Source organism: Rhamphochromis longiceps, linkage group LG3, assembly GCF_057381845.1.
Source record: "Rhamphochromis longiceps isolate RC_006_pf linkage group LG3, R_longiceps_female_GT1.1, whole genome shotgun sequence".
Taxonomy (NCBI): domain Eukaryota; kingdom Metazoa; phylum Chordata; class Actinopteri; order Cichliformes; family Cichlidae; genus Rhamphochromis; species Rhamphochromis longiceps.
The window spans coordinates 28922899-29045373 of record NC_140559.1 but is presented as its reverse complement, the minus strand read 5'-3'; the positions used below and the strand labels follow the sequence as shown (position 1 = coordinate 29045373).

The following is a 122475-nucleotide window of genomic DNA, read 5'->3' as shown; positions in this document are numbered from 1 at the left end:
CAGGTTTCTTAAGACCTCGTTTATATTTTTTTAGTATTATTGAGAATAAAAATTATTATTATAAATAATATAATTATCTCACTACATTAGTCAAACCATTAAAAAATGTGGTGTTCATTAATCTTCTGAGCATTAATAATTATAGAATAGAATAGAATTCAACTTTATTGTCATTGCGTATGTCACAGGTACAGGGCAACAAAAGTTTGCATCCATCCAGAAGTGCTTTAGCCATGATATAGATATATTACAATATAAATATTAGCAATAATATAGATATGTGAGTATATTACAGAAATGGGTCTATTATGGTATGTAATATGTACACGGTATGAAGTATGCTATGAATATTCTATAAGTATGTACAGGCTGTAGTGAGTACAAGCTATGAACAGGATATAAATATGAAAAAGAAAAACTATACAGAAATATGAGATATACAGCTATACAGAAATGGGAACTATGCAAGTTATAAACAGTTGTAGAATTAAAAATTATCGTATTCTACAGAATGATTATTTACACAGAGCTATACAGTAGTGCAGTTAAGATAAGTGAGATATGTGGATAATTTCTACAGAGGCTATATAAAGTGCTAGTGGTTGTGAGTGGTGGTTCAGTCCATGTTATTATTGTGTGTCTGAGGGTACAGTTGTCCATTGTGTGTGTGTGTGTGTGTGTGTGTGTGTGTGTGTGTGTGTGTGTGTGTGTGTGTGTGTGTGTGTGTGTTAACGTGGGTCAACGTGGGTCAGATGTCAGGAGGCAGCGTTCAGGAGTCTGACAGCTGTGGGGAAGAAGCTGTTCCGGTACCTGGTTGTCTTAGCTCCTGTAGCGCCTCCCAGTGGGCAGGAGGGTGAAGAGTCACATGGACTCTTCACCCTCCTGCCCTGCCCAGTCACCCTGATGGGTGATTGGGGTCTTTGATGATTTTCCCAGCCCTTTTCAGACACCGCTTCCTGTAGATGTCCTTTATGGCAGGAAGTGGTGCTCCGGCGATGCGCTGGGCAGTTTTCACGACCCTCTGCCACGCCTTCTGGTCCGAGGCAGAGCAGTTCCCGTACCAGACTGTTATACAGTTGGTCAGGATGCTCTCGATGGTGCAGTGATAGAAGTTCACCAGGATGTCTGAGGACAGTAGTGATGGGATTCTCTTTTTCGGGTGGCTGTAGCTCAGGTGGCAGAGCAGGTCAGCCACTAATCAGAAAGTCGGTGGTTCGATCCCAGGCTGCCTCCTGGCTGCATGCCAAATATCCTTGGGCAAGATACTAACCCCGTGTTTGCCTACTGGTGGTGGTCAGAGGGCCCGGTGGCGCCAGTGTCCGGCAGCCTCGCCTCTGTCAGTGCGCCCCAGGGCAGCTGTGGCTACAATGTAGCTTGCCATCACCAGTGTGTGAATGTGTGTGTGAATGGGTGAAGGACTGAATGTAGTGTGAAGCGCTTTGGGGTCCTTAGGGACTAGAAAAGCACTATACAAATGCAGGCCATTTACCATTTACCATTTTTAGAGAGCCGGCTCTTTCGGATCCGAACCAGCTCTTCAGGTTGTTTTGTTGATTTAATTAATTTACTATTAAGAATAATATAAAATGATGCACAAAAGGAATTACTAATGTAAAAAAAAGTGGTTTTATTTATATATGTTTATATATAAACATATATGGCCCCTAGAGACAAAGCACGTACAAATTCCAAAACACCTTTCTAGCGTTAACTGAACCTCTAAAACAGAGCTACCTAGATCAGTTAAATTACACAATTGAAAGCATATGTGTTTTGTTTGTGTATTTATACACAAGCACTCATATATATTCAAATTATTTTTAAAAAAAAAAAATTCATTTACCTGTTACTACCACACACCAAATCCGGTCGTTGGTACTTGCTGGCTTGTGTAGCCACTAGGTAACAAAAGCTCAACACTGGAGCACTTCTGTTGTGTTTTGTACGTGTTTTGAGTTTTTATGTGCTTAAGAGTTCGTACGTGTTTGTACGTCCTTTGTCTGTAGGGGCCACCGTAAATATACTTTTATTTATGCACTCCACATAAAATGCAATAAATAAATCATAATACAAAAACCAACCATATACATTTAAACTTTTAACCATTTAAATTTTCAGCTTTTTCCTTTTAAACAAATTTAAAGTGAAACAACACAAAACACTGCAAAGCACAACACAATTAAATATAAATTAAAATATGAAAACAAAAAGATGCATATATTCTGTCATATGGACCTGCATGAATAAACTTTCTGAATCCTTTATCATATGCAACTGAAAATAGTTGTGGATGATTACTATACTATACCTTTATAATGTGACGTTGTTGTCCCTGGCTCTCTTTCTCTGTCTCTCCCTCCCGCTCTGTTCCTGTGCTACTGCGAGTGTAACTACCCCCCCCCTCTTCCCAGCGCAAAACACAAGGCTCGCGTGCGGAGTGAAGTGAAAAAAAAAGTACGAGAGAGAGGGAGAGAGAAAGAAAAAAAAACCCACAGCTTGCGATAAGGAGTCGGCTCGCGTCGTTCACGTCCGGCTCTAAGAGCCATTTCGTTCGTGACCGAAACATCACTAGAGGACAGGTGGTTCTTCCTCAGAGTCCTCAAGAAGAAGAGGCGCTGGTGAGCCTTCTTGACCAGCTTGGAGCAGTTGGTCGTCCAGGTGAGATCCTCAGAGATGTGGACTCCCAGGAACTTGAAGCTGCTCACACGCTCCATAGCCGTCCCCTTAATGTGGATGGGTGGATGTGGGCCAGCATTCCTCCTGTAGTCCACGATGAGCTCCTTGGTCTTCTCGGTGTTAAGCAGCAGGTTGTTTGTGTCGCACCACTCAGCCAAACGATCCACCTCCTCCCTGTAGGAGGATTTGAAGTATGCTAGGACCAGCTGCTCTAAGCACTTAGTGATGATGGGGGTGAGTGCTACTGGGCGGTAGTCATTGAGGCAAGATGGGTTGGAGTTTTTGGGTATCGGGACGATGGAGGTGGATTTGAAGCAGGCCGGTACCACAGCGTGGGCCAAGGACAGATTGAATATGTCTGTGAGCACTCCTGCAAGCTCCCCAGAACATCCTGCTCAGCACCGCTCCTACATTGGTGGGGGAGAGAGTCAGAGTTTGGTGGTCTGGCGTCATGTCTGCTTTGGTTGTTATTGTGGGGTTCAAAACGAGCAAACGAGCGTTGTTGAGCTTGTTGAGGACGGAGACATCAGAGAATGCGGGGGAGGCTTTGGTGGTCCTGTAGTCTGTAATGGTCTGGAGTCCTTGCCACATGCGTCGGGGGTTGGAGTTGGAGAAGTGTTCTTCTACCTTCTTTTTGTAATGGTGTTTGGCTTTTTTGATGCCCTTCTTTAGATTAGCCCTGGCTGTGCTGTAGGCGTGTGCATCTCCTGACCTAAAGGCGGTGTTGCGGGCCTTCAGGAGGAGACGAACATCCAGGTCTGTGTGAGTGAACATATTCCAGTCTGTGTTTTTAGATCTGTCCTGGAGAACTGCGTCTGTCCCCTCTGGCCACACTTTAATTGTCCTCACAGCAGGTTTCACACATTGGATGAGTGGAGAATACCGAGGTGTGAGGAACAGGGAGAGATGGTCCGATTGTCCAATGTGGGGGAGGGGTGTGGCTTTGTAAGCTCCAGCCAAGTTGGGATAAACATGGTCTAAAGTCTTGTCTCCTCTGGTGTGGCAGGAGACATTATTGGAAAGTCAGTGAATATGAAGAGAAAATCAGAGGTTAGAAGCTGGCGACTGGACTGATTTATGATGCCATTATAGCACCATGGCTTTTTCCTTTCTTCTTGTTTTCAGATGGAGCTGTGAAGACATGAAGGTTAATAAAACTCAACTGCTGTTTTACTTCTTTCTCTCCTATGTGTTTTCTAATACCTTTAACAATAATACAAATTGGTCACTGCTTTCAGAGTAACAGTGCTTTTGATGGCAGGTTTAGATACACGTAGGGTTTGTGTACTTTTTCAAATCTCAGAAAACTTCAGAACATAAAGCTAAACTTTTATAACCCTTGTAGACCCTGGTGTCAAAGTTGGAGCTGGTTTCTTTGGCAGGCTGGTTTTTGGATAAGCAGCGACAAGGGCCAAAACACTTTACAGTGATAAACACATAGTGCAGTCTGCAATTATAAAGTTTCAGATTTACCCTTGAAATACTAAAACCTTAACACAAAAAATACTAAAACCAATTATGCCTTTTTGAACATCATTACAAAGATGTAACAAACATGCAGACTTCTGATCACATTTCTAGTAAATTACTTTCCATGTGTCCACATAAATTTGTATATAAATACAGTTTTGTACAACTAGAAATGGTGTGGAGAATATAAGTCATCTAAAGGTGTTTGTTATCGTAAGATAAAGATCCATTTGATTGGGACAATCTGTGGTGTGTCCTGTGTTCATGTCCAACCTGTCACCACAGAATGGAAGTGAAGCTGGACCTTGAGACTTTTCTTCTTTCTTCATTCAACTAAAGTGTTTACATGCTAGCTAAGCAAGCCACAGTACCAATTGTTTCCTCTGTTGTCTTTCTATGTATTTATTCATGGCCTGCTGCAACATATCTACTTGATAGATTATGGTGACCTTAGCAGCCTCCTTATTTTCCACTGACTCTTGATTGCCAGACAGCTGGCAGCCAACAGTAACTATCTTTACATAGAACAAGCTGACCCTGAGCAAGTTTGTGGTCATTGTTAGAGACAGGTCTCTGTGACCATAATGTGATGAATAAACAATTAAAGTCTTTAGTGTTTAACTTCCAAACAGTTGTGTCATGACATTTCTAAAATGTTTGAATATTTCCTAGAGTTCAGGAACACCAGAATATATTTACAAAAGCTATTATTTAAATGCAGCTCTTTATTTTACTGCTTTTATGTCTTCAGTGCCAATAAGCTTGCTCTTTATTGGAAAAATAAAAATACAGTTAATTTTACTAACAGACCAGTTTGGTCAATAAAACTGTGTTTTATGCGTTTCATACTTGGCACTCATTATGTTAATGTATTTGGTTAATGTATTTGGCTGCACTGGTTACTGGTTTACCAAGCTGGCTAGTGTTAGCTCCAAAAACACTCAGAAAACATGCAAATTATGCACTGACAACCAAATTGTTGACATGGCATTCAAGAAACACTCTTGGGTTGTTAATGTCTTATGAATTGCAGTTGAAGTCTTCCGTTATCATTGAGATGTGATTGTCTTTAGTTCGTTGTGTGCATGAAAAGAAAATGTTAGTTTTACCTGTGTATGATTAAACAGTCTCAACTCAAATTCCCTTACAGTTTAGAAGTATTGAAGAGCACTGTCGCTTCATTACCCCCTGCTGGTGAAATATATGTTAATCACTTGTGAAGTGGATTTTTTAGTGTGTGCTCCCCACCCCCACTTAAAATTCTGCATTATTGGGATTTTTAGTGTTGGTCCCTTTAAAAAAATGCTCAAACTGATCCCACTGGTGCATTTTGCAATGAGTACTACATCTTCTCAGTAAAGAGGACATCAGTGCTTCTGTAATGTTGACTTTGGAGCTACTTATTGATGGAGTACTCCTGATTATCTCATCTATTGACTTATTGTTCAAAGTGTTGTAGTTTTAGCCTTGAAAGCCCCTTTAAAATGCTGACGTAAAAGAAATATTTAATATTTTGAAAAGTAAAATCCATCTAAAATGATTTTGCATTGTGCATTACATATGCTACCGGGTACATTTACACTATATATGTATGTATGATTGATTGATTGATAATTTATTTCAACATGTAAACAATATACAAGTACATTTAGAAAAGAAAATAAGAGAGAAAAAAATACTATACAAATTACATACAAAAAAAACATTCGGATTAATTTACACGTTGAAAGGGAGTGGGAAGAAGTATACACTTATTTAATCCCACCCCTTTGCCATAAATTATCAGTTAATATTTAGTCAGCTTCCTTACTGATATAATTTGTAATAAAAAGTAGTGAACAGATTTCTGATATACTATATAATCACATCATGAATTTTTTGTTTGTTTTTTAAATAGAGACATTCACTTAATTTAAATATTTTCCTTTTCTTTATAGTTCAAGAAGATCATATTTTTATAACTCTTTTTGAACAGTTTTATGTTTGGACATTGCTTTAATTCCATATTCAGACTGTTCTAAAGTTCCACTCCATGAACAGAAACACAAAAGCCTTTTCTTGTAGTACGTACCTTCATTGTTTTGGAGATGGACTGGGTGTGACCTCAGGTTTTGATTCTCTGGGGAGGCAGCTGAATATTGAGAAGTGCCAGAACAGCAATGTTACCATATCCACTATTACATGTTTAAACCAGGTTAAGTTGTCTGGGAAAGTGAAATGTTTTCCTTTGGGGATTTGCTGCGAGGCAAATACCAGACATAAGAAATAAAGTAGAGTAAAAATTACTGTGCAGTTTGACTTTCCTACAAGGCAGGCGCATCAGCATAAGGGTCTCTCACACACTCACACACACACACAATATTTGTTGCCACTGCCCATCAGCAAGCAGTTGACTTGATGGCATCATGCTTTCATCACTCCCTTTAAGACTCATTTTCACGTTGAGCTGTGAATTCTGCCGTGTCAGTGGGATTGCACCGGTGTGCTTTTCAGTACTTTTAACAGTAATCCAGAGGTCATTAGTCCGTCCTGCTATTGGGTGGTGGCACATGTAGAATCCTTGATCAGTCTTGGTCACAGCTTTCAGTGTCACGCTGCCCTCTGACTCAGAGCTTCCACTGGGATACACAAAAGGTGTTAATTTGCAGAAACCTCAGCACATTAAATAGCTTTGTAGAGCCCTTGTAGAAGCTGGTGTCAAAGTTGGAGGTATCTCTTTTTGGTTTCTATTGGTGTTGCTTTAGAGAAAGACAAGGCAGTCTGAAATCACATTTAGCATCAACATTTGGTCATTTTATTTAATCAGGTCTCATTCAGTGATGAAATATGTTAAGACTGCATCTTGTTCAGGCCAAAGTTTAAAAATTTAAAGTGAATTAGCTGGAATTTGAATGTTTCCAGAGGTTAGGGTTCACGAGTGGAGCATGAGTCCGATTACTGCAGCATCTCTAGTGACAAGTATGCTGTACTGGTCTGTCTGTGTGAAGAGAACAGAGTTAAAGTAAAGCTGACAGTTTTTCCACTGAACAACGTTCAAAAATGAAATGACACCATCCCCATTTCTTATATTGTAATTACACTGCAGAGGTGCACTGTTACATTGTAACGGCATATTATTTTGTAGGCTCATATGGTTAAGTGATTATTATGCTTGCAGGTGAAAGTGGAGCCTCAGCATGTCATGTCTTTCACATTAACTGCAAGGGAAGCAAATATTTGTTTCATAATGAATTGTAGCCCATTTGATTGTTCATTGTTCTTTAATGACAAATATCCTTAAGGTAATCATTACATTTCACATACTACATAATTTTTAAAGCTGTGGATTGCAAATAAATTGAGTATTATTATGAACTGCCGTTTTAAGTTATGAATTACTTTGTGAATGTTGTCAAATAAATCACAAGCTTTATTACGAAGGGCTACAATAGTAAATAAAATCATTGCTAACCAGTAACCCAGATGAAATGGTTCACAGCTGCAACATCAGCATTAGGCACGCTGCCACCTTCCATACAGCTATACTGCCATGTACTCATGAGTAATGGGACCCAGTACATATGAAATGCCAGGACCTCTAAGAGGAAAGGCATGAGAACTGTGTGTCCTGAAGAAAATTTGTCTAATTGATGAGATGGATTTTATTTAGATTAATGCCAACAAACTCTTGACACTAGCTTCTTTTCCGCACTAGATAGAGCCATTTAGCCTTTAGTCATGCTGAAGCATACTTTAACTTTATCTTTGTCTCTTCCTTCCCTCACTGGCCCCAACATCTGCTTGAGTAAGAAACAAGTGTACCAAACAGTGGACATGCAAACATAAAATAACTTAATATATTAGTTTTAGATAATAGATTTGAGTGTTGCAGTTTAAAAATGATTATAAGATTCCTTCTTTATAATTATTTATAATAAATTATGTATTAAAAAGGGACAAACTGTGCCTGGGGTCTCAAACTCCAGTCCTTGAGGGCTGCCACTTCAGCATACAGTCAAGTTCCATAGAGAATCTTTGTTTCTGTAATGTGAAGAGCAAATGACATAAATTATGCAGACTTTTCTATTCAAAATACATTCATGGCAAAGAATTACAACTATTGTGTCATACTGAAATAGAAAAAGATTAAAAACAAAAAACAACTCTACTACTATAGCCTCAGAGAGACTAAGATTTAACATCTCAGGTTTTTATAGTTGAAACTGTAAAACCAATTTTGATGGATCACTATGTGATTGTGATCCATCGATGCTTACTGCGTTTCCAGGGTAAAAGTGGACAGACAGCACTATATAAAATAGAGTCTAAAAGAGACATTTAAGTTTCCACAGTCATCCGAACTCTTTTGAAAGAAGCAGAAAAACGCAACTTGCAGAGCAACACACAGATGATGTGCCTCATGTTGTCATCCTGAGGTGTAAATTTAAGCTCATCTCCACCAGCTTTATTTCCAAGGGACCCCCCAAAACAAAACAAAACAAAAACAGTCAAGAGCTCAGTAGCACTGGAGACTCCCGACTGGCTGGCTAGTTGAAACTGGTTGAGTTCAAGCTTTAGGGTTAAAATTGCATACTAACAGTTAAACAAATAGAGTCCAGAAACAACTGCCACAAAACATGACCACTTGTCAAATATTATGTTGATCCCCTTGCTGCCAGAACCGCCCTCACCTGTCAATTCACCTACTCCACTAGACCCCTGAAGGTGTGCTGTGGCATCTGGTATCAAGGTGGTAGCAACTGATCCTGCAAGTTGCGAATTGGAGCCTCCATGGATCAGACTCACTTGTCTAGTACATCCTACAGATAGATTCAGATCTGGGGAATTTGGAAACCTAGTCAAAACCTCAAACTTCTTGTTGTGCTCTAACCTGAGCCATTTCCGTTATGTGGCAGAGTGCATTATCCTGCTGTATGAGAGCCATCAGGGAATACCATTTCCATTAAGGGATGTACATGGTCTGCAACAATGCTTATTTTGCAGGCATACATGGATGGTAGGCCTCAAGGATTTGCAGACCAAAGTGCATCCTGGTGCCAGGTGTTCCCAGATCAGTATTATTCAGTTCACCTGCCATAGCATTATGCCTGATCAATGTACATTACCATATCTAGTCAATTTCACCATACCCTCTTCAACTGTCTTTAAGATGTTGATTACCAAACAGCAGCTGGAGTTGTCATTTTGCTCTCTGGGGCCCTGTATGGGCTTTTGTGGGAAACTTGCAGTGGTCTTTCCCACAAAAAGGCCATATAGGGCCATGAAAGCCATCCCATGTGGGCACTTTAAAAACTGATAAAGCAAAAAGCATATAACAATAAATATATCGTTGAAATGGCAAAGTTCAGCTTTTTGGTTGTTTCCTAATGCAGTTGGCGATATTAATTTTTCACTATTTCTCCTTTAAAGCCACAAAATGCTATCAAGAGTTCCTACTGACGCAAAGTGCAAAAGGTCAGAATGGTCCAAGACAAATGAGAGCATCAGTTTCAGGGCAACAAGAAAACCCTTCTTGACCCACACTCACAACCCAGTCAAACCCATTACTCACCTGGTTTGCAACTGTGCAACAAAAAGAGAAGTCTTTAAAAGTTCTGTTGGTGAGCAGGTTTGCAGGAGGTAAGCATGAACCCAGGGAGAACAGCCACATCAGCGAAAACCCATTAACAGGCCTGACTGACACACCAACAGGTAAGCTGAAGCAGGAGGGAAAAAAAAAAGATATTAGGGTAAGTAGTAAGACAAAGTACTACAGTGCTAAAGTAGCACTTACATGCTTTATCACTAGGAAAATGAAATGTCAATTGGGTGAACAGACTGTCTTCTTATCATAGATGAATGACAAGTGAATGAGAAGCAGGTGTGTGAGTAAGGAGCCAGCAGGAGCTTAACCCTCTGGAGGACGTCCCACAGTTGGTGACAATCTGCCACATTCACACCAGAGTAGGATAAAAGGCAGAGCAAAAGAGGAAATAAAGGAGGAAAAGCTGACGTATGTGTGGCTCCAAGTGATTGTGTTTGTAGTTTTATTATATTATTTCTTACATCCATCCAAAAAATGTCTTTATTTAGCAACAAATTACAACAGCATATACTGTAAATGCAAAAAAGTTACAAATGCACCATTTTAAGCTGTTAATTGATAGATGCTAGGCAACATGATGATGTCACAATATCTAATATAGATGAGAACCTTCATAGCAACCCATCATGTACACATCTGCAGAGTTTGGTTCTTCTTCTTCTTGTTACTCATATTGTTGTTGTTGTTGTTAGTGTTATTAATTTTACACCTGCTTTATTTTTTGTGTTCTCTAAATCATTTTGAATTGCTCTAACTTTTAGGACTGGAGCTGTAGTTGTTGTTGTTGTTGTTGTTGTTTTTTAACTATTTGTAAAAACAAGCATACAAAGACCTGCCTAACACACAGTGTTTCAACTGGCTTGGCGCCCAAAATAGTCACAACCTCCACATGTGATTCAACTGTGACGTCAGGACATCTCACGTTTTCATTGGATGGGTGCGGCTCAGTTTAAATACCCTCCAGCCGAGCCCCTGAGCTTTGACAGCAACAGCGCAAGAGCGGCTGAAGGCTCCAGGCAGCTGCTGGGACTCTGGACACCTGCTGCTACAGAGGCGGCACAAGGTGGGAAGATCAATAACAGAAGTACAAGAAACAGGAAGAAGGTGGTTTTGTGCAGCTGCAGTTCAGTTTTTGCTTTACTTTTAAAGTTGCTAGTCCTGCATAGTTATGTCATATTCATTTAAACATGCTATACTCTTTTAGGTTATGTTCTGTGATATGTCAAGACGTGTGATGTATTTGCAAAAATATTTTTAGCATATAGAATAACTTAAAATTATATTTCTGTAATTTTTGTCTATTAAATTTTCCTCATTAAATTTTTTTATATGCTATTTTTTCATCTCATAAATAAAATGCTAGGTTTTGAATAAATTCAGGTCGAAATTCTAATAACTGACCTACAACTGTTACTTTTATGTGTGTCAGTGCATGTGACCTCTGAATTTACTCATCTGTGAAGCAGGCATCGCCGTGTTTTGTCAACAATATGTGTTTATTTGTGCCCACACTGTTTTGAAGTGCAGAGTTAAGGCAGCTTTACTTAAGCACGCCCCAGAGCTGCAGAGTGAAATTTAATCCAAAGATATTGACAGGTTCATACTGACTACTGGCAAGATGTAAATTATGTCAAAGGTAAATAGGGGAAAGGTTGCAACTTCAGTAGTCTACCTGTCTCTCCGATTATTTAAATTATAGCTAATATAGGCTACTTATCTTTAAAAAAGTGTCTCTTTGGAAGGAAACTCCTTTCCAAAGAAGTAACACTCTGTACTTTCAGAGCTCATGCCCATGCCATACTTGTAATAGATAGGGGATCATGTGCTAAGAAAACACAGCAGGAGGCGTGAGGCTATTTGTGGACATACTCATATATAGAGAGATGATGAGGGATGGAAAAGTAGAGAGAGAGAATGAGAAACATAATCCTTGTTAATGTCATTTACGTACAATTGAAAGATTAAACTCCAACTGGAGCCAACATCTGACCACTTCTCAGTCTAATAAGGTCTCATCCTAGAAACTACCCCAACAAACTCAAAACTGATTCTCAGAAAGTATAATGTGCATTTATCTGATATGATTATACCTGATTTATGTTCTTCTTGTCACATTGTTGTGAATCACATCCTGCAAACTTATAGGAATATAGGTTTTATTAACATCTGGACAACTGGATGGAAAAACCAGTAATGTTATATATATATTTTTAAAAAGTATGCTATACTTTTTTCTGCACAACTTTTCTAATTACAAAAAGTTGTTACCATAAGAAAAATTAAGAAATCAAATCACAAAAAAAAAAATTACAAGAATCCAAATCGTAACTCAACAAAACCACAAGCATGATCGTAACACTGGGTTTGAAGGTTAACATTAACAATTCCACAAGTTTCTAAGAAAGAAAATTGTGCATATACTGTTCACTTAGAAACATGAGGATGGAAGAATGTGAATTTATTTACTGCACCAAGTCTCAGCCTTGTTAACATGATTTTTCTTCTTTCTTTTTAGAAGTCCATCACCTGGCGAGGTCGTTCCTCCTTTGTAAAATCTCCACAGCTGTTAAAGGCAATCAGTCATGTCATCTGCAGTGCTGTTCAATATGCTGCGTTGTGGTCGCTCCACAATCTCCAGACAAACCTTCCTCTCCATACGATCCTCACCAGAAACCTCCACGGCCTCTGGACAGGTGAATCTGAGACTTACATGTGATGTTCTGTTTCAAAATTATAAAATCATGTAATCCTACTTTCAGAAAATTGGAACAGAATTTAATTATTTGTTCAGATTGGGTTTGTTTGTTTTTTGCATGATTACAAATCCAGAGTTTTCTATTTACTATTAACACTTCAATCTCATTTGAAGCACCAGGAATGTGATTTATTTATTTTAGACATAGTGTGACGTGAAAAGACAGATTGCTTAAATATTTTGTCAATAGTGTTAACAAAAAGATCATTTTTTTGTCATTAGACATAAATTTTATGACTATTTTGGAAAATGGATTAGTTGCTGGTGAGTAAAGTAACCATGTAACGTCTTCTTTGAAACAACACAATTCTCACGATCTTATGATAAGAAAAATAAATCCCTGATCAGATTTTACACAAACAAGCTACAACAGTAGTCTAACCTTGTCCTGGATGATCGTCCTGTAGGTGGGCGGGGCATTGTTTGGGATGGTGGGCGTGCGGCAGGGAAGTGGATCAGTCGGATTGGACGGTGACATCAGCGTCCGTCCAGTGACCTGGGACTCATTTGGTATTTGGGACAACAGGATAGAAGAACCAATACTACTGCCCTCCAGTATCAGATATGGAAGACCCATCCCACAGGTAGGAAAGAGCAGTGGATGGATAAAAGAATAATAAATACACTCACCTGCCACTTTATCAGGTACAGCTGCAAATGCAAGTATCTATCAGTCAGTCACATGGCAGGCTAAAGGCTTTAGGCTAAAGTTCAAACTGATGCTAACATGTCAGTATGAACCAAAATCTCTGAGAAATATTTCCAGCACCTTGTTTAATCTAAGCCATGAAGACCTGAAGTACTTCTGCAGGCGAACTTGAGTTTAGTTGGGTACTGGCACCGTGTACCTATTAAAGTAAAGTATAGATATATTCAGAAATGCACAAATAGTTAAGTATTGAAGTATACAATGACTGTTTTCAGTGGCTATTTTAAGGGCATGGTCACAGGTTCAAAAAGATTTTAACCTAACATGTTACATATCCCCCCATGGTTGGGACACATGAATGAAATGGCTAATCAGTCAGTTCAGTTTATCAACCAAAGGTTGTCTTCCTCCACCTCTCAGGTCAGTCTGTCTCGGGTCGGCAGTACGTCTGTTCTCGGTCTTAGGAATCAGAACGAGGACCGTCTCCGCATCGGCCGTATTCATGACAACCTACTGTACTTCGCTGTGTTCGACGGCCATGGTGGCCCGCATGCTGCAGACTACTGCTACACCTTCATGGAGAAATTTATCAGGTTGAGCATACTGCCTTTAAATATGAGAACATAAACAACTGACTACTGGACAAGCTGTGTAGTCATTAATGACTGCACTTCACAAAAACAGACAAACAAAAAACCTAAACTCATTTTTTTGGTGCAGAGATGCTTTGGAACAGGATGATGATCTGGAGAAAGTTTTAAAGAAAGCCTTTTTAGATGCTGACAAGGCTCTACACACACATCTCAGCTACTTCAACAATGGTGAGACACAAGTCATTTCTCTGAAGCCGTAAAGATTAAAGTGCTGGAAGCCAACATGGTAAAAAGTGATTCACGTTTCGAGTTTGTCAGGTCTTATCAGCAGGCACAATGTGACTTGTTGTATTTGTGAAATCTTTAAGATACCTAAAGGAAGTTACACAATATGTTAACACCAACTATGTCTTGTAGTTTCTAAGACATAAAACAAAAAACTAAATAGAGAACTGTGACTTTGCTGATAAAGAGTGAATCAAAGTGATTTAAAAAAGGGTTAGTATTGGACAACTGAATTTTAATTGTGATGCTCTGAAAGTAAATAGTAATAAAGAGTTCATTATGGTTATTCAGTGAGAGTAATGGACTTTTCAATGAAAAGTTGAAGTTAGCATAGTGGATAAATCTGGAGGTGACATGGTGCAGCTGTAAAGTGACTTAGCCAACAAATAAACCTAAACCCATAACTGGTTTAAATTTGGATCCCACCTTCAAGGTCATCTTCTTCTCTGACCAGGAACATGTCCCTCATTTTTATATTTCCTGGCTTCTGTACTGTGAACTTGTGCACCTCCAAGGGTGAAGCCCAAACCACATATAAACAGATTTAGCGACTGATGGTTGGTCACTAGTGGACTTTCCAGGCTCCAGTTGCATAGGTAACCATATCTTTGCCATCTTCTCATATGCAGTGTTGGGAAGGTTACTTTTAAAATGTATTCCATTACAGATTACAGAATACATGCCCCAAAATGTATTCTGTAACGTATTCCGTTACGTTACTCAATGACAGTAACGTATTCTGAATACTTTGGATTACTTAATATATTATCATGCTTTTTACAACAACGTGAATGTACTGTTGCTGTGTGATTTATTACTATTACTGAAGGTCCGCGACTCCGAACTGTAGTAAAGGGACCTCTGACTAATACGGCGGGGTCCCTGTCGGCTCGTAGCCGAAAAATAGCTTTACTTTGTTGTGTGGGTCAACTTTTCTTGCGAGAGACAGAGAGAGGCGTTGAAAGACTGCTCCAACGGAACTTATTGTTTCGGAGGAAAACACGAACACGGTGTACAGTCGAGTCTTAATAGCTTACTTACAACTGGGCTCGTCAGGCACTCTTCTTGGCTGAAGTGGTTATTATATTTACATGCTTCCAGCTCCCGTTTTTGCTCGATGACAACTCGTACCTTTCCACTCCCCTTTTTCTCCCTCCTCTTGCTCACAGACACATAACGTGTATGGCAGTCCATTCTCCCTGCAACACGGACTACACTGCCCATGATGCTACATTCTTTAGAGCTATGCTTGTAGCATTCTGCCTGTTAGCTTAGCACAACAACAACAATAACGAAAAGGCACTCTCTCACCCAGGAAACACACAGTCGCAGAGAGAGAGAGAGAGAGCGTCGCCCTGTAACCATGGCAACCGTAACGCTGCCGCCTGGAACAACAGAACGTAGCTGTCAAACAAAACCCAAACAGTCCTGACCCGCGACAATATGAAACAGGAAAGTACCGCAGTGTAATCCATTTATTTCAACAAAGTAACTGTATTCTGAATACCACCTTTTTAAACGGTAACTGTAACGGAATACAGTTACTCATATTTTGTATTTTAAATACGTAACGGCGGTACATGTATTCCGTTACTCCCCAACACTGTCTGTATTATGCTGGGCTTACACTGTGCGATTTTTTTCAGTCGCGCGATTCAGCTCCTGCTCAAACTGTACGATTGACTCGCAGGGGTTAGAAGTTCATAGGTCACGATGCAGGGTCTCACACTATACTGCTGATGCTCTGATGCGACCTGAGTGCTCACACTGTGCGTCCATAAAAATGAAGGTTATAACAGAAATTCTGTTGCTCGCTCTCCCTCTCCGTCTTTCACTCACACAGACACACCACCACCATCAACTTTGCTAAATTGCTAATGAAAAACATTGGTCAGGCAGCTGTGATTGAGCAGCAGTGTCGATCCAACTATTTTCACGGTTGTTGTGGTCGTGATAATTTTGTGAGGCCACATCGAAAGGGCTCGGATGGTTCTACAGGTTGTGCCTCCATCGCTTGTGTCCAGATCACACGCTGCACTGCCGTGCTACGCCGTCTTTTTCGCTGACATTTGTGTTTGCGCGTGCGCAGTGTGGCAAACTGCGGTGACACCCTCACGACCAAGCGATTGATGATCGGGAGCTGGTCGTGAGGTGTCAATCGCTTCTCGTTACCCCACGTATACTACACGATGCACGACGCACGATGAAGGCCAAAATCGGGCCGATCGCCAAAACGATCGCACGACTCAAAAATCGGCTCAAAATGGGCCAAAAATCGCACAGTGTGAGCCCAGCATTAGTCAGAGGTCCCTTTACTACAGTTCGGAGTCGCGGACCTTCAGTAATAGTAATAAATCACACAGCAATAGTACATTCACGTTGTTGTAAAAAGCATGATAATATTGTAGCGGGTCAGGGCTGTTCGGGGTTCTGCTTGTACAGTTATGTTTTGTGTATGTTGCCATGGTGACGGGTGACGCCCTCTCGCTGCGACGGTGTGTCCTTCCGGGGCCAGAGGGCGCCCTATGTGTGTTGTGGTTGCCGCGCTGAGCAGTTAGCTAGTGGCAGTGTGTTCTTCTGCAAATGTAATAAACGGCTGTGCTCCCTGGCTAGCTCACGGGAAGCAAGACCAAACGATACCTCCGTCTCCTCCTTGTCTGAACTCGCCACAATATATTAAGTAATCCAAAGTATTCAGAATACGTTACTGTCATTGAGTAACATAACGGAATAGGTTACAGAATACATTTTGGGGCATGTATTCTGTATTCTGTAATGGAATACATTTTAAAAGTAACCTTCCCAACACTGCCTGCAGAGAGCTGGGACCAAAGTAACAAAGGTCACCATCAGTAACACACTACAACAGCAGGGAATCAAATCCTGCAGTGCCAGACGTGTTCCGCTGCTGAAGCCAGTGCATGTCCAGGCCCGTCTGAAGTTTGCCAGAGAGCACATGGATGATACAGCAGAGGATTGGGAGAATGTCATGTGGTCAGATGAAACCAAAGTAGAACTTTTTGGTATAAACTCAACTCGTCGTGTTTGGAGGACGAAGAATACTGAGTTGCATCCCAAGAACACCATACCTACTGTGAAGCATGGGGGTGGAAACATCATGCTATGGGGCTGTTTTTCTGCCAAGGGGGCAGGACGACTGATCCGTGTTAAGGACAGAATGAATGGGGCCATGTATCGTGAGATTTTGAGCCAAAACCTCCTTCCATCAGTGAGAACTTTGAAGATGAAACGAGGCTGGGTCTTCCAACATGACAATGATCCAAAACACACCGCCCGGGCAACACAGGAGTGGCTCCGTAAGAAGCATTTGAAAGTCCTGGAGTGGCCTAGCCAGTCTCCAGACCTCAACCCCATAGAAAATCTGTGGCGGGAGTTGAAAGTCCGTGTTGCTCGGCGACAGCCCCAATACCAGCTACTGTGTGTGCAAACCTGGTAAAGACCTATAGTAAACGTTTGACCTCTGTTATTGCCAACAAAGGTTATGTTACAAAGTATTGAGTTGTATTTTTGTTATTGACCAAATAATTATTTTCCACCATGATTTACGAATAAATTCTTTACAAATCCTACCATGTGAATTCATGGATTTTTTTTTTTTCACTTTCTGTCTCTCACAGTTGAAGTGTACCTCTGGTGCAAATTACTGACCTCTGTCATCATTTTAGGTGGGGGAACTTGCACAATCGGTGGCTGACTAAATACTTTTTTGCCCCACTGTACAGGGAATAAAGTTTGGAGTTATTGAAGGGCTATTGTAATGTCTATATATGTCTAAATAACCAATACAAAAAGTGCTTAAAGAAAAACTCAAGCTTAGAACTTTCTGTAAAGCATTTTGGACTTTATAATATAACAATCAAAAATTTCTGCATCTCGTCCTCTCCAGCCTCTTTCCTGACAGCTGGCACCACTGCAACGGTTGCTTTACTACGTGACGGCGTAGAGCTGGTGGTCGGTAGTGTTGGTGACAGTCGGGCAATGTTGTGCAGGAATGGAAAAGCCAACAAGCTCACCACAGACCACACACCTGACTGCGAGGACGAGAGACACCGGTACATGGTCCCCACTACCACAATAAATGTTAGCCCCTCTGGTTAATGAAACTTTCTCTACATCCACCAGTACAGTACTGCTATTACAATTACTATGGGCACTATTAGCGGCAATCAAATGACTGTGTTCTTGCTACCTTAAAATTATAGTATGAATCAACACAAAAAAGAAATTAATAATTAAAGTAATATTGACCTGTTGAATATTATAATTAGATTTTAATAAGATGCAGGAATATTTGAAGGGGATTCAGTCAAAACCACTTATAGTCCAAAGAGATTTGTACAGATAAAAGAGTTCAGAAGGGTTCAGGTTTCCCAAAAGCAGCTGGTCAAATCATTGTGTATAAATACACCCTGCAGCATGTTGGAGAGCCTACAGCTGGCACAGAGTTGGGGCTCCAGGACATCCCTGCAGAAATTAGATCTGGTTCATCCAGTACTCGAAATGAGATGTGCAGGGACGGACGTTTGGATTTACCTTTAGCTATAAGCTGCTAGAATTATGTAACAGCAGACCAAGTCTTGTTTCACTTGAACTTAATCCAAAGCTAGTTAACGCTTTGGTGTCTGGTTTCTCATTCTGCAGAATGCAAAAACATAAACTTATTAAAGACCTTAATTGTTCCAACTGTTACTACTTTGGAGCCACTTGGGTCAGTTCTTCATGGTTCCCAATTGACATATAACTTAAATAAAGCAGGCTGAACCACAAAAATAGCTATCACTGTAAATGTTTACTATACACCTTGTGGCTAGTAGCTGTAAATAATATGTAAAAATAAAAATCTTGTGCAACTCAGTGTTTAACTAACTGTGAAACTAGTAATTACTAAAAACGTAGGAAAGAGCAACAGCCTTACAAAGTTGCACACAGCTGATCCTGGTCTTTGAGCGCCCAGACTTTCAGAATAGAGACGGTAATCCTGGGTGTGCATTTTTGTTCAGGATCCAGAGGTTTGGAGGTTACGTGACATGGAACAGCGTGGGTCAGGCTAATGTTAACGGGAGGCTGGCCATGACACGAAGCATTGGAGACTTCCACCTGAAAGCTAGCGGTGTCATCGCAGAGCCAGATACCCAACGACACACCGTAAGTTTTCCTACTGTTTCCTCAGTCCTCTGACTTTCAAGTGAGTTTAATATTTATTTAAAATTATATACTTTTACTTGCACTGGAGGAGTTATACCACACAATTAAAAAAGAAAAACATGGATGTGGCTTCAAGGTCTAAAAAGTGAGGTTAACACGGAAGTGTCTTTTTACCCAAATCCTTCCCAATGACTATGGCTGGGCCACATCGTATAGTTCACGGTAATATCGGTATAATGTTAGCCAATGATAAGAAAATAAAATATCGCGATAAAATATAGGTAAAACATGCATGCGCAGTGCCTTCATTTTCATATGCACATGACGGAAAAGCATGGCGGCAACGGAGAATGAGAAGGGCGAAAGCGGATTGTTGAATGAAACGGACGAACCAGAATTGCTGCAGCTTCAGTGGTGTGGAACTGGTTTGGCTTTCGTCCATCAGATACACACCAAATATAACCTCCTTTTAAGTTTGTGGATATTATTAGTGTGAATGCTTGAAAAGCATTCACAGTATTGTTCTTCTAATCTTTATTATTAGTGTGAATGCTTGAAAAGCATTCACAGTATTGTTGTTGTAATCTTTATTATTATTTTTTCCTATTCCGTACGTTTTTCGCCGACTATCTCCTTCAAAACCGTTCAACTTAGAAAAACCATTCAAACACCATTAGATTCCTCTTCTTTTGGAATGGTGTGCTTCTATTTTTCTCATTTTTAACATTTATATTTTTAATTTTATTTAACTTTTTTCAACAAAAATTTCCCATGTATTTCAATGGGGAGACCCTTCAAATTCTCATTCAACTTACTCATTTTTAAACTCTTACTACTTCAACATACGTTCACATAGAGCCACCATTCAAACTTTAAAACGAAGACAAGACATTCAACTATTCAACTTGTATTTATCTTTTCAATATCTATTATACTTTTTCTTCAGTTCCAGTTTAAGTTTCATGATGTTTTTTCACCCGTTTCAGAGTTTATAATGGGTGTGTATGGGACGGAATGTTGGGGCTAGAGTGAGGCAGCTCAACTGCTAGAGTGAGAGGAGCAAAAAAATTTATCTTAAAATCTTTTTTAAAACTGCTGCTGTGTCTGCAGCGTTTGCTCTACAGGTATGATTTTACCCTCAAAACGTAGCCATCGCTGTCCTCTTTCATCCAATGTGTTTACTATTGTACTAGGTGTTATGGTTCTTTCGTAAATGTCACCAATGCACAGCCTCCTCCCTCCAACTCTTCCATAGACTCTAATGTTAAAACGGCTCAGAAGGTTGGTTTGAAAATCAGAAGAGCATGGTGTTTTTACACTGTCAACACGTCCATATAATAAACTCCACAGGCATGAAAACTGAGAATTAGGTAGACTGGACATTGCTGCCGCTCACGGTGAAAGAATTTCGTCAATACGACCTATACTTTTCATTTGGGAGCGATTTGTTTCGGCCTGACTTTTCTGTTCATTTTAAGCAGCAAAAGTGAGGCGCATGTCTGTGTACGTGTGTATGGAGCCATTGGGTGCAGTCACTATAGCAACCAGGCTCACACCTGCCTGCTTAACGAGCTCTGCCTGCCACTGTACCAAGATTCATCTTAAGCACTTCTCTTTCAACTGCTGCTGTGTCCACAGTGTTACAGCCATCATTTTACCCTCAAATTGTCGCCATTATTGTTCTCTTTCCAACACCGTGTCTTTCAAAGCTCAGGCATTTAAACTTTTTAAACTGTGTGGATCAAAGTGGAGGGATCACATTTTAGTCATTCAGTGATTCAAAGAATATGACCTTTTAATATTCATTCAGATGTTTTCTGACTCTAAATGTTCTTTTCTCATTTCTTAGGGTTTTCTAATTTACAATTAAAACATTTTCAGTTTTTTTCCAACTTCTTCTTCTGTGTAACGTTCAGCTTTTAGCAGTTCAGCACCTTTGTTTTCAGGTTAAATTCGTTTTGTTTTTTTGTTTTGTTTTTTTTATCTCATTCAATATTTTTAACTCAAAATTCAGCAATTAATTCATTTCAGTGCATACATTCAGATTCAAGCATTCACACTGCAGTTTCTTCAGAAAATGCACTTTCTAGTTATATATTCCGTACGTTTTTTGGCATCTAACTCCTTCAAAACCGTTCAACTTAGAAAAACCATTCAAACACCGTTAGATTCCTCTTCTTTTGGACATGACTGCTTCTACTTTTCTCATTTTTAACATTTATATTTTTAAAATTATTCAACTTTTTTCAACAAAAATTTCCCATGTATTTCAATGGGGAGACCCTTCAAATTCTCATTCAACTTCCTCCTCTTTAAACTGTATCTACTTCCACATACATTGTCATAGAGCCACCATTCAAACTTTAAAACGAAGACAAGACATTCAACTATTCAACTTGTATTTATCTTTTCAATATCTATTATACTTTTTCTTCAGTTCCAGTTTAAGTTTCATGATGTTTTTTCACCCGTTTCAGAGTTTATAATGGGTGTGTATGGGACGGAATGTTGGGGCTAGAGTGAGACAGCTCAACTGCTAGAGTGAGAGGAGCAAAAAAATTAATCTTAAAATCTTTTTTAAAACTGCTGCTGTGTCCGCAGCGTTTGCTCTACAGGTATGATTTTACCCTCAAAACGTAGCCATCGCTGTCCTCTTTCATCCAATGTGTTTACTATTGTACTAGGTGTTATGGTTCTTTCATAAATGTCACCAATGCACAGCCTCCTCCCTCCAACTCTTCCATAGACTCTAATGTTAAAATCGCTCAGAAGGTTGGTTTGAAAATCAGAAGAGCATGGTGTCTTTCCACTGTCACCACGTCCATATAATAAACTCCACAGGCATGAAAACTGAGAATTCAGTAGACTAGAAGCTGCTGTCGCTCACGGTGAAAGAATTTTGTCAATACGACTTTTACTTTTCATTTGGGAACGATTTGTTTCGGCCTGACTTTTCTGTTCATTTTAAGGAGCAAAAGTGAGGTGCATGTCTGTGTCGTGTGTATGGAGCCACTGGGTGCAGTCACTATAGCAACCAGGCTCACACCTGCCTGCTTAACGAGCTCTCTCTCTCTCTCTGCCAAGATTCATCTTAAACACTTCTCTTTCAACTGCTGCTGTGACCACAGTGTTAAAGCCATCATTTTACCCTCAAAACGTCGCCATCGTTGTTCTCTTTCCAACACCGTGTCTTTCAAAGCTCAGACTTTTAAATTTTTTAAACTGTGTGGATCCAAGCGGAGGGATCACATTTTAGTCATTCAGTGATTCAAAGAATATTAACTTTTAATATTTTTTCAGATGTTTTCTTACTAAATTTTATTTGCTCATTTCTTAGGTTTTTCTAATTTACATTTAAAACATTTTCAGCTATTTTCAAACTTCCTCTCTGTGAATGTCAGCTTTTAGCACTTCAGCACTTTGTTTTCAGGTGAAAATTTCTGTATTTTTCATCTCGTTCAACATTTTTAACTTAAATTCAGCAATTAATTCATTTCAGTGCATACATTCAGATTCAAGCATTCACACTGCAGTTTCTTCAGAAAATGCACTTTCTAGTTAAGTTTTGTGGTTATATTGAGGATATGTCAGCCCAAAATGCCTTTTGGTTAACCTGTCAGCAAGGAATTTGCATTTGCACTGTTAAATTTTTATATAACTTTAATGCACATAAAAAAAACAGCTGCTTGTTTAAGTGAAAATACATTGATGGGGTTTTTTTTTTTTTTTGCACTAATATAGTTGTGGAGTTGTAAAGTATTTTGTCTCGCGTCAACCATATCGTCAGTTATAGCGCTATCCCAAATTTTCAATAATATATCATGATAAATATTGTTGGCCATATTGCCCTGCCCTACCAATGGCTACACAACTTCAGGTCATAAAGTCTGTGGGAAAACAGCCCTGAGTCTATGGTGACCTTGGCTTTAGAGTCACAGCCATGTCCATGTCAAGTTTACACTTCATAACGGGACTGGTGATGTCACATCCATATTTTACACGGTATTTCACATGGTTTATACACAAGTGTAACGGTACTTTCTACGGCTGAAATGTCAGAAAGCTCACCTGTCTTTTCCTGCAGGTCCAACATGCCAACGACTCGTTCCTGGCTTTGACCACAGACGGTATCAACTTCCTCCTTAGTGATCAGGAGATCTGTGACAGCATCAACCAATGCCAAGACCCCACTGAGGCTGCTGATGTCATCGCTCAGCAGGTTTTTCATTATTATTTCATCCACTTTTTATAAATTAGACAAAGAAAATGAGTAAAAATGTGTTTCATTGAACTGATATGGCTTTTCAGATTCAAATAGTCACCAAGTCTGCCGACATAAATAATGTGATTCATATTTTTCTAGGCGTTGCAGTACGGCTCAGAGGACAATGCTACAATCATCATCATCCCATTCGGAGCCTGGGGGAGACATCAGAGCTCCACCACAGTGTACAGCATGAGCAGGAACTTCATTTCAAGTGGGAGATGGGCATAGACGGCACAAAGACACAATAACTTCACAAAGCTCTGGAATTAAGTTGAAGATGACTTTAAGGATACAAAAATCTTTTTTTATACTAAAAATGATCCATAACCCCTATCAAATTTATTTGAAAACATTATGTTAGCATCAACTTTCCTTTGTTAGCGCTAACAAAAGAAAGTCCGTATTTATACAGTGTATAATGATAGATATATATATATCTTGTACATACAGAGATTTGCTGTAGTGTTTGTATGTACATCATGTTTGTAAAAAGTTTGATTTGTGTTTGGAAAAGACGTTTTAAAATATAAGTGAGAAATCCAATACAAAATATCTCTAGCTGGGTCACATATCTCACTTCAGTGTTGATGAGACAAATCCTCACCCAGCTCCACATTCTCACCTCTGACCTTTGACCCACTGACACAGGGAAGAAGAAAGTTTGATATTTTAAACTGAAACATCATTTTGTTTCTGTTTTATTATCAGTGTCACTTTCTTACACAGACTTGTGTCAGTTTCGTTCACAGGTTAGTGCTCATAATTGAATTTGACTGTTGGCTAAATTGTTTATTACAATGAATTGGAAAATAAAGATATTTGAAAACAACTTCATGTTTTGTATTTATTTTACTTTGTTGTTTTTATACTTTCCCCCCTGAATTTTTATTTGCATTTTCTTTCCTTTTTAAATACATTTTTGTTTTATTATGAAAATGGGGGTTATTCAAAGTGTGTTATGAGGGCATCTATTAATGACTGAGGTCTGACTCGGGGGGGTTGAGTTTACAAGCTAAAGCAGTAAATCTCCTTGGTCTATGGGTCCTGCTTTGCCTTCCACACAGCTGGACTTCACAAAAAAACTGTCAAATGTCATATTTCATGGTTGCCTGCTGTTGTATGTATATTATTACAAAAAACAACGGAAGAAAAATTCCAAATTCAACTGAATGCATGCAAACAAACAGAAACCATAATATACACAATGAATTGAAATGCTTTTTTTTGTTGTACATTTTGTTTTCAGTGTCATGTAAGTAAGTAAGTAAAGTTTATTTGTTAAGCGCTACCATAGACAGGTAGTCACAAAGCGCTGCACACAGAGATTAAAATAAACAGTACAATAAATAGCAAAATGCACAGTATACACAATATAGAGTTCAAATGTAAATTAAAAATATAAAATGTAAAAAGCATTGGTCAACAGAAAGCTTGTTTAAACAGTAACGTTTTTAACTGTTTTTTAAAGGATTCCACAGAGTCAACCAAAGTAGTTGTAGAGGCAGACTGTTCCACAGCCTTGGTGCCACAGACTGAAAGGCTCTGTCCCCTTTCGTCTTCAGACGTGCTCTGGGAGCAACTAACAAACTCTGAGTCTGTGAGCGGAGACGGCGAGCATTCTCTAAATCTAAAATCTATTGGGAGCCAATGTAAAGAACATAAAATAGGAGTGATGTGAGCTCGCTTGCTAGAGCGAGTTATTAGTCTGGCTGCTGCGTTTTTTATAGCTTGGAGGCGAGAAAGAGATGATTTATCCAAGCTGGTAAACAGGGAATTACAATAATCTAAACGCGATGACACAAATGCATGTAGGATCAGTGCAGCTAATAACTGAAACTTAGCTGCTCTCTTGCCACAGTTTTTTAGGATAGTTTTTTTTCCAAAACATTTTTACAACTTTCCTGATTCTGCACATATTTTATTTTCTCAAGCAAACATAATCTATAACTACATATGTATAAGTAAACAATTCTGCGATTTTAAATTCTACTTTACAAGTAATTGAGATTTACAAGAAATACTTTAAAAAATAAGGAAAATAGTAGCTAAAAATAATTAAATAATTAAGAGGGCAAAGGTTTGGTCTGTTAGTGACATATATGATCTGATGGTGTGCTGGTTAATCTTGTTTGCATTTGTTTCTGTTAACACAAGCCTGAATACACACAGCTGGCCTTTCTGACTATATTCATGTAGCATTGTGATTTCCCAACACACAATGCTGTCATGGAAAGTTTCTCCGGGGTGGATTTTCCTCTCAGAATAGCAGCAGGAATCTCCTGCCACCTTGTGGGTAATGAGGTGTTCCGGTGCCATTGAGATTCCTTAAATTTCTTCACATGGCCTCAACTTGACACTGACATTGCAACAGCACACTCACACACAGAGAGAGTATCTTAATGTATAATGTGTGTCAGTGACACTAAATACCCACAAAAAACAGTGACACACACACACACAAGAACTTGACCCAGAAAGCCTTGTGATGGACGGCGTGTTTGCTGACCTTCAGAAAATGTTGTAATGTTAGCACCTCTGTGAGGGAGTGCATGTGTGTGTTTATACTCATGTGAGAGGGCCAGTTAGAGATTTAGAAACCTGGCAGACCTTTAAAGTTTAAAGGTTGGTTTGAACTTTGATTTGACACTCGTGTTAGAATCAGAGACTTACAAATGTGGAGTTCAGAACCAACAGATAACAAATTGTAATGCACAATTATGTATATTTATGGCAGGAAATATCTATATATTCGCAACAAGAGCCACCTGGCACTTTGCTGTCTTCTGTCATGTGATTGGAAAAGGACGACTGAAAAGGAAGTAGGTGCATGTTTCCTTTGTGGGAAATTCTGGAGACCATTAGCACACTCTGGTCTGAGTGGGTATGATTTGGGGTAAGACATTTGTTTGGTTTTTAGCATTGTAGGTGGTCATTATTAGTGTGTGTTTTGGATTTTTTTTTTTTTGCTGTGGCCACAAGTTTTTATGGTCAAGTCCATCAAGACCTAGATGTACTCTGTAAACCAGTGTGACACAGCACTAATTCTAAACAGTGCTGAGACCCGACTTGTTTGCAGCACTTGGTAAATGGCCTGCAAATGGCCTGCATTTGTATAGCGCTTTTCTAGTCCCTAAGGACCCCAAAGCGCTTTACACTACATTCAGTCATTCACACACACATTCACACACTGGCGATAGCAGGCTACATTGTAGCCACAGCTGCCCTGGGGCGCACTGACAGAGGCGAGACTGCCGGACACTGGCGCCACCGGGCCCTCTGACCACCACCAGTAGGCAAACATGGGGTTAACAGGTGAATTGATTGCAGTGTTTCTAAAATAGGCTGTGGCAATTTGCAATGCAGTAACATTTGTTTTCACTTTTTGGTTTGATAGGTTGCAAGTTACAGCTTAGATATTTGTAGATTTTATGACTGAAGCTGTCTGGGAATTAATGGGGAATTTTACGTGATTTATGAAATAAATAAATATTACTTATTGATTTATTTTGGGTATTTCATCTTGGTGGTCTCTACTACATATTATTTACAATTTGTGGGACTCTCAATCCTAAAGCTCACCTAACCCTCCACCCTGTTACTTCCCCTACAATGTTAAAATTGAGGTGTGTAGTAACGTGTTGCGTCCAGTAGGGGAAGCTGCTGTAGTGCAACTCAGAGGAAAAACACACACAGAAGAACTAAGCAGCTTAGAAAGAAAAGTGTCTGGACTTTAAGTTTCTTGAAGATGTTTCACCTCTCATCTGAGAAGCTTCTTCAGCTCTAAGACCAACTGGTCTTCAAGAAACTGAGAAGTCCACTCAGTTTTCTTTCCAAGCTCCTTGGATTACCATGACCTAGGTGACTGAGAACCTACACAGACAGGCACACAAGAGTTCAAATTTCCTTTAAAAGTTAGACTTTTAAAGAGAATTTACTCCAACATAATGCAGTTGTTACTATTAGTGTCACAGGAAATCAGAATATGTGATCAGAAATAAGTCCAGTGTGGAAAACACTGGGTATCAGTATTAGGCTCAAGTGCAGCCCTGCTCTCTTATACAGATGCTGTAATGATTATTTAGGTAAAACAGGTAAAACAAGTCTCTGTACTTTTTAGACTATTTAGAGTCAAATTCTATCCATTATCATAATACACGTATTCATGTATACATTAATGTTGCAACTAGTTTGTTTAGTAATAGAGATGGCACGATACCACTTTTTTATGTCCGATACCGATACCGATATCGTAAATTTGGATATCTGCCGATACCAATATGAATCCGATATAGTGTTTTTTAATCAACAAAACTGTTTTTTAAATATCTTGCTGCATTTTGTATAAGTTCATACTCAAGTTTAAAACAACAACTACACTAAAGCTATTCTGTTATACCTGTATGCAAAAAAAAATATTTCATAGTTCAGCAATACTGATCAATCTAATAAACTTAAACCTACACCATCCTCCCTATTCTGGTATTTTAAAGAGTACTTAGCATAAATATTAAGCAACCTAACTAATAGGGTTCCAACTCCCAGCAACAACAAAAATAAATAAATAAAAAATAGGGAACCACCCCTCACGCTCCACCTCATGATGCTTAATCGACGTAATCAACCTTAATTTGATGCAGTGTGGGAAAAAAATGCACAGAAATCAATTATTTTTCAAGAAATATTAAATAGATTCAACATCTTTCTTCAACAGAATTGCAGACTGCACAGATGGTACCTTCCCAAAGGAAAAAGTACTATAGCTTACAAGGGTATATTAGACTTAATAGTTACTATATACAGTAATTGACTTCTATTCATTTTACATCAAATTAAAACTTTGGGTGTCAGATAATTATTTATTAAAAGCTAGACATTTTAAATGAGAATAAGAAAGAAAAGTATGTCTTTGTGCCCCCTTTTCCCTGTTAATGCCCTATCGGCCCCCCTGGCTAAACTTTGCTAGATCCGCCCCTGCACAGTTACCAGCGTCAGCTACGTAGAAAAAGATCCTGGTGTAGAAAGTAATTACATTTTTTTATTTTTCTCCGATATCCGATTCAGTAATTTAGGTCAGTATCGGACCGATACCGATACGTAATATCGGATCGGTCCATCTCTATTTAGTAATAGCCATAGTACCACTCAACAGTAAAATAAGTAAGAATTTAAAAGTTGCTGTAAAACAGTGTTGTTTTACAGCAACTTTGATGTTAAAAAAAAAAAAGCTTCAGAGTTTTCGCCTTTTCTCCCTCCATGTAATGTTGCTGTGTGGGCATATGTACACCTAAGCTCTATTTGTCAGTAACTTTCTGTTTAATTGTAGGTGTCTTTCATCCAATCTCACTTCTGCTCTGTAATTATCCTTATTGGTTTCACCTGGATCTTACTACACTCCTATTATACCAGTTCCTAAAAGACCGGACACCTCTGCCCTGAATGACTTCAGACCAGTGGCACTGAAACCAGTCGCTATGAAGTGTCCAGAAAAAATGGTTTTCACACACATCAATCACATGGTCCTGGACACCACAAACCCCCTCCAGTTTGCATACCGTCCCAATCGATCAGTGGATGATGCAACAGCAATAGCCCTGCACCACACTCTGCAACACCAGGAAAGCAGCAGAACATATGTCAGGACGCTTTTCCTGGACTACAGCTCTGCTTTCAACACCATCCGCCCGGGTAAGCTGATCGAGAAGCTGACAGACCTTAGCATCCTGACTCCCACTTGAAACTGGATACTGGACTTTTTGACAGACAGACCACAGGTGGTGAGAATGGGAGGATGTGTGTCTGCTGAGCTCACCGTCAGCACTCGATCTCCACAGGGCTGCTGCCTCTCACAGGACTCTAGTAGACAATGTTCTTGTCTATAGTGTGGAAAATATGTCTGTGAAGGTTCTTAGTCATCCAGGTCTTTGTAGTCAAAGGAGCTTGCAAAGAAAAGCGTCTGGACTTCTTTAAGTTGCTAGAAGACGTTTCACCTCTCATCCGAGAAGCTTCTTCAGTTCCTGAAGTTCCAGACGCTTTTCTTTGCAAGCTCCTTTGACTATAGTGAGGAAAACGACCTCATCCTCAACACAGACAAAACCAAGGAATTAATACTGGACTTCAGGAAGAAACCCCTCTCCCTGCAGCCTCTCATCGTCAAAGTGACAGAGGTGGAGAGGGCCAACAGGCACACATTCCTGGGACTGCAGGTTAAATCACACCTGAGCTGGACTCTCAACACCACAGCAACAGTGAAAAAAGCCCAGCAAAGGCTTTATATCATTCGGCTGCTCAAGAAGGCGGCATGAACCACTGCCCTCTCACCCAGGCCTGATAGGATTGATAGAGAGCATCCTCACTGCAGGCATCACTATCTGATATGGGAACACCACACAGACAGAGAGAAAAACTCTGCAAAGAGTCATAAAGTCTGCAGAGAGGATCACAGGAACAAAACTTCCTTCCATGGACTTTTTGTACACACAACGCTGCCCAAAAAGAGCAGAGAGAATTATTAGGGACTCACACCATCCAGCTCACTCTCTGCTCAGACACAAAAACTGTACATACAGTCTGAGACACACCAGAGCGGACAGCATCATCACACACACAACAAGGTTTTTCAACAGCTTCTTCCCTACAACTGTCAGACTGATGGCAAAACAAAAAACACTGAACACTTTAAATAACAGCACTACCTCACCTTACTTTAATACTAGGAAGTGTATTACAACCCTCTCTGTACAGTGTTTTTATATATAGTAAATACTATGATTGGGGCAGCACGGCAGTTAGCACTGTTGCTTCACAGCAAACACGTCCAGAGTTCAATTCCACCATCAGGTCGGGGTCTTTCTCTGTGGAGTGTGTATGTTCTCCCTGGGTGCTCTGGCTTCCTCCCACAGTGCAATGACATGCAGTTGGTGGGGATAGGTTAATTGATTGATCTAAATTGCCCATAGGTGTGAATTCAGGAGTGAATGTGAGCACGAATGGTTGTCTGTCTCGGTGTGTTAGCCCTGCAACAGACTGGCAACCTGTCCAGGGTGTACCCCGCCTCTCGCCCTATCACAGCTGGGATAGGCTCCAGCGCCCCCTGCTGGATGGATAAATACTATGATTGCTCCATTCTTTACTTTATTTCCATTTTACTTTTTTATTTGTTTTGTCTTTATCTTGTAAAAAGTGTGACTTGACCTAGAGAGCTCTGCACAAGACTTCCAGTGTGCATGGACTGTTGGTCCTGTGCGCAAATAGCAAATGAAAATCTTGAATCTTGAATGTCGAATTCACCTGATTCACCTGTGCTATTGTGTCCTGTCTTTCACTCAGTATCTGTGCTTTTGCTTTTCTGTAGTTTTCAAGTAACATCAGAGCTGGGACACACCGACCTGGAGGCCAAAACTATATGTTCTCCCTTGCCCTCTGCCCATCCTTTGAATATCTTGGATTGTAACGTCGCCAAAATGTCAGATAGCTACTGTGCTTTATCAGATACACTAATCCACAGGTGTCCAACTCTAGGCCTTGAGGGACGGTGGTCCTGCAGGTTTTACATGTGTCCTTGATCCAACACGGCTGATTTAAATGGCCAAATTACCTCCTCAACATGTCTTGAAGTTCTCCAGAGGCCTGGTAATGAACCAGTCATTTTATTCAGGTGTGTTGACCCAGGGTGAGATCTAAAACCTGCAGCACACCAGCCCTCGAGGCCTGGAGTTCGACAGCCCTGCTTAATCAATGTTTGGTAGCACCGGGAGTGACCTTGAACTAAAAACGTGCCTTTTATTTATAGGCATATCAAACACTAACAAAAGCACAGGAAGATGGTGACTAAACTGACACAACCTAAACGCAGAGTGAAACCTGGTGAAAGAAGAAGAAGGGCTTAAAAGCTGGCTCCCAGCTGTGATTACTCCCACATCTGGGAGTGTTCACATCTGGGAGTAATCACACACACAACGAGACCGGGAGACCGAGATGTGAAATACGGGGAGACATAGAAACAAAACCTAAATCCTTGAAACTACAAAAAATAACTAAGAAACAAGAAATACAAATACTATAACATGAATAACACTAAATAAAAGAATATAAATTAATCAACAAACACAAAACACTGTGTTTCAGACCCACTACTGTGACATGTGCATTTCTGGCTGCCAGAACGGCAGCGTATTTTAGCACACCTTTCTCAACCCTGCCTTACATGCCAACTCGAACAAATCCCTGCTTCTCTCAAGCTGTTAGTGGTGGGTAATTTAAAATGTAGGAAAGATTTACCTGACATCAGAAAAATAGGCAATCAACTTCATCATACCACATAAATATAACTAATACTACTGGAACTTTTCTTATGTTATGTTGTATAAGTCCGAGTCAGCAAAACGTAAGATTTACATGTGATCATTTATTTAACCTGTGTAGCATTTACCTTTGTTTAATGATAAACGATTTCTTGATCTTCACCTCTCACACAGTGGTTTTAATGGCCGGGATCAAATGGATCATAAATGCATTAAATTCTGGTTTCTGTTTATATCCTTGTTGGGAAAGTGTTTAGATACCAAGACATTGATGTTTTCCTTTGGACTTCTATACAGGTTTTGCGGACAAGTGATCACTAGCCGCGTGCCAGACATTTCAGACACGTGACAATCATGGCACAAGTGCAGGATCAAGTGAAAAAATCCTTAGTTGCACAGACCCAGAGACCAGTCCATGACAATCAGCCATTTGGTGAACATCGGTCATGAGGGAAAAATGTGTAATCCCCAACAGATTACAGATAGTAGACTTTGTCTACTATGTCAAGCAAAATATGGAAGCCTGTATAATTTAACTTTCATCTACTTGTATAGAGTCGGCATGATCCCTGACAGTTTTACCAGGTACTAAAAGAAAGTACCGGAATGGAAAGTGGCTTATGTTTGTGGTATTCTCCAACTGTCTTTTTTTTTAAATTAACATTTCTGAAAAGGGTGAAACTTATCTTTCATAAATGGAGGGCCATTTATATGGATACACCGTAATAACATGGGAATGGTTGGTGATATTAAAGTCCTGTTTGTGGCACATTAGTATATGTGAGGGGGCAAACTCCCCAAGATGGGTGGTGACCATGGTGGCCATTTAGAAGTCGGCCATCTTGGATACAACTTTTGTTTTTTCAATAGGAAGAGGGCCATGTGACACATCAAACTTATTGGTAACGTCACAAGAAAAACAATGGTGTGCTTGGTTTCAACGTAACTTTATTCTTTGTTATGTTATTACGGTGTATCCATATAAATGGCCCACCCTGTACATCTTATTCCCCCTGAGGTTTTGGTAGGTTTTCTCCCGCTTCCTGTTTTTTCTGTCACCCTAAAGTGCTTACAGCTGTGGTGACATAACGGTGATTTCCAAATTCTAAACTCGTCGATGCTGAATCACTTTAAATGACATTAAAGTGACTCAGCAATAGACATTCAATAGGCATTTTATTTATTTCTATGTATATATATATATTTTTACATAGCATGGCATTTGGAATTTTGCTTGGTTTGCTGCTTTTTAAGGTGTATTTTTTATTTCTTTACTTTATATAATTTTCACCCTATTGACCTACTTTGTTATGTCATTCTCTAGATCATTGAGACACTTTAGGCTATGATTTAATTTTTTTATAGCTTCTGTTTGATATTTCGGCTGCTGTAACACAAATGTATTACATTTGGGTTAAATAAAGTTATTTTATATTATTTAAATTGTCTTTTTTTCAGAAAATCTCTTCAAGTCACAAGTTTTATAATGAAAGTGCAGGTAAATGACCTTTGAAACAAACACACACCCGCCCCTCAGGGTCACCAATAAAGTTCAAAGCCCTGCCCTTGTCAAGTGAAAAATGATGTAAACAAAAATCTCAAGTGCAAATTTTAACAGCAGTGCTGCTTACCCAGGAACTCATATGTCACAATAAAGCAATAACAGGACCTCACCATTGTAGGACAGAGAGAGAGAGAGACAGTAGTGCCCTCCTCCCTACTTCTCTTATCACGCCTTTCAGACATAAAACCGGGCTGAGCACATGTACTAAACAAACCTCTCTAGCTCTGCTAAGCACGCGTTTAGCTCTGCAGTCTGAGTCACTGCAGTTTCCTGGTAAGCCTGCTGTCTGATATCTGTCCGTAGCTGTTTTCATTGGCGCTTTCCGACTAAAGCAGGTGAGAGATAGTGTCTTTGTTTTGAGTTTTGGTTGCCACGTGTATCTTTTTCTCTATTTTTAAAATCTAAAATCAGCTCTCGCTGAGATGGAAGAGTCTAGAACATGTTTTTATTAACGTGGTATGAAGCAGACATTAAGATTAAACGGTGTTGCTTCTGAGTATATCAGATTAGACTAGAGATGCCCGATAATCAGCACTGCAGGAAGCGTCTACTGCAGAGGCCGGATGCCACAAGCAATTTACATATGAACTTTTGACCTTTACGGTATTTTCAACAAACCAAGCTTCAGTTTACACATCTTGTGAACTTGTAAGCTTGGGTAATGATTCTTAAAAAACCGAATCCAGTAACAATAATGTAAAAATGTAAATGGTTTTAGAAAAGTTGACATTCCAGATTCCAGAAATATTCCAAACATTAATTGGGAAAATGACAGGAAACCACCCGCTTCATTCATTTACAGTTCTAGATAATTGTAGATAGTTGTTCTCGGGACTTATTGATGTTGGCTTAAAAGTCAAACAGTGTTTAGGAAAGAGATTTGGGCAAACACAATTAAAAGCCGTATACAGTGTTTTTTCTTTTTCAGTGGGTCTGACTCACTTAAAGAAATATCCGAACTTGGTGCTGGGTTTAAGAGTAAGTGAACTGTGTTGCTGCATGTGTTTTAAATTTCTTCAGTTATCTAAACATCTGGTCTTTGTTTTCGCTCTAACATATAGTAATAGTTGAAATACATACTTGATTTTAACTACATAGACATTAAAGCATAGACATTGTTCATATGGCTTTGCTTTGTTGTAGATTCCCAAAATTTAACAGAATACATTCTGAGACAGCAGCACTGAGGAGACGAGAGTAAATGACCTGTCTGCAGCTTTCATTTCAAGTTCAACTTTAGCAGCAATGAACGTAATATCATAAAGTCACACAAAAGTGCAGCAACAGGATTGTAATATGATTTTTTAAAATCTACTATTGTTAATGTTGATGTATAATAGGCATTTTATATGGAAATCCAAAAAATAAGGATTTGTAACAAACCAAATTGCTTCAAATTTGGTTTTAAAAAATGACAAGATATGGTGATATTTGTTATGTAAAAACAAAACCGTTGCCTCAAGAGATGTAAAAGATTAGATTTTTATTAAGAAATGGTATTTACAGCAAAAATGTTCTTCAGTGTTGGGCATACAGGTGGAGACAACTGAAGGATGTCAGACAACGAAGATACGATCGAAATGGGGATAAACGGAGCCCCTAAAGGGTCCCGTTCAAGACAACAGTTGCACGGAGCAACAGTCAGTTTCCACAATATTCACTACAAGGTGAAACAGGGAGGTGGATGTTTTTGCCGAAAGAAGGCCACAACCAAAGACATCCTCATCGACCTCAAGTGAGTAGACTGGTGCATTTAAACTTCGAGGACAACAGACGTTTTATTTTTAAGCTAACAAACAACAGGCTACTTGTCATTTTAAACACACTTCTAAAAAATGAGGGCAAAGCTTAGCTGCAATATCTCATCTTCATGCAGCCTAAAAGTACAACATTAGATTAAGCGGTCAAAAGTTTGGCTGTACTTCACAGCAAAATATGCAAACTCAGCAGCCTGCAACAAGTGCTTTAAGCTGATACTGTGCAAAGAAGGTAACTCCTCGAATCTGATGAAACACCCGGCGACACATAGCGGGGTATTTTTAAAGCCGAGAAATGCACCGTACCTACTGCGGGTGTGGTGCCTGTTATCGGACCCGGAGTTAGCAACATCCCCCAAGAACCCGAAGAGCAGAGTCCTGGCCCCTAGCCCTGCCAGTGTAGCAGAAATGATGAGGATGATGATGGCAGCAGCAGCCATTCTTCTCTGCGTGAGTAGCTTAATGTTGTTCGTGTGTAATTTACGTTGAGTAGGCTAACCACGTTATTACATTAATGCATGTAAGGTGAACTAGCAAACACCATCGTGGATACATTACATGCGGCTGTCTTCTTGTTTGATGGCAGATACTCCCTTCACCCTGGCCAAGAAGGCTAAAATGACCAAAGAAAAATTGGAAAACAGCTAAACATGAGAGGTTTTTGGACAAAGTTTGTGTTATCCATTGTTTAAGCACCGGTTCGAGCACCGGCACGGTTGCAAAAGTACCGGTTTGGCACTGGTATCAGATAAAACCTAAACGATACCCATCCCTAAATGTAACAAAGGCAAATGAAGTCTGGGATTTTGATTTTTCCATGTATATCCCACAAATGGCTAATTATCTATTGGTTTTCAGAACTTTAAGCTTAATTTTGAAAGTTGTGTGGCTGAGGAATGTTTTAATAAAAGGGACGTTGTTCACACATTCATCTTAAAAAAATATTCATCTTTTTTACTGAGGACCTTTGAACACTCACAGGTGTGTTTTTCCCAAATTCTGGTTAATGGTATAACTTGGTTATGAATTGTCCTTGTGTGATGCTCAGTGGGCTATGATGTTACAACATCAGTGAAAGGCTATTGTTTCATCACGGTAAAGGCAAACAAACAAAAATTCCTAGAATACAGACTTCTTTTTTTAGAAAGATTCAGAGGGACGTCCAGTGGATGTTCATAAAAGACACTGAGCAGGTGATGAGGACACATCATTAATGTTCGCAGAATTTTAGTTTCGGTGCAGGCAATGTTTTTTTTTTTTAAAAGCTGAACAAAGAAGCCCAAGTGAAAGATGCCGCTTACCTTCCTTTTTTCAAAATTGTGAGACAACAAATTTCGTAACTTTCCAATCCTGTGTAGTTATTCAGCCATCATAAAAAAAATTAACAATGTACTTTAATTAATTTCTAAGTTCACTGCAGTTTTCACACTTTGCAAACCAATCCATTGGGTTCAGTTAGACGATTTTGCAGGCCCATGTTGGACCACGTCTCTACTAAAAGAAACATGCAGTCAGGTATTTTAAAGATAAGATAAGATCAGCTTGGGTAATGCATTATTGTTAGAGCACATGTAACCTTGTCTTACATCACACGCTCTAACAATCAGCAGAGTAACATACAGCATGAATAAAAATCGGCAAAATGAGCACGCCCTTTACCCAAGGATATACCACGCAGTCACGTGGTATATATGTGTAGAGGGTGGAAATGCTCAGGTTTTGTCAGGACTTGTGATAATGAAACAGCTTCAAGGAAAAACTGTGGATTTACAACTTGACTAACAGCCTTTTAAGTCATATCTTGTCACCTCACTGTTTCTGTAGTGATGCACTTTGCCTCTTAAAGTTTACCAACCAAACTGCAATAAGCTGGCTTGGATTTACTTTGTCTTACAAGAAATTCCTGTGATGCTACAATGCAAGGCATGCTTTAGCCCTCAGGTGACTGTAAGCATGAGCCCATACTGTGGTAAACTGGTAATGCACAGTCTGCATGTGCAGCTACTGTGTGTTTATTTGTCTACGTGCTGCCAGGAGCCCACCTGGGATGCAAACGTGACACGATCAAGGTTTGCTTGGTTCAAACACACCCACATGTTGGGAGGCAAAGGAAGGAAGTTTGCTTTGTCGGGAGACTCAGGTTCCTAAGTTTGCCTCTGTGAAACACATACACATACTGTACATACAAAAGCCTGTGAGAAGACAATGACTCTGGGCTTAAACCAACAAACAGGCACGGGTACAGGATGCTGTACTGCCTCAGTTTGTTTGAAACTTTACTTGGCAAGAACGTTGAGGGTGTAAAGGTTACTGAATCAAAGATGCTAAGTATTAACACTTTATAACAGCCAGGATTAATAAATTTAAACTGACAGTTACTTTAGCACTGAAGCAATGATTAGTAAGAAAGTTCTCCAGGTTGTTGACAGTTAAGCTTCTTCAGGTCCTTAAAACAATGCCAGATGAGCCGTGCAGATGATGTTGGAGTTAAAGCTAATAAATGCCAAATAATGTAATAATAATAATTATAATAGTCAAATAATAGTTTCATTAATCTTCTGAGGTCTGAGTCTTTGAGTTTTTGAGAACAACTGAACTTCAGCGGTGTAAGGCCCTATTCACAAAACCTAGAGACCAGTTGCCTATTCCCCTGGTAACCTTTGGTCACTAGAAAAAAAATGTTTATTCTCTGACCAATTGGTGAGTGGTTCCTGTCAGTCACTAGGTGAAATCTATCACAAATAGGTGCAGGGTTCTGACAGAAAACCACATCATGATTTGTATTCTAACAAACATTAATGTAGAAGAACTCCAAAAATAAATGAAAGTTGAATCAACGTTGCTGATATTTTCTCAGTGTCTGTTCAACTTTCATTTTGAAACCATTTTTTAGTCATAACTAGACACTATGAAAATCCTGGCCGCCAAAAGTTATTCAACATTGAAATGTTTGTTAGCTTCAGTCGCTAACCATGCCACAGTCTCATGTTGACGATCAACAAAGATGTCACCTTGTTTGCAAATTGCGATTTGCTTATAGTGAAACTGTGAAAAGTGCAACCTGGAAAGACCATAATTGCTATTCACATTTTTTTTTTTACAAATAGTTGGTTTTTTATCTTTGTAGGGTCAGGGTAAATGTAGGGTAATGGTAGAGTTAAATCTACTACACCAACACGTATCTGCAGACAAAGCCATGGATTATACTCTGTTATAAAAAAGATCAATGTGTTATTATATATGTAAGTTATGAAAGCTTTAATGGGTCAAAGTGTAGCAGGTGTGTTTGTGTGCGTGTGTGCAGATTTTAATGACTTGTACCTGTGGGATTTTATTGGACATGTGTAATCATTGACAAAGTTGAAGGTCTGTGCTTTCGTTTAACCTGTTTGCATGAGAATAAGGGCTGTATCCTGCTGTGACAGCTCATACTGGAGCGCATTAAAACTGACTTTACCATCATTTATGATTGTGCATTTATAATCAGGCCAGAAACTGACCTGTCTGGGTGTAATGGAAGCTAAATTATCAGCAACGCCATTGTCACGCGGAGAATACACGCAAGGGATTCTGAATTGTGATAAGATGTGGAAAGGAAAACCTAATAAACAAAGGACGAGAGGAAGATATAGAAAGAAGGTAAAGTTAACAAAGCAGGATTTCATCCACCTTTTGTAGTGGAGTCACTTGGATGAGAGATAATAATATTTATAACATTTATAAAGCGCTTTTCGAGACCCTCAAAGCGCTTTTACAATTCCACTATTCATCCGCTCTCACATTCACACACTGGTGAGGCAGCTACAGTTGTAGCCACAGCTGCCCTGGGGCAGACTGACAGAAGCAAGGCTGCCATATCACGCCATCGGCCCCTCTGGCCATCACCAGTAGGCGACGTGTCATTGGATTGATTAGCTAACAAGTCACCTTCTTCTTCAAGCTAATCCATCCATTCACTGTGTCCATTAGAGCAGCTCGGTAGAGCAGTGAACTTACTCTATCTGTGCATTTAATCTCAGACATACGTCAGTATGTGATAAAGAAGTGGAGTTTCAACAGTACGCCCTCAGTTTTCTTTTCATTACTAGAATGTTTTTTTTACCCTACACCTAGTGTGTAAAAAAATAAGTCATTTGCAAAGTAGATAGTGAAAGAAAAAAAAGCAAGAATTTTTTTTTGATCAATAAAAATTGATCAAATTACTCTGGTGTAGCATGAGATGCTGTGAGCGAGGTCCTTCACAATTTTGAAAAGACACCCATTGGGCCGTGAGTGAGGCAGAAAGTATGTTTGCATGGGACAGGATACTAATGCTAAAAAGCAGTGAGACTTTTTGTAAGTTAAACAAATAGACACAAGAATGCAGATTACATGTGAAGGACAAATATACTGTATTTAATTTTTCCCTTTACATTGCATTACATTTTTTGTTTTTGTTTTAATGTTCTTATGTGTTTTGAGTTACTAATGCTATGTTCACACTGCAGGCGAAAGCGCATTTATTTTTTTGATCCTATGCGACCCATATCCGATCATGGTATGACAGTGTGAACAGCACAAATCCAATATTTTCAAATCCGACCTGGGGCGCGGGCCACTTTGAGGGCTCACACTATAGCGTGTTTGCTGTCACATTTTATTTCTAGTGTGAACAAGCAGACAAAAAAATTGGATTTGATCAAAAAATTGGAATTAAGAGTGGCAAGTTTCTCATTTGCAGGAATCTAAACAACGCTGCAGAGTCATGTTTTCTGCTGAATGAATGACAGGACAGATTCTGAGCAGGAGGAAGTCACCTCCCTGTGTTTCTCAGACTCACTTAAATGACTGAGTGACTAAAAATGAATTTTACTTTTCCAAAACAGTAAATTGCTGACTAATGCCCTGGCAGACACTTTACAGTGTGCCCATGTGGTTTTGGGTTTCAGATGCATGTGGTAAATTTCAATCCCCTTCACTATACTATAGCGATACCAGCAAGAGCAAAAAAAATAAACCTGCATTAGCCTGAAAGGCATGAAGGAGAGAAAGGCGACTATAAGACAGATACATATAAAACTGCTGTGTCATAGTTACAGCTTGAGATTTGCTTAGTGGCAGTTTAAAAAAAAAGAGGAAGTCTTCGTCCTTGTACATGTCAGGGAAAATGCAGAATAAGAATCACAGTGTTACGAAACATCCTCAACCAAACGGCCACTAAAGTTGTAACTTTGCTGGAAAAAGCCATTTCAGTTCCTCAGAAATACAGCAGCATGACTTCTGTAGTATCATAAAAGTCACTCTAGAGAAAAGCAGAACTCAAACTGCTTCATCATTTCAGAAAAAAAAACCCTGTGAAAACTTCCACGGAAAAGTAACCCTGGAAGTTACTTTTTAGAGCCTAACCTGTCACTGGGGTCAGACAGGTGTTTTGCAAACCTTGCTTTCCGAAAACAGCGACTCTGAGCCTTAAAGTGATATTGGGGTCATTACTGTAATCCTAGGCTAAGCAGCACTGCGAAGATGAAGGTTGGTAGAGAGAAGAGAGGGTGAGTGAGTGGGCTGGAGGTCTACAGAAAGTAAATATTTTATTGGGCGATTGGGTTCTTTTTTTATTGTTTTGTTTTTGCTGTTTGCTGTGTTCTTTTTCCTCTTATTTCCCTGAGATTTAGCTGTGGCATACTGCCTGGGATGACTACAATGACCCTGATATCACTGAAGAGCACAGAGGTTTTGCTTTCAGGAGTTTTTGGTTGCCCCAATTCAGAAGAAGATTTTATTATTCCTACACAGTAAAAAATATGATCAACATTTAATCTTTATTAGTGATCCATTAAACTTTAGGAATGCAAATTTTCAAGAGCTGTATGCTTCATGCAAATGAAGCTTATTATTTTTATTGCTGATTAATTTCACAGTTACCACAGTGACTTCATTCAACCAAGAGTTGAAATTTAAAAAGTAGCGAAACATAAACAGAATAAAGAAAAAAACTGGAAATTTTAAAATTTACGAAGCTGAAACCCTTGAATGTGTCCAAACGTTTCCCGGCTGCTGTTTATGAAATGAATTATTAAAACATTTTTCATGTGAAACTCACATCTACAGATTCACCGCTGATAATATTTTTGTCGCTCTCTCCCTCAGTGGGATCATGAAGCCAGGTCTCAACGCCATTATGGGAGCGACAGGAAGCGGGAAGTCATCGTGAGTGCTGCAAATGTGTTTGTGCAGGGAGAAATCGGGATGTTTTCCATTCATGTTTAGCAAAAATCTGAAGAAAACGTCTTTGTTTGTTAAGAGATGAACAACTGGTGGTCGACGCATCAGTGTAGAGGAAGTATTGTACACATTAACTGCTGGAAACCTAAATGTTTGTGTCTTTGCCTGTACACAGAAAGATAAGGTCTTCTTCTATCCAGTACAGTTTGAATATATAAACAATTTTCCTGCCACATGGAAAAGACATTACAGGAAATAAAACAAGAACGTTTTGCTATTTTTCTGTTCAAACTTCCCGTCTATATTTGTGCCAGCTGATTAGCAAAGACTGCCTATTCTTGCCTTTGCTAATTCAGATGGTGTGTAACAGGAAAGCAACCATCCTTATAGATGGTGTGAGCTGATGTCTGCATAAAGCCTCCTGACTGGGACTCAATTTGTGATTGAATGTTGCCTTTTTGTTTTAGGTTTCTTGATGTTCTGGCAGCTAGAAAGGACCCTGCAGGTCTGTCAGGAGAGGTCCTGATTGACGGAGCCCCTCAGCCCCCAAACTTTAAGTGTCTGTCTGGCTATGTGGTTCAGGTGGGTGAAGCAGGCAGGAAGTTCGACAGGTTTTAGCAGAGTTTCCTGGACAGGGCAGGAAGAGATTTCCTGCAACAATAAAACCGGCTTCTTAGGCCAAGTCTGTTTGAGTTGCATAAAGTTAATTGTTTTAGAAATACTGAGGTCATAAGTCACATCTGTGGAAATTAAACTGAGTTAAAAAGATGTCCTTGAAGCAAAAATGCATCTGGCAGCAGTAAATGTTTGGTCATTTTTAATGTGTTAGATTTTTTTTTTAAACAGTAGCTTCCTGTCTGCAGGATGATGTGGTGATGGGGACTCTGACGGTCAGAGAAAACTTCACCTTCTCTGCAGCCCTGCGGCTCCCATCAAGCATCAGCCATAAAGAGAAGAAGCAGAAAGTTGACAGACTGATCAAGGAGCTTGGACTGGGCCGTGTGGCCGACTCCAAGGTGAGACGAAAGAAACTTCAATAAAAAAAATAAAACATTTAGTCAAGAAGTGGTACAAAAGAATAATAGAATGCATAAAAAATGACTCTAAAATATAGGAAGGATGAAAGTATCCAAAAGATTAAATAGCGCAAAGAAATGAGAAAAAAAACAAAACAAAGACACATGAGAAGAACTGGAAGACAGATTGAAAAAGTCTGATTGTAGTGTGCTTGTGCAGGTGGGCACTCAGCTGATTCGTGGGATTTCTGGTGGCGAGAGGAAGAGGACAAACATTGGGATGGAGCTGATTATTGACCCGCCTGTCCTCTTCCTGGATGAACCCACCACAGGCCTCGACGCCAGCACGGCCAACTCTGTGCTGCTGCTGCTCAAGAGGTGAAAACGCACATATTTTTAGTGCTGATGCCATGAAGATGCCCATCTATATCATGCGGCCACACCTTGAACGTTAACACTGAGTCTGAAGTTATGTCCTTAAATCTATGAAGTAACTGGGCAAGCTAGCTCACAAACATCACTACTGTAAATAGTGATGATTTTGCAGGATACTGATTTTTAAAAATGGCCATTTTTCCAGATCTGCATCAGGAGTTTGGATGAACTGGGCGATGTTATCTATAACTGTATTTTCCAATGTAAAATGTTTTATTAGGGATTAAGTAAGAAGCAAGAAGGACTGATGTAATCATTGCATAGCTGAATTCTGGTTCAATTAGACAACGTTCGCTTGGTGAAACATGGAGTCTGTGTTTTTCTGGAGACTGTTAGGTAGCGCTGATTACTGTTTATTCTAGGAGCAGAGCAGAAGCAACTAGAAAAAGCATTTCCTAGCAAAAATGAAAACTGAAAATTTGAAGATTTTGCCTGAAATGCTTAAAAATGTTAAAAATCTTCAAACCTTAACTTGTTGAATGAGCTTAATTGCATTAGGTTATCAATTAGGTTGCCAGGTTGCCATCCTAAGTGTAAAAAACAACAGTACCAAAACTGAAAATGCTCTAGATAAAACCAAAAGTACAGTGAAAGGTTAGGGTAACCCTAACCAAAAACATGAGTGAGAGGACCAAAGGCTGCCCTAACATGGAAAGAAAGGCAGGCCAAAGGTAACTTCAGTTAGCAAATTGTCAATGTAGGGTGAAAGCCACAAGCTGCAGCCCTCTGCATCATATGGTAGTAGTAATAGTAGTATCACTAAATGAATAACTATAATAAATGAAAAAAAATCCATTGAATAAGTTTAACCTAAATAACAGTTTTTTACTGTTATTCCAGGATGGCAAACAATGGTCGCACCATAATCCTCTCCATCCACCAGCCTCGATACACCATCTACCGCCTCTTCGACAGCCTCACCCTGCTAGTCAACGGTCATCAGGTCCCCTTTAAATACTGCTTATTGAAAGACTTAAACATTTTCACTGAGCTAACTTCAAGCTACCTGTGGAGGAAACTGTGACTGACATGTTAATTCTTCTTCTCTCTGTTGTAAAACATGTCAGGTTTATCACGGCCCAGCACGGAGTGCACTGGAGTACTTCTCTGACATTGGTAAGCACGCCTGATTAACTTTAACCCAACAAGATGCAACACGACAGAAAGGCAATGTTTGTGACTATGTTTTAAAACTGTTTCCTAGGATACATCTGTGAGCCCCACAACAACCCTGCTGACTTCTTCCTGGATGTCATCAACGGAGACTCGACCGCCGTCGTCCTCAACAGTGGGAAAACAGAAGGTGTGTAAGTTTGTTCTGGGGAAAAAAGATCCTCCAAGGTGTAAGCCATCGTGGTTATAACCTGACCTTGTTTGGAAAATCTCTTAATAATAATAATAATAATAATAATAATAATAATAACTAGAAACATTTGCATTTCCTGCAAAAATGCTGTGTGAATGCCTTGTAGTGGAATCGGAAAACAGCAGAAGAAGGAGAACAATCTTCTGAAAAGAGCTGAAGAAGCTAAAAATTGTGCTGAAAACAGCTAAAAAATCTGGAATTTGTGCTGAAAAAGTTAAACTATCACCTGAAAGGAAATGTTGCTACAAGCTGGGCTTGAACCCAGGCCGCCTTGTCTCAAGGCAGTTAATCATCTCGCTGAGCCAAACCAGTTCTCAGTATACTGAGACGATATGGAGAAACTGAATAATCTGCTTAAATGAGCAGAAGAGGCTGTAATTTGTGATGAAAAGAGGTGAAAAAGCTTTTTCTGCTGAAAAGCTGTGAATCAGCAGAATTTCTGCAGAAAACAGCTGAAGAAACCGGAAACGTGGCTGAAAAGGGCTGAAACAACTCAAAATTCTGCTGAAAAGTGGTGAAGAAGTTGAAATTTGTGTTGAAAAAAATAAAAAATGTTTAACCGTTAATCGAAAAAAATGTTGCCATAAGCGGGATTTGAACCCGGGCCTCCTGCTCTGAGAACGGCTGCTCATCTCACTGAGCTAAAACAGAGGTACTCCGGCAAGCAAAATCAGTGACCACACTAATAATGTGGTCCCATTCAGCAAAATGGGCCTAAAATGGCATAAAAACCTTAATATCTCAAAAAGTATAGACGTTATGAGCACCAAAGCCGGCATTAGCAGAAACAGCAGAATAGTTTAAAATTTGAACAATGAAAATTGCACAAAAACTGTGGAAGTAGTTTCATGGCGAAGAACCACGGAGCAACTAGAATAAATTATAAAGAATAAAAAGAAACAGGCATTCACACAATAATAACAACCATCATAGTCATGATGATTAGGTTACAGAAGAGAAACAACAACATCCAAACACATAGAAGACAAATATTCCTGAAACTTTTTGAGCACTGAGAAATTTACACTTCTTTCATGTGGAAACCAAAACATACGTTTTAACCAGCTGTCCAGCATACAGTGGTTAGGTGAAAGTGGTTGACTTTATTCCCTTTTTTGTTCTCCAAAAAGGTATTACTAATGACTCAAAATACTTACAGAAATGTTTACTATAACTAAAAGTACATTGATTTTAAAATGTTATGAACTCAAATTATGGACAAGCTGCTAGCAGGATGAAGGTGCCCTCTTCTGTCCTACATACATTTTTAGATTCACTGGTCAACCAGGTGTGAAAGTGCTGCAGAAAGATGTGCAAAATCAAAATTCCCTCAAGTGAACCTGTAACACATGCTGCATTCAGGCACTGTAGGACACATGACATTATTTAGACTTGATTTGACGTTAGTTTGAATTTGTTTGGGTTAAAATATTTGGCTTGTTTTGAACACTATGCAAGTGACAGCTTAAAAAAAAAGAAAAAATGCTTTTTAATTTCACATATTTGCAGCTTGCATGTTAGTAATACATCCACACTACTGTAGTTGTAATTGTAAAGTGATTTATCCTGATTCTGTGACATATGCCAGTGATTATATGATTAGAAGTAATAACATAAAACCCTATTTTTTGTAGACCTGACAAGATCTCTCTTTGTCCAGATCCAGATCAAGAGCTGGATTCAGAATCGATGTCGAAGTCCCGAAGAGGGATTGGGGAGAAACTGGTGGAGGAGTACAGAAACTGTCAACACTTCAAAGAGACCAAAGCAGAGCTGGGTGGGTACCAAAAGAAGGCTGCAGTATTTATTGATTTTTAATGTTTGTATCTGAAACTGTTACAAAAATATGTTGGGTGACGATAAACAAAGCTAGATGGCTACAAAAAAGGTATAGTGAGTACAAATTGGTCAAAAATTCTCCAAATAATTGAATCCCAATGTAAATGAACCACAAAGAGATAATGAATGACTACATTGTCTCAAACTGATGTTGTCTTTATTTTGGTTTTACTGTGAAACTTTGCTGTCCTGTCTTCACAGGACATGTTAATGACTTTAAATGTGAACAGAACACATTAGTTCATACAGACATGAGCATTTGTTTAAATGTAAATTAATTCAAACCGTTGCCACCTTCTGTCTGTCTCAGAGAGGATCGTCCAGGGAAAGAAGGTGGTCACTACTACTCCCTTCAGAACCATCACCTACACCACCGGCTTCTTCACGCAGTTCAGATGGGTTCTCAAGAGGACATTTCGCAACCTCATACTCAACCCGCAGACCTCCATTGCTCAGGTAAGTCTGTGTAATGTCCACTTTATTTATTCACTTATTTAAAAGAAGAACTGTCCAGTTTGGGGAATGTGTATCTTCACTGTCTAAGAGGGAAGTAATAAGATCAATATCAATACAGGATTAGTTCATTTATATTGATAAACATTTGTTACCATAGTGACATTGTGCTGACACAAAGCAGAGCTTTGCAAGCTACAATAACTATGTCGCTACTATAATATCACTATGATTCAGAAGCCACCTTAAAGTAATCCTTTTCTCTAGGTCTTCATCAGTCTCTCACATTGTTGTGGGGGTACTTTGTAGTATGTTGTAGTACAGGCATTCATTTACTTACAAGGTAACACAAAGTAACACAAGGGAGGACAACCAGTACTACATGAACAAATACAAACATTAACTGAGGGATGCCAGGGAACACAACTGAAAATAATCTGGGAAAACAAGACAGAGGAAGAAAAACTGAGCACAAGGCATGTGAGACGAACGACTATGACAAAAAAATTAAGTAAAACCAACAGACGGAAATATGACAAAACACGGGGAACACAGGGGAAGGCTGATAACTGAAACCTGAAATTAGATATAAAAAACTCAATCACAATCCCAGATAACCATGATATTAAGAACAAATGGTAAAATACATATTATCACTACAAGAGAAAGTCTTTATACTTGAGTATAAAATAAACAATTCAAAAAGTCCAAACATAAGACGCTTTCAGGGCGAGGCAAGATTTAGCTATAGGATAGATGGCCACACATTTGACACTACAGTACTTTGGTATGGCTGTCAGTCCTGTGGCTGTGAAGAGAAAAAGCAGCCCTCAGTTGTCTTTTTCAATTCACTTTTACTTTTAGTGTCAAATCACAACAACCGTCACTTTACATTGTACGGTAAAGGACCTAGAATAATGCAGAGACATCAATTCATCACCCCTCTACCACCATCACTGCACAGTCTGGGACTGACACTGTTGTGAATACTGTGGCATTGTGTTAATGCATATCTGACGTCTCCAGAACAGACAACATATATAACAAGACTTCTAATCAAGTGCATTTGATTAGCAGCTTGTGGGTGATGTTTGTCCTCTTAGTCCTACGGAAGCAGTAAGGGGGCACTTAGTCTTTTACATGACTACATATTTATCTGAAAGTTTTCTTTTTTTCTCTTCACTGTTATTTTGCCTGCTGTTGAATTTACTGTGGGCTTTTCTGTGGTCACTGCATCACCGCTCATCTCTTCCTGTGTGCACGTGTCATCAGTCAGTGGGAGTTTAGCAGGAGCAGCACCTGGTGTCAATAACTGAAACTGCATCATCAGATCATTTTAAGGGGTTTGGGAAACACACTACCTCCCTGCCTCAAACTCAAGGAATAATGAACTTGCATTGATAACTGTGATAAGTGGTTATAAGTCTCTTTTTTAAAAAAAATCTGTTTAGGTAGCAGTGACAATCTTCCTCGCTCTGGTTGTCGGAGCCCTTTTCTTCAATGTCCAGAATGATTCGAGTGGGATTCAGAACAGGTATTTACTGTAGTACTTTTGTCTTTGTCACATTTGAAAGACAAATGATAAAGATGAATCTGGGATGTGAGATTATTGATGGTGTGGTTGTGTGTCCAGGACTGGTGCGCTGTTCTTCGTCGTCGTGAATCAGTGTTTCAGCTCCCTGTCGGCTGCTGAACTCTTCATCGCAGAGAGGAAAATCTTCACGTGGGTCTCACACTCAAGGAACTTTTTTAATTCACTTTGGGGTGAAAGGTTTTCATTATATGAGGGTAAAATTCACTCATTCATTCATGTTGAGGAGTTTGCATCTTTGCTTTCTTTAAAGATGTGTTCATGAAGTGAAATTGTTGGGACTTGCTTATCATCCAGGGACCCGAGTCGGTATTCTTTGCAGGAAATGCACATCTTTACTTTCTTTTTTTAGTCAGATCAATATGTTCTCCTCTCATTGCCTTCTTCTTTCACAAAATGTAATATTTTAGGTTTAGCCAAAAAAAAGAGAAATCGTAATACACACATTCTTGCAGTGCCCTTTTATATCATAATGACAACTATCATCTACTTATTAAAAACACATTATATTTAATGGTTTTTTTTTCAATTAATAAGGATCAGTAGGATTATTAAGAAGCATTTTAAAAATGGAAAGTTTATGCATTTCCAATCATTTTGTTTTTTTGACATTTTACATTTTTATGCTGATTTTCTTTCTTGCTAATTCAGATTAAATGCTTCTGACAACTTTATTAGTTAAAGGTCTGCAGTAATGGCACTCACCTCTATTTATCATTATGTTTTCACAGATGCTGTTTTTAACACAACGTTTCCTGTATGTCCTCCTCTCTCTCTGCAGTCATGAGTATATCAGCGGTTACTACAGGGTATCGGTCTACTTCCTGTGTAAGATCCTGTCTGACATCATCACGCTGAGGACCATTCCCGCTATCGTCTTCACCTGTGTGGCATACTTCATGGTTGGTAGGTGGAAGACAAGCTGTGCTATCCTGGTGTTTATTCTTTAATTGTATGCAGAGTAGAGCAGATGTGATTGGTAAACCGATGTGTCAGTGTTTCTAATGGTCTGTGTTATGAATGTTGATCTTGATCTGTTTATCCTTTGCATATGTGAAGGAAAAACTGTTAGACTCTGAGATTTTTATATCACAGAAATCAAGGCAAAAAAAACATATAAAGACAAGGTTGTTTTACACATCAGAGGTTTGTTAGGATTTGTATCATGTGCTGTTTGTGCATCTTTGTTACTATTTATAACCCTGGCACTCTGATTTGTGATTTCGTCTGTGTATGTACAGGTCTGAAGCCGACAGCTGGGGCTTTCTTCTTCTACATGCTCACCGTCGCTCTGTGTGCCTACACCGCCACCTCCATGGCTTTCGCCATCTCAGCTGACCAGACAGTGGTGGCCATCGTTAACATCTTTATGACGATCTCCTGCGTCTTCATGATGGTGATGCACACACATCAGCATACACCTGTCCAAACATTAGTGCATACACACCCAGAGCCTCCATATATGAAGATGGCTGCAGCTTCTGGCTCTTAAAAGATAAGCCAATGTGAAGGTCTCCTAGACCTGCATTTTTTTCTAATGGACAGCAGGGGGCGACGACTCTGTCTGATTGTACAGAAGGTTATGGAAAAGTGACCCTACTTTTGACTTAATTCATGACCCGATAGGTTTGTTTATTGTTTCATGTGAGTCACAAGTGTCCTTCGGCTTCACAGGCTGACTAGCAACATACTTGTTTATTTTTTATTTAAGCTTTATTTGACCCGAAAGTCCCTTTAAATAAAAAAAAAAAAAAAAAAAAAAAAAAAAAAACTCTTTTTACAGCAGGCAAGGAAGAGCGGGCAAAGAAGGCACACTATTACAAAATTACAAATGTAACATAAAATCAAATACAAAATGAATACACACAACTCCATAAGACTCCAAAAGTAAAGAGGAAAGCATAAAAGTGGTCAGCTCAAGGCTTTACTAATCAGTTGAAGACATAATAAATGAATCACGTATTAAATAATAATGGCTTAGTCAATAAGTCCATCAAAAAGTGCAGAATGCAAACTGTGTTTATAACACAGGTAATGGTAATCTCCATCAAAATCCTGCAAACACTCACAAAACCATGATGGGACTGTGCTTGCAAGCATGCACCGGGGTATATTTTCCCTTTTCTGGTTCCACCTTAACATCAGGCTGAGATTCTGACACACGTTTACAGCAAACTGAATTAAAGCAAATCTCATAATGTTCAGTCATTTGATTATAAAAATATGAATTTACATCAATTTATGAGGAACTTGCTTAGAAAAAACTGACAGTGAGAAGTTAAATATCAGCTTGAGAGAAGTTATAACTAACACCTTTAATCTTCATGATGGTCAGACAGGTAATGCTAATGTTATTGAAGTTAGACAGAATTTCATAAAGGAATGTATTCCTGTGACATGTAAGACTGACTTAGTTTTATTTCTGGCAAAGGTAAAAGTCTGGGAGCAAGAAAAGAACAGCTATAAAAACACAAATCAATATTTCAACAAATTTTATAAAAGGTCAACAAGTTCAAGGCCTATGTGCTCTGTTTGATCTGTAAAAGGCTGAGAGATCAATACCATGGTTTTGAAATTGGTACTCATCAGGGAAGCGAAAAACCTCTGTAGATGTGGGATCTTCTATGCATACAGGCAGAAAGAAATGAAAACTCAAGGCTAAACCTGAAGTTACCACACAAAGCCTCGCCACTCGCCTCATCTGCTATGTTTCCTTTTCTCCAGATCTTTGCAGGACTGCTAGTGAACATCCCCTCCATCGCCAGCTGGCTCGCGTGGTTAAAGTACTTAAGTATACCCAGATATGGCTTCAGTGTAAGTACAAACACTGGCAATTACATCTATTTTTAACAGTTTTATTATATCTGCAGCAATTTTATAATCACTTAGAAATCTTCCCTTCCCTTAAGTTAGGCCTGTACCCGACTAAACTGTTAAACTTACTTTAGTTACTTACACCATATTTGAGCTCAGTTGGGCTACACCATGATGCACAACATTGCAACATTGTTTTATTGACTAATCATACTTTTTATTCTATTTTATAATGTTTCTCTCTTTTTAGGATCTTTTATCTGGCCGTCTTTATTTACATAAAGTTTTACTGCTTATTTATTTTTTTCCCTGTTGGTTCTTCTCCTGTGGTGCTTACAAGCTATTTTTTTTTCTCTTTGACATTTTGTTATTACTTTCAAAATGCATCATTGCTTTTAGTTTGTATTGCATTTGGCTCTACCTTTCCTAAAACAACCCCAAAGAGGATTTGTGTCTCCAGCTGAAAGGGCGCTATATAGATAAAGTTTAATTGATTGATGTGCTGATTATCAGTTATAAGGTAAGATCAGCTTTTAGAAAAAAACATGCTAGTATATGAAGGCATTTGCAAAGATTTAGAAAACCTTTTAACTTGCTGTAGATTTTCACTCCTGTGCAATAATGCTAGCATCACCTTACCTGGAAGAACATTTTGTTTTAAAAAAAGCAGTTCTTCAGTAGTTTTTACATTTTACACATGCATACTGTGAGCAGGGTTGGTACTCTGGGTTTAAAAGAACTTTTTCTTCAGATGAAACTCTTGTTGAGTGATGTTTGTTGATTTGTCTGTGAATCTCTCCAGGCTCTGCAGGCTAATGAGTTCACCGGGCTGACATTCTGTGAGAAAATGAATACCACTCTCAACCAACAATAGTAAGCAGCACTGAGACACATGCAAGTTAACATGAAGTGATGAGGTTCACTGTGGGTTCCTAAATGAGATAGAAACAGGCTCATCTGTGAGCACAAAGCCCATAACTACCAAAATAATGCAAAATGTTTAAAAAACAAATTTGTGCTGCAATCAAAATTCAAAATATAAATTTAGAGAATGGGATTAAAAAGGGATTAAAGTTATTAACACAACAGATTCATCTAAAATTAAGCCTTAACACAATTCAAGTCCCTTAGAGATGTTGTTTAAATAGATACTAGGCAAAAACAGCTTTTGTATCAGGCTGTAAACATGTTTATTTCTGCAATGAAGTTGGACATTTTTACATCAGTCTGTGGGGACTGACTCGTTTATAAAGCCAGTCTCAAGTGGTCATTAGAGGAACTGCAGTTCTGGTGTACCATGAGCAAATTTCTTCTGTAAAGTTGGGAGTCTCTGGGGAATGACTCACCTCTAGTGAATCAGAGCAACTGCAGCTTTTGGTATCTCAGCATATCTCAGCATTTATTTTGTTTTTGAGGAACTTTTGTGCTCTGTTTCCAGCTGTTACTCTGGGGAGAAGGTTCTGGAGGAGCAGGGCGTCGAATACTCCCTCTGGGGAATGTGGCAGAACCACTTGGCCTTGTTTATCATGACGATCTGCTTCCTCATCATAACTTACCTGAAACTGCGCTTCATCAAGAAGTTCACCTAAACTCCTGACTGTTGGTCGTGGATGTTTTTGTGTTATTTGTTCTTCTCAAGTTCAGGTCTAGTTTTCACGTCATTTATTCAGGTTATTCAGTTTATAAATACAGATCTATAATATTGATTTTTTTTCCTTTCTTTTTTTCTTTTTGTAAATTTTTTATAAAGATTGTTATAAAAACTGATTGTTTGATCACCCCTTACTAACAATGCCTCATCAGCTGTATCATAATTTTTGCACTTTAAAGTTCAGCATCACAAATACAAGAATTTCATATTTATAAACGTTGAATTTATATTACGTGTCTGTTTTGCTCATTTTTAAATTTTCATGATCGTTTTAGGACATACAGTGTCAGCAGCAACATTTAGCTGTAAATGTTTGCCTGTAAAAAAAAAAATCATACATGAGCTTTGAACCAATTCCTCCTACTGTACCTTCAAAGTTCTTATAATTCATTCTGATGGACTCATGAAAGGCTGAAACAAGTGATAAACCAGTCAGCTGTAGCAAAAACATTTCAGTCAAAACCCATTGATGGTGGTGCTGGGGGAACTAAGCAACAGGCAGGGACACGAGCCATTTTATTAGGTGCAGTCATACAGCTGCTCAGTTCAAGATTCTTCAAACTGAGCATCAGAATGGAAAGAAATAGGATTTAAGTGACATTGAAAGTGGTGTAGTTGTTTATGCCAGACGGACTGGTCTGATTATTTTAGGAACTGCTGATCTGGGATTTCCCCACGCAAGTATTTACAAGTCTTACTACGAATCCCCGCAAGGGACATGGGAGAAAAAAAATTACGATGAACTTTTGCGAGATCAAGAAAACCAACTCGGGATCTTGCAAAAGTTGAATCCCAACAATGGCGGCAGCTACTTAGTTGTAATATTACTCTTTCTGGGTCACAAAATAAACTTTTAAGATATTTTGAGGCGTGAATGTAGTTGTGTAAACGTCAAATATCTGCTCGGTTTGCAAGACATCACATATTTGCAAAAGTGCTCTGATGTTGTTGGAGATCTGACACCCACCATCTCGAAGCTAACGGGAGGTCGAGACCTACTACAGCCATGGAACACCGCTCTCCCGGCACATCGTGCCTCGACCTCCCGGTCGGCTTCGAGCTGGCGGCCTCCGATGAATGCGGCTAAAACTTTTGCGAGATCCCGAGTTTGTTTTGCGAGATCTCTCAAAAGTCCGTCTTAATTTTATTTTTCTCCCATGTCCCTTGCGGGGCTCCGTATCTTACAGAGAATTGTCCAAAAACAGAGAAAATATCCAGACATCTTCTGATGACTGCTTCCAGTCACGCCATGTCACAAAGTTTAAATCATCTTAAATTGGTTTCTTGAACATGACAGTGAGTTCACTGTTCTCTACAGTCAGCAGATCTCAATTCAATAGAGCTCTGGTGGCATGTGGTGGAATGAGAGATTCAAATCCTGGAGGTGCAGCCGACTAATCTGCGGCATCTGTGCAATGCTATCATTATAATGTGGACCAAACAGCCCTGAGGAATGTTTCCAACACTTTATTGGATCTCTGCCATGAAAAAAGCGTGACTCAAAAAGCAATCTGCCTTTTGTTTGCACGTGATGAGATAATGGGAGAGGATCATGAGGGTAGAGCACGTGTACACAAACCCAGAAACATCAAAGGGCTACAGTAGGTGTGTGCCGGTAAACAGACACTAGCTCCCATAGAAACCACTGCTATGTTTATGGTGTTGTGTGAAGTTGGGAAATCTCATTTAACATGAGTAACGGCAGTAATGACATATAGGTAGAGAACAGCTTTGTGTTGCTGTAGGAAAACCTCTGTGTGGTAAGTGGATGATTAACTGTTTCCATAAACCGTTTAATGAGCCCTTTAGCAAAACATCAAACCAACAGCTGAGATTATAAAGAGAAGCAAATTAGAGCAAATGATGGGGATTTTGTTCTCGAAGGAGTCTGATAGATTTGTGAATGTAAATAAGACAGGGGCATAGACAAACATTATCCTTCTTTATGGTGTGTGGAGATGTTTTATACGGAGCCCCGCAAGGGACATGGGAGAAAAATAAAATTAAGACGGATTTTTGCGAGATCTCGCAAAACAAACTCGGGATCTCGCAAAAGTTTTGCGAAAAGTTCATTGTAATGTTTTTTTTCTCCCCTGTCCCTTGCGGGGCTCCGTAGTTTTGTTTGAAGTCCCAAGGTGACAAAAAGTATTGTGAAGCTATCTGTGCTGATGTACAAGTAAAAGTAACAAAGTGTTCCCTGCTAACAGAGTTTTTCTTTAAAACCAAATGTATTTGTGGGTTTCTCGTGTTAGATCAGAAAAGTCAAGATTCATTTTTCTTTCTTACTCTATATCTCGCCCAAAGTATTTGCTCAACTGCCTTCACACATATGAACTCGAGTCACATCCCGTTCTGGATTCATAAGGTGTAATATGATGTCAGCCCACGCTTTACAGCTATAACAGCTTCAACTCTTTTATGAAGGCTTCCCACAAGGTTTAAAGGTGTTTATGGGAATTTTTGACCATTGTTCTAGAAGCACATTTGTGAGGTCAGACACTGATGTTGGATGAGAACGCCTGGCTCGCACCGCAGTCTCTACTCTAATTCTTCCCAAAGATGTTCTGTGCAGGCCTGTCAGGTTCTTCCACATCAAATTTGTTCATTCATGTCTTCATGGAACTTGTTTTGTGCACTGGTATTCAGCCATGTTGGAACAGGAAGGGGTTATCCCCAAAACTGAATTTTACAGTTGTAATTTGTGTGATACTTTTGTGGTACAATTGTAAAAACTAAGCAAAGTTTTTAAGGAAAATGTATCTCTTTTTGTGTGGAAGCAAGTTTAAATAGGTAATGACATTTCTTAAGATGTATGAATTACCTTATGAAATCATCACTGGGAACTTGTTCCTATTTTTGATGTGACTGTGTAAACAGAAAATTTGCATTTTTGTTATTTTATTGGTATTTCATTGTTTTTAATGTTGTAATTTTAATGTTTATCAGAAACAGGTGTGAATGAGGCATTGAGTTCCAGTCGGACTACTTGTATAACTAAAGGATAAATTGAAAAAAAAAACTTAAACCATTAGTTTTTTTATATAGCTCTTGACTGCCCCCTGGTGTGCCCACAACGGAACTACAGCAAACTTCTGCGCAGTAGGACTGAAAGGAAGTCATCTCTGGTTTGAGTGAAAGCTCCTTGCACTAGGAGCTTGGTAGTTTCCTAATTGTAGCTTAGGTCGCAGGTTTATTCTGTCTAAGAAACAAAACAAACAACAACAACAACAACAAAAAAAACAACAAAACCCAAAATGTGCAAAATGTTTATAAAAAAAAAAAAGCACCTAAATAAATATTTTTCTTGGTTTTGAAATATACTAAATCCTTCTTGCAGAATTAGTTTTGAATATTGAATGCTTGTTTCTTATCATCTGATGTAGCTCTAAAATATAAGGTGTAACGCATTCAAACAAATGCCAGCAGGTATCATCATGCTAATTTTAGCACAATATCTTTACAGTATTTCACCAAGCTTTGCCTTAATTTTGTAATCTCTGAATGATGAAGGTAGTCTGGGTGACTGTGCAGGTTCTTCAATCCCTAAATAACAGTCAGGCTAAAGTTATGGCAACATTTAACTTAAAAATCTTTTATATCCAGGCCTTACAGTTTGGATATAAAAGCGATTTGAGGAGGAGTTTTACTATATATAAATAATATGAAAACAGTTTTTATATGACCAGTTTAGAAAAGTCTAGAAAAGATGACAAAATCTGGGAAAAAGTTCCCAGTAATGGAGAACACATATTGACATTGCTCCATAAACCTTAAATGAATAAAGTTTAAAAAAGCAGCAAGGATTAGTGGCTTTTACTCTGTTGCAAAACAGAACCACAAATCTGTCAGTCCTGCTCTGACTAATATTTACAGTCTAGACATTGTACATGTCTTCCCTTTCTTTCTCCTCCCTCCTTTCAGCCTCTTTTATTCAACACCTTGCTCTCCTAAGTCACTCTGCTCTCTGTCTTCTTTCTGTCTACCTTCTTTTCTGTTCCTTGCATCGGTGGTCATGTCTTGGAGTTCACCCTTCATTTTCCTGCTCTTCCTCCTCAAAGTTCAGAGTGTGGACTTAATTAATGGTGAGTACAAGTAAACTAATTTTAATCTGAAGAACTTAAGCCATAGGATGCAAATGATTATGATTAAACAACATATACTATAAATACAAATTTGGTAAATGGATCTATTTTTAGTATGCTATCTTCATGGCGGCTTTGCAACAAACCAAAGACAAAAGAAAACACACCTCAGTCCTGTCATCATGAAATATGCAGCACACTGACAGATCAAATAGCAGCACACACACCTTGATACAAAACAGAGCTGTTGACCTTGGTGTAGATAAGATAGAGGTTCACCACTGACTACTGAATCTGGCCTTAAATTGTAAATATGTCTGCATTTGCAGGCTGAATGAGTTTGTGGAGCTGTAATTTAAAACTTAACCCTCTGAATTTCAACTCATAGTAATTATGTTACTCAAATCCTGAATCCTATGTTTTGGATAAAAGCAGACAAAGAATTTTTTCACAAAAGAAAGTGTAAATAGTGCTTTCCCAGGAAGAAGAAAAATGCATTTACCATGTATTCAGTATTTCTCCACCTGTGACGACTTAAGAGACTCTTGGAAACATGCAAAGTGCAATAAATGTACTTCCAGTTAAAATGTAATACTTTCAAAGTTGTGCTACATTATCATAGAAAAACAAATCAAAAAAGATGTTTCTGTTAACGTCAAAGTTAAGAAATTGACAAATAAGCCTCCCCTCTGTTAGATCGGTCCATCTCCTATCTGACGGGTTTTGCGGTTCCAGAGATCGACGGTTCAGCTGTGGATGCAACCTGCAGGATTTTCTTTGATTATACACCTGACACTCCCACTGAGATAACCACAACCTCCCCCATCACCAGGAAGGTGATGTATTAGATATATTAAGAAGTAGCACCTTGACAGATTAGCTGTAGCCTAGTTTAACCATTTTGTTACAGGCAAACTTAATCTCTTATCTTTGTATTACAGCAGCAGGTAGCCACTACAACTAAAAAGCCATCTGTCAAGCCGCCACTTAAGAAACCACAGACCAAAGATGCTGGAGTACCAGTCAGGATACAGCCAGCTGCTGTGATACCAATCCCTAACAGCCAATCCAACGCTGCCCTCAGAATCCTTTACTACTTACTGGCCAATAGACAAAGACAAATAGGACGTTCACAGATGGCATCACGCAGTGCCAAGTCATCAGCAACCTGGAAAGCAGGTTCATTCTCTTCTGAGGACTCAAGTGATGAATCTTAAAATCATACCATGACCATGTTTTGAACCTGATTTTCTGTTACAGATTTGTGAATGTTTTTCTTTTATTAGTGTATTTTAAACTCTACCGCATCGAGCAGCTAGAACAGTAGTTGTTGTACCTGGCTGTTGTAACAGGATTGTTTTGGGGATGTTTCAGTGACTGTATGATACTGTTCTTAGCTTAGGTTTAGTTAGCAAATCACAACCCATCCCTTATTTTATCCTTAAAGGCTCTTTTACTTTGATCTCATAAAAAATAAAACAACAACACTAATGTAATGAATTCGTTTAAGCGGTGATTGAAAATGTATTTACAAACTATTTATTTGCCACTTTAAAAGGTTTATCGTAATTAAACAGAAAAACAAGTCACAATGATTTACATTGTCTATCTCTTTGAAAAAATGTTCAAAGTTCACTGTTTTGATCCTGTGTTTTTAACAGTTTTTGGTTATTTGACAAATCACTCAATCTAAATCTGGTTACAGAAGCAAAATCCAGATAAATAAACCTTTATAATGGACAAAAGGATAAACATTTGTGTCCATAAATAAAAGTAAATTTCATGTTTGTTTTAGTGTGTTTCAGTGCTGTTGTGTCCACGCTGCTGTGGTTCTGATGGTAGATGGGATGGTTGTTTGACTTTTCGCTGGTTTGTGGCAGCTCCTTTTTGCTTTCCTGAGAACACAGGACATGACTCATTTGATTCTGACTCATTTGACAATAATGGCCAGAATAACATATACCACAATAAAATATATACCAACAAAATGGAATGTGCAGATGAGTGCGCAAGTGATTAGGTGAGAGTGCTGGGCATCCCTACATAGAGATCCCCAAAGTTGTTAGCTAAGTATCCAGTTGAGGTCGATAATCTCTGGAACTGGTTGAAAAATAAGTGATTATTGAAAATCTTGCTCTTTTTACCCCTACACATATTGTTTGGTGTCCACTGAAACTTTACAAAGGAGGTGGAGAGTGCAAGTTAGCATGTCCCATAGATGTACCACAGACTTACAAAGTGGTAAAACATCAGGTTGAAACAAAGCAAACTACTCTCTTTATGTGTTTTTCATGTCAAATCTCAAATGTAACTGGTCTTTTTAAACCCCAGTTAGTCCAAAAGGGGGCTATTGCTCACACTTATCATATAGCTTGGAAACTGGACTACTGGGTCAAATTGAGCTGCCATCATCACCATTAGCGCGCCAAAAACTGTTACCATGTGTGAATACCTTCTCTACATACCTAAATCTGGGAAATGTATGTGTGAATTATTTTTGGAAACATCGCTGCTATTCTGGAGACGGTCAGATACAAAGGAGTGTTCACAGATTAGACTCCTCTCTGGCTCCTGAAAGGACAAAGACGTTATTTTCAAATATTTTTTTAATCTTCTGATTATGCTGTAAAGAAAGCTGTTACCTGGAAGGTAAGTAATTCTTTAACATGACTTGATGGAAACTGTTGGGATTTTTGGGTATAAATGCCACCGTGATGTCTTAACTTATCTAAAGTCCTGTAAAAACAAAGATAAAAACCTTGTACCAAACCATGCAAGATAAGCAGGACTCAAAACACCTGACAGGCCTGACCAATTTAGGGGAAGCTCAGTCTAATAACGAAGACACTGACACATAACCATATCAGTATTTACAAAACACAGTAGTATTTGATTATGATACCTCAGGGTGGGGGTTCTTGGATGGGAACTTGCCCCTAGGATATAATGATCACTGATGGCTGGGCCATGGGTTTTGATGACTAAGGAGTTGACAAGAGTTGTGGAGGATGAAGGGATGAGGGCAGGAGTGGAGGATGGTGGATGAGGGGGTGGAGAAGAACAAGAGACACTCAGATCAAGCTCAGCAAAGTCTGCATTATCCTCGTTGTGAAGGACAGAGCTTCTGGTCAAAGCTTTGTGGTGTAGAGTTTCTGTAGATGTGACTGAAGTCACATCTGGGACACTGGATATACTGGCTTTGTCTTTTCTTTCTGGGTTGTCATTCATCTTTCTTGTGGATCTCATGTGGTCTCTGAAAGATCCAGACTTTGTTTTAGATTCTCCAACCAAATATTTGGAGTGAGGAACTTTCCAGCCTTTTATGTCAGATTCAAAGTCACTGCTGTTGTTCTGTTTGTCATTACCTGAAGACACATTTGAGGTTTGAGTTACTGATGAGTTGGCTGTTGCACTAATGGGCACAGTGAGAACTATATCTTCTTGGTTCTCTTTATTCAAGACATTCAGTGTTGTCCTAAGACCAGCCCCTATTATTGTGTTTTCATTTGAAATTGTTGTGACTTCTGTGGAGGTCTTAGGTTTGGTGCTCTGCTGATGTAGGCAGCAAGGTTCAGAAGATTCAGGATGTACCTTGTAGTCTCCATCAGAAGAATGAGATACGTGCATGCCCAGCTTGGTTTCTTTATCTTCTCTACAGTTAATGTGCTGTGGAAGCAGCTTTGAAGATGAGTTGTTCATTTTTGAGGTAGACACAGATGGCTTGAGGTTTAATGATAGTACTTCAGTACTTCTGGATGTCTTTCTTTCTTCTGAATCAGCTGTTTGGTCAGTATGACTATTGGTCTCACACTGTTTGGTGATACACAGTGTGGTATGGACCTCAATGTGATGATTGATTCCCAGTTTAGGGGATTTTATTGGCAAGTCTGTTTTGGACCAATGAGTGGCTGATTCCACAGAAGGTTTTGGAGACGAGCAGAAATTTAGATGGTCAGTAGTTGATTGTTTCAACAACTGGGAACCTTTTTTGATTGTTTTATGCATTTTTTGTTCAAAATCCTGGCTTGATTCAAACTGATACAGTCTTGAGCTCTCTGGGGTATTTTTTTCAGTCCTACCTGACACTGTATTGTCAGAGCTGTACATGTCTTTTATAATTCTCATAGGGTCTTCCCTTATATCTGAGGATAGCGCTCGCTCATGTTTTGGTTTTGCTACTGTGCTGTTTGCGACATCCAGGTTTGCTACAGTCTTGATGGTCTCTGATGAGTCAAAAGTAAGGGTTCTGGTTATCTTTGGAATCTCTGATTCTTTCTTCAAATCTACACCAGCAGCTTTGCCTGCTTTACTTTTCAAAGCCATAGGAGATTGAGCTGCATTGTGGATAACCTTGCTGCCTCCTTTGGATTGTTTAGTGGAGATTAAAGGTTCTGACTGACGAGGGGTTTTAGACAACTTCAAAGGCTGTTTCCCCTTTACTTTCTCCATCTTTTCCTTGTTGACTTTGTCATCCGTGTCCTCAGGTTGTTTCTTGTCCTTGCCATTACAGTTTTTCTCATCCCTTTCATCCTTTCTTGGGTTTTTGGTTATTTTGGGAAATGTAGAGTTTTCTCTGTGGTCTTTTTGGATCTTTGAATTTAGCTCGTCCAAAAATCTAAATGCACAGAGAAAGGCAGGATAGTAATTCTAATTTAGTGGCTACTCACCAGCCCAAATGTTAATTTTCAAATCACGCTATCGGTGCTGTTCTTGCTCACATGTATTTCAAGGTGTACCAGCATCAAGAGTATCTAAAACAAAGTGGTACCTGATGTGGAAGGAGTCTTGTGTAAAGAGTGGATGCTCTAACAGCTCTGAACACTGAGCCCGTCTTTCTGGATCTACGTGTAGACACTTCTGAGAAGAAGAGAAAAAAAAGAAACCAAACATATTACTGATATGTTCAACCCTGAAACTGACACAAAAATACATAAATACTTTCAGAACTCCAACAGTTATCAAGCAAGAAATAAAGATGCATGTGAAGGCCACAGATGCTGGCATTCACATGTCTCCAAGTTTTTCTAAATCTAAATATTTTTCTTTTCCTGTAAACCCACACACAGCCTTTTAGTTCCTTTGATTCCATTAACTGATACATCCACAATATGCTACAGCTACTGAAAAGACCACATGAACAAAATTTTAAAAAAGAAAGTATTTTTTATATACTGAGATTAAAATAAACTGTACCTGGGCCAGATCCAGGCTAATAGGTGTGATTGTAGGGAAACGCTGCTGGAGAGTGAGTCTGTCAGAACTTTCGGGCAGTGTAACTCCAGAAAATACAGGATTTCTGTAGAACAGCTCCTGGTGATGAGTTTTAAGGTTACCTATAGCAGAGAAAAGAGAGTGCAGTTAGCATGGGGAAGAGGAAAGACAATGTGCTAAAGCTGTGTGAAGAGCTTACCAAAGCACCGGATGATCTGATATATTTGATCAAGGTCCGAGTCTCCAGGAAACAGAGGCTGACCTGTTAACATCTCTAATAATACACACCCCAAAGCCCACACATCTACAGGTCTACACACACAAACACACAAATATGTTAAAATTTCTAATCAACAAACACCCTATAGCACAGGTAATTTCAGCAAGGTTAGTACACAGATACTTACTTGCCATACTTAATGTCTCCCACCAGCAGTTCGGGGGCTCTGTACCATCGAGTGGCCACATAGTCAGTGAGGACGCTGCCCTCACTGATCGATGCAACAGTGCGGGCAAAGCCAAAATCACACAGCTTAACCACACTGTCCTGAGAGATGAGGATGTTCTCTGGTTTGATGTCACGGTGGATGATCTGGAAATGAAAAGAACGAACCAGCATCATGTGGTATATTGCTCATTGAAAGCCTGCTAGGAGTAACCCTTCAAGCTTTTTTGTGATTGTTTTTTCTCATGTTTCAGGACTGCTTATAGAACAAAATGGCTGGCTTGGCATCAGAAGTTAGTGTGGGTGTTCTCTTACTATACAGCTAACTTATGAATAATTAATCATACGTCCTCACATTTTGCTGATGGCAGAAGGCAGCAGCCCTTAGGATCTGGTACAGGTACTGTCGGCATGTGTTTATCTCCAGTCCGCTTGGGTTTTGCTCCAGATCATCCAGAAGTGTCCGTTCCACAAACTCAAATACCAGATACCAGCGGCGGCGGCGCTTCCACACTTCTAGGAGGTTCACCAGGTTTTCGTGTCGCAGTTGCTTGAAGTTTATAAAGATAAGGGTGGTTACTCTGTGAATGCATACAGTACTGAGTCTATCATTGATGGTATCAGTGCTTTTGGGCCACTGAAGCTGCACAGGCCCAGCAAATCAAGGACCTTGACTTTTTCATGATATTCAAATGTTTTGAGATACACTTGTTGACAAAAAAACTTTTAGAAATAAGGACTGATTCATTTCCTTTCACTGTGACTTGCTTAAAGTATACAACAACCCTCTTATCCACCATAGGTGTTGTATACTAATTTATATAACCTGTAAGTCCGATGTCAGATTACTGTAAAGTTATTGAACTATTCATGGTCAAGTCAACACTAATATTTAGTGGATAGATTCAAATTTTCCCTTTAGATTACAATAATCTGTTGGGTTCCTCTCACACATCATCTCATAGTGACTTTTAAACTTAAGGTAAGAAACTGATACAGTTATTTTAGCGTTGTTTGTCTCTTGTTATTGTAAATGTCTTCATTCAGGTTTTACTTAATGACTGAATGAGTGGTAGGCTGATGGATTAATTGACAGGTACCCTGAGTAGCTTGATCTCCCTGTGGGCGATCTTCTTCACAGTCTTGTCATCATCAGAGTCCATGAATTTCTTGATGGCGACAATGCGACCAGTATCACGATGACGGCACTTAAGCACGGTGCCGTAACTGCCCTCTCCGACTGGACCCAGAGATTCATAACGTTCCATCGAATTCTTGTTCCAGAGGGAAAGAGGAATAAGTTGGATTTTAAAACCGATTCCTGTTTGGTGTTCATCAGTGTAATTGAAAATGTATTTTAAAACACCATTAATGTTTTCAAATTCATATTTAAATGGCCTGCATTTGTATAGCACTTTACTTAGTCCATAAGGACCCCAAAGCACTTTACACTACATTCAGTAATTCACACATTGGTGATGGCATGCTATGTTGCAGCCACAGCCACCCTGGGGCGCACTGACAGAGGCGAGCCTGCCGGACACTGGCGCCACCGGGCCCTCTGACCACTACCAGGTAACGGGTGAAGTGTCTTGCTTAACACACAACGACCGAGACTGTCGGAGGCGAGGCTCGAACCGGCAACCTTCCGAGTACAAGGCAAACTACCAACTCTTGAGCCACGATCGCCCCCATTTGCTTACAATTACTACCCAAACAAGCAATGCCTGTAGAAAACAAAGCCATATCAAACTACAGAAAGGCCATTAAAATATGAAAGAAACAAAAAAAGAAAATATAAAATTTATCCTAAAATATTACTCAGAACAAAATAATTACATTACTTTAACATGAGAAAAAAAAAATCAGCTGCCGTTTTGTTATATAAAAAAGTACCTGTCAAATAATGACAGAGTAGCCTACAGACAGTAGTAAAATATTATCGCAGTCAGAGTCGTGAATGTCTTCATTAAACCTGCACACTTTTGAACTTAATGGACGACTTCATAATTTTTAAGTTCTTTCAATTAAGCAAATTATCTATATAACCTATCCAAGTGAGAGTACCTCACGTCGGAAAAAGTCCACTCTTGTACTTTCATGCACAACTACATGATTTATTATTATTATCACTCATGTATTAACGTAATATATTTTCACTAGGGCTAAATGTCTCACCAGTTATTAACATGTTTTATTTGATGTTTTATTTGCTGTATATTTTTTTTTATCATTTCGTTCATACAAGTTTAGATATGATATTAAACCTGTGAAATAATATAAATTTTATGTAAAATATGGAATGGGTTTTGCTGACTTAATTGCGCCGTTAGATTATTAATATTCTGGATGCATAAAAATGCCTCATTATCACTGAACATCGTGAATAAATCGTGATTAAATAGACACATTAAAAAACAAAACAGAAGTACGACGAGCGCATGACACAGACAACAAACAGCGACAGTTATATTAGACACACACTCAAACCACAAGCTGACCTTATACGGATCTCCTTTGATCGCTTTGATATGCGCACTGAGCTCCTGCACTCACAGTAAACACCGTTTCTCTGATGTGCGTAACGTGTTGCGGTCACAAGAGAAGACAACTTGACTCCGTGTCCGTGTGTTTGTCACCATGGTAACGCCACCTGTCGCTTGTCAGTGCTGAAGTTTCCCCACCACCATGTAAATTAGCTTAATGTCTCTTTAAGCATGTATTTATTTCACATTTTAGGGATTTAAGTAAGCCGAATTCACCATTAAACTTTATTTGGGGTATGTATTGCTTCATGTTATGATAAGCGTCACTAAAGTCCTTGTAAACTGTAGAAACCTTAAAAACACATGAATTCTTGGGCAAGTTCTGTCTTTTTTCTATGATTTCTAACCTGTAGTGTATTTAGAGATATTAGTGATGAAGCTCTTGATACATTTATGTAATGCTTATACAGAGTTTCAAGAAGATTAGTCCACTCGTCTATGATGATGAACGAACTGTCAAATCTACAAATATAAACATGATTGTGGGATTTGTATAAAATATTTATAAAAGCCATAGGCCTGTGGAAGTTGACACAGTGTCCTCTGAAATAATTATGCCATGCTTTGTGAAGATTAGTCCACTGGTCTAGGGAGATAGAAAACATGTAAACATGTGCTAACATTTTTATGACACCAATTTGTTGTTGTTGTTGTTGTTCCGTTTCAAATTTTCAATGAATGATGCATTCTCTTATTCATTTGGTCACTCAATCCTAATGTACACAACTGCATACTCATACTATTAATATATTTGTGCTACTATCACTTTCATGTGTGTTTCATGTGCACAGTAAGTTCCTTCAAATTCAAAGCAAACAAGGAACAGCATTGATCACTTCATTGTTCGTATGTATCCACAGCTGATGTGCATTAAGTAAAATATATAACAAGAGCATTAAAGCAAGGCCTTATAAAAATATTTATTTACAAAGACAGAATAAAATATATTTACATTCATGACAACAATAAACAAACAGTTTGGAGTCCAGCGATATAGTAATATGTGTGTGCTAGTCTTGATTTTCTGCCAGTTTTCTGATTTCCTCCAGCAGTTCAGAGAAAGATGGCCGACCATCAGGCTTCTGCACCACCACCGAAGAAGAAAAGGAGACGTAATAGTAGATGAAAAGAAGAAGAGGAGAAAGATGTCATGCATTTCTTTATAGAAGGTGCAGAAACATGGTACAGTCAAAATATTAAAATACAAAATGTTTAATACCTCATGCCAGCAGCGGTACATGATGGCGTACAGTGGTTGTGAAGCACGTTGTGGTCGGTACAGCCGGATCCCCCTGGTGATGTCAGTAACTACGTCCACATTTGATCGGTTTTCAAATGGAGTCCGACCCTCAGAGAATATTTCCCACATTACCACACCTGGAGAAAAATAGCCACATATATGTAATACTAGACACATATTACACACACACACACACACACACACACACACACACACACACACACACACACACACACACACACACACACACACATATATATATATGTATACATATATATATATATATATATATATATATATATATATATATATATATATATATATATATATATATATATATATATACATATAAACACATAAACACACACACACACACACACACACACACACACACACACACACACACACACACACACACACGTAGAGAGAGAGAGATTGGGAAGACAAAGAGAAGCTGCAATCTATTTTAAGCTACAACTACTCAGGAGCTATACACTTGGTATATTTGGCCTGTGTTTCCTCACCATAGGACCAGATGTCAGACTTGCTGCTGTATTTACTGTAGTGGAGAACTTCAGGAGGAGACCACTTCACTGGGAACTTGGCACCAATTGAACTGGTGTACTGATTGTCTAGAACGTATCTGGCAAACATAGTTGAAGAATTTAAATATAACCAGAGAACAGGTGGCAGGAGTAGTTATTCACCATGCTTTAGATTCTATAGGTAGTCTGCATAACAAATGTGGTTAAAATAAAAAAAGAACATACCTGGTCATTCCAAAGTCGCTGACTTTCACCACATTGTGCTCACTAACCAGACAATTCCTGGCTGCCTGGATATGGAAAAGAAACATTATAAACCAAATATTCAGCTAGAACAGATCTCATGTGTACACCACTTTGTGTTGGTCTTTCAAGTGGAATTCCAATAAAATTGATTCATGTTTGTGGCTGTAATGTGACAAAATGTGGAAAAGTTCAAGGGGGCCGAATACTTTTGCAAGCCACTGTATGTTTGAGCATTTTAGTTATTTTAATCTTTGGGTTGAGCAGCACAAGTTTTGAAATTTATTTTTTGAATCTTGTCCTTCTTCTGTTTTAAGATAAGATAAGATAGAACTTTATTAATCCCTCGGGTGGGTTCCTCTGGGAAATTCGGTTAGCCGACCAAATCACATATTTTAGTATTTTATATTTTATTTTACCTAAATGTAGTTATTATTTATTTATAATTTCTAGTTAATCTCTCTTGAAGATATATATATATTTATATTCTTAAATATTATACTCTTATAAATGCACCATGGGATCTTGGGATATTTTGGTACACTGAATACTGTGTATATTGTTATATTGACAATAAAGACCTTGAATCTGAAGATGTCAAAGATGCATTATACAGGAGTCTGTACAAACTCTGTACAGGTTCAAATCTTACAAAAAATATACCATGATTTCATAGACTGTTACTCATGTTATATAGAATTACTGTGTTGGCTCACCAGGTCTCTGTGGATGAAACTATGTCCCTCCAGGTAATCCATCCCTTCACACACATCCTGGCACATAGACAAAAGCCACGACTCCGGTAGAGTTCTGCTCCTTTGCCGCAGGAAGTTCAGCAGGCAGCCATTCTCCATGAACTCAGCTACGATCAGCAGGGGGCGCTGCTGCAAACAAACGCCATACAGCTGTACAAGCTTCGGGTGGCACAACCTCCTAAAAGAGAGATCAGTCACAAAATGTTTTTAAGGAGCTCTTTAATTGCTCTTCCTTTTCCCACATCCGGATTATCCCGACATCCTTACATCATGACTTTGGCCTCCTCGATAAAGTCCTCTTCATACATGGCTCCCTCCCTGATGGCCTTGATGGCCACTCTTTGCTGTCCCCTCCACTTGCCAAACCTCACCACGCCAAACTGACCACTACCCAGCTCCTTCATGAAGGTCAGCTCACTGGGATTGATCTCCCACTTTTCTAGAAGAAAAAACACAAGAACAAGATAACGTGAGTAAAGACAAGAGTGAGGTCATCTCAAAACCTCTTGCTCTATGAGACCTAAAAACCAACCAGTATATAAGAAACAGAATAAATACAAGTTGGGAATTTCATGTGCTTTTCATGAAAACTGCTAATTCTTAAAAACAAAAAACAAAAAAAAACTTTAGTTATATTATTTAGTTAAATACTTAGATGCTTTTTAATTTTTCTAACTTTGGATTCACTTTCCTATTCCTTATAATGATTACACTTATTCAAAAATAATTCAAAAATAAAGAACACACCCACATTTAGTCTATGATAATAATATAATTGCAATATGCCACAGGAAATGTTAAGATGAGATAACCTTTATTAGTCGCATGCGTGGGAAATGAAAGAGGAACAAATTCTGATATAAAATAACACATCATCTACAAACAGACATTATATTCTAATCTGTATCTTTTTTTCAAATCAGGCTACAAAAATGAAAGATACTTTCAGCTATTTTCAAAATGAAAGATATTTTCATTTTTGTGTTCACTCATTTACTTTGCTATATATTAGATGTAGCTCTGGTCATATCTGCTTGCTTCTCATTCCTGTCCTTGTTAAGGATGCATTTGCATACATTTATACAACCAGTTTCTGAATGACCTAATTCTGTCCACATTTTAAAACTTGACTGCTAGCCAGTGAAGTAATTTGATAGAAAGAAGTTTGCGTTTAAGCTGCTAATTACAGCTGTTTTATATTTCCACTGTTATGTGGAAATATATTACTTTACAGAGGTTGAAGATCCAATTTCAGCAAGCTGTCAAAGTTCATCATATTCTTTTAGTAAGAAGAACAACTTTATTCATTGACTGATCATTCCACTTTAACCTTAGCTTTCATCAGGGCGATGAAGGCTACAGGCCAAGCACTAAAGGTTACAAGGGCAAAATGTGTTAAAGCCCCCAAAATTGTTGAAATTCTGTGTGCGCTTCAGTATCTTTAGACATTTGATCTTCTACATGACTAAAGAGCCAATATAGATAGAAACATAGATATAAATATAAGTATCTTAACTGCAAATCATGCAAAGCTACTCTAGCCCAGTCCCAGAATAAAAAATGTGTGAGTTAGGAAATGAGTATAATAGAAAACCGTTTCAATGGCTCAGTAAGAACTATAGCTGACGTGTTTCTCCATCTCTAAATTTAGCAGGTATTTTTGACTAATACTAGAGAGGATCTGTAAGTGTTTATATACACATACCTGAGCTGAATCCTGCCGTGGCAGGGACACACCTTCCCATTGGTCCGACTGGATATCGCAACCTGGCCACTAGACCTGCACAAAACATGCAAACAAACATATCAACTGCAGTAATGAATGGAAAACTGACAGTGTTGTTTTTACAAATACCATGTGCTTAATTACCTGCTGCATTGTGTTCATGGTAGTGTATGACCTCAGGTATGGAGCTGAAAATGTGTTTTTCAGCTAAGTAGTATTGCTCATTGTCAGTTATTTTAATCTGGTAATGCCTGACATCTCCGCTGGAACTAAAGACAAAGAAACAGAAGAATTGATCAGTTTGTAGGTTAAGATATGCTTTGTTTGTGATTTTAATTCAGTGTATTTTTTGTCTTTGTCAGACAGGCTAAGATTTAACCCTTCAGGTTACATGAATCACCTTATTGTTTTGGTGTAAACAGAGACGGTGTAGACTCCCTTTCGACTAGACTCCCGGACCACAAATCCCCCCTCTTTGTCCTGGAAGAAAACAAGAAATAAACATTATTTATTTGAGTAATCGTTAATCATTTTTTAAAATAACATAATGTGTCTCAATTTGGATTCTTCTTTTAGTTCACTTTTTGTGCTGTGAAAAAACAACATTTGTAATGTTAAACTATTTAACATTGAATTATCCAGTAATTACTGCGGTACAGACAGCTCAGGATATTTTTGCCACAGTTTTAAAGAGCAAAGTTTTAGTTTTGTTTTATCAGGCTGGTACTTGTCTTGCACAGGTTATCACATGTACGTATCTTCGAAGACAGTTTACTAACCAAACTTGCCATCATTAGCTGATAATCTGATGCTCCGCCCTCTTGACCAAATATGGTCATGGTTATCTCCAACACTCTAAAGATTACATTTCAAAACTTCGCTAATATAATACTGAGTGTGTGCATAAAAGCATCCACTTTGAGTCTGGTCTAAAATAATCAGTCAGATACAGCTTTTCACATTTGATAAGCTAAAAACAAAACAAACAAACAAAATTTTTTTTTCCAGGAAACAACAATTATCTAAGTAGTAGTAAACACTGCTCAAAAACACTGACTAGAGAGGGGTAAAAACTTCAGTGCATGGTTGATGTACCTCATATTCATTGATTCGGGCCATGTCAGCATACATGAACGCTTTACTGCTAAACCATTGTTTTTGCTTGGCTTAGAGCACATTTAAATAGGTGCATAAATACCTCTTGTCTTAGCAGCTGCTCTGCTTCTGTCCTAGTGATGTTCTTGCAATACCACCTACAGGATGGACAATGAGAATTTAAAGGATTGTTTTTGTGATTCTAAAATGACTAAAAACAAAAGCAAAAAGAAAAAAAGAAGGCAAAAGTCAAAAATATGGTAAAACTTACGGGTTTGCCTCGATTTTGTTTTTCTCTGTCACATAGTTACTGGGGATGAAGCCTTTATTTCTGATAGAAACAGAGTAGGAAGAAAAAACACTGATAATCTAGAATCTTTAAGATGTTTAAGAATTAAATAAAAAAAATAGTTCTAGATTGAAAAATTTATTTACATTTCAAAATGAAAATTTGTAGGGTGTATTTCATACACTATGAAATATTTTTATCTATACTATATGTTATTAAAAATAAACAAACATATTTTTGTGTCCAGAAAACTTCACATTCCTATAACAAAGCAATATTTATTTGTTTTACTGATCAAGCACAATCCCACCAATAATTGCTCTATGATATCTTATATGAGCAGTAATATTGCTCAAAATACTCTTGCTGTAACAAACACAAACACTGAAATTTAAATTGAAAGTACCCATGCTTGTCCTGCGCCCGCCACCACAGCTGGTCTTGCTTGTGCAGTATGATGTACTCCTCCCCCTGTGGTCACAACACAAAAGATTAACAAATCTCTGCAGTTTATTTTTGTGTTTCTATTTGTTTGCATGTGTGTGTATACCTGTTTGAGTGTGAGGTCAGTGTCTTCCTTGGCGGTGAAGTCGTACATGGCCACGACACTCAAGAGGCCCTCACCTTCACCGTCCTCACCCTCAGGAGGGGGGAGGGGGAGCTTTCTCCTTGACCTCTCGACCTGTAACTGAGACAAAAAGTAAAGATTAATTCATAGAAATGAATGAAACATTGAAACACACAGAAGCAAACCCATTTGACCTACCCGGGTGGGTTGTCCTGAATACCGCCGGTTTGGGAAACAAAGGGAGGTTCTGCTCTCCAGCTCCACACGAGTGCTGAACTCCCTGGAATCAACCAATCAATCAGTGAGTCTATATGCCACATATGTTTTTTTGTTTTTACCCAAACTGATTCAGTTCACTTCGGTTTCATTTATATAGCATAAAATCAAAACAATAGTTGCCATGTGGTGCTTTATATTTTAAGGCAAGGACCCTGCAATAAAACCAGCAGAGTCGCCTCCTGGTGACCATTTTAAAAATTCAGGTTTGAGGCAGCCTTTATTTCACATGCCTTGGTCTGTGTGTCAGTCTGTGTTAGCACTGTTTTATTTTGAAAGTCTTGAGTCTCATGTGCTTGGGTTTAATTCTACTTCCCCTGCCTTGTTATTCTGTTTTTGGTGCCAGCTGCACTCCCACCTCCTGTTCTTCCCATCATTTTTTTTTTAAATCAGTTATAACTTAATGTTTTGATCAGTATCTATAAAATGAACGAGCTCCTTGTTTTTTTTAATGTTTGTTTTGGACTCTTTAAATGCCCACCTGGTCTGAACAGCACAGCAGCAGCAGATGATCGACCGGATAGAGTGATCTGAAGAAAGGAACAAACAAGAACAGAGTTGAATTAGTGAAAAAAGTTTCCCAGGGCTCTATTCTTGGCACACTTTTATGTTCAAATATACCTCTTCCTCTTTTAATCTAGATTAATCAAAGACATAACATTTTTTCACCACTGCAGGTTAATATGGCCACCTGCTATCAAACAGTTCCAGTAGCTTTGATCTGCCACGAAGCTTTCTAAACTAATGAATCTAACGGATTAGTTCATCTTCTTCTTTTGACTGCTCTCTTTAGGGAATGCAAATCCCCAGCATCGTCCAATGTCACACAACCCTCTGCATGTCCTTATTCGTCACTGTATATTCTTGTAGCTCCTCTGTGGTCTTCCTCTTTTCCTCCTACCTACTAGCTCCATCTTCACCATCCTTTCTCTAATATATCCACTATGCCTCAAATCATCTCAACTCTATCTCTCCAACTTAGCTTGACGTATTAGTTATTCCTCAAAATAAAAATCTATGGTCTTGGGCTACATTAAGCTAGGTTCACTGACTAGGCCTTTGATTAGCCTCTTAAGATCAGAATAATTTCCATAATTATATCACTCTTATCTGCTACAACACATTTATTCTTCCCGGCTTTGACTACTAGAGTACTTTTACCTCTCACATCCAGAGTCAAGTTGGATTCACTTTTATGTATGAGACAACAACAGTTGACTTGACTTAGGAATCCTAAGTCAAAACAAAACCATATTCCTCTAAAAATAGTAGGGTGGAAAAAGAATGGGAAAAGCAGCCAAAGAAAATCTCTGAGAGACCTTCAGAAAGTCTAGAGAGCTATTGCCTGAGTCCACTTAAAAATAAAATGACAACACAGGTTTACATTCACATTTGCTGATTGACTTTCAATGTAATTTTCCATTTCTGTTCACTCACGACTAAGACACGCACAACGAGATTTAGAGATATCTCATATTTCATGCAGTTTAAAGACTGAGTCGCCAACGCTGACAGGCTTTTAGGGGTGTTTGGATGACGTTTGAGGCCCAGTTACATAAAATACACTGATCTCTGTGTTGATGAGGAGAGGTCTATGACATACTTATCAGTCTAAGTGATATTGGAGCACTTCAGACTGTCTGTCACAGATATGGTGTAGACATGATAATTACATCAACTTTATTTTTGTTGCTTAAACTTGAGAGTTGAATGACTTTGAAAAGGTTTTATTGCTAGCAGAAGCTTTAGTCAAAAACACTGCTCATCTTAGCGTGTCGTCTGCATGCAGACATCCGTAAAAGCAGCGACGGAAATTGTGGCCAATGGCTTTCATTTGATGGCCGTGATGCTCTCAGTGCAATACGTTGCATGAAGGTGATTGTAAGAGTAAGTGCAGGATGTGATCACACTGTCAGTTCGCACGGTCAGACAATCAAAGAAGAGAGAGAGAGAGAAGATGTTATGGCAGGGCTCTCTTTACAAAGAAGAGTGCATTAGTGAGAGTGTTGCTAAAAACCACAGAGCCAGAGTTAGTGGAAAAAGAACAGTGTGGTCAGATGAGTCATCTTTCACCAAAATTTGCAGTAAGTGAACAAGCGCACATGAGGGGAACACATTAAAGGGCCGAATGCTGGACCCCTGGATTTTGCACCCCTATGTGTGGTGTCCACACATAGGGGTGCACATAGAGTTCAGATTATAACACAAGTTGATGCATCAATGTATGGTCTCAATGGTTTCTATTACTCTCTGCAGTTTAAAAGAACCAGAAACATTGATTGATGAATGGATGACTCTCCTTCCACCTCAACCTGAATTAAGTACAACACAATTCTTTGCTTGGAGGTTTCCAAAGCCTCAGGCACGGACAGGTTGCTGTACTTCTTAGGCGCCCCTTTCGTCATCAGACTTCTGCAGGTACAAAAACTGGCTTGATATTTTTGCTTCTAGTGTCCTTTAAGGTGGGTACTGCTCCTTGTGACTGTTTGTCGTATAGCCAAGCAGTGACGGTCACAGTAGAGAGTGTCCATAATGAGGCATTCACATCTTCTACTAGACTTTCATAGGGTATTTCACATAGTCTTTAGAGTTAACCACAGAGGGTCGACGTTCCCATCTCTCTCTCTCTCTCTCTCTCTCTCTCTCTCGCTATCTGTACTAAAATCAAATAAAACTAAAGGTTAATTAAATAATTAGAATTTTTATTTCAAACAGAACAGATTAGACTTTTGCCTCCAGACGCAGCTTCCTCTGTAGCTTTGGTCATCTCTTGATATTAAGTTCAAATACATGTTAATTTTCTCTCTGTGGTTTTGTGTAGGAGGTCTTTGTCAGGAAGTGCAGTTTCCTGTGAGCCTGTGTGCGCATGCCTGCATGTGTGTGTGTGTTTATGTGGGCCAGCAGACAGGTGTGTCTGTGTGTGATGGCTGCATTCCTTCCTGTGCAACTTTATGAGTTTGAGAGAACAAAAAAAAAAACACTCAAAGGCAAAATGCTCAAAGTGTCACATGATTTTAACTGTAACTGCCAAATGCATCTATGGCATGTCCCATCATGCTTTGCATGTGCCCTCCCTGTTGTAGAAGTTAAGCCATGGGAATTATGAACTCTTCTGTTGGTTTTTGGTGAACCAACACCCTAATAACAACCAGTCTCCGAGGTTTCTATCAGCTGGGGCCCTAAAAACCTCAACTTTTGGATAAATAAAAGTTACATTTTATTAACTGATTTGTGTTTATATGTATTTATTCTGAAACTTTTTTTTACTTTAAATTTTTCCTCCCACTGGTGCACAATGTCATAATTACAAAGTACAGTTTTAAATCCTAAATCCTGTTTACTTTTTTGTAGGTTGTTATGTTTTAAAGGATGATCAGGCTACTGGGAGTGGATGAAGGATCTGCCCAGCCCAGCAGCCACCGCCAGTCTAAATCTCATTGGACTGGCAGTCAAATCTAATTTAGGATGTGGTCCCAGCTGGTGAATATTTATTTAAAAGTTTACCTGTAAAGAAAAAGTAGGATGTGGGACAGCTTTGGGACAGCTTTAGACGAAGGCTGCAGTCAAATAGCCCAAAAAAATGACCTCTTCTATATCTGATCAGCCAATGGAAAATGTAACAAGGTCGAGGAAAGGTGTGAAGGAGAATCAGGAGTTAGGAAAAGAGAAGCTCAGTGATCAGAGAAACAGACAGCTTTTAAACGCAACTCCTCAACAGTGTGATCATTTATGTAGCTGACATATTTCTTCAGGATCATAAAATGCTTATCTCGGACTATTTATCGGTGAAATCATGTCACTTCCTTACCAACATTGTAATGATAGATAAACAGGAATAAATGGGCTGTAAGGTGAAAGGAAGTGTTTGCCTATCCTGTCATATTTTCACTTCCTACTGGAGAGGTGATCCAGTGTAACCTCTACCTATTCAGGCAATACAGCAGCTGTTAAACTGTGGACTCAGCTCAGAGGTCATCCAAATGACTGTGGCTGTGAACAATTAACGGATCCAAACAGTTCTCTGCTCCACTAACTGGACGTTCAGCTGAAAACCTTCTGTTTCAGGTTACAGAGAATCCACCTGCTGGTACCACAGGACCTGCATTCATTTTATATTTTTGCTTACTGCATCATAGTAGATACAGCTGTCAGACTCCTGAACTCTGCCTCCTGACATCTGACCCACGTTAAACTCATGGACTGAACATACACACACCCACAATGGACAACTGTACCCTCAAACACAATAATAACATGGACTGAACCACCACTCACAACCACTAGCACTTTATATAGCCTCTGTAGAAACTATCTACACCCTCACTTATCTTAACTGCACTACTGTATAGCTCTGTGTAAATAATCATTCTGTACATTCGATAATCTTTAATCCTACAACTGTTTACAACTTGCATAGTTCCCATTTCTGTATAGCTGTATATCCCAGATTCTGTAAAGTTATTTATTTCATATTCTGTATAGTTTTTCATATTTATATCCTGTTCATATCCTGTACATAGCTTGTACTCACTACAGCCTGTACATACTTATAGTTATAGAATATTCACAACATACTTCATACCGTGTACATTATAACATACCATAATAGACCCATTTCTGTAATATACTCACATATCTATATTATTGCCAATATATATTGTAATATATCTATATCACTAAAGCACTTCTGGATGGATGCAAACTGCATTTCGTTGCCCTGTACCTGTGCATGTGCAATGACAATAAAGTTGAATTCTATTCTATTCTATTCTATTCTATTCTATTCTATATTAACCGAATGTTTTCTAATTGTTTATCATTATGACTCATGGGATGAAATCATCTCTTTTCTTTTCATAAGAAATGTTTCAGTGTTTCCTCTAAGCTATTCACCTTTCCTGAGTATTTAAAGAGATGAAACAGCTCTTAATATGGCCATCATGCAGATACTTCTGTTTCAAGTCGCTTAGTTAGGAAGTTCCCTAAAGCAAACTGACTCTTTGACTATAGCCTCTGTGTCAACCTGGTTAGTAAGTCATCCGTTGAGGTTATTAGCTTTCATTAGATGAAAGCAGTCATCAGATGCGTCCTTGTGTTTGCTTTGGCCGCTAGCAGATTCAGAGGTGTGGACTCGAGTCACATGACTTGGACTCGAGTCAGACTCGAGTCATTAATTTTATGACTTTAGACTTGACTTGAAAAAATGTTCTCAGACTTGTGACTTGACTTGGACTTTTACACCAATGACTTGGGACTTGAATTGGACTTGAACCGGTTTACTTGAAAAGACTTGATATTTTACCCCAAATACAAAATTTAACATGCATATTATATAGAGATTGAAAATGTGACGTCATTCACGGGTAGAACCGCAAAGGATTCTGGGAACTCGTGGCAAGCGGTACTAGCGCACGCAGGCTTTCAATTAAAATCAGTTATACAGCGATAAAAAGAAACACAAGAAGCCGTTGTATTATTAACTGCAATAGCCGGTCGCATGACAGTCATGGGAAGCCGACGGGTAAAGAGATCGGTTGTTATCGGATTACCTCGTTGCTCTTCAACGAGGTAATCCGATAATTTCTCTTAAATTGTTCGAGCCATGTTTCCGAAGTAACAAAGAGGCGACGGGTGGCCTGGATTGCAGCCATTCAAAGGTCAAATATAACGTCCCAGAACCCTCCAGCTAGGGTTGCCAACTCCCTGAAAAATAAATAAGGGACACCTCGTGGCCAGGGCCGGGCAACCCAGTTGTCTTCACCCTTCCCAGTGTGGTAGCTCTTTTTTTGTGTGTGAAATTATTTTTTAACCATTTGACTTGAACTTGATTTAAGCAGATGCATATTCTTTGTGATATGACCATATGGGAAACAAATGATCATTTAGCCATTTATTTTTAGCTCACAATGACAACATTAACACAGTAAAACAGGTCTCTTTCTTAAACAGAAGCCTGTCATGCTTAACTTTTGAGAATATAAGTAAATCTTTCTTTAAAAGAACTCTGTCCTACTTAACTTAAAATTATATAAATTAATAGAAAACAATAGAACAAAATCATTCTTGTAACAGTGCACATTTAGTGCATTTAGTACAGTTGGCTTCAGTTGAGGTATTATTTCAGCTTTTCTAATGCTAATCAGCTGCTCCTGTTTGTAAACCCACTTGTTCCCATGATTACGCATCATAACTCATCATCATTATTCATCTATGTATTACTTTTATGTATTAGTCATCTATTTGTTGTAATCATCTATCCTTGCAGTTGTTTATTACACAAAATAAATTATATTATCACACTTCTGGCCACATAGCCCTGATATTCACCGCACATGCCCATATTAACCTTAACCAGAGGGTTTAAAAAAAACAAACCAGTGTTTACATACCATATCTGCTTCTGCCGTGGCCTGGCGGACAAAAAATTGGTAAAGGGTTCCCCGAGCTTTCATGCCCCTCGTGTTCTTCATGTGCCCACCAATAGAAGCATGCCTATGGAAAAAGTGCGCCGGCACACAGTGCAGTGCGCTTTATAGGTGTTATCATGCACTTTCCCAGCCAGGTGTTTTCCTTTTCCCAGTCCTCCCTGTACTTTTGCAGCCTTTTTTTTCTTTCTCTGAGGGGAACAAACATTGCTGCTCTAATGCTGGGCTCACACTGTGCGATTTTTGGCCCATTTTGAGCCGATTTTTGAGTCGTGCGACCGATTTGGTGATCAGCCCGATTTTGGCCTTCATCGTGCGTCGTGTAGTATACGTGGGGTAACGAGAAGCGATTAACACCTCACGACCAGCTCCCGATCATCAATCGCTCGTGAGGGTGTCACCGCAGCTGCTCACGCGCAAACACGTAAACGTCGGTGAAAAAGACGTTGCAGCACAGCTGTGCGGCGTGTGATCTGGACACAAGCGATGGAGGCACAACTTGTAGAACTTTGGAAAGCTCATCCGAGCCTTTTCCATGTGGCCTCACAAAATTATCACGACCACAACAACCGTGAAAATAGTTGGATTTACACTGCTGCTCAATCACAGCTGCCTGATCAATGTTTTTCATTAGCAATTTAGCAAAGTTGATGTGGTGGTGTGTCTGTGTGAGTGAAAGACAGAGAGAGCGAGCGACAGATTTTCTGTTATAACCTTCATTTTATGGACGCACAGTGTGCCGTCCGAGACTTGCACCGCAGTGTCGGCGTTTGTTTCCCTGTTGGCCATGCTTGTTGTTGTGGTCATCGGTTGTCTTCCGGTATTTTCTCCGTAAGCGACCTTTCCTCAACCAATGAGATGAGCGGTAATCTGACTTGTCATACTCGAATTGTCATAAGTGTGCTGTCAGCTCATTGGTCACAAAGCAGGAGAGGGGCTGGGAATTATGTTTTCAAACAAAGCGTTAATTCCATAAACATTTATAGACTACTTTTGATTCTCACTGTATTACGGAACAAAGTGCGTCCCTTATTAGCTCAATACGGGACGTGTACTTTTGTTTCTAAATACGGGACGATTCCGTATTTTAAGGGACGGTTGGCAACCCTACCTCCAGCTCACAGGTTAGTCTGCTCCAAGCATTTACACAAAGGTCAGTGTTTTTTAGTAGTTAATACGTCACTTTCATAACATAACTGGTGATATAGGTTACAAGCAAGTCTGGCGCTGAACAGAAATTGTCGCGCTATGCTCCTTTGTTTATTGTGCATAAATAGTGAATTGTCCTGACACAATATTGCGTTTCGCCTCTGTTATTATGGTACATTGACAAAAACATATACTTTTATTCACAGGATAAAACAGGTTTTTTGTATCACTAATTGCCCAGTACGATTACAGCATACAATATTATTGTCACTGCTACATTTCTGTGATGCTACCAGAAATTATTTCCACTACTAATTAATTACCGTTGAGCTCAAAGGTCCTATTAATAAACGGTTAACGAATGTGTATTTATGACGACGATTTGTGAGACTGGTAAACTTATGATACGTACGATGGTCTTTACTTTCTACACGGTGCATTTCAAGGTCCTGTACCCATCCGTCGGTAAACTGTACCTGGGCTTGTTGCAGTGACCTGAAGTTACTAAACTTCATGAGTGTATGCGCTCACTCCAAGAACCGTATGATTATAAATATGCATATAAATATGCTACGATGAGATAGCTGACTTCATCTAACTAGCAAATGTTGTCCAGGCTACGTTGGTGATACAGTTTTTTTAATGTGTATGATATTTTTGTCATGCGATTTTAAAGCCGGTCCTACAACCGCATCCAAGAATAACATGCAGCTTATCTCAGAACTGTCGGTGAAAATTATTCTTGGAGCTAAGTTTAATTGAGCTGCATTTTAAAGAGGTGCAATTTCACAATTTGTGTATATTTTCTAAGTTCACTATTTTGTCATGTGTTGAGAAAAACACAGATTTTAAAATTACATGGTCTAATATTTACATTTAGCATAACTGCAACATTATTTTTTCGTTGTTTTTTTTTTTTAAAGACTCGAAAGGACTTGAAATTCAAAGTTTCAGACTTGTGACTTGACTCGGACTTTTACACCAGTGACTTGAGACTCGACTCTGACTTGCCTGACATTACTTGAGACTTGACTTGAGACTTGAGGATAAAGACTTGAGACTTACTTGAGACTTGCAAAACAATGACTTGGTCCCACCTCTGAGCAGATTGCTAAAGTCATCCATTGACTGCACAAAAAAGGCAACTTGTCTGCAAACACCTGCCAACCTCTTGCAAACCAGTAAAAGCAAAACTCTAAAAGGTTTACAAAGTGTTACAATATGAAACTCTGTTATGAGTTATCATTGCAATCAACACATTTCAAGTGTTTCTATGAAGGCAAACAATGTCCAGTTTGTCTCAGATTGTGTTGAGTTTCACTACTGCTTGGTAATTTGTTGAAGAGTGTTTCCAGACAAACTGGCATCTTACTTGCAAACTAAGGATGACCACAGCAACCTGCTAGCAACCACAATACATGTATGGACAGTGTTGGGAAGGTTACTTTTAAAATGTATTCCATTACAGAATACAGAATACATGCCCCAAAATGTATTCTGTAACGTATTCTGTTACGTTACTCAATGACAGTAACGTATTCTGAATACTTTGGATTACTTAATATATTATCATGCTTTTTACAACAACGTGAATGTACTATTGCTGTGTGATTTATTACTATTACTGAAGGTCCGCGACTCCGAACTGTAGTAAAGGGACCTCTGACTAATACGGCGGGGTCCCTGTCAGCTCGTAGCCGAAAAATAGCTTTACTTTGTTGTGTGGGTCAATTTTTCTTGCGAGAGACAGAGAGAGGCGTTGAAAGGCTGCTCCAACGGAACTTATTGTTTCGGAGGAAAACACGAACAAAGCGTACAGTCGAGTCTTAATAGCTTACTTACAACTGGGCTCGTCAGGCACTCTTCTTGGCTGAAGTGGTTATTATTACATTTACATGCTTCCAGCTCCCGTTTTTCCTCGATGACAACTCGTACCTTTCCACTCTCCTTTTTCTCCCTCCTCGCGCTCACAGACACATAACGTGTATGGCAGTCCATTCTCCCTGCAGCACGAACTACACTGCCCATGATGCTACATTCTTTAGAGCTATGCTTGTAGCATTCTGCCTATTAGCTTAGCACAACAACAACAGCAACGAAAAGGCGCTCTCTCACCCAGGAAACACACAGTCGCAGAGAGAGAGAGAGAGCGTCACCCTGTAACCATGGCAACCGTAACGCTGCCGCCTGGAACAACAGAACGTAGCTGTCAAACAAAACCCAAACAGTCCTGACCCGCGACAATATGAAACAGGAAAGTACCGCAGTGTAATCCATTTATTTCAACAAAGTAACTGTATTCTGAATACCACCTTTTTAAACGGTAACTGTAACGGAATACAGTTACTCATATTTTGTATTTTAAATACGTAACGGCGGTACATGTATTCCGTTACTCCCCAACACTGTGTATGGATGACCTTGGTGTAGTAAACCTCTTTGCAGCCAGTTTCACCTAGAGACTTGCAGCAACTTCCCGTAGCTGGTCAGGGAACACACAGTTTTATTGAGGTATCTGTTATTGCCAGGGGGTCTAAGAGGGGTGTAATCGGCAGAAAAAAACACAGAAGCCATATCCGTGAATTCTCAGATTTCTAAGATTTGTATAACTGATGCTAAATGCATTGTGCATTGCCAGGATTATATTTTTAAATGGGCTGGCATGGGTCATACACTCAGGTACTGCATTCTTTTTCTTTCTTTACTGCTTTACCAAGTGGTAAAATAAGCACTTAGATTCTAAATAAAAGTAGGGCTGAACGATTATGGAAAATAATCTAATTGCGATTTTTTGCCCCAATATTGCGATTGCGATGCGATATGCGATTATTTTTTAAGGTCTTTGTCTTCTGTATTATTAAACAAAGACAAGCAATACATCATATAGTATGGCCAATACTATATTACATTAATTTTAAACTGTTCTTTCCTGGAAGACAGACCTCTGTTATGATGACATGAGGTGATGCATGAATTGATGACTGACATTTTTATTTAACTTCTTCAATCACAACAGTATATTTGAACATACACAATAGTTTATTTTTAGCTTACAAACATCTGAGCATAAAGTGCTGACAAGGAACCCTGGTGTAAACATTAAAATGAAAGTCAGTACAATGTGCAGATTGCAGAAATATACATAAAAAAAATCAGTGGCTTTACCACACTCAGTTTTTCGACATCTGTGAACTACTAGACAGTCATTCAATTAAAAAATAATATTAAATAAATAAAACTAATAAATAAAAAATACACACATCTTACTGATCTCTGCAGTCAGTAACATTACACATAAAGTTCAAACATAATAGCAATTGTATAAACACACACACAAACACGCCTTTAAAGTTTAAAGGCGTGAAATTGGACGGTCTAGTTCTGATTAGCGTCACCGCTGTCTCGGTGGAGTTTAATAAACTCGGCCGTCTACTTCTTGCTATCTAAAATATAACCAGACACTGGTGTAAATTCTCGACTGTCTCATATTTCTGTTTAATAAGTTTTCTGTTTGACGTTTAGTCAGCTGTGTGAAAACCAAGGAGGAACCCACCCGGGGGATTAATAAAGTTTTATTTTATCTAATCTAATAACTTTAATCTCAGCCAAACCGATTTACTCACGAACAAACAAAACACTGAAAAAAGCCCAACAATAACATTTTTAGGTTGTCTAAGTGACTTATATATTACGTTTAACCCGAGCAGCGAAACTCCGCGGTGATCTGAAAATGATGTGCCGGGAGTTGTGCCGTTCTCGGCCGCATCAGTAACCCTCGAGCTCCCGGCTAGCTGTCGAGCTGGTGGGTAGCAGACGCCTCTGAAAACGTCAAAGCACTTTTGCAAATATGGGATATCTTGATAAACCGAGCAGATATTTGATGTTTACACAACTACTTTCTCGCCTGAAAATATTTTAAAAGTTTATTTTGTGACCCAGAAAGATTAGTATGAGTAATTTTAAAACTTAGTAGCGGCCGCCATTGTTGGAAACTGGAGTTTGGCTGGGCCGCGCTATGAATTCTGGGATATGGTAGTAATTTGGACAGCCTTCGGCGCGTCGCTGTGACGTAATCGGTCTACAAATGCGGCCTCAGGAGGATGCAGCCCATGAATTTGGACATGTCCAGAGTATAATCGCAGCCTTTGCGGTTAGAAAATTGCACTTGATCATGTCGCGATATTATCGCAAATGCGATATATCGTTCAGCCCTAAATAAAAGTAATAATTGTCCTTTAAAAGTAACAGTTAAAGGTTTCAGAGTGTATGTAGAGTACCTGAAGTGAAAGCTGTGGATTTTAGTTGACACTTTTTGGGCTTCTGATTCCTGTTTTCTGTGGTTAGCCTGAGGATATTAACTGTAATATTTCCTTTGGGGTGAAAAATGAAGCCAACACTGAAGTTGGCGTCATAAGGCTGGTTGCAGACTTCTATTTTAGAATGCTGAAAAGAAACACGTTCATGGCCTGCTACGAAGTAAGTCCCTCTTTTCATAACAGCTTTTCGTTTTTGTAACTCATCTTGGAGTTTTACTGGTAAGGCCCAAAATTATTCTTTAACAGAGATGCTGTTGGTTGCTTAGCATGCGGACACAGGCAGCTGTAGCTGCTAGCTCTCCGCTAGGCCTCTCCTCTGCTAAACTGGAATTGCAAACTTGTTCTGAAGTGAAAGTCTAATCAGTCTCAGCTGCAAAACAGTGCATAAAGCAAATATTAGCAAATAAATATGCTAACACAATTTATTTAGATGGTGAGCATGGTAAACGTTAATTGACAGCAAATTAGCATTACTTTTGTCAACATGAGACTAACATATAGGAGAAACCTGAACTAGCTCTACTTGGGTTCTGCTCAGATTTAAAGGCCAGTATGAGTGTACCTTCCTGTCTGGGTAACTGCACCTTTGTGCCATGTGAGAAACAGAACTGAAACTTTACATTAGCAAGCAAAACACTCCTTTCTGCTCAGCAAACCAGAGGTGTTAGTTTGCATACAGGTGTCTCTGCCTCTGCTTAGCTTTCGGTCGACATTTTCACATTGTCCTTAGCTCAAGGGTTTATGCATAATAAATGTGGAAAAAGTTTCAAGCCAAAAACATGGTTTAACGGTTTAACAGCAGATGCTTCAAGCTAAAAAATACACTTTTTTGGATGTGCATACAGATTTTCTCTTCTTTTATTTTTAAACACGTAAACTAAGCCACACTGTTTTCATGTTGTTGTGTTTGTTTGGTTTTTTTGGGGGGTCAAATCAGTGGCTCTCAGGTAAAAGTGCAGGTAAAAGCTAAACTAAGTTAAATTAATTTAAATTATGGAGGGAAATTACTTCATGTGGTTAAAACTCAAGCTTTACTGTTAAGGACTACAAAAAAACTGTCAGGTAGGCTGAAGAAGAGGGAAACCAGAAACAGTCAGAAAACTAAGACAACTAAGCAACAAATGAGAACAAGACCTGAAAATCATCCCAGCTCGGACTTTTTTGAGATTCTAATTTTTTAAAGAAGGAACATTCAAGTGAGTCACTTCAGACGGTACGAACGTGAGCTACATAACTGTGGCGTTGTGCCATTAGCAAGAATTAAAGTAAAACTCGTGTAAAGCTAGTCTAGTGCAGCCTAAGAAGAAAACTTTGGAGCGGACACCCCTGAACATGGCATTGAAAGATTATAAAGAGCCAAAGTTGAGTCTTTGTTGTGTTTTGTCATGTGATGAAGTGACATTTCAAGCCAAACTGCCATTTTGGTGTCCCCTTTAACTGCCTGACTGCCACAGCTTCAGAGATCAAGAAACATCAAAAACTTTCAGAAGACGTTCATAACCTTGAAGTTACTTCAGGTACAAAGTGACGGGAACCTATGGTGGTATTAAGCCCGGCCGTTTGTTAGATGACGTTTTAATGGTCTCGGGCTCATTTCACGCTGCATACTAACGCCGCACATTTTACTCACATTTTCTCCTTTAACGCTGAGTAACTCATTCTTATCAGTGCAAATGTTGGCTTTTTTGTTAGTTTGCTGCAACCTGCTCCAATGTCAAAAGAAGAAATAAGCAAGGTTTGTACGTATGTTCGTAAATTACTTACTTGAGTGAATCATGACTGTCTGTTTCTTTTGTCTTCCACCTCTGCTTTTTTGTCTCCCTCCTTCTCCTGCTTTGACTCTTCTTCTATCTCCTCATCAGCGCCACTTATTCTTCTTCAGTTCTTTTTAGGTCAGCTCGGTTCAATCTCTTTCTGCAACCATCGGTGCGGAGCTGATAGGACGCCACAGGTGGGAAACCATCGAATAATTGAGCGACAAGGGTGCAGAGACAGATTGAGGTAGAAAGAAAGACGGAGACACAGGCAGGCAGGTGGGTGGAGGAAGTAGAGTAGGTGAAGAAGAGAAGGCAAAAGAAAGCAGATATGGGCACAAAAAAGAAGAGGAGGATAGTTGCCTTGCTGCTGTTGACTATTTTTTGAGTCAGCTTTTAGACACATGAATCAAGATTTAAATGTCTGAATGCAGAGCATTTATATTTACAGTGTTTACAGAGAGAGAGCGGGCGAAAGAGAGTGGGAGAAAGATGAAGACAAAGATACAGAAAGGAAGTGAAAGAATGACGTGAATGAAACCACAAAGCATCCGTCTATGTGAATATCTCCATAGACACACACACACACACACACACACACACACACACACACACACACACACACACACACACACACACACTGAGGCTCATAATGCAAAAACAGGGCTCATATTTTATCCTCCGCTTAGCTGCTATGACCGTCAGAGCCAGTTCAAAATCTGGTCCTTTGACTCCAGCTGCTCTTTTTATTTTTGTTATTCATTTTTGTTATTTCTTTAGCAAAGGTTTTTTTAAAGGAATGTTTTAACAGAAATGTTTGACCATGTGTTACTCACACAGGTTTTCTATTTGCCCCTGATTGACCTCATTCAGGCTTCAGCTCAGCCACAGCTCCACCCTTTTTTCATAATTGTTGGCCACATCTGGTCCACAGAAGATTCACCTGTCCTGTAAATGAACTGTACCAGAGGTAGCGTAATTGTGAGCTATCCAAATGCTGTCTAGGGAGCTCAGAGTACAAGGTCACTGTATGTGATTAGAGGATCATAAAGTCATAAATTCTTTCTGTGACTTGAAAGTGTCCCATCCAGTCATTCCTTTAGTGTAAAATAAAAGCATATAAAAATATTTCATGGGGTACAGGTTGATCCAGTGTAAAGTAGTTAACTGTAAGAGTTTTGTTTCAGACTGAATAGTTTTAGCACTGGGGTAATATCGTCCAAAACTGTAATTTCCTCCTCAGAAAGGTCAGATGCCTTGTTAGAGTACTTTCACCTTTTCTTTTACCTGGTCTATAAAGGTTAGGGCCACATCCCGTATCTTCTTCATAATTCCTGTTTCTAGCCTCCGTGTGATTGGCTGAGTGAGATAGATCAAAGATATAGCAGAGCTGCTAAAATTAGTTCAGCAAACTCAGAACGATGAGGTACACACACAGCTGACCAACACCTACATATTGTGGTCACTCCTTAATCTTAATCACAACTGAGGATAGCTGCAGCAGGACTGTATGGGTCATGATAAAAGGAGTAGAGTGTCAAAGCAAAACTCTCAATTTACTGCTCGATCTACGTCTCTACCCTCACCTACAGTCACGAGCTCTCGTAATGACCAAAAGAAAGAGGCTGTGAATATGAGCAGCAGTGACTAGGAAGCCTCCTGGATTAAGTTTTTTGGGCACGTCATACATGAAGAAGGCCCTGGGGCAGATGGGAGACATTTTTTCTCAGTAATTCAGGACTTTAAGGTCTTGAGTGTGTTACGTCCCTCTGCAGCCCCTAATCTCCTCAATGTTTTCAGCCGGTGCTAATTGATAAAAGCATACCTGAGGCAAGCTTCCCGGAAGCTCACTAGTCTTTGCCTCGGTGGCACCAGCCATTTTAGCCAACCTGCTATGCCATTTTAAGATAAAACCTCTTCTCACTACCACTCTGGTATTCGTCTCCTTTTTTATGTTGCGGCTTTTGAGCTGGGCCGTAACAGGGTGTATGAAAAAAACTGAGCTAGACTGCTCAGTCTAGATTCATGAAAATATTTCCCCCCTCATCCAAGAGAATTAGTCACTTCTAAAACTCCAGGTATTTAAACCTCTACGTGGTGGTGCTGATGATCACTGACCTTTTATTAATGATGTGTTTCATCATATCAGCCAAAGTATAAACAAAACAAAACCAAAAAAAAGGTGTGATCATTGCCACTGTGCATAAAACCACTGTGAGAACCATCGTGTGACCAGGTTAGGTCACCTGATGCTAAATGAAAGCAGAGGTTGAAACACCTGGTAAGACAACCCAAGACAGCTTTGTACTACAGATGGTTGATAGCTGGTGACATAATCCACCACCTCTGTTCAACGTTCATCTGAACGTAACATTTGCAGTGGGAGAAACATCTCGTCACTCATATAAGGGACTTCTTCTGTCTCAGCTGACTGTTTGTGTTCTTGGTCCAAAATGTGAAGACTGGCCTCGTCAAAGAGGAGAAAGGGCACTCTTGATTGCCACTCTCACCTTGCCTGGGGTGACCTGAAGAGTTTCACATGGGAACACAACGGTTTTCCTGAGGGCCCACAATTCATTAACAACAGGGAGCACCCCCAACACAGCCTGTCCATACCTTGTACTCAGGTAGGCGCTACAGGAGTCTGAAAGTCTGACATTTTTAAATAAAAGCAGGCTTTCATCTGCAGAAAGCAAACATTAGGAAGAGGTTCATTGAGATAACCAGATGGTGGCTCTTATTCTCCAGTCTACTACTGAAGCATGACAGAAGAAGAAGAAGATGATACGATTTAAAGAGTTCCAGTCAAGGCTCAAGTGATGGGAAACCCCCTGTTTTTTTCTCTTTCGTGAAGGCTTGAGTCATGTTTAAGTGACACGTTTCACGCATATCATCATTTTTCTGAAGTATGTTAGTTTATGTTGAACCCAGTCAAGTGTAAAACCTTATTTTTCATATTTCTGCTTTTATTCAACTGCAGTTTAAAAATATGTAATATAGTAGTTCACTGTTAGACTGATCATTAAATGGTTAAACAGTGGTAACTTGCACACTGACACTTTCCCATTACTTTTTTTTTTCTTTTTGCCTGTCCTGTTCGGTACTTTAGCATCAGAATTGTTGTCTGAAGGCCAGGAAAGATGCAAGTGGAGAAAATATGCCAATGCCAAATTTTTTCACTTGATTAATCTATATTATCATTGTTTATTTATTTTATTTTATTTTATTTTATTTTAAGAAATTACAAATTGGACAGACAATTAGAAAGAAAGAAAGAAAGAAAGAAAGAAAGAAAGAAAGAAAGAAAGAAAGAAAGAAAGAAAGAAAGAAAGAAAACAGAGGGGAAGGGGGCAGTAAAAGAAGACACTGAGAAAAAAAAGGAGAAAACAAACGAGAGAACAACACAATATAGAGACAACAACCTAGATACGTGTAAGTAAAAGTAAATACTAAATATTGAATGTTATTGAGCAGCACACAGGTCCGACAGTGTACAATATGCTTTAATGTAGCAGCCAAGGAAGATATAGTTTGTGTCTGTAAGCACTCACGTGTACACCTGTGTGCGTGAGCGCTTAAGTTCAAAAGGTTTCTTATGCAACGATCTCCTTTGTTATTTTCTTTTTCAGCAAATCTGTGGTAGCGATCACTGTCCAGCTTTATCCAAGATTTAACAACTGGACAAATGGCCTCGTGTTCATCTTTGGAATATTTTGGGTATAAAGAGAAATTCATGGTCGACATCATGCCTGCAACCTGTCCATTCCTGTAAAACAAAGCCCAAATAGTCATTCTTCCACCATCATTTGATATGCTGTGTTTGGTTTTCTCCAACACACTGCTGTGCATTACAGCCAAACTTTTTAATAAGAAGCTTTCTCCCGGTAACCTTTCCTATCAGTGTACTTGGACTGTAGAGTCTTCAGTATATATATCTTACAATCAGAGATGGGCTTACTGTAATCCGATTACTTTTTTCAAGTAACGAGTAAAGTAAGGGATTACTATTGCAAAAACGGTAATTAGATTACCGTTACTTTCCCGTAGGAACGCTGCATTACTAAAACCGCGAATTTTTTTGCGAGAATGTCTCATGACAGTGACGTAAGCGAGTGCGACGTTCGTGACAACAGCTGTGTGCAGATCAACAATGGATAATATATCGAGTGCGGGAGAGAGTATGAGCGTGCAGCGTTTAAAGCGTGGAAGCACTGACCTTACTTTGAGTTTGAGTCCATAAAAAGTGACAAAAACATTAGTGTCCGTTGTGCGTGGGAAGAAAACTTCTTTTTACAGTGAAAACTCCCTAAACTTCCAAGCAAGCACCGAGTGCGCTACCACGTAATGGGAAATTCACAGTAATTAGTTACTGATTACTTGACCAACACTGCTTACAATAACATCACCTTCAGTGCATCCTGTGTTGGACATGTGCCATTTTAGCTCTTTATGAGACTCTTGTGGTCACAGCAAACGCTGGTTTCCTGAGATGACCATATTAGGGAAATCACCTCCCTCTGATCTCAGACAGAGCAAAGAGCAGAAAAGAAACTATGTTTAATGGCATTTTACAGCATTTGGCATCATTTGGCAGCATTTGTTTAATATGAGCATCCGCAGTATGTGTAATAACAGAAAATGAGCAAAAGCGGAGAAAGTCAACTTGGCAATTTTCCAAAATATTTGCCCTTATAAATGCTTCCACCTTCAAAGGTGGTCTAACTTTTGAAAATGTCTTTTCAAAAGTGAGTTTTAGAAAATATATTCACAGAGAGCTGTTGTCACTCTTTACAGGATCCAAAGACTTTCCAAAACCAACCCTCCAACACAGCAGCACAAGCAGCATTAAATATTTTCCACTCAGCTATCAGTCGTGTGGTGTGACACCTCTCCCACAGTTTGAAAGGAAGTCACAGCCCACTCTAACTGATAACAGCAAAACATGTAAGGGTTATCCTTTTAATCACCTGAGCTTACATGGCACTGTGCAGATTTCTCTTTTCCTTTTAAACAAACAACCTTTATTTGTCACATACACAATCATACAGACTACAACATGTAGTGAAATGCTTGGTGTCCGAGCTGCAGACAGGCTGCAGACGTAGCCGTGCCATGGAGACGTTTCCTCTCCACCACAAGACATTTGTCATGTGTGGTCTTCCTCCTTGTCAAAAATGTTCAGTTTGAAGAAAGACCATATTTTAAAAAGAACAAAAAATTAAAAATACACAAGAATATCTAGTAAAATAATCCAGATTTTGTTTATCCATCTGTCCATCCCAAACTCCTCCAAGCTCTGCCTTTGAGACACTGTAGGTGACTTATATTCCTATTTTAAATTGACCTAGAGGACATTTCTGGGGCATTTGCTGAAACTGAAGGTCTTTTGGAAAACCTAACTTTGTTTTGCTGATTATGAGCAACACTTTTCACTTTTAACAGTTTTCCCAAATATGACTCCGATCTCTGGTACAATATGTTGACAGAGATTCAAATCTAAACAAGAAACAAAAAAGAACATTATGCGTCTGATGTTTGATTATCAATCATCAGGTGTTGAGTGGCACAACAACACTGAAAAGACCTGTGATCCATAGCAATCCTTTCTCTGTTCTCAGTCATTTGCTGCTGCTTCTACTTTTTTTTTAGTAAAGATAACAATGGCTCAAAGTGCCTGCCATGAAGAGTATACCCACAGGAAGTGTTGTGCCTCCACAGTCTAATAAAAGAAATGAAACCAGCAGCATGAAAAAAGTAAAAGCGTGAAATGTGTTAGAAAGTTTACGTCAACAATGAAATAAAGTAAGACAGGTCATTAGTCTGAAAAAACTCAAGGCTCAATCCTGCACTCCTGCCAGCTGTTCATGAGCGAACTCGATTAAAGCTTAAAGTACTTATGAGAACCTGAGCCTTAAAAATTATGCATTAATCTTAAACACAGGCTTAAAAACTCTGCGATAGGCCCTGGGAAGATGATTTATGCGTGTGTGTGTGTCCTTATCACCGTGTTGGATGCAACACATAAGTATAAATCCCTTGTGAAGTTTGGCTAATTTACCTAGTGTATATCAAGCCAAATGTTATAGTTTAATATAAGATATCTATCCACTCTAGTCAGTTCATCATGGCAGGGTAAACCGTTCATATGTGCGTATAAAAAAAGTTTAATTTGATTCAATTTCCTCTATATACACACACACACCTACGCATATCTATTTTTGTGTTTTTATTTTGGACTTTACTGGGGTAGTTCAAAATCATTGTTATTTATCGTATACTCGACCGTATACTCATGTGGTGCCAGTGACAATAGAAACAAGTACAATTATGAGACTTTTTCTCTTTATTCACTGCTCTGCTTATCTGACAGCTGTGCGTCCTTATATTAAAGCTATGGCTGGCGATGTGTCACCATAGACGGTACTGATTGATGGTGCTGAGCAGGCTAGTTGCCGAGTGCAGCGTGAAATTTCCATGGAGATGCATCGCAGGTTAAGCTGCAGGTTTTGTCACAGCATTTCAAAAGGGGTGTGTGTTTAGGTATAGGGTTTGTGGAAGGTTTAACACAGAAGAATAAACCCCCTGTAAGTTTGTGCCCATCAAAGAGAAAGAGGTCAGCAATGTGTGAGAAGATTTGACCGGTCAAATAAGTCTGACAACACACTAGGAAATATTTAATAGTTGATGGTGCTCGTTAATCTGAAAACTCCTCTCTGCCCACTGCTTTTATGGAAAGTTGCACTCAAATTTTAAAACGTGTAATGTCTGATAGGACAGCCAAGCTAACACTAAATGACTTTGAAGGTAGGAAGGGTCCAGTGAAAATCATTTTTCAAGGTGCATTTTCTTTACATTTCACCTGACACTCAAAATTCTAGTGTTATAGTAACGTTACTATAACACTAGAATTTTGATTAAAACATGATTTAAATGATTAAATCATGATATGCCATATACATTTTCCTTATGAGATGAATTGTCAGTGCAAACTCTCCACTCACACTCCACTGACTAAAACAGTCACTTTATCAGAAATGTTTTGGTAGCAGAGGAGCATGCTGGGAAATGTATCACTTATACTTCCGCACCTTGTTCCTTGTCAATTTGTGCAAAATGTCTGCAACCCCACACACCTCAACTATGTTCCTCTTATGGAGAGGTTATCCGGTAGTGCTGCATTTTAATTGTGTTTAGCAAGCAAAGCAAAAATGTGCCTGTCAAAAGAGGAAGGAAAGAAGAGAGCAGGGTGAGGACAGCACCAGGACGTGAGATCTGAGCAGTGCTAGGCCTGAACGATGAAGCTCAGACGGCTGCATAGCAATGAACCATTGTTACCACTTACATGTTAAACACGTGCTCTCAAACTGCAACATGAGTGTGTGCATGTAGCAGCTGCTCCAGTGGAAACGATCACTGAGTAAGGAATTTTCTAAATGAGAGTACTTGTTGTATGCTGACTCATCATGTCAGTTTGTGTTTTATTATGACTATATGCTGCTAGTTTTTGATTTATAGAGTGTGTGTGTGTGTGTGTGTGTGTGTGTGTGTGTGTGTGTGTGTGTGTGTGTGTGTGTGTGTGTGTGTGAAAGATACGTTCAGGTGTAACAGGGCTCATCACAGATGGAAGTGAGAAAACAAACCCTGAGTAACCCAACAGGAATGGGACCCGTGATGGAAGAAAATCCCGGCATCTCATTTGCTTCTTCTGCATTAAACACGAGGTAACAGCACGTACATGCGTGAAAGCTGGAGACGGGGACGGTCACCCACTGGTGACGCAGCCACCCCAGAGGTCTAAATCAGTCGTAGCTCACTCAGCGATCACCGTGCAGCAGCGCAATACGAGGAAGTGCGCGTGCCCGTGAGCCGGTGCGTTTCTCTTCATTTCCTGAATCCCGCTCCCGAGATTCGCAACGACATGGGAGGCCCACGGACTCCAACCAAGTGAGGAGAAACTGGGAAATGAGGCGCGGAGGTAAGGGATCCTTTTTTCCACAGACACCCAGCGAAGTTCCTGTAAACTTTTTGCCTTTTGTGTTCTGCTGTCCGCAAACGAAACCGCGGACCTGCGAGTTTAGAAGTGCCGCTGCTAAACGCTGTGAGTTTAAAACAGAGGATACGATGCAAAAACGCTCAATAACGTTGAAACTTTCATTTTGTGGGGGTGATGCTGCAGCGTATAAACAACACCAGTGGACCTGCTTTCAGCTGCTGCTTTGTAAAATATCCATATTAGTATTTAATCGGACAGTATAGATTAAAAAAAATATAGTATACATATAGTATGGTATATGTAGTAGGACCGTGTAGTATCACCTGAGAACAGGTGTACAACCCGCGATACGCTTCAAATCACCGGCGTGCGCTACCTTCCCTCTGCTGCATTTAAGTGCGGTTGGAAAAACTTAACGGACACTACTGTGAAGAATCTCGGCCTTGTTTCACATCCAAACTGTACCCAAGCAGTAAAGGGTTTATGCTTTATGGGCGAATGTACTGATTATATGTATTCTGTGGGGACTATTCATAGTCAAAGGATGCTTTACCGCTTGCTGAAATGAAAATAAAGAAGGTAGAAGGTGAAGACGGGGAACAACTTGACCTTTGACTAAGGAGCCACAGTGCACCAGTAACAAATGTGCTTCATTGTGCAATGCCAGTAAGACAGGTGTTGCCTTTGTCACCCTTCGGGCATGAAAACTGTTAACATGTTTATCCCATACATACAGTTATATAAAGGAAACCGTTGACATGTCTCTGCAGACACATGCATGAAGGCAACCTGCCAGGATTTTGTATGTTTATATTTTGATAAGTTGGCACGGAGATCCAGACGACACTACTGTAACACTGTTGTATTGATGGCGTTATATCAAGTAATCTTATCAGATGTTATTCGCAGTGTTATTCTGCATGTGTTTAAGGTTTTAGATTAGCGTTATGCATTTTGATGCATTAAACAGTCACATGAGACCAAAATAAGTTGCCTCTTCTGCTCTGCCTCAACCCAGCTTTGTTTTTTTGACTCGTTTTTGGTTCGAGCAGCAGTAACACGTGTCTGACGCACATCGAATGCCACCAGGAAGTCACCAGCTGGTTTTTGGACTCTGGCAGTTTGAAGGGCTCTATGAATGCTTGCTCAGATGCATCACACAGACACATACCTGCTGGTTCATGCTAAGTGACAGACTCTGAAATCCTGAAGCATATTATTTGTCTGCTAATTCAATAAGGAGCCAATGTTGTGAACGCACTCAATGGGACGCTTGGCTAATGCAGCCTCACAAACAGGCCTCAGAAAAATTCAAACGAATGGCTTGGGTGAATTTTCACACCATGAACTTCTTAGAAACAGCTTTTTTTCCACCTTTTTTTTTTTTATTATTTAAGCAAAAATGTGACTTCCACAGCTGAATTTGAGAATCGTAAAATTAGGAGTCCGTGGGTATTTATGCACTTTTGGTGACAGTTTAAGGTGGCCCCTGTGGGAAATGTGTTGGCACTTGAGCATTGGCATGTATTTTTAACCTCAGATGTTGCTGCTTGGTCACGCCCAACCCCATCTGCCTCCTGATGTTGAACGCTCACATTACTTGTTTCACACAGCAGAAACAAAAGGCTTCTGTGTAGTGCAGCTAACCATTTGCCTTGCGTCTGATAGATTTGCACGGAATTACTTATTACTTACCAACCAAATTTGTAAATCACCTGATAAGTTCAAACTGAGAGAAGAGCTTTGGCGGACACAGATAAGAGCACATCCTGCATCAGCTCGAGACAAAACACCTCTTTTACTTTGACATTATCGATTGACTCAGTGTTTTACTGGATGATTAACCACCACAAAAGATGTACTGACTATCAGATGTGGTTTGTAAGCTTAATATGCTACTCACCTACCCATAAATGCTAGTGACTATGGTCATTTCTAGTCGATGAATTACATGCCCACATGTTTTTATTAATCACACTCAGTAGTTTGTGCTGATTGAACTTGGGACATTGAATCAATCACAGCAAATGAACTGATAATCAGCAAGAGAGCTATGTGATCACTGCATAATGAGCTGACAGTGAATGAATAGCTTGTGAAGCCACTGAGTGCAAAGGTCATTAGAGTTCATTACTTTGTTAAAGCGACATATGTGGTGTTTTTATGGTGTTACACGGAGCAGCTTCAACTTAGAAAAAGAAGAAACCAAACTGAAATCATGTTATTCACTCTTAAAAGTAAAAAGAGATCTGTGAGCCCTTCTTAAATCTTATCCTGGATGAATCACATCTTTCTAGAAGAAAATAAACAACAAAGGCTGAGGTGTAATGAGTTGACACAAGTGAAACTAAACTGTGTTATTATAAAGATAACTGAGCGTTGCCGGTGAAATAAAGGAAATCAGTGTGCGTCGCATGTAAACAGAGACGCTGCTTATGAGCCTTGTGGCTCTAAAGACAAAAAAAAGCAGAATCAGACAGACAGAAATAAGTCATAATGAAAGCTCGGTATAGATGGCTGCACTTCCTCAGAGTACGGGTGGATGTAATGACCAAAAATAAATTCCTGCTAAATAAGGCTTCCACAGAAAGTGCAATAAAACCCCTCAGAGCTGCTTGCTGTGTCCAGCTTCCCAAAAAGCTCCGTACCACCAGAAATGTAGGAGACAGCATTTATTAAAGATAAAGTTCTACTGTGGTAGAAGAACAATGTGGTCACAGACAAAGGAGGACTTCCTGTTTGTGGCCATATTGATGATACAGACCTGGTTCTAATTTGTTTCATCTCAGGAAATGTATTAACTTTTTTGGAACAACAAATCTAAAGGTGTGTTTATCTGGAAGGAGGAATGAGTTATATCTGAGAATTTGGTCATCTCTCTTAGATCAGTTCCATACCTTTGCGGTCTGACGTCTTCCACCAATGGGCTGAGGCCGTCGGCGGGGCCAGGATGAGTGCGGACCTGCTGCTGGAGGAGCTGCTAATCAAGCGTTCGCAGCAGAAGAAGAGGACGTCGCCGCTGAACTACAAGGAGAGGCTGTTCGTCCTCACCAAGAGCCGGCTGACATATTACGATGGAAGAGCTGAGGTCGCTTTCAGTTTCTGTTCATTTGTTGTATTTTTACATTTTATACAGGAGGAACAATGCGGTTTTCGTCCTGGTCGCGGAACACTGGACCAGCTCTTTATCCTCTCCAGGATACTTGAGGGTGCATGGGAGTTTGCCCAACCAGTCTACATGTGTTTTGTGGACTTGGAGAAGGCATTCGACCGTGTCCCTCGGGGTGTCCTGTGGGAGGTGTTGCGGGAATATGGGGTGTCTGGCCCATTGCTACGGGCCATTCGATCCCTATACAACCGTTGCAAGAGCTTGGTTCGCATTGCCGGCAATAAGTCGGACTCGTTCCCGGTGGGTGATGGGCTCCGCCAGGGCTGCCCTTTGTCTCCGGTTCTGTTCATAATTTTTATGGACAGGATTTCTAGGCGCAGCCAAGTGGCGGAGGGCTTTCGCTTTGGTGGCCTCAGAATCTCATCTCTGATTTTTGCAGATGATGTGGTTCTGTTGGCTTCATCGGGTGAGGGCCTCCAGCTCGCACTGGAATGGTTCGCAGCCGAGTGTGAAGCAGCGGGAATGAGGATCAGCACCTCCAAATCTGAGGCCATGGTTCTCAGCCGGAAAAGGGTGGAGTGCCCACTCCGGGTCGGGGATGAGTTCCTGCCCCAAGTGGAGGAGTTCAAGTATCTCGGGGTCTTGTTCGCGAGTGATGGGAGAAGGGAGCCGGAGATCGACAGACGGATTGGGGCTGCAGCTGCAGTAATGCGGACGCTGCACCGGTCCGTCGTGGTGAAGAGGGAGCTGAGTGTAAAAGCGAAGCTCTCAATTTACCGGTCGATCTACGTCCCTACCCTCACCTATGGCCACGAGCTGTGAGTAGTGACTGAAAGAACGAGATCGCGGATACAAGCGGCAGAAATGAGCTTCCTCCGAAGGGTGGCTGGCCTCTCCCTTAGAGATAGGGTGAGAAGTTCGGCCATCCGGGAGGGGCTCAGAGTAGAGCAGCTGCTGCTCCACATCGAAAGGAGCCAGCTGAGGTGGTTCGGGCATCTGACAAGGATGCCCCCTGGGCGCCTCCTAGGTGAGGTGTTCCAGTCATGTCCCACCGGGAGGAGGCCCCGGGGCAGACCCAGGACACGCTGGAGAGATTATATCTCTCGGCTGGCCTGGGAACGCCTTGGTATTCCCCCGGATAAGCTGGAGGAGGTGGCTGGGGAGAGGGAGGTCTGAGCCTCTTTGCTTAGGCTGCTGCCCCCGCGACCCGGCCCCGGATAAAGCGGATGAAGATGGATGGATGGATGTTGTATTTTTATTTTTAGCTCCTTTAGTACTGATGAGATTATGTGATGGTGAAGCGTTCATCTTCCACTCCTACAGTACTGGTTAGACTTTAGTGAAACAACATTGATTTGTACATGATGTGACTGTAAGTCTCCCTGACATCTCAGTGGATTTTAGGGATTTTAGTTCTCAGACATTATAACAACCTGTGAATTGTGATGGATCATGAGGAAGACAAGCACTGACAATCTGATCATTTTTGCTTTTTCTTAAAGCCGACTTATTCTGCTCATGTCCAGCTCTGTAACTTTATTCTTGAACTTTATTGGAGTAATTTTGCATGATTAAAATACAAAAACAACTCTTATTTATTTTTTTACAGTCTCTCCTACAACCTGATTTAACCCCCTTCAGTTAAGGCCACCCTTACTTTAACAGAGCTTCTTCTGACTGGCTGCCTCTCATAGAAATAAACGATTGTGGGTTTTAATGACCATATTAGGGATATCCCCTCTCTATGACATCATACAGATCCAAAACCAAAATTGGGGGAAAAAAAGGACAGAAAAGGAGAGCTCGCAACAGTCAACAACGTGAGTTTTGGCTCACATACATGTAGTGACTTCATTTTGAAACTTTGGCCATGTTTTATAGGAACAAGACACAAATAACAGACAATAAGGAGAAGCACTGGTTCAGAGTTCATGCTTACCTGGTTCTATACTATAATCCTATAGCATAGTCTGGGAATTAGATGTTTGAACTTGCCAGTGAAACATGTTTAGTATCCAGTCAGCTTACTTGAAGATGAAAACTGGAAACAGCAAGCTGGGCTCCTGTTCAGCAGTTATTTTAGAGACATTATTAGAGAGAGAGACGCGGTTTTCAAAGAATGCTGAAGTGAAAGCTTTCGGAGAATTCAACAACAGCAGAGATGATGCAGAAGTCTAACTTCCAGGGAAGAAAAGCATCTTTTCTTATACCAAGTTTTTTTGGCATTTGGTCATTTTATACCAGTTTTTCATGCATGATACTTTGGATCAAAATATTGCCTTTTAAAAAATGACTTTTCTTCTCTTTTTGGTACATATTGTAATTTTGCTTTTGTGGTACCTTTTTTTTCTCCTGACTTTTAACCTTTGTAATGGTGATTTTTAACCTTTTGTTTAAGTAAATAGCAGCTACATGTGGGTGTTTCATCAAAAAACATTAAAGTCATTTGAGTCAGCAGTAGCTCTGTAATGTTACACTGAGCCAGAATAGTCATTTATCTCTTTTTATATTAAGTTAAGCTAATGGTTCTGGTTCATTTGTACTGCACAGGTGTGAAAGTGTCATCAATCTACATTGTTTTAATATGATTTATGCCCTTCAACTGTGAAACTGAAAATGTCTGTTTAAACATCTCGTTGGTTCAGGTAGCAACACCCTGTTTTAAGCTGAGTGTTCACTTTCAGTTTTTCCAGGAATGCCCACACAGCTGCATACAGGGCTCTTATCCCAGTTTAAATCAAAAATTCTGCTGAAGGAAATGAGTTACATGTCAAATTAGTTCAACAATCATTTGAATACTGCTAATGTGCAAATATGCTATGTCAGCACAAAATGTCAAAGTGTCTAAGACTGCAAGTTGGATAATATTACAAAGACAGCAAACATTAAAAAATGACATGATGTTTGCATCAACAGAAGAAGTTCAAGAGGGGCTCCATCGAAGTGAGTCGCATCAGATGTGTGGAGATTGTCAAGAATGGAGGAGGGGTCATCCCCTGCCAGAACAAATACCCCTTTCAGGTACAAACACACTACCACACTCTCACCTGCAACCAGAGAGACCTCTTTCTTTATATGCATACTGTCGAGTTAATGAGTAGTAATGCAAATACAGGGAGTGCAGAATTATTAGGCAAATGAGTATTTTGTCCACATCATCCTCTTCATGCATGTTGTCTTACTCCAAGCTGTTTAGGCTCGAAAGCCTACTACCAATTAAGCATATTAGGTGATGTGCATCTCTGTAATGAGAAGGGGTGTGGTCTAATGACATCAACGCCCTATATCAGGTGTGCATAATTATTAGGCAACGTCCTTTCCTTTGGCAAAATGGGTCAAAAGAAGGACTGGACAGGCTCAGAAAAGTCAAAAATAGTGAGATATCTTGCAGAGGGATGCAGCAGTCTCAAAATTGCAAAGCTTCTGAAGCGTGATCATCGAACAATCAAGCGTTTCATTCAAAATAGTCAACAGGGTCGCAAGAAGCATGTGGAAAAACCAAGGCGCAAAATAACTGCCCATGAACTGAGAAAAGTCAAGCGTGCAGCTGCCAAGATGCCACTTGCCACCAGTTTGGCCATATTTCAGAGCTGCAACATCACTGGAGTGCCCAAAAGCACAAGGTGTGCAATACTCAGAGACATGGCCAAGGTAAGAAAGGCTGAAAGACGACCATCACTGAACAAGACACACAAGCTGAAACGTCAAGACTGGGCCAAGAAATATCTCAAGACTGGTTTTTCTAAGGTTTTATGGACTGATGAAATGAGAGTGAGTCTTGATGGGCCAGATGGATGGGCCTGTGGCTGGATTGGTAAAGGGCAGAGAGCTCCAGTCCGACTCAGACGCCAGCAAGGTGGAGGTGGAGTACTGGTTTGGGCTTGTATCATCAAAGATGAGCTTGTGGGGCCTTTTCGGGTTGAGGATGGAGTCAAGCTCAACTCCCAGTCCTACTGCCAGTTTCTGGAAGACACCTTCTTCAAGCAGTGGTACAGGAAGAAGTCTGCATCCTTCAAGAAAAACATGATTTTCATGCAGGACAATGCTCCATCACACGCGTCCAAGTACTCCACAGCGTGGCTGGCAAGAAAGGGTATAAAAGAAGAAAAACTAATGACATGGCCTCCTTGTTCACCTGATCTGAACCCCATTGAGAACCTGTGGTCCATCATCAAATGTGAGATTTACAAGGAGGGAAAACAGTACACCTCTTTGAACAGTGTCTGGGAGGCTGTGGTTGCTGCTGCACGCAATGTTGATGGTGAACAGATCAAAACACTGACAGAATCCATGGATGGCAGGCTTTTGAGTGTCCTTGCAAAGAAAGGTGGCTATATTGGTCGCTGATTTGTTTTTGTTTTGTTTTTGAATGTCAGAAATGTATATTTGTGAATGTGGAGATGTTATATTGGTGTCACTGGTAAAAATAAATAATTGAAATGGGTATATATTTGTTTTTTGTTAAGTTGCCTAATAATTATGCACAGTAATAGTCACCTGCACACACAGATATCCCCCTAAAATAGCTAAAACTAAAAACTACTTCCAAAAACATTCAGCTTTGATATTAATGAGTTTTTTGGGTTCATTGAGAACATGGTTGTTGTTCAATAATAAAATTATTCCTCAAAAATACAACTTGCCTAATAATTCTGCACTCCCTGTAGACACAAATGCAGTACCATTCTTGAGTTGATCAATAGTGGGTCAACGTCCCTTTTATGGGACAACTCGGCCTTTCCACCATTTGGTTTGAGAACTGAAGAAGCTTCTCAGATGAGAGGTGAAACGTCTTCAAGAAACTTAAAGAAGTCCAGTCACTTTCTTGCTAAGCCCCTTATACAAATTAAAATATTACATCGTTTTGGACCTCTGACCTGTTCTTGAAGGCAGAATAAGCTCAAACTTGCTTAAATGCTTAAATTTTACTCTGTTTGTATCAGGAACATTTAGGAAATGACACTGGTATATCTGGTTTATGGGGATTTTAAATATCACATTATAGTTTACATCCAATTATTATGCCAAATTTAACCTGTAACCACACTTTTACATTTCACATCTGCCTTTTTTCAAGTTGAGTCTAAAGTGTATTATTCTTGTTGCATTATGAACCTCCTAAGTATGTTTAGGCTTTCAGACTGCTTCTTGTTTTGTTGTAAGATTAAACTATGCCTATGCAGCTTTGAAATCTACATAAAACTGTGTTAGCAGACAGATCTGTGTGTTTGTGTCCAGGTGGTGTACGATACCAACACCCTCTATGTATTTGCTCCAAGTCATGAAAGCAGAAGTCGATGGGTCCAGAGCCTCAAAGAAGGTCAGTCCCTGTTTTGTTCTGTGAAAAACTAGCAAATGCACATATATACAGGGGTAGGGTATGAAAGCTCACACTGGGAGTTTAGACATCTGAAGTACTGCAGAGATGTTTTTTCACACTTTGAACCACAAAGCACAAACTGGTTTTCACACATGCAAATACCTTCCAGCACCCCTGCACTGTTTCCATTGTTCTTGTTGTTCCTGTCATGAGAAATTTAGCATTTATTTTACTCAACAGAAGCGCTGTGTACTGCTTAGTAATTTGACCTGATTTCTCAAACCTCAGAAGTGCAATGGTTAGTTCACTTTTCTGTCTTATAGTTTGAACTGTGTATCATTACTGATGTTCTTCTAGAGGTCACAATGGTCTTTTTATTTTGTTGATCTTTTTATTCTAAATAATTTAATTCTCTTTATTTAAACAATGCAAGTATCAGTCATTAGGACTATAAATGTCTTTCATAGGAAATAGATATCAATGAGTATAAATACAAACAGTATCATTATAGGTTAGGTGGCTGGTTGCAGTATAGATCAAAAACACGGGGATACTCTACATATTTCAGCTTCAACTGTGAATGACAACCCTGATGATCCTCTAATCGCCTGAGCCAAGGTGTGAAACTGGGCGTGGGTCCCAATCAGCCAGAGTTTCGGGTGAGTTCATTGTGAAACCTGGCCCCACCTTATCATGCGAATTCCTGAGGTCAGATGACCCAGGATGTGAGTGGGCGTTAAGGCGTCTGGGAAGGGATCTCAAAACTGGATTATAGATGGCAGACACCAACTCTCTGCCATCTATAATCCAGTCCAGGGGGTCCTGGATTATAGTCCAGGGGGTCCTGGATTATAGTCCTGGACCCCCTGATGATTAGAGGATCATCAGGGGGTCCTTTTGTCCCTCTGTGGTGGGATACTCCCACTAGGTTTATATCTGGGACTCTGCACCATTTGACCTTAGAACTGAAGAAGCTTCTCGGATGAGAGGTGAAACGTCTTCAAGCAACTTAAAGAAGTCCAGACGCTTTTCTTTGCAATGCAAGCTCCTTTGACTACGATGACCTGGATGACTGAGAACCTTCACAGACAACCCTCCTGTTGTGTTCACCCCCACCCTTACTTTAGAGCTCCGGTCACAATTGGCCAGTCTGTTTTAACAGCTCTTAAATTAACATAAGAAACATTTTTCACCACCAAATTCAGTTCAGTGGGTGGGTCAATGGGTCGTAAAGTGGGTCTTTCATTTTGCTTTATTCAGTTTGAAATTGAAATCGCTCAAACTTTCTTTAATTTGAGCATCTTCATGAACAAGTTGGATGAAATCTTTAATAATTACACGTTTTTAAATGTAGCCTCACTTTCGCATGGACTGGAAGCAAGTGGACAGTCGATAAAAAATTGTGTCATGGACTGGTGTTACTTTTCTTTCATTATTTATACTGAAATTATGGAAAAGGTAAAGGTCTGGAGTTGATTCAAAAAGATGTTTTTACATTTGAAAGCCACAGTCCAAATGAAACAGACAATCCTAAAGCTGCCAAAATAAATTAATCAGAGATCGGTAACCTTAGAAATGACCACATCAACATCAGTCTGGTGCATATTGAGAATTAAAAAAAAAAAAAGATAACATAAAAACACCCAGACGGTCACACGAGACTACACTGGTAGAGGATCACAGGATCCTTAGCATGATAAAGACAAACTCTTAAGAACATTCAACCTAATAAAGAGCACCCTCCAAGTGGTAGATATTTTATTTTCCAGAGAAAACTTGGTCAGAGAAAATACTGAATGCAAGATTTATGAACCATGAATCATCCTTAAGAACGGAAATGCCAAATTAAAGTAGTAAAAAAAAATCTGGACCAGCCAAACCTGGACAGAATTGCTTTTTTTGAGCAGGTGACATTAAAATGAACTCGTACCAGAAATATGGGGGGAAAAAAAGTAAGAACAGGGCTTGGAATGATTTATGATCTGGAGTATACAACAGCACCTGAAAACATGTGGCTTACAGTGGCAATAGGTCACTTGCATTTAGTAACGATGTGGGGAAGGAGCTAGATGAAGGGATTCAGTCAACTGCTGCAAAGTTGACTTCATGCCGCTTGGAAGCACAGATAGACAACAACCCAAAACCTCCAGTTAAAGAAAACCAAATGTTTTTAAGGTAAAGGAGTGGAATATTCTGCACTGACTGAGGCAGGAAGGCCCACAAACGAACAACTGAAAACAGCTGCATTAAACGTCTGGCAAGGGATGACAAAAGAGGAAACCCATCCTTTTGTGACAGTCATGAGTTCCTCACTTCAAGCTGTCACTACAACTGTAGCTGCAGTTTAAACATTTCACAAAGTGCTTTTGTTCATCTCTAAATTAAAGCTAAAGTTCTGTACTTCAGCTGCAGCTTTAGTGATGGCGGATGCAGTTTATCAACCTAACTTTATATACAGCTTATCAAGGAAAACCAGTCTCAGATAATCTAGACATAAAAATTCAAAGAGAAGCAGCAGGAAAGACCTGGTTTTGTTGAACTTTTGTGTGTTTGTGTGTGTGTATCCAGAGATCAAAGACAACGCAGAGGTCTTGGTGAAGTTTCACCCTCAGTTCTGGCAGGATGGGTTGTGGCTCTGCTGCCGCCAGGCAGAAAAACAAGCACTGGGGTGCGAGCAGTACAACCCGTTAGAAGACAGTAAGTGCCTGACGCTCATGTTTGCTTTCTGTGCTCCATCTAGACTTCCTGTCTCTTGACTTTGTTATTAACTTTATGGTTAATAACAACCTGTGGAAAATAATTATCCTTCAAATGGGGCTTGTAACGAAGGCGGGCTGTCCAGAATGTCTACAAAGAAGCTGCAAAGCACACACTGCTTCAACCAGCCCCCCTCCAATGAAAATGATGCCTTTTATCCGTGTTTAACAGTCACGATTTCATAAAGAACAAACCAGTCTCATAAACCTGTGGGGTGACACTTTGACCCAGATCTGAAGCAAGGTTTAGCTTACATTAGCCACACATCTTAGCTGCTAAGCTGATGTCCTTGCGCTGCACTCATTTTATGTCAGCTCAGTGTGAGCTAGCACCAACCACATCACATCAGTTGCATAATACTGGAAACTAACTAACTCCAAAATTCTACCTCAGTGTGTTAACATTAAATGCTACAGACCTTTATAGTGTCTTTTTGGCTCACAGTTTTGGCCCCCGAGCTTCACATAGAATCCACAAAATGTGTGTAAATACCAGTTTTCATATTTGCTGAATAATTTGTGTATTAAAAATTCATTCTGTGCATTGTATGCTGGAATAGAATAAAACAGAAAGCCTTTTTTTGACATTGTATTTATGATACAATGAGCTTTCATGTCCCAGAGTAACAGTTGCATGTTACATTTTTAGATCATGATATCAGCTACACCACAAAGCCACGTGCACATAATGTGAACGAGGTAGCTGTGCTATAAAGTGTCCGAGTCCACATTGAATGCGCAAATCATTATTGTCATGTGACATAAAAATAAATAAATACGCTATTGCCAAACGTAATTGCTCATCTGCCTTGAGTAACATTATTGATCCAAAGGGTTCAATATGATGTCAGCCCACCCTTTGCAGCTATAAGAGCTTCCACATCATCCACACATAACTCATCCATGTCTTTATGGAGCTTGCTTTGTGCACTGGTGCACAGTCATATTTGAACAGGAGGGTGCCACAAACAAACTGTTCCCACACAGGTAGGAGCATGAAGTAAACGTCTGTGAAATGGGACGGTCTAGCCTTCAGATTAGCGTCACCGCTGTCTTGGTGGAGTTTAATAAACTCAGCCGTCTGCTCCTTGCTATCTAAAATATAACAGGACACTGGCGTAAATTCTCGACCGCCTCACACTTCTGTTTCATCAGTTTCCTGTTTCTGTTTTCACATTCAGCTATCTAATCTAATCTAATAACTTTTATCTCAGCCAAACCGATTTAGTCCTGAACAAATAAAACATTGAAAAAAACCAAACTAGGTTGTCTAAGTGACTTATATATTGCGTTTAACCTGAGTAGCGAAAGACCGTGGTGATCTGAAAATGATGTGTGCCGTTCTCTGCGGCTCTAGTGACCCTCGAGCTCCCGGCGAGCTCTCGAGCTGGTGAATAACAGACGTCTCTGAAAACGTCGGAGGACTTTTGCAATTATATGATATCTTAATTAGCCAAGCAGATATTTGAAGTTTACACAGCTACATTCTCACCTGAAAATTTGCTAAAAGTCATAAGAGTAGAAAGAGTAATAAGAGTAATATTAAAACTTAATAGTGGCAGTTTTATTAAAACTTAAAACTGGAATTGGCTGGGCCATGCTCTGAATTCTGGGATATGGTGGGCCACAAAGGATACACCTGACCCATCCTTCAAATTTGGGGAAAAGGAGGACGCATTTGTTGGCTGCATTCGGAGGAGTCTACAAATTTGGACAGCCTTCATTGTGTCGCTGTGACGTAATCGGTCTACAAATGCGGCCTCAGGAGGATGCAGCCCATGAATTTGGACACCCCCAAAGTTTGGAGGTCAGCAGTGACTGACTCTGCAGAAAGTTGGCGACCTCTGTGTTCTGTCGTCTCCGATCGCTTCCACTTTGTGATAATACCACTAACAGCTGACTGTGGAATATTTAGTAGCGAGAAAATGTTATTACTGGACCCCTGAGAGCGACCCATTATTTCACAAATGTTTGTAACAGCAGCCTGCATGCCTATGTGCCTAGGAGACTACAATAATTTTGGCAATATATAAAAAAATAAACATAAAAACATATAGTGAGAATGTAATTCCAACAGTGTTTGAATGCAGCACACCTGCTTTTTGTAAGAGAGTGGTAATGGCCTTATAGAAGAAACCGTTCATGGTCTATTAGTCCTAGTTCTCAGTGTCTGAGCCAGTGACATGAGGACAGATGTTACAGGTCCCTGGTGGCCAGAGTGGCCGCAGTCTCAGGCAATGTTTTGGCCTCTGGCGAGGTAACAATATCTAGGAGAGAGAAGGATGACAGCCAATAATTTTGTGGCCTGTGCTAATGACCATTTGTAGCCTTTTTACACTCTTCGACAGCTGCTGGGCAACCAGCTTACCACACTGTGAGTCAGTATGTTAAAATACTCCCTCGTGGAGCGGTAAGAGGCCACCGGCAGCTGAGTTGTACTTGAATAGCATTTAAGTGCCCCAGATAAAGCCTAATAGTTTTGTATAGTCACACACACAGTTGAAGCTACAGTGCTTCAATAAACCAACTATTTCTTTAAATGTAAACCTTTGAGTTTGCAAAGTGACTCCAGTCATCAGTGAAATGTAGCGATAACTACATTAATACACTTTGGTAGAGTACCTCAAACTCGTTCGCACAGTAAGTAGAATACATTTGTAAAAGTCGGTGAACCTTTCACAGTAAAGGTTTTCAGATAAAACTGAGTTGCTCCGTTGTCATGGTTATTTTATTACATTTTGAAACCCTTGATTCACCAAGTGAGAAGACAAAAACAGGAAATTGCATTTATAGCTTAAAAGCTGAGGCGTTGACTAGTGCACTACGCCGCAGTGATGTGGCTGATCAACAGCTGTTGATCAGCCACATCACTGGTGACCAGAAGCAGAAGGGTCAAGAGGTCAGTGTGAACTGAAAGCAGAGATGATGGTGAAGATGAAACTGAATGCGAAAATGTAAAAACTTCATGCTTGACTCGCTGTTTCTGTTCCTTTTTTTTTTTTTTTTTTTTTTTTAGTTTCCAGAAAACCTCTACCCCCGATTCCTGGAGAGAAGTGTAAAAAAGAGAGGGTAACCACACATACACACACACGTGCACACACACACACACACATGTGCACACGCACACACGTACACACACGTACTACCAATATATCAGTATAAGCCAGGAGCTGCAAGCCTGTAGTCACTCCTACTCCTCCTCAGCGTCGGACTCCTCCTCCTGCCCCCCCGACCCCCGAAGATGATGAGGAAGACGATGAGGAGGCTGAGGAAGAGGAGGTGGTCGTGGCTATGTATGACTTCCCCGGCATGGAGCCTCATGATCTGAGTCTGGTGAAAGGGGAAGAGTATGTCATCGTGGATAAGTGTGACGTCAACTGGTACAGGGCACGCAACAAGTATAAGTGAGTTCACGCTGTATTTCTGTGTTTTACCACCTAGTTTCTCATGTCTTTGTGTGTTGTGGTGATGTGGTAGTTTGTTTGTGTTTTTTCACAGTGAGGAAGGATACATTCCAAGTAACTATGTAACTGAGAAAAAATCCGGAAACTTGGTCCAATATGTGTGAGTGTGTTAATCATTTCCCAGTTACAGTTTGAGTTTAATGGCTGGCTGAATCCTAATGTCTGGACCTTGTTAATACAGGGTTTTTGAAATTTGGCATTTACTGAGTCTACACAAGCACACTTTCTATGGACTGAAAGCATGGCCAACCACCAAGCAGTTAAACACATGTTGGGAAAAGTAGTCTTGGGCAACGCCACATTTGAATTGAGTTTGATATGTGGTTATTTGCTTAAGTTAACTGTGTTTACTTAATTACATCTTACAGGTTATACAGGTTTCCAAAGTTAAAGTGTAGATTTCTGATCAAAGCTGTGATAGTTATATATTTAATAGTTAGACCTTTATGATAAAACCAGCATCTGTATGAGTAGAGGTCACACACTTGCATTGTGTTGTATTATTGTCCTATAGACAACTTCTTAAATCTTACAATTTGATCTACAAAATTAACCCTTTAAAGCCGAACGGAGCAGCACGCTCCGTTTTGCGTAACAGTTTTTAAATTTTTTACCTTCAGGGCCTTATAAGCCTATACTGGTGTTTTTCAAATTCATGTTAGACTTTATGCTTTTCTGTGTCGTTTCTGGGATGCTTAGAACTCATATTGCACTGCTGGAAATAGTTTATTTTGATGCACATGCTGGGTTTTTTTTGGTTTTTTTTGCAAATTTGCATCATAATATTTATTTTCGTTTTTCCTGCAGTATATACAAATTGGTGTATCTCAAAAATAAAATTATAAAGACACTCAAAATAAATTTCCTGTTGTTTGAAACAATTTTGTGCAACTTTTTTGTATTTACAGTTTTGAGGGATAAACCTCTTAAATTTCTCTAACTAGAAATATATGTATAAAAAACAGAAAAACAAAAACTATTTTCAATTGTTTTGCAGTTTTTTGCAATTTTTTGCAATTTATGTAATTACTATGCACTTAATGCATACACATTATTAAAATTTTGGCTACAATGGTTGTATTGATGTATAGCAACTTGAAATGCTCCCAAAAATGGCACTACAGCATGTAAAAATGTAAAGATAAGCTCTGGCGAACTTGGTTCTATGGTAAGTTAGGTCTATGGTAGGTCCCAGGGTTAATTAAAATTAAACGAATCTTGAACATTTATTAACGAAAAATGCTAAAAACACTATAAATGAAGTGAAACTAAACCAAAATTGAAACTCTCATGGTTGACTTTCAGCTTTCCTGAGACACCATCACAATGTCATTGGTGAAATAGCAAATCTAGGTTTTGCCACTGTAAGTTGATCAAAAACTGTAGAAGAGATATTTCGATCATTTGGAGGCTGATGTTGTACTCTTGAAGTAAATGTATTTGCAGTTGAATCGTAAAGTTCACTGTGAGTCATGCTATCTTCCAGTAAACGCTTATTTCACTCTTGATGTTTGGATTCAGCCAGCTGATAGTGCTTCACAAAGCAGGCAGAGCACTAGAGTCTCATGTTGTGTTTTCTTTGTTTGTTCCAGCTGGTACAATAAAAATGTCAACAGGAATAAAGCTGAGGAGCTGCTGAGGAAGGAGGTTAGGCTCTCTTTCCTTCCTTTGGTTCTTTGTCTTTATTCCCTCCCTGTTTATACGTACTTCTATGATTTAGAGACGGTGATATTAGTGATAGCATGTTGCTGAACGAAATCTGTTCTTAAGAAAACACAAATTTAGATATTTTCAGCCCTTCCAGTTTTCTGGATTCTTTGACTAAGGTGACTGAGATAACAGAAATTACTGTTGTGTGGATTAGAAAAGTCTTGAATTTTAAACTTGTGGAATCCGTCAACCTCTTAATAGCTGCCAGGCAAACTGTTTAATGTTAAAATGGGTTCTACTTAGCTATATGGTGTCCACAAACTAGAAAATGTTAGATTTCAGTCTAGTCTCATGCATTTTGGCCTTTCAGTTTTTCTTTTCAAAGTATTTACATTTAAGAGTTCCACACAGGTTAGCATTCTATTGTAAAAGAGGTGGATGTTAATCAAATATAAGGCCTAATCATAGATGGTTTGTCAGTGACATGTTCTGGTAACTGTTTTACTGGTGAAACTACAAAGTTTAGTCTGCAAAGTTTCAGGCATGTTTGCTCTTTGCTTTCTATGATGTCAGAAAGAAGGGATATCTCTAATATGGTAATTACAGGCACACTTTCACAGCTGAGCAGCTGGTGTGTTTAATGAACGGACCCAAAAGCAGACACGGGAGAACTGAACTGAAGTTAAACAAAAAGCGAGCCTTTATTGGGGCTGATACACAATAAACAGAAAAACAAGCCGAGATTAAACTTGGGCGAAACTAAACTAAACCTAAACTGGGAAAACTAAATAACTCTGACAAATTGTGAAGAGGCTGAGGAACTATGAATCAACTATGACAGCAATGATAACTATGACAAGAGGTATATGAACACACCACCGAACAGAGGCAGCAATATAACATAGCTAACATTAACCGTGCAGTGAATCCTGCTTGTGCCGTGATATTCAGGACTGCAAACCGAGCAGCATCACTGACTTTCAGTTTGTTGTGTTTGTGGATATATGACTGACTGAATATAAAACGTAAAGGCTTTAAAACCAAGTTAACGCTGCAAGTACAAACATCACTAATGTCACATAACTTTGCCGACATGTGGCCAACAGTAATGTTTTAATGTTCTTCTTTATTAAACATTCATACGGAGCCCCGCAGGGGACATGGGAGAAAAAAAAATTAAGACGGACTTTTGCGAGATCTCGCAAAACTAACTCGGGATCTCGCAAAACTTTTGCGAGATCTCGCAAAACTAACCCCATTTCAGCCATCTGCCGTTTTTTTCCAAAGAAAATATCCACACCCACCACCGCGCTATGAATTGTGGGATATATGGGACCACAAAGTCTACACCGGACTCACCCCTCAAATTGGAGAACACTTCGAATTGGGACAGCCGTCATCGTGTCGCTGTGGCGTAATCGGTCTCCAAATGCGCACTACGGAGCGTGCGGTCGCTGGATTGGGACACAGCCAGAGACACCACAGGGGAAGTAAAACAAAACGCATAGAACGTGAAGACACTTGACTCTTCAAAAGGGGAAACAGAGATGTAGACATGACAACACAGGCTTGACAGCATGAAACATGCAGACAAGAAATACATAAAACCTACTGTGAACAGCTGAACAGAAACCCACCTGCTCAGCTCTTCTATATACAAATCAGTAGAAGGTTGGCTTATAAGGGGCTGAGCTAAAATGAATTATATCAAACTAAGGTTGAACGGAGTGTTTTTTTTTTTTTTATCTTTTAACAAGCCCTATGTAGCCGAGCCATCTGGGGTTAGTTAGTTTTTGCCTGTTTGGAAGGCTCAAATGGAAAATCCTGAAAGAGGAAAAACTGCAAGGTCAAAACTTTATTTTGTGGCTGAAACAACCCTAGCCCAAAATCTAGTCTGTTGGTGCCCTGGTGTATGTTGAGAGGTTAAACAAAAATCTTATTTAGTTTTCAGCCTTTGTCTCTGTGCCATGCCCTCCAGGATAAAGAAGGAGCCTTCATTATTAGAAACTCCAGCACCCCAGGAACCTACACTGTTTCGCTCTACACCAAGTCTTCAGGGTAATTCTGCACATGTGTGGTAGTTATAAGTTTTATGTAATAAAAGCTGGTACAACTTGATTTACACTGTGGTTATGTTGTATTTGTAGGGATGGAGGTGCAGCTATTAAACATTACCACATCAAGGAGACACAAACCCTACCAAAACACTTCTACCTGGCTGAGAAACATCTCTTCAGCTCCATCCCAGACCTGATCGAATACCACAAACATAATGCAGCAGGTAACCAACACACAATTTGTGTAGACTATTAAACAGTGACTTAAGCTAAATGCATTACGGTGCTTTTCTGACCCTCTGAGGCCTAAAACATCAATGGTGACAGTGACGTGCCCCAGACCCACCCCCTAACACTAACCCTGTGTTACAGAGATGGGACGAAGTACTGTTCTGGTAAAAATATAAATGATATTTTATGCATATCAGCTGATTATTTATTTTGATCCCTGCTTTTCAAAACTCAGGAGACTTACTTTGGTCGCCCTGTCCGCATTGGGTGGCAAATCCCCGCCAGCGTACTCGATCAGCTGCGGCTGGCCTCATCCCATGCAATGTCTAAGGCACGTAAATCATCAATGAAAGTCCTCCACCTTTTTGTATGGGCGTGGCCTGGTTTGCGTCTTCCATGGGGAGGGTTCCACGTGATGGCAATCTTGGGCAGTCTTTGCAGGAATTGACATAGAATGTGACCTCCAAAGTGCACTGTCCGCTAAGTCACAATGCCATGGAGGGGACGTGTTGCAGTCCGATGGTTGCTCTCCGACACACAACATCATTCATGGTCAGCATCTCTGTTGCTTGCAAGGATGCTGCCCAGGTAGGTGAATTGATTCACCTCCTCCAGCGGTTGCAGTGCTACCATAATGGGGTCCTGTGTTGTCATGTAACCAATCCTCATGGCCTTGGTCTTGTTCCCACTGATCCACAAGCCCACTTTGGCTCTTGCTCTTTTTATTAAAAAAAGCTTTGGTTGCATTTTTAGGTAAATAGCTGCATATAACCTTTGTTGTTTGCAAAACCTTCGTTTTTAAAATTTACAGTTTATATTTGCATTTCAAGTTATAAAAATCATTCAGTAAACATGTTTGTGTTTTTTACAGTGTAAAATATCACTTTTTTCTACTCAGATTTTAAGCCTTTAGTCTGATTTCAGATCAATTGTGTTAATACAATATGTCAAAAAGAAAAAATAATTATAAATTCAGACACGTGAGGTTGTGCTGAAAAGAATGATACTAAAGAAGGAAAGGTAAATAATTTTTAAAGGTAAAATGTAGAAGTAAAACGTAGTCGAAAATGGCCAATTGTACCCTGGACCTGGTTAAACTTTTTTTTTTTTAAGTATCACAATAGTTACTTTTCTTAGTAATCAGTTACTTTTATAAAATTGGGACTCAGTTACATTTTGAAGAAGTAACTACTAACTATAACTTTTTTTTCTCCTTTTTTTTTTTTTTGCCTGTCCCGTTTGGCTCTTTTGCCATCAGAATTGTTGTCTAAAGGCAAAGAAAGATGCCCAACGGATTTACTTTACCAAACTGACCATCCCAGCCTTGCCGTAATGGTCCATTTGATTCACCTTTTATTGTTTATTTTATTTTCACTTGCTGAATACGGGACAGACTTGACTGGGGGAAAGAAGGGGAGAAAGAAAGAGGGAAAGAGAAACAGCTGAGAAGAGGGACGGGGGAGAAGGGCAAAAAACAAAAACCAACAGAACGGGCAGAAAAAAAAAAGAAAAAAAATGCATATATCGATCACCTGGATCACCTGCTGAGAAAGAAAAAAGAAAACAAGCAGAAGAGAACAAGAGTAATAGAATAAACAGCATCACAATGATATATGGGAATATGACAGTAAATACTAAATATTAAACATTATTGTGCAGCACATAAGATCAACAGAACACAGTGTGCTTTGAGGTAGGAGCCAAAAAGGGTGTAGTTTGTGGGTGTGATCACCCGTGTGTACACCTGTGAGCATGGACGCGCTTGTTTTTTTTTTTTTAAAAAGGTTCCTTCATGTAATGATCTGCTAGAGGGTGTGGGGGGGCCACAGCCCCGTCCTCCAGGGCATGAAGCAGGTATGGAGGAGATCAAAACTCCAGACATCCAGAGGCCCCCAGAACACAAGAGATCATGGAAGACCAACAGAGGGGCAGCTGCGCCACTGTCCCAGAAAGAGCTGAGGAGAGTCCCAGATGAGGGCTCACCCAGCAGCCGCGGAGCAGAAGCCAGGGGGAGTTGCAGTGACGCGCCCGTGAGCTCCGCCGGCAGCCAGCCGTGCCTGAGTGACCGAGCCCCAGGCCGAGAGGCCGGGGGCACCCCACCTCCGAAGTGGCCCGAGCGAGCCCCAGGCTCCAGGCCCCGATAAGCGGCCGCCAAGGAGTGAGCCGGTGTGTAACTGGACGCCCATCCCCGGACACAAAGAACCACCAACGCACCGACACCTGAGGGAGTCCGCCACTGGCAGGGGAAGTGGTGGTAGGGAGAGATAGGTCTCCAAACCTTGGAGGGCCTGAGGTGTCCCCAGAGAGGTGGCGTCTGATACCCAACCTGACATATAGACACAGACATACAGGCACACACAGACACAAACATCCATTCCCACCCTCATGCTCTCATATGCACTCACTCCACACTCAACCAACGTGGAGACAGACATAAAGAGACGCTGTACACACGATCACACTCCCCAAGCGTACTCTACGAACCGGGTCTAGGTACCCTTGCCCCTGGAGGGGGGAACTGCACCCAGACCCAGGTGGTGTTACCCTTTTCCCTGCGGTGGGGAGAGGCAGACCGCCCCGACTCCGCAGCAGCAGGGAGGCCCCACACTCCAGACCGCAGTCGGACGGCCAACTCCTCCTCCTAGCCCCCCCGCTCCAGCAGGCCGCAGAGAACGGGGGTGAGAGAAGACTCCAAACCTCCCTCCACCCACTCATTGTAGTGTTGATGCATGTGTGTTCTAAGGTGCATTTAAAACCCAGGAGGGCATGGAGCTACCTGCCAGAGAGCAGCAGGTAAACGCATGGTCCCTCCTGCTAGCCCTCAATGTCTACGTGTATTTAAAATTGAGAGGTGGGCAACGACGCCAGGGGTGAGGTCTACACCCTGATGGTCTTTTGGAATCCGTGTATCGTGCCCACCCCCGAGATCCTATATGTATGTGTTATGAGAGTGTGACTAATGTGAATGTCTAAGTTGTGAGATAAAATTGAGGCAGAGGCAGCCAGAAGGGGACAGAGGGGGGGGGGGTGGTAGCCTCCTCTGCACCCTGGTGACATACCCCTACTCCAAGGCCCTGCATGTGTGGGTGGTTGTGGTGGAGCGGGAAGAGGTTTCCTAACTATAACTAATTACTTTTTCAAAGTAATTTGCCCAACACTTTGCAATAAATACTATAATATGATATGATGTATAAAGGTATTAATGTAGAAAGAAATTGTTTTCTGACAACATTAGATTTGGCTGGAATTGAGAATTATTCTTGCAACTTATTGAAAGTTGTGTCCATCCATCCATTCATCATCTTCCACTTATCCAGTCAAGGGTACTGTATCCCAACTGCAAATCTGTAACAGGGGTTAAATTGTGTACAGTTTAAAAAGAAGTTCTTTAGGTTCTTTGTACTTACCATTTTCAGTTTTAAAGAAAATTAATATTACACAGTACTTAGACTTAATTTGAGCAGTTTTATCTCACTACTGAAAGTAGTATGTATAGTAGTAGGATATTGCAGGGTCTTCACCTTACAACATAAAGTGCCTTGAGGCAACTGCTGTTGTCGCCCCAAGGCAGGTCTGCCATCGCGCTTGCTTTTTCTAGTCACAGGTCAAAAGAAGTTCAGTTCATAGAGTGATGCAATCGTGCATCTGAGAAACGGTAGAAAGTTCGAGCTCGTTTGCACAGTTTTCTGAAAAGAACAATTTGTGAACTTATGAATTTGTGCTTATTTGTGTCGACTGCTGCCATCATGATAACTGTTCAACTCTGACAGCTGAGAATAAAGGCAAAGCTTTGAAGTATCATTTAAGCCTCACCTATACCGACCTAGATAATGACTCAAAAATGTTGAATGTGGATAAATGTGACGGAAAGCTTCCTTTTCTGGGCTCCCCTCTTAGCCTATCATGAAGGGCTCTCTGGTAAAGTTTACATTTATATCTCTCTACATGTCTCTCTTAGGTCTTGTAGCCAGGTTGAGATATCCTGTTGGAAAACAAGACAAATCAGCTCCATCCACTGCTGGCTTCAGCTATGGTGAGTCTTTACGATGAACTGTGTATCTTTAAACAAATAATGCTCTTTCTTTTTTACCCTTTTTGCTCTTTATTGAACTAACATTAAAAATTAACCATTGCTTGATTGATGCTAGCTTGAGTACAGACTAGAGTTTACTCAAGAACGACAAATATCACGAACAATGTCTTGGTAGGAGTTATCGTGTGCTCTTGTAATGTTTGACATTTTTTCCTTTCAGAAAAGTGGGAGATTGACCCCAATGAACTAACCTTCATGAAGGAGCTGGGCTGCGGTCAGTTTGGAGTAGTGAGGCTCGGCAAGTGGAGAGCTCAACACAAAGTGGCCATCAAGGCGTTAAAGGAGGGAGCCATGTATGAGGAAGACTTCATTGAGGAGGCCAAGGTTATGATGTAAGTAAGGAAAAGGCCAAAGTCATACTGGATGAGGAAATGGTGTGAGAAAGAGGGATTTTTGCAGGTCTATTCAAAAACAGCACAGATGAAGTCGTCCTTCACCTGTTCTACCACCTGGTGGAGTTTAAAAAGTCCTACAGCAATATTTCACCTACACCTTATCTATGTGCCTCCATAGTTTATAGTGGTTTACAAATTCACCTCATAAGTGAAAGATTCCAGCTTTGTCCTGGGAGACGACACATCCTTTCACTGTGTGAAAATCTGCCACATCAAACATGTGGAGCTACCTAGTGTGGTGACCGCTTGCGAAAAAGGGAGCAGCCAAAAGGAGCTTTCCTTATCTATTCTCCGTCAAGTAGAAGGTTGTCTCAGAACAAGTAGAGAAATGATGAAGCAATCAAATATGACAAAGGAGGAACTGAAATCTGTAACCGACTCTTCACATTTGAGCCTCTTTGACCAATAAATATTTGAAACTGCTGCTTGGAAAATGTCATTTCCATTTAACAAAACCAACTCCCCTCTCCAGGAAACTGTCCCACCCCAAACTGGTACAGTTGTATGGGGTGTGCAGCCAGCAGCGGCCAATCTACATTGTCACGGAGTTCATGGAGCAGGGCTGCCTGTTGAACTACCTCAGGCAGCGGCGGGGCAGCTTTAACCAGGGGTGCTTGCTGAGTATCTGTTTGGATGTCTGCGAGGGCATGGCACACCTGGAAGCCAACGGCTTCATCCACAGAGACTTGGTAACTTCAAGCTTGGCTTATCGTTGGGAAACTGTTAAATCCATCACTAAGTAAATTGAGCTGCTAAGTACTTTTAGTCATATGTTTTGATTCCATCCTCTTCTGTTGTTCTTCGTTTTCTAAAGGCAGCCAGAAACTGTCTGGTAAACGACTCTCTAGTGGTGAAAGTGTCTGACTTTGGCATGACCAGGTACAAGTTTCCCTCCAGTTATAAATGACTCGCATCAAGTCAGCAGATAGAAAATAAAAGCGTCTGATATCACTAAATTGTTTAAATGCAGATACGTGTTAGATGATCAGTACACCAGCTCATCGGGCGCCAAGTTTCCTGTGAAGTGGTCACCTCCTGAAGTCTTTAACTTTTGCAAATACAGCAGCAAGTCGGACGTCTGGTCATACGGTGAGCTGGAACATTTTTCCACTTAGTTTAACAGAGAAATTTTCTCAGCGCTCATAAAAAAAAATCGCCTCTCTGTGTTTGGGTCTCCAGGTGTGTTGATGTGGGAGGTCTTCACAGAGGGTCGGATGCCATTTGAGCAAAGCCCCAACCATGAGGTGGTGACATTAGTTACACAGGGTCATCGCCTGTACAGGCCCAAAATGGCCAAGCCTGCCATCTATGACACCATGCAGATGTGTTGGTATGAGGTGAGTAAAAAATGGGAAGTAAATTCTTCATATGAGGCTCGTTTCTTATAATTTTTTATTTTTTAAATGTATTTTTTAGCTGTTATTTTTATATTGATAGGATTTTATATTATTTTACTTACTCAATCTGAAAAATGTTACAAAAGTATTCGAATTAATATGGTCTAGTACACCGTATGCCCCCCTTTAGACTCACCGCTGTTCACTTCCATGTAAAATAGGATGGCTGTCATCAGCCTTCAGCAAGCTGTATAATTTAAACATGATATCAGACCATGTTAAAGGTTCTTCTGCATATTTTTATACAACATCTGAAAGCTTACTGCAGATTTTTCTCTTCGTAAAACAAACGGCGGTGGATGGAGTAATGGCTCCGCCTTTTTGCACTTCCGGTGTGTAAACAGACTCCGGCTCCACGTTAAACTGTGGCAGTGTCATCATCGCTGCTGTTGTGTTATGAGTGTTAATGTTTAAAGCTGGAGGCTGTGTGGGCTTAATGTTGTCAAACTTTTTATTCACACATTGCTCTGAAATACGTTTGTATTGCAGGTCTGTTTTTAGTCACGAATGTGGGTGAAACACTCACGTTTCCATGGTGACAATGGCGTGCTACCAAGCCTTGCCCTAAACGAAGCATCAAAACAAAGATTTAGTGCTTAGAATTTTTTATAATCATCTTACTCTGTGAATAGTTGCAGTTCTAGATTACAATAACACTTTACCTTGGAACACATTGCATGAAACACAAAAATCATAATGCGATAATTTGTTTTGTTTTGCTTTTTGACCTCTATTGACCTCTTTAGCTCAGCTGATTCTAACAGTGGTTTACTAATGGAGAAGTGAGAGCGCCTCGTTGCCCTGGGATTATGTGTCAATCATTGTTATTAAAATATACAACAACGCAAACATGAATGACTAGAACAAGAAAAACTCCCAATTTTTTTTTAATTGAGTTTTTTGGTACATGCACAAAAGCTGAACATTGACTCATTTAAAAATGCTTTTTCATATGGATAATTGGAAATGTCTCGTGATACGAGAACCCATCCTCTTACATGATATAAACATGTAAAAGTCCTGTATTCAAATATCTTTTGTCTTTTCTCTCTCTCTGCAGAGGACAGAGGACCGTCCCTCATTCGCCAATCTTTGCGTAATGATCTCCGAAGCTCTGGAGGACGACGAGGCAACTCCAAACTGACCAATCAGCTGCTCACACCCTCCATGGCTGCCATTCAGGAGCCACATCTAAAATGTCATGCAATGGTGCTTTATTGTGATTGGAATGGACCGATGAACTAAATGGGGAGGAAGGACCAATCGCACCAGTTCTAAACTCATTCTCCGCTCACTAAATCACATCAGCTCACAGCCATGAACACCTGCACCAGCAGTACTAAAGACAAAAGTTCACATCACATGTTGGTGGTATTTCAAGATGACTCACAGGGATGAACTGACAGCAACAATGAAGACACATAACGACAGGCTCTGCATGTACGATGCATTATTTGCTGACATGTTTCCTCCCACTCAGACACGAACAGGAAGCCGTTTGGTCAGAGACCTGTCAGCAAGAAAAAGCCACTGAAAGTATTTTTTTTTTCAAGCTCAAGTTTCCATTAAATTTATACTCATTTGTGTTGCTCTGAAATCCATCAGGTCTACAGCAACCCATCTAGTGTCAATGTTGGGTTTATTCTGACCCATTCTAAATAAACAAACTTTTCAAATAGTGAATCTCATTATATTTGTTCTGGTAAAAGCTTTTCTATTGTTTCCTAAATAAAATAGTGGATTCTAATGAAACCCTGACCCTAACAGTAGAGGGGTCACCATTAAACTAACCTTTTAAAGTCAAAATATGGAACGTTTGCTTTATAAAAACTGCTCTCCCAAGTCTTTGAAATTCAAATCATAGGATTGTGTTTCGTGTTGGGGCTCAGGTTGAGGTGATGATGACTGATGACCTAGACCTCACAGAGTTAAGGGAGTTACCCATGTGTGCTCTTTATGTTGTGTACTTCCCCATCACCTCCCACACATAATATGTATAATGCAATGCATAATATTAGAGTACTGTAGAAAATAAATAAATAAATAAATAATTGTGTTACTTTTACAACTAAAAAATATAATAAAAGTTATACCATGTCAACATGCTGCAAGGCCAGTTTTCATTCTGTGATAACAAACATTGTATTTAGACATTTAGACTTTGACACAAGTTTGACATCAACGTCTTCAGAATAACATTGATGACAAATTGCTGACAGTGCATACTCTTCTCATAATAAAACTGCTGAACTACTCCATATTATTCGTATTTACGCAACCGAGGAAGCGTTCCCAGTTTCCACAGCCATTTTCACGTGACAGGAGTTTCAGTGATAATCTTGAGAGTGGTAAGTTAAGTCTTCTTGCTGATTATTCAGTGTATTTGTCCTTTTTTAATATTGTGTGTGTATTACATTTAAAATGTAATCTTTAATCCTCTTGAATTTTCGCAGCTTTTTATATTTATGTGGACAAAGAATGAAATCATTCACCAATGCTAGAGAATTATATTTCAAAGCATTTACAAACTTTTGTGACGGCATTTTAGCTCATTGTCATGGTCGCCGAAGAATGAATGAGAAATGCAAAATCAGAACAAAGTATTTTATGGGTATAAATATTTAACTATTAAATATATAAAAATTTAACTTAAGGTAAATCATATACATGTAATGTTAAAATGCATATATACTTCAAATTATCATTCAAATGAAAATGTATTAAATTGAACACTGATGAAGTTGGTCTGAACAAAGAATTTACCTAATTAGAATATGTTGAACAGGAACAGATTATTAGTGTTTTGAAAACAACACATTCGGATGACAGATGAATATTTAATATTTATGAAGAAACATGAACTGACTTGAGGTGGTGTTTGTAGGCTGTATGCTCGCTATGTGACTTCCACCTAAATACTAAGAAAGTAACTGAGCATTGAGCGTCTCCATTAGTTACAGTTGCTATGCTTGTCAACATTTGAATCGTGGACTATTTATATATACTATTTATATAGTGCTTTTAAACACAGACATTCAACTTTCATGAAAAAGAAACTAGCCCATTTTGAAAGTGATGGCAGAAACACTTTGTAAAAATGTTGGGACAGGAGCAAAAATAAATCCTGGAAAAGTAAGTGGAAAATGAAACCGTAGCAGAAGCGTTTTGCAAATAATAAGATTAACTGGCAGCAAGTCAGTAACATGTTCGGGTATAAAAACATAAGCTTAGAGAGGCAGTGCTTCAGAGTAGTTCACCAATCTACAAAAAAGTAACTCTACAAAGTGCGGACAGTTTTCCTCATCTGAACATTGCCAAGACTTTAAATACCTCATCATGTATAGTGCAAAATATCAAAAGATTCAGAGAATCTGAAGAAATCTCTCTGCAGAAGGGAGAAGGCTGAAAATCAGTACTGGATGCCTGTGAGCATTGTGCCCTCAGGCGGCACCGCATTAAAGAACAGGCATGAATGTGGCATAGAAATAACTGCATGAGCTCAGGAACATTTTCACAAATCATTTTCTGGTAACACAGGTCAGTGTGCCATCCATAAATGCAAGTCTCCTTCATTCAAATATAAACCATATATGATTTAAAAAAAAAAGCCACCATCTTCTCATCTAAAAGGGTCTGAAGCAAAGTGGAAAACTGTTCTGTGGGGACAATGAATTGAAACTCTATATATAATTTGAAAAACACTGACCCTGTAACCTCTAAAGAGCAGAGAGACCATTCGCCTTGCTATCAGACAGTTCCAAAGCCTACAGCTCTGATGGATACCAATTGGTATCCAGTGATGTATTAGTGCCTATGGAATTGGCAGCTTGCACATCTGGAAAGGCATCAACAATGGTGAAAGATATATACAGGTCAGATAAATATCCACTCCCATTCAGATGTCTTTTTTAGGGAAGGTCTTGCATATTTCAGCAAAAAGGCACAATACATCTATTACAACAGCATGGCTTCACAGTAGAAGAGTCTGGGTGCTGAATTGGCCTGCCTGCAGTCCAGACCTTCTGGGAACTGAAAAGATTTGGAGTATCATAAAATGAAAAATGCGGCAAAGAAGACCCTGGACTGCTGAGCAGCTAAAATCCAACATCAGACAAGACAGTGAGATAACATTACTCTCCCCAAATTCCAATAATTGTTGTCCTCAGTTCGCAGAATTGACAGGGAAGTAAATAAAAGTTTTTTGAAACATGCTGCTGCCATCAAATTCAAAATGAGTTAATATTTTTTTAATTGTGATTTTCTTTCCCTCTTTAAACATTTGATATGTTTCTATGTTATATTTAGAATAAATACAAATTCAAATTTTATTTTATTTGTCACGTACACAGTCATACACAGTACGATATGTAGTGAAATGCTTGGACAACTGCTCGTGACCTAAAGAAAACAAAAAAGGAAAAGGCTATGAATAAGATAGGAAATAAATATGAAAAATTAAAAAGGGTAAATTTAACTAGGAAGGAATAAAATATAAAAAATTAAGGTTAAAAATGAAATAACTGTACAACACAAATTAGAATGAAGGGTAAATTTAACTGGGAAGAATAAGATAAAATATATAAATTAAAGTTGAAAATAAAATAACTGTACAACAAAATACACAATACACAATATAGAACTATATAAGAATGTATGAAGAAATCTAAATATAAATAAATATATACACAATAACAGCAGCTGTACAAGTATTAACCGGAAATGAAGAATATAGTGACCAGTGTTGTGCAAAAAATAAATAAATCACCAAGTCACTTCGCCAGTTTAGGAATGAAATGACGTAGGACCTTCAAACTGATACCACAGGTGTATCTATTAAAAATCTCGGACGAGTTTGAATCTCATTGACCTTGATGTCACAGTATCAGAGGTGAGAGTAAGTTTTCTGAAACTCT

The 122475-nt window shown here is 39.6% G+C and overlaps 6 protein-coding genes across 9 annotated transcripts; 4 read left to right on the top strand and 2 right to left on the bottom strand.

Annotated features, from left to right (window-relative positions):
* The first annotated feature begins 10656 nt into the window (after positions 1 to 10656).
* Positions 10657 to 24268, top strand: ppm1ka (protein phosphatase, Mg2+/Mn2+ dependent 1Ka). Of its 2 annotated transcripts, none has more exons than XM_085392341.1 (9): positions 10657 to 10793; positions 12246 to 12423; positions 12893 to 13069; positions 13555 to 13727; positions 13855 to 13955; positions 17920 to 18085; positions 19034 to 19178; positions 23263 to 23397; positions 23542 to 24268. In XM_085392341.1, exons 2-9 carry the CDS (start codon positions 12313 to 12315, stop codon positions 23671 to 23673), a joined length of 1140 nt encoding a protein of 379 aa, XP_085248467.1. In that variant the 5' UTR covers positions 10657 to 10793; positions 12246 to 12312; the 3' UTR covers positions 23674 to 24268. The 2 variants fall into 2 exon arrangements, with proteins under 2 accessions (XP_085248467.1, XP_085248476.1); XM_085392350.1 differs by having other exon boundaries at positions 10721 to 10834.
* Positions 24269 to 33373: 9105 nt separating this feature from the next.
* On the top strand, positions 33374 to 52699 carry abcg2a (ATP-binding cassette, sub-family G (WHITE), member 2a). Its single transcript, XM_085392334.1, has 18 exons — positions 33374 to 33644; positions 34832 to 35044; positions 41193 to 41252; positions 41735 to 41849; positions 42131 to 42283; positions 42504 to 42661; positions 43559 to 43661; positions 43786 to 43834; positions 43923 to 44021; positions 45745 to 45861; positions 46234 to 46379; positions 47828 to 47910; positions 48010 to 48099; positions 48749 to 48873; positions 49209 to 49363; positions 50692 to 50781; positions 51584 to 51654; positions 52220 to 52699. The coding sequence occupies exons 2-18, from the start codon at positions 34863 to 34865 to the stop codon at positions 52368 to 52370; spliced, it is 1947 nt and encodes a 648-aa protein (XP_085248460.1). The 5' UTR covers positions 33374 to 33644; positions 34832 to 34862; the 3' UTR covers positions 52371 to 52699.
* A 3676-nt stretch (positions 52700 to 56375) lies between these two features.
* Positions 56376 to 58295, top strand: LOC146673858 (uncharacterized). The gene is made up of 3 exons (XM_085402343.1): positions 56376 to 56514; positions 57211 to 57350; positions 57456 to 58295. Exons 1-3 carry the CDS (start codon positions 56445 to 56447, stop codon positions 57729 to 57731), a joined length of 486 nt encoding a protein of 161 aa, XP_085258469.1. The 5' UTR covers positions 56376 to 56444; the 3' UTR covers positions 57732 to 58295.
* Positions 58159 to 64804, bottom strand: LOC146673857 (uncharacterized). The gene is made up of 11 exons (XM_085402344.1): positions 64672 to 64804; positions 63271 to 63444; positions 62526 to 62720; positions 62133 to 62317; positions 61925 to 62037; positions 61708 to 61847; positions 61283 to 61371; positions 59417 to 61129; positions 59157 to 59250; positions 58980 to 59085; positions 58159 to 58409 (listed from the first exon to the last, which is right to left on the bottom strand). The coding sequence occupies exons 2-11, from the start codon at positions 63436 to 63438 to the stop codon at positions 58306 to 58308; spliced, it is 2907 nt and encodes a 968-aa protein (XP_085258470.1). The 5' UTR covers positions 63439 to 63444; positions 64672 to 64804; the 3' UTR covers positions 58159 to 58305.
* An 823-nt stretch (positions 64805 to 65627) lies between these two features.
* Positions 65628 to 85663, bottom strand: txk (TXK tyrosine kinase). Of its 3 annotated transcripts, none has more exons than XM_085392305.1 (16): positions 85108 to 85663; positions 71935 to 71983; positions 71376 to 71457; positions 71160 to 71297; positions 71016 to 71080; positions 70592 to 70651; positions 70424 to 70478; positions 69626 to 69705; positions 69370 to 69494; positions 69205 to 69279; positions 67767 to 67938; positions 67461 to 67677; positions 66727 to 66791; positions 66481 to 66599; positions 65936 to 66093; positions 65628 to 65798 (listed from the first exon to the last, which is right to left on the bottom strand). In XM_085392305.1, exons 1-16 carry the CDS (start codon positions 85118 to 85120, stop codon positions 65727 to 65729), a joined length of 1545 nt encoding a protein of 514 aa, XP_085248431.1. In that variant the 5' UTR covers positions 85121 to 85663; the 3' UTR covers positions 65628 to 65726. The 3 variants fall into 3 exon arrangements, with proteins under 3 accessions (XP_085248431.1, XP_085248440.1, XP_085248448.1); XM_085392314.1 differs by lacking the exon at positions 85108 to 85663 and adding an exon at positions 78593 to 80114; XM_085392322.1 differs by lacking the exon at positions 85108 to 85663 and adding an exon at positions 77843 to 77936.
* Positions 85664 to 92258: 6595 nt separating this feature from the next.
* On the top strand, positions 92259 to 119661 carry tec (tec protein tyrosine kinase). Its single transcript, XM_085392293.1, has 19 exons — positions 92259 to 92514; positions 92687 to 93072; positions 95975 to 96178; positions 99116 to 99220; positions 101438 to 101519; positions 104088 to 104216; positions 107292 to 107344; positions 107480 to 107679; positions 107774 to 107839; positions 109332 to 109386; positions 111368 to 111447; positions 111537 to 111670; positions 115636 to 115710; positions 115931 to 116102; positions 116638 to 116854; positions 116980 to 117044; positions 117136 to 117254; positions 117345 to 117502; positions 118623 to 119661. The coding sequence occupies exons 3-19, from the start codon at positions 96041 to 96043 to the stop codon at positions 118704 to 118706; spliced, it is 1932 nt and encodes a 643-aa protein (XP_085248419.1). The 5' UTR covers positions 92259 to 92514; positions 92687 to 93072; positions 95975 to 96040; the 3' UTR covers positions 118707 to 119661.
* The last annotated feature ends 2814 nt before the right edge of the window (positions 119662 to 122475 follow it).

Bases quoted from the DNA above. Each gene is read 5' to 3' on its own strand.
- ppm1ka (XM_085392341.1), top strand. From the start codon at position 12,313: ATGTCATCTGCAGTGCTGTTCAATATGCTGCGTTGTGGTCGCTCCACA. The intron at 13,956-17,919 runs GTGAGACACAAG...CGTCCTCTCCAG, and splicing joins TCTCAGCTACTTCAACAATG to CCTCTTTCCTGACAGCTGGC. The intron at 18,086-19,033 runs GTACATGGTCCC...ATTTTTGTTCAG, and splicing joins TGCGAGGACGAGAGACACCG to GATCCAGAGGTTTGGAGGTT.
- abcg2a (XM_085392334.1), top strand. From the start codon at position 34,863: ATGTCAGACAACGAAGATACGATCGAAATGGGGATAAACGGAGCCCCT. The intron at 43,662-43,785 runs GTCCCCTTTAAA...AAAACATGTCAG, and splicing joins TGCTAGTCAACGGTCATCAG to GTTTATCACGGCCCAGCACG. The intron at 48,100-48,748 runs GTGGGTCTCACA...CTCTCTCTGCAG, and splicing joins GCAGAGAGGAAAATCTTCAC to TCATGAGTATATCAGCGGTT.
- LOC146673858 (XM_085402343.1), top strand. From the start codon at position 56,445: ATGTCTTGGAGTTCACCCTTCATTTTCCTGCTCTTCCTCCTCAAAGTT. The intron at 56,515-57,210 runs GTGAGTACAAGT...CCCCTCTGTTAG, and splicing joins GAGTGTGGACTTAATTAATG to ATCGGTCCATCTCCTATCTG. The intron at 57,351-57,455 runs GTGATGTATTAG...TTTGTATTACAG, and splicing joins CCTCCCCCATCACCAGGAAG to CAGCAGGTAGCCACTACAAC.
- LOC146673857 (XM_085402344.1), bottom strand. From the start codon at position 63,438: ATGGAACGTTATGAATCTCTGGGTCCAGTCGGAGAGGGCAGTTACGGC. The intron at 62,318-62,525 runs GTGAGGACGTAT...TTTCATTTCCAG, and splicing joins CCTTCTGCCATCAGCAAAAT to ATCATCCACCGTGACATCAA. The intron at 61,130-61,282 runs GTACCACTTTGT...CTGTGCATTTAG, and splicing joins CAAGACTCCTTCCACATCAG to ATTTTTGGACGAGCTAAATT.
- txk (XM_085392305.1), bottom strand. The intron at 67,939-69,204 runs GTATGTGTATAT...TTTTTCTTCTAG, and splicing joins CACGGCAGGATTCAGCTCAG to AAAAGTGGGAGATCAATCCC. The intron at 66,600-66,726 runs GTATGTTCTTTT...TATGTTTGCCAG, and splicing joins AGCGACTTTGGAATGACCAG to ATACGTTCTAGACAATCAGT.
- tec (XM_085392293.1), top strand. From the start codon at position 96,041: ATGAGTGCGGACCTGCTGCTGGAGGAGCTGCTAATCAAGCGTTCGCAG. The intron at 101,520-104,087 runs GTCAGTCCCTGT...GTGTGTATCCAG, and splicing joins GGTCCAGAGCCTCAAAGAAG to AGATCAAAGACAACGCAGAG. The intron at 116,103-116,637 runs GTAAGTAAGGAA...TCCCCTCTCCAG, and splicing joins GAGGAGGCCAAGGTTATGAT to GAAACTGTCCCACCCCAAAC.